We start from the raw sequence: 121,896 nt of genomic DNA on the forward strand, positions 1-121,896 counted from the left end.
TGACCTCTTCATCCTAGCGATACATTCCTGTGGTAATAGTGTCTCTAAAAAGAAAGCAACTGTCTTCAAAGATTACGTTTCTCTCAAATGGGGAAAAAAATGTACCTGGTACAGAAATTATAACCTTTGAGCCTTCCTCTGGGTCTTCTTAGTTTTAAGTTTATTCTGGCTTAGAGTAACAATGTCAACATTGACACAACATTCAAAAAGTATTTTGGATCACCCCTATGGGCACGCCACGTAATTACAACATGGATAATTGGGTAATAGTTGTTTGAGTCGTTGATCATTGATATTACAACCTATATTCACCCACTCAAACATACAGCCAAAAATTAGTTGCATGTTCAATGTATTATCACTATGCTTTCAACATCTAAAAACACAACCAAATTCCAATGAAAAAACAATGTCTGATTTTTGGTTTAGTTGTCACCCAAATGTAGTAATGGCTCCGGAGGGGATGGCCGGCGTTTTACGGGCTTCTGAGCAACTGTGCTATTTTGTTAGTTTTTTAGCATTATTTGTAACTTATTTTGTACATAATGTTGCTGCTACTGTCTCTTATGAACGAAAAAGCTTCTGGACAAACAGTGATTACTCACCTCGTACTGGACAAATACTTTTTCTTTAACGAGTCCGACGCAAAGGATATACTGCTTTCTCGAGACTAGGCCAAAATCCCCGTCATTCACGTGAAGAAAAGATGGAGAAAAAGGGAGTGGAGGTTGGGGTGCCTTGTGAGAATTAGTAGGCGAGTGAGTAAACCTCCACCACCATCCGTACTATTGACCAACGTGCAATCATTGGAAAATAAACTGGACAATCTACGATTAAGACTATCCTACCAACGGGACATTAAAAACTGTAATATCTTATGTTTCACCAAGTCGTGGCTGAACGAAGACACGGATAATATAGAGCTGGCTGGGTTTTCCGTGCATCGGCAGGACAGAGCAGCTACATCTGGTAAAAAGAGGGGTGAGATGTGTGTCTATTTGTCAATAACAGCTGGTGCACGATGTCTAATATTAAAGAAGTCTGGAGGTATTGCTCGCCTGAGGTAGAATACCTCATGAAAAGCTGTTGACCACACTATCTACCAAGAGAGTTCTCATATATAATATTCGTAGCCGTCTATTTACCACCACAAACTGATGCTGGCACTAAGGCCACACTCAAAGCACAGGCATGCTTATATCAGTTTTACCTAATTTCTACCAGCATGTCACATGTGCAACCAGAGGGAAAAAAACTCTTGACTACCTTTACTCCACACACAGAGACACATACGAAGCTCTCCCCCGCCCTCCATTTGGCAAATCTGACCATAATTCTATCCTCCTGATTCCTGTTTACCTGCAAAAACTAAAGCAGGAAGTACCAGTGATTCGCTCAATACGGAAGTGGTCAGATGATGCGGATGCTAAGCTACAGGACTGTTTTGCTAGCACAGACTGAAATATGGTCCAGAATTCATCCAATGGCATTGAGGAGTATACCACCTCAGTCACCGGCTTCATCAATAAGTGCATTGACGACATCGTCCCCACAGTGACCATATATACATATCCCAACCAGAAGCCATGGATTATAGGCAACATCCGCACCGAGCGACAGGCTAGAGCTGCCGCTTTCAAGGATCGGGACACTAATCCGGACACTCAAAATAAATCCCACTATGCTCTCAGACGAATCATCAAACAGGCAAAGTGTCAATACAGGACTAAGATTGAATCCTACTACGCCAGTTCTGACACATGTGGCAGAGCTTGCAGACTATTACGGACTACAAAGGGATACCCAACCACGAGCTGCCCAGTCACGCGAGCCTACCACATGAGCTAAATACATTTAATGCTCAGTTCGAGGCAAGCAACAATGAAGCATGCATGAGAGCACAAGGTGTTCCAGAAGACTGTGTGATCACACTTTCCATAGCCGATGTGAGCAAGACTTTTAAACAGGTCAACATTCACAAAGCCGTGGGGCCAGATGGATTACCAGGATGTGTACTCAAAGCATGCGCAGACCAACTGGCAAGTGTCTTCGCTGACATTTTCGATCTCTCCCTGACTGACTCTGTAATACCTACATGTTTCAAGCAGACCACCATAATCCCTGTGCCCAAGAAAGTGAAGGTAACCTCCCTAAATGATTACTGCCCAGTAGCACTCACATCGGTTGCCATGAAGTGATTTGAAAGGCTGGTCATGGCTCACATCAACACCATCATCCCAGAAACCCTAGACCCACTCCAATTCACATACCGCCCCAACAGATCCACAGATGATGCAATCTCAATTGCACTCCACACTGCCCTTTCCCACCAGGACAAAAGGAACACCTATGTGAGAATGGTGTTAATTGACCACAGCTCAGCGTTTAACACCATAGTGCCCACAAAGCTCATCACTAAGCTAAGGATCCTAGGACTAAACACCTCCCTCTGCAACTGGATCCTGGACTTCATGAAGGACCATCCCCAGGTGGTAAGGGTAGGCAACAACACATCTGCCGCGCTGATCCTCAACACTGGGGCCCCTCAGGGGTGCGTGTTTAGGCCCCTCCTGTACTCCCTGACTGCGTAGCCAAAACAGGACTCCAACACAATCATTACGTTTGCTAATGACACAACAGGCCTGATCACAGACGACAACGAGACAGCCTATAGAGAGGACGTCAGAGACCTGGCAGTGTGGCGCCAGGACAACAACCTTTCCCTTAATGAGACCAAGACAAATGTGATGATCGTGGACTACAGGAAAAGGCTGGACTACATACACATGGATAGCAGATGTTATTGCAAGTGTAGCGAAATGCTTGTGTTCTAGTTCCGACAGGGCAGCAATATCAAACAAGTAATCGAACAATTCCACAACAGATACCTAGTACACACAAATCTAAGTAAAGGAATGGAATAAGAATATATAAACAGAAATATATGGATGAGCAATGACAGAGATGCAATAGATATAGTATAGAACACAGTATATACAGTGGGGAGAACAAGTATTTGATACACTGCTGATTTTGCAGGTTTTCCTACTTACAAAGCATGTAGAGGTCTGTAATTTTTATCATAGGTACACTTCAACTGTTAGAGACGGAATCTAAAACAAAAATCCAGAAAATCACATTGTATGATTTTTAAGTAATTAATTTGCATTTTATTGCATGACATAAGTATTTGATACATCGGAAAAGCAGAACTTAATATTTGGTACAGAAACCTTTGTTTGCAATTACAGAAACCATACGTTTCCTGTAGTTCTTGACCAGGTTTGCACACACTGCGGCAGGGATTTTGGCCCACTCCTCCATACAGACCTTCTCCAGATCCTTCAGGTTTTGGGGCTGTCGCTGGGCAATACGGACTTTCAGCTCCCTCCAAAGATTTTCTATTCAGGTCTGGAGACTGGCTAGGCCACTCCAGGACCTTGAGATGCTTCTTACGGAGCCACTCCTTAGTTGCCTTGGCTGTGTGTTTCGGGTCGTTGTCATGCTGGAAGACCCAGCCATGACCCATCTTCAATGCTCTTACTGAGGGAAGGAGGTTGTTGGCCAAGATCTCTCGCTACATGGCCCCATCCATCCTCCCCTCAATACGGTGCAGTCGTCCTGTCCCCTTTGCAGAAAATAATCCCCAAAGAATGATGTTTCCACCTCCATGCTTCACGGTTGGGATGGTGTTCTTGGGGTTATACTCATCCTTCTTCTTCCTCCAAACACGGCGAGTGGAGTTTAGACCTAAAAGCTCTATTTTTGTCTCATCAGACCACATGACCTTCTCCCATTCCTCCTCTGGATCATCCAGATGGTCATTGGCAAACTTCAGACGGGCCTGGACATGCACTGGCTTGAGCAGGGGGACCTTGCGTGCGCTGCAGGATTTTAATCCATGACGGCGTAGTGTGTTACTAATGGTTTTCTTTGAGACTGTGGTCCCAGCTCTCTTCAGGTCATTGACCAGGTCCTGCCGTGTAGTTCTGGGCTGATCCCTCACCTTCCTCATGATCATTGACGCCCCACGAGGTGAGATCTTGCATGGAGCCCCAGACCGAAGGTGATTGACTGTCATCTTGAACTTCTTCCATTTTCTAATAATTGCACCAACAGTTGTTGCCTTCTCACCAAGCTGCTTGCCTATTGTCCTGTAGCCCATCCCAGCCTTGTGCAGGTCTACAATTTTATCCCTGATGTCCTTCAACAGCTCTCTGGTCTTGGCCATTGTGGAGAGGTTGGAGTCTGTTTGATTGAGTGTGTGGACAGGTGTCTTTTATACAGGTAACGAGTTCAAACAGGTGCAGTTAATACAGGTAATGAGTGGAGAACAGGAGGGCTTCTTAACAAACTATAGTTTTGGCAAGTCGGTTAGGATATCTACTTTGTGCATGACACAAGTAATTTTTCCAACAATTTTTTACAGACAGATTATTTCACTTATAATTCACTGTATCACAATTCCAGTGGGTAAGACGTTTACATACACTAAGTTGACTGTGCCTTTAAACAGCTTGGAAAATTCCAGAAAATTATGTCATGAGTTTAGAAGCTTCTGATAGGCTAATTGACATAATCAATTTGAGTCAAATGCAGGTGTACCTGTGGAAGTATTTCAAGGCCTACCTTCAAACTCAGTGCCTCTTTGCTTGACATCATGCAAAAATCAAAAGAAATCAGCCAAGACCTCAGAAAAACAATTGTAGACCTCCACAAGTCTGGTTCATCCTTGGGAGCAATTTCCAAACGCCTGAAGGTACCACGTTCATCTGTACAAACAATAGTACGCAAGTATAAACACCATGGGACCACGCAGCCGCTCAGGAAGGAGACGCGTTCTGTCTCCTAGAGATGAACGTACGTTGGTGCGAAAAGTGCAAATCAATCCCAGAACAACAGCAAAGGACCTTGTGAAGATGCTGGAGGAAACTGGTACAAAACATTCGATATCCACAGTAAAACGAGTGCTATATCAACATAACCTGAAAGGCTGCTCAGAGAGGAAGAAGCCACTGCTCCAAAACTGCCATAAAGTTTGCAACTGTGCATGGGGGCAAAATTTTTACTTTTTGGAGAAATGTCCTCTGGTCTGATTGTGGCCATAATGACTTGTGGCCATAATGACTATCGTTATGTTTGGAGGAAAAATGGGGAGGCTTGCAAGCCGAAGAACACCATCCCAATAGTGAAGGATGGGGCTGGCATCATCCTGTTGTTTAGGTGATGTGCTGCAGGAGGGACTGGTGCACTTCACAAAATAGATGACATCATGAGGCAGGAAAATGATGTGGATATATTGAAGCAACATCTCAAGACATCAGTCAGGAAGGTAAAGCTTGGTCGCAAATGGGTCTTCCAAATGGACAATGACCCCAAGCATACTTCCAGGGTTGTGGCAAAATGGCTTAAGGACAACAATGTCAAGGTATTGGAGTGGCCATCACAAAGCCCTGACCTCAATCCTATAGAAGAATTGTGGGCAGAACTGAAAAGTGTGTGCAATCAAGGAGGCCTACAAACCTGACTCAGTTACACCAGCTCTGTCAGGAGGAATGGGCCTGAAATAAATAATTCTCTCTACTATTATTCTGAAATTTCACATTCTTAAAATAAAGTGGTGATCCTAACTGTCCTAAGACATGGAATATTTACTCTGATTAAATGTCAGGAATTGTGAAAAACTGAGTTTAAATGTATTTGGCTGAGGTGTATGTAAACTTCCGACTTCAACTGTATAGCGTGTGTGTATGTGTTCCCTTTATGCATGTTTGTGAGCTTATGTGTGTCTGTGACTGTGTGTTTGTCCTACCCATATAGCACAGGCTATGTTGACTCCACAATCACATTTAGCTCACTAGTCTTTGAAGACTTGTGTGTTCGGTTGGCCCACACTCAAACATACCTTAGGTACAGTTCTCCCTTTTATATCATACTGAATAAGATTACATTCATACAGTGAGGACCTGGTCCTAGATCAGCACAACTACTCTGAGACACTATGAATACAGGACCTGAGTGAAATACTGTATGTGTTGCCAACTAATGTTTTTAAAAAAGGATGGCTTTAAAAATAATGGCTGTAAAATCAGTAGCTAAGTGAAACTCATTCTGAAAGACAAACAGGCTTTTTATTGAACAAGTGAATCACCCGTCTGCCTCTGTGTCTCAGGTAATCAGCATAACCATCCATCTGTATTTGTGACTGGCGGCGATGGGAGAGATGATGTAGAAAGCGTCAAACTCTGCCAGAGACATTCTTCCTCTTTCTCTCCTCTCCTCCGCCACCCTTCAATCTGTCCGTCCAGAGCAGGTGCACTGTCTGTCACGTTGCTGCTGTGGGGTTTTTGATGCTAACATTTGCCAAACTGGCTTCCCAGTCTACAATGGTTCGAGTCACAGGCCTGAGAGAGATGTGATTGGACTGACGCCCGACTCTGACTGAGACGCTATTGGATAGAAGTCCACGACCCACAGGTCCTCTCATAGAGGCTATGTTTCTATAGATTTCTTATTTCTTCTTCTTAATACGGATGTCAGAACAGATAAATTACTGTGTTAGTCGGAGGGTTTTACAACTGCAGTCGACAATTCTCCCCCGATTGTGGCGTTGCCCGGCGGTCATCCTTGGGTTATAAATTCAATAGTGCAGGTATACTCAAAGACTAGAATTGAAGAGTATGAACTCCAGAGTAGGGTGCTTTAGAGTAGTATCCTTTCAGAACCTTTCAGAGTGCCTAGAAGAAGGCCCTGACAGGTAGTGAATGGTTTAACAAACAAGTCTCTTTCTTCCTCTCAGGAAAGTGAAATAATCCTTTCAGAGAACTTTGGTCTTTCACATCCACCAGCTCCAGACAACAGAGCCAGTGCCTGCTAGCTGCCTGGGAACCAGGGACAAAAGTCCAGGAAAATACTCAGTACGGGAATAACCCACCCACTCCTCCCTGCTCCAGCCAATCCACCCTCAGGAATCTTGGCATTCCAACCAGGACCGCTACAGCAAGGAAAGGGACTGGAGTGTTGGGAGTTGTTCAAATGTATTTAAATAATGTTTGACACTTTAGTTACTTTTTTGTGATTGACACCTTCTGAAATGCACTTCTCTGCATTTTCTGGCTGAGTATTGCAATCGAAATGTGCTGTAAGAACTGTAAGAGGATAAATGTAAGTCTTCATATCATATAAACATCTGACTCCAGGCCAAAGCATGCTTGTGTTGGCAATGACTGACAAGTGTGTGAAGTAACACCTGTCTCCTTGGCCAACTCCTCTCCTATAGAACCAAAGCACAGTCTCAATAACCAGATGGTAGCCTTAGATTGATAGATAGACACAGAGATGGACAGTATTTCTGTTACATGTATTTTAAATATGTAGAGTGGAACCTTAATGAATCTGAATAAGCTTTTTATTGTATTTTTTCCCCCTTTATTTTCAATTGTGCCTGAGCATTAATGTTTACCTCAAACTTTAATGTCAGGAGTTTGAGCAATCTGATCAATTTAAAAGAATAGGTGTGAGAATGTTTTAAACTGTAAATGGGAATATTTCTGCATGTATCTGGTATTCCCTTAACATTTTACATTTACATTTACATTTAAGTCATTTAGCAGACGCTCTTATCCAGAGCGACTTACAAATTGGTGCATTCACCTTATGACATCCAGTGGAACAGCCACTTTACAATAGTGCATCTAAATCTTTTAAGGGGGGGGGAGCAGAAGGATTGCTTTATCCTATCCTAGGTATTCCTTGAAGAGGTGGGGTTTCAGGTGTCTCCGGAAGGTGGTGATTGACTCCGCTGTCCTGGCGTCGTGAGGGAGTTTGTTCCACCATTGGGGTGCCAGAGCAGCGAACAGTTTTGACTGGGCTGAGCGGGAACTGTACTTCCTCAGTGGTAGGGAGGCGAGCCGGCCAGAGGTGGATGAACGCAGTGCCCTTGTTTGGGTGTAGGGCCTGATCAGAGCCTGAAGGTACTGAGGTGCCGTTCCCCTCACAGCTCCGTAGGCAAGCACCATGGTCTTGTAGCGGATGCGAGCTTCAACTGGAAGCCAGTGGAGAGAGCGGAGGAGCGGGGTGACGTGAGAGAACTTGGGAAGGTTGAACACCAGACGGGCTGCGGCGTTCTGGATGAGTTGTAGGGGTTTAATGGCACAGGCAGGGAGCCCAGCCAACAGCGAGTTGCAGTAATCCAGACGGGAGATGACAAGTGCCTGGATTAGGACCTGCGCCTCTTCCTGTGTGAGGCAGGGTCGTACTCTGCGGATGTTGTAGAGCATGAACCTACAGGAACGGGCCACCGCCTTGATGTTAGTTGAGGTACATATACAGTACTGACATGTGCGATATCTTTGCCATGATCTGTCGTTCAAATTAGTATTTTCAGTGACTTTATTGAGCAGAGAGTAGGAGACTATGAACCAGTGGTGTATTTTATGGTATACAGCAATTTGGCCAGTTTTACCTAGTGTTGACTTTTCAGTATAACATTTCTAGTGTTGATTCAGGAGTTAAATTAACACTCAATGGTGTAAAAGAACCTCCGTGACGGTGTTAATAACCAGAGTTGAGTGTGATTGTGTCATTTTAACTCTGTGTGGAGGAAAACACTCAAAATCACACCCATCATTATCAAATTCCGCAGCATGCTCTATTGCAGGTTGATTTTCAGAATTGTTCGTTTAATGTATTTGTGTTTGCATTGAAGGCCCTGACAGGTAGTGAATGGTTGATTAATCTTATGCTACACACATATAAATAATATACTTTGTATAAACTAATCTAATCTGTATAAACTAATCCAGTAGTTGTACTTATTGCACCCACTACTGAGATGGCTGTCCTAGGTTAGAAAATGTTGTCCCGTTATTCCCTACCCTAGCAGTCATTCTGAGTGTAGGTTGTGGGTGATTAAAAATGGTTGCATTTCCTCAGTCTGGCAACAGGAATTTTGTGTGATTTAGCAAGCCACCATAACTGTAAACCAGAGGTTTCAGAATGTAGCAGGTGTGAAATAAGACCATACTGGTCTTGATGGGAAGAAAAAAATCTTTCAGGGGAGGTGACTCTTCTGCACTGTTCAACAAATCCAGGAAATATGGAGAAGGATTTAAGACGGAGTGTCGCCTTGTCAGTCTAAAAGCAGAAGTTGCGTCAGACTCTCTTTCTATTTCCCCTGAAAACTGGAACATCTGGTTGTTGGGGACTTGGCAGAGGTCGGAGGTTCCTAACACCACGGTGTTAGCGTACAACTAAGCTCTCAATGAAAAGCCTTATGATACAGTGTATTCTAAGAGTGTACCTTCTTTACACAACTGTTGTCACTGAGAGTGGAAAGACTTATATCTAATTTCTTAACATCCCACCAATGAAAAACTGTAGTGAATTACAAATGCATGCTCTTTTTATAATGATATACACTCATTAAGCAATGTGTCAATTGTTTGACTTTTATCCAATCATTGGGTTAAATAAGTCATGCACACACCTAAGGCCTATTATAATATACAGTATATACTGTATCAAATAGAACAAAAATCAGTAAGCACAGAGAGAGAGAGAGAGAAATAAAAAGAGTATAGTATACGGTGCTGTACTGAACAACCAGTTGAAAAACTAGTAGGGGTTGAGGAACGCTGTCAGCACGGCCATTGCCCTTTAAAAACGTACCTCAAAGCCTGTTCAAAAACGTTTTGGGAAAACGTGTTATTCAATACAAACATTTTCGCAATGTAGCAAATGTTCAAGCCATCTGAACGCACCTCTGGAGTAACATTTACTCTCACGGTGGTAAAAAATTACTTTCTAAAACCTACACCACTAATAAACCACACCTGAAAAGAACCTATGGATTACAGTAAAGATCCAGCTGCTTGGTCAACCCAGCATGAAAGTGAATAAAAACCCAAGAATTGGTTAAATTAACCATATCGTTTCGCTACAGTCTGAGGTTCTGAGCGCTCTGGAGTAGGTTTTCATCAAGGATCTCTCTGTACTTTGCTCCGTTAATCTTTCCCAGAATCCTGACTAGTCTCCCAGTCACTGCCGCTGAAAAACATCCCCACAGCACCATGCTTCACCGTAGGGATGGTGGCAGGTGTCTTCCAGATGTGATGCTTGGCATTCAGGCCAAAGAGTTCAATCTTGGTTTCATCAGACCAGAGAATCTTGTTTCTCATGGTCTGAGTCCTTTAGGTGCTTTTTAGCAAACTCCAAGCGGCTTCCGTCTGGCCACTCTAATTGAATTTACCACAGGTGGACTCCAATCAAGTTGTAGAAACGTCTCAAGGATGATCAATGGAAACAGGATGTACCTGAGCTCAATTACGAGTCTCAGAGCAAAGGGTCTGAATACTTATATAAATAAGGTATTTCTGTTTTTTGAGGGTAGAGGACATTTTTTAATTCGACACCATTTTAGAATAAGGCTGTAACGTAACAAAATGTGGAAAAGGGAAGGGGTCTGAATACTTTCCGAAAGCACTGTATGTTTGTTTGTAAGACGTCACCTATCCAAACTGCCATTGGTAATAGAACAGTAAATGTGCATGTGTTCACAGACGCATCTATGGAGCCAGCTCTTGGAGACTTGCAAGAGGATGTGATGGAGTTCTGACTAACAGAAATTGTATTTGTCACATGCGTCGAATACAACAGGTGTAAACCTTACCGTAAAATGCTTACTTACAAGCCCTTAATCAACAATGCAGTTTTAAGAAAATAGAGTTTAGAAAATATTTACTAAATAAAAAAATACAATTAACATAAACAAGTAACACAAATAACAACAATGAGGCTATATACAGGTGGTACCAGTACCGAGTCAATGTGCAGCGGTACAGGTTAGTCGAGGTAAAGTGAATATGCATAGATGATAAACAGCAAGTAGTCAGAAAATCTTAGGTACTCACACAGAACTTTAAGGATCCCCCACACAGGATTGGTCAGATGTTCACACAGAACTGGTCCGATGTTCACACAGAACCTCAGAACATAATTAAAAGGTTACCCACACAGAGTCAACCTACTCCGCTCACACAGAACGCTCCTACAAATATTACCTAGTGATCCCATAACAAAATACTCACACAGAGTAACCCAGAGCATACCTGGCTAGCACATTTAAAATAATTGGAATTCACCACCTCTGAGGGTCACTTAGACAGTCACACAGACACTTTCAGAATGAGGTCCTTCTTCCAATAGGGCTTCACCAAGTACCGTGTTTCACACAGAACACACAGTCACCCTGGCCCCTCACCCCCACAGACCGCACCAATCCCCACTGTGATCAATTCAGTGTCGGGACGGCTCTAAGTCGCCCACAACCGACCAATAGCAGAGTATTTTTTGAGTCCGCAAACTTTCAGATTACTCTCCTCTGACTCGGCCCTGTTTACGCCTCCAAGGTGCCCTCTCTTTCAAAGGAATACACTCAGAGCCCACGTAACAGAGGCTTATCTAAAAACTCGACTTCAAGTGTGTGTGGTTTGCTCACCTCTTTCTTTAAAAGAAAACTCAGTTCGAGATGTGGTATCCACTCGGCTCGCTGCCTCTCAGATCAAAGGTTGGTCCATCTGCTTCGTTCCCGAAGTGTGGTTTCCCTGAGATCCCAAGTTTGAGGGATCCCTTGTGCACGATTTACCTAGGTCGTTAAGAGCGGTCACCGAGTGAAGATTCACATCCCATCCTCGTTGCCAAATGTCGTGGTAATTTCCTGTATTACTAATTGATCAGAGTTTACAAACCACACACAAGTCAGAGTTATATTTTACATTACGTCATTATATGAGCTTCACCATAGCCCTTTTGACTTTAAGATCAATTCAGTGTCTATAAATGAATTCTCTGAGAGTCCTTACAAAACAATTCTTAGTAACTTTTATAGCCAAGATACACCCCTCTCAACTTACATGACGAACAACAGATCTTAGGAACATTACAAAGAACATTTTACTTGAAAGAGGAGTATCCCATCCAGATAGCATTAGCTATAAATTATCGTTCAGTTTGGTCTCTTTAGACGAGTTTCTAATCTCGTGCTTGGTACGTCTTAGTACGAAAACATTACCTCATCCAATGGCATATATCAATTGTCAATTCTAGATACTCCCATCTCAAATACACCCCCTCTTCTCCCCACCCTGGAGAAGCTCACTAAGGGGAGTGAACCTCTAGGTCATATACTATCTCAAGATTCATCAACACATCAGAGGGGTAATACAATGATTCCAGACACTGCCATACTCCTCCCCCCAATGGAAAAAGAAGGAAGTGACTGGCATACAGACATAGTGGAGCCCTTCTCCCTTTCTGATATTCTGCATATTATGAAATAAATGAAACATCTTATTTATCTATGTTACCTAACTAATTCTGATTCAGCTACGACAATAGTCCTGAATGGAGCTCATTCACTTTATTCTCCAGTGATTGTAATTTGGCTAATAGAATGCATGGTAGAGGTGGGTTACCCACTCGTAGACGAATTTTCACAAGGCCCCCTGTATTTCCTTCTTTTCTTCATGAGAATTACGGGGATTTGGGCCTTGTCTGGGAGCAACGTTATATCCTTCGCGTCCGACTCATTAAATAAAAAATATTCCGCCAGTTTGAGGTGAGTAATCACTGTTATGATATCCAGAAACTCTTTTTTGGTCATAAGAGACAGTAGCATCAACATTATGTACAAAATAAGTTACTAACAATGCGACAAAATATCACAAATTGTTTCGGAGCCCGTAAAACGGCAGCCATCCGCTCCTGCGCCATTCTACTGATGTCTCTGAATGGAGCGAGACCTGGCACTCAACACATCCACAATGTGGGAATGAAGGTGATTACTAATAATACAGTACAACATAAATGTCGTGTATTTGCAACACCCTTTTCATTATATGTGTCACTGATGAACTCTGCCTCTACTCTGCCTATTTCTACAGATTGAGAGGACTGGAGATGCTTTTGCCAGCCTTGGTCGTTTGAGTTGGGAAAGTTTTATCTGACCTGTTCAAACTTCAACATAGTACCTGTTTGTGTGTCAGATATTACCTATCCTAACTGCCATTGGTAATAGAACTGTGACTATGTGTGTATGTGTTCACAGAAACATGTATGGAGCCAGAACATGAAGACTTGCAAGATGATGTGAAGTCCAGACTGACAGACGTGCATGATACTAATGTATCTAAATGGAGAGAGATCTGGCACTCGGCATAAACATTTTACTAGACAAAACTTTTACTTGTATTGCATTTCTTACATATTGAATGGAATGGTATCAGTCGATATGGGTAGGAAGAAACCCTTTGCATTCTGCACCAGGATCAGGGAACTCTGGTTGTATACAGGACACCACATAGGAAGGTATGACCACTCTGACATGTTTGCCAAGGTAGCCCCCTGCCACAAGACAAAATGCTGATGGGCAAAGTATTTTCATTAGCTGGGAATGACAATGAAAGGTGAATGGTGATCATTGCTATATTAGCAGAACACTGCTTCTATGATATTATGAAAAGCAGTGGTCACCGTCCGGTCAATCATTATCGACTGATCGATCTCCAAGGCATTCCTAGTTGATCACCAAAAATGTCTATAAAAAAACAAAACGACAAAGCCTTGCGTTCCTATTTTTATACAGATACCCAGCCTAAAACCCCAAACAGAAAGCAATGCAGATTTAGAAACACTGTGGCAGGGGAAAAACTCCCTAGAACGGCAGGAACGTAGGAAGCAACCTAGAGAGGAACCAGGCTCTGTGGGGTGGCAGGACTCTTCTGGCTGTGTCAGGTGGAGATTATAAGAGTACATGGCCATTAATACCAGATTGTTCTTCAAGATGTTCAAACGTTTATAGATGACCAGCAGGGTTAAATAATATTCACAGTGATGGTAGAGGGTGCAACAGGTCAGTACCTCAGGAGTTGGCCTTTTATAGCCCAGCATTCAGAGGTCAAGACAGCAGATGCGGTAGAGAGAGAGAGTCAAAAACAGCAGGTCCGGGACAAGGTAGCATGTCCGGTGAACAGGTCAGGGTTCCATAGCAGCAAGTCGAGGAGGATGGATCAAGAGTGAGGGATTCTGAGTGGATCCCTGCGAGTCCTAGATGTGTGCCAGCCCAGAGGGATAGGCCAATGAGTGATACATGCTTCAGTAAGGTTGGCTTCTTAGCGTTCATTGCAACCTTTATTAACTGTACTGCAGAGATGCAACCTAAGTCACAGAAAATAGATATTGTGGTGGCAGCTGTAGAGAAGTACTTGGGTGTACGAGATTTGACTTCAGAAGAGTTACAGGGTGTGTTGAGTGGTGGTGTCCCATCCTCCCAGGCCGTTGGTTAAAATCATGGAATAGGGTGGTGGGTTTTAATAAGTGCAGGGTGAGTTGGCAGCATAAATAAAATAAAATCTCCCTTTACCATTTTTTTTCACAAAGTATAATGGATTTATACTAGAGTCCAGTTGGAGGAGGTAATGCAACATATTGGATGCCAACCGTTGTTAACCCCATAGAGTCAATGTCTGCGCCGGTGTGGAAATCTACTTAGCATAATACAAAAATCCCAATACAAATCTGTCAGTTTAAGCTGGAGATATCTGTTTTTTTCGCTTTGTATACGTCTCAATCTATGTCTCAATCATCTCCGGTGAAAGGTGACAGAGCTAGAGCAGTGTTTGTCAGACCATGAGACATCCTGAAAATCGGTTATCTCACAAAATTGTCTGTAGCGTCAGTATTTTAACAGATGTAGAGTCAACCATATGTAGTAGAAAGAGGAGGAAGGGAAGCGCTACTAAGGTACACTATAGTATATTTTGGTAGATAGAAGGTGCTCTTTGGTAAAAGGTGTAAAATTGGTCATCAAAAAGAAAGGAGGACCAAGGCACTCTTCATATAATTAATTAAAATGCCTTGTAGCCGAAACGCGTCGGTTTTTAAACAACTTTGTTTCTATTGAACATGCCATACTAATAAAGGCATTTTAATTAATTATATGAAGAGTGCCTTGGTCCTCCTTTCTTTTTCTTTTTGACAACCATATGTAGTATTGGATTTTTGGTTTAGTTCATTTCTGATATACAGGTATCAATTTGTTTCTATGAATGGAAATTCTTCTGACAAATCTAACAAGTTTTGGAGTTCCTCAAGGCTCTGTTAATGGACCACTACTGTTCTATTTATATATGCTATTTCTCTATTATGTTATTCGTAAACACAATATCAATTTCACTGTCTCCGACATAACAGGTGGGTTATCATAAGCAACATCAGGGCCCAAACTGTGGCCCAATAGCCAGACATCTCCCACATTTCTAGCCCAGTTGGGAACACTTTCACTGGCCGCCAGATCAGATGACATCCCTGTGTGAAAACAGAATGACCCACATATACCCCAAGCATCCATCCGTACACTTGCCATGTGGTGCTGAATGAGGGAGATATTTGGGGTTGAGGCGAACACATATGGACCAGGCATTTTGAGGAGTACAGATGTGGCAGGTATTTGGAGTTTCGGTATAGGGCACATAACCTGCACTATGGGTCAGGCATTTGGGGTGTAGGTGAGAAACATATGTGTCAGGTATTTGGGGTTAAGGGGAGAGAGGAATACATACAGTACGATAAGGGGCAGGTGTGTTGTTGAGGGGAAAGAGGACTACATACAAATGTAGGATCTTAATTTGAGCCTGTTTGCTACAGCAGGAAAATAATCCTGCAGCAAGAGGAAATGTGAAATATTATGTTGATTATATTTAATGAACATTTTGTAGGGGTTGGTGCATTGATACAGTCTGACATTTCAGTTGCAATTACAAACTTCAGAAGCCTTTTTAAACTTCAAATACACTACACGTTTTGCATGTTCTTCATTTCAGGAATGTTGTCCTGCAACAGGGTGATCAAATTAGGGACCTTAATCTGTATGGGTCATGTATTTATGGTTGGGAGGAGATAAGAGTATATATGGGGCAGATTTATCAAAGAAAAGAAAGGAGCTGATTCATCAAAGAGACTGATTTATCAAACCTAAATCTAGCCCTCAGACTGTCTCAGGAGCTGCAGGACATATGTTGTCATTTTCTCTACCAGGACTGAACACATGAGAAAACACCAGACGCCTATGCTGAGGGCAGCAACTGGAGGGGTGAATGGGCTGAATCTATGTGGTGTGTAAACTAGGAGCCTAATAACATGTTGTTGAATATGAATGAATTAATAAATTATGTTTTGGACCATACAGAATAGATAATGCTATATTGTTGACTCCAGTCTGTTTCTCATTTCCAAACCCGCGGTCTCTAAAAGCCACTGAATACAGAGCATTCATATTACTAAATATGTACCCCTGGCAAAAACACATGCTTGTCTCTTAATTCTACAGAGTACATAATCTAATGTGACAACTCAGGGCTTGCCCTGCTAAGACCTAAGGGGATGGAAAGAGAACTTTTCATGAGAGACCGATGATGGGACAATCCCTCTATAGCACTTGGCTGAACATTGAGTTTTTGCACCTCCTTGTGTGTGTGTGTGTGTGTGTGTGTGTGTGTGTGTGTGTACCTTGGTGACGAGAGTAGACGTGTGTATGAGTGTGTGTATGTGTGTGTTTACTTGCCTGTTTCAAATCAAATCAAATGTTATTAGTCACATGCGCCGAATACAACAGGTGTAGACCTTACAGTGAAATGTTTACTTACAAGTCCCAAACCAACAATGAAGTATAAAAAATTACAGACAAGAATAAGAGATAAAAGTAACAAGTAATTAAAGAGCAGCAGTAAAATAACAATAGCGAGACTATATACAGGGGGGTGCAGATACAGAGTCAATGTGCAGGGGCACCGGTTAGTTGAGGTAGTATGTACATGTAGGTATAGTTATTAAAGTGACTATGCATAGATGACAACAGAGAGTAGCAGTGGTGTAAAGAGGGGGTGAGAGAGGGGGGCACTGCAAATAGTCTGGGTAGCCATTTGACTAGATGTTCAGGAGTCTTACGGCTTGGGGGTAGAAGCTGTTTTGAAGCCTCATTGACCAAGACTTGGCACTCCGGTACCGCTTGCCATGCGGTAGCAGAGAGAACACTCTATGACTAGGGTGACTGGAGTCTTTGACAATTTTAACGGCCTTCCTCTAACACCGCCTGGTATAGAGGTCCTGGACGGCAGGAAGCTTGGCCACAGTGATGTACTGGGCCGTTCGCACTACCCTCTGTAGCGCCTTGCGGTCGGAGGCTGAGCAGTTGCCATACCAGGCAGTGATGTCAACCAGTCAGGATGCTCTCGGTGGTGCAGCTGTAGAACCTTTTGAAATTCTGAGGATCCATGCCAAATATTTTTAGTCTCTCTAGGGAGAATAGATTTTGTCGTGCCCTCTTCACGACTGTCTTTGTGTGCTTGGACCTTGATAGTTTGTTGGTGATGTGGAGACCAAGGAACTTGAAGCTCTCAACCTCCTCCACTGCAGCCCCGTCGATGACAATGGGGGCGTGCTCAGTCCTCTTTTTCCTGTAGTCCACAGTCATCTTCTTTGTCTTGATCATGTTGAGGGAGAGGTTGTTGCATCATCTGTGGGGCGGTATCATCTGTTGGGGCGGTATGGGAATTGGAGTGGGTCTAGGGTTTCTGGGATGATGGTGTTGATGTGAGCCATGACCTGCCTTTCAAAGCACTTCATGGCGACAGCCGCGAGTGCTACGGGTCGGTAGTCGTTTAGGCAGGTTACCTTAGTTTTCTTGGGCACAGGGATTTTTTTGTTGTTGTAATTTTTACACGTTCTAGTGAATGCGCGTACTTTGTTGTTAAATGACAATAACGATTCTTCGTCTAAAATGTTATCGTTTATTTACATATTAGGGTACCTGAGGTTTAATTATAAACATTCTTTGACTTGTTTGGAGAAGTTTATTGGTGACGTTTGGGATTCATTTTGTATGCATTTTGAAGGAGGGAAACCGGTGGATTATGGAATGAAGCGTGTTAGCTAAACTGAGTTTTTGGGGATATAAAGGACTCTATTGAACAAAACAACCATTTGTGATGTAGCTGGGACCTTTTGGAGTGCCACCAGAAGAAGATCTTCAAAGGTAAGTGATTTATGTTATCGCTATTTCTGACTTTCGTGGCGCATCTGCCAGGTTGGAAAATGTTTTTAATGCTTTTGTGTGCTGGGCGCTGTCCTCAGATAATCGCATGATGTGCTTTCGCCATAAAGCCTTTTTGAAATCTAACACAGCGGCTGGATTAACAAGAAGTTAAGCTTTTAACTAATGTATGACACTTATATTTTCATGAATGTTAAATATTACTATTTCTGTCATTTGAATTTCGCGCTCTGCAATTTCACTGGAAGTTGTCGAGATGAGTCGCTAGCGTCCCACTGATCCGCAAGAAGTATTTAACTAGGCAAGTCAGTTAAGAACAAATTCTTATTGACAATGAAGGCCTAGGAACAATGGGTTAACCGCCTTGTTCAAAGGCAGAACAACAGATTTTTACCTTGTCAGCTTGGGTATTCGATCTAGCAACCTTTCAGTTACTGGCCCAACCCTCTAACCACTAGGCTACCTGCCACAACATTCAATGCTATCTCTGACTGTGGTGGTATGTAAACAGCTACAAAGAATACAGATGAAAACTCTCTTGGTAGGTAGTGTGGTCTACAGCTTATCATGAGACACTCAGGCGAGCAATAGCTCGAGTCTTCCTTAGATATCGTGCACCAGCTGTTGTTTACAAAAATACATAGACCGCCGCCCCTTGTCTTACCAGACGCTGCTGTTCTATCCTGCCGGTGCATCGTATAACCAGCAAAATGTCTGTTGATGTTGTTGTCGTTCAGCCACGACTCCGTGAAGAACCAGATGTTACAGTTTTTAATGTCTCGTTGGTAGTTTAATCTTCCGTGTAACTCGTCGATTTTATTGTCCAAAGATTACACATATGCTAGCAGAATGGAGGGATCGCCTACGAATTCTCAGAAGGCAGCGCGACCTTCGGCCCCTCTTTCTCTGCCTCCTCTTCACTCAGATCAAGGAATCGGGGCCTGTTCCCATGGAAGCAGTGTATCCTTCGTATCGGGCTCGTCAGAGTCGTGAAAGGAAAAAAAGGATTCTGCTAGTCCGTGGTGAGTAATCTGGTGAGTAATCGCGGTCCTGATGTCTAGAATTTATTTTCGGTCATAAGAGATGGTAGCGGCAACATTATGTACAAAATAAGTAAAAAAAATTGTTACAAACAATGCACATAAACAAACGAAAAAACACAATCTGTCATCTTCTCCGGGGTGAAATGTCTGCCTGTTTGTGTGTGAACCTTGGTGACGTGCATACATTTGTGTGTTTTCTCTTCATTCTCTCCTCTCATTAAGATGGTATTAGGGCACCATTCACTTTTCCCAGACATCAGTCTGTATGAGTGGAGTGACCTATTCCCCATTGGCCCGATTCAGACTTAGGAAATGTACACCTTCCCTATGCACTCCTTTCCTAAAAGCTTCTCAGTAGTGGGTATTCAGACTTACCTTAGGCAGGTGAGTAATGGGTTTTACAGGTATGGTTCCCTTACGCGTGTTGAATACATGTAGCCAATTCCTGCAGTCAAAGGACCAAATCACCCTCCATGGCCTCATGGGTGTAATGTTAATAATATTTTTCATAATTTCATAATTAATACACTTTTTTATTATGCAGAAAAGCCAGTGTTTCTACGTCAAACGGTTTTGTTATATTTCAGTCATCTGTGATGTATATAAAGTGTAATGCTGGGATGTAAACTCAAAATGTAATACATTTCACCTCTATATCTGACATGGTACAGGTCTTATTTTTTAAGCCCATAACCATGTGTGTGTGGTGTATACTTATGTTACAGTGTAGAGTTGTTTAAAACTACCAAGAAACACTCTGTGTGACTCTGATTTAGCCCACTGCAGTAAAATGTTAATGAAACAGTTGAAAACCCTCCCACTTGCTGGCAAACAGATTTTCTTATGGCGTTTTCATTCAATATGGCTTTCAGTACATTTATCTAAAGCCATACCTCTAAATGTGAGTCGTTTCAGGAAACTAGGCATATGTCGCACGTCACTACTTCACAGGAGAGGCATTTGAACATAAACATTTTTTTATGCATTTTTTTGTCAGAAATTTCCTTCTGGAACATGTGAACTTTCATGTGCCTTAATCACACATTTGAATTCCATCTGTAAATACGAATATAATTGTTAAATTACGAGCCTCGTTGCTCTAGCCATAGAAAAAGCCAGGAACCTTCACGCTAGCCATGATTGGATTGGCCGGACATGGATTGGCCGGACATGCCGAGAGATGAGTTCAGATAGGTCTGCCATGTAACATGCTTCTGTCTATAACATGAGCTGCTCATTATGTGTAGGTAATCATTTCTAACTCAGCTTTTTAGAAATATATCACAAATAACTGCGAAAGTGTTTAGAAATCAGTGGAATTCCTGGTGGAAGCAAAGAATGATAGCTAGGGAGATTTAGAAAATCCTGGCGTTTGATTGCAAATATGCGGAGGGAGTCAATAAGGGAACACACAGAAGGCTGTTGTATAAAACACCTGTCTCCGGATTACATCTTCCACGGCAACCGTGGCATCCGTGACAGAGAGGAAGAAGCGTTCCTCCATGTATATGAGTAAGCGAGTCTAGCTAGCTACATTTTCAGATATTATATATTTTCATTGCAAGTTAAACGTATCTAACGTTATGTGTATGATCTGTTGTGTAATATTATTTGTATCTCAGAAAGCCATTTGCATTGCTAGTTATAGCCTAATGTTAGCTAGCTAGCTAACATTAAACCTAGTTGGTTAGCTTTAGCTTCCTGCAGATTCATGCATGGTAGTAATGTTATGAGTTGGGATTATGGTTAATTGTTTAGCTAGCTAGCTACATGTCTAAACAAAAGACTCCACTATATAAGTAACCCTTTCACTGTACCATTTACAACTTCTGTATCCTGTGCATGTGACAAATAAACTTAGATTTAATTTGATATAGTGTGTGTTTACCAGAGACGGTAATGTGAAGAACAACATGACCAGCACTAAAGTCAAATTAGGATATAACGTTAGGCCAACGAGACAGTGTCCAAGTTCTAGAATTCTCTGGTAGAATGCCCTGATTTTATTTGCATCACACTCACAACCGTCAGCTATTTTCTTAAATTATCTTGCCATTAACTTGTAAATAATGATCTTGTTGTGAGTTTATTTTCCTGTAATAATTAATACAAATTAGCTCAAATGTGTCAACGTCGTGTGTATAGGTGGCAGGGAAGTCAGGCGCAGGAGAGTTAAACAAAGTGTAAATGGAGACTTTTAATAAATGTCCACATGACATGCTCCAAACACGAGAATATACATACATCAAATAAACATGGGTACGAGGACCCGTCGCGCACCTATACACCAAGAATCAACACTTGACATAAAACAATCTCTGACAAACACATGAGGGGAAACAGAGGGTTAAATACACAACAGGTAATGAATGGGATTGACAACAGGTGTGTGGGAAGACAAGACAAAACCAATGGAAAATGAAAAATGGATCGATGATGGCTAGAAGGCCGGTGAAGTCGACCGCCGAACACCGCCCGGACAAGGAGAGGCAACGACTTCGGTAGAAGTCGTGACAAAATGAAGATGTTGTCATCTATGATATGGTCATTATTTAAATTGGCTAGCCAGCTAACTTAACATTAGCTAGCTAGCTGACAAGCTAGAAACGAACCAAAACATTGTTTAGAAAGTTGCTTTTAGTTGCCTGGTTTGCTAGACTGACATGTACTAAATTCATTTTTCAATGGATGGGTTTATTGGCGTTAAAATACAGAAGTTATGTTATTTTTGACCCCCAGGCTGCTGATGTCATGCACAAACATATTAATCTCATTTTCAGCACCGATTGGTAGATAAAAGGACTGCTGGCCCATGTTGACTCCAATGCTTCCCACAGTTGGCTGGATGTCCTTTGAGTGGTGGACCTTAGTGTGGTGGTCCATTCATGATACACACGGGAAACTGTTGAGTGTGAAAAACCCAGCAGTGTTGCAGTTCTAGTGCGCCTGGCACCTACTATCATACCCCGTTAAAAGAGACTTACATTTTTTGTCTTGCCTATTCACTCTCTGAATGGCACATATACACAATCCATGTCTCAATTGTCTCAAGGCTTAAACATCATTCTTTAGCCTATCTCATCCCCTTCATCTACACTGATTGAAGTGGATTTAACATTAACAAGGGACATCAATAAGGGAGCATTGCTTTCACCTGGATTCACCTGGTCAGTCTGTCATGGAAAGAGCAGATGTCCTTAATGTTTTGTAAACACAGTGTACATGGAGATAGTTTGTGCCTAAAATAAGGAGTTCAATACATGTTTCCTGATCTTTCTTATATCGCTCAGATATAGGCAAGACACTTCAGAACAAACTTCATTTAGATTTTTGTTGTTGACTATCTGTTTATCCATGTATGAAGCTGTTATTCAATGTTTTCTATGGACTAATAGCAATAACGACAAATTAAAATTGTCATCAAATAATTTAAAAAACGATTTTTTGATACCTTAAGGGGTCCTAAAACTCCAAATCAAACAGCTAAATGATCATTGGTATGACCATCTTAAAACAATTCCATGTTAACTTAGTAAATTACAGTGCATGGAGAATGGTGTTATTTCTATCAGAAAAGAGAAAGTAGATGTTGTTTCACTTGGAACCCACGGGTTGCTCCACCTTATTCAGAACATGGCATATCTGTAGACACACTTCCGCCACACTTACATTTCTTTGATCTCCACACACAACAAATAGTGGGTGAATAGCACGATGTTCTCATTCTTAAGAGTAAAACGGGGAACACTGCAACATAGTAAAATCTTGAACACCTTCAAAAGTGTTATTCTAACACCCGTACAGTGTGACTCATATGTTCACTGAAAATAGTGTACATTTTACACTTTCAGAGTTAAAGGTACACCATTGATTTTTTTCTGTGTGGGGCTCTGGACTGGCCTGGTTAAACAGATCATGCTTAATCCGCCTCAAAATCAAACTGTCATCCTTCGCCAGCACTGGTTAAGGCTCTGGGAAGAGAGTATGTGTGTGTGTGTGTGTGTGTGTGTGTGTGTGTGTGTGTGTGTGTGTGTGTGTGTGTGTGTGTGTGTGTGTGTGTGTGTGTGTGTGTGTGTGTGTGTGTGTGTGTGTGTGTGTGTGTGTGTGTGTGTGTGTGTGTGTGTGTGTGTGTATGTGTGTGTGTGGTGCAAGCGTGCGTCCGTGTGTATGTGTGTGTTTGATCCCCTTCAAAGTAAACCTGTCACTGTCTGATGAGTCCTCAGTTCACACCAGACAGGAAGAGTGTCAGTCAGCAACCCCCTTCCTCTGAAATGGTTAATGTGGTCATTTCTATACAATGTAAATAATCTATATTTATTCTATATTTGACATTCCTTTTGAAAGTTGCGGCTATGGTGGAAAGAAAACACATGAAGCTACAAGCAAATATATGAGCATTTTAACAAGTAGCCAACATACGCTTAGTTAACATACGGTTCTGTAGAGAGGATGAGACTTAATATTTTCACATCCTTTACACACACCCTAAAAGTGTTTACTTTTACTGTGTTTTTAGTTTGTGTACCCAGGCCCCGCCAAGGAAATGTTACTGAGAATAAATAGGCTCTCTGAAAATGGCTGCTATTATTGTTTCTCTGGCAAAACACACACATAAACACCCTTACAAAAAACACATGAAAAGAAACGTGCAAAAATCATGTGTGACAAAACTTGTTAGAAACAACATGTGGTTTACAAATCACGTGAAACATATCACGTGGGGGAAAATTAAAAGATTCACGTGTCAGACTTGGTTTTTGGACACGTGTGAAGTTTCACATAGATTTTTCACATGCGAACAAATCACTTGAAAAATGTCATTTGGAAAAAACTTAACATGTGGTTTTCCGAAGGTCAAGAGCCGTGCCTCCTCCAAAACACAACCCAGCCAAGCCATACTGCTTCTTGACACAATGCCCACTTAATCCGGAAGCCAGCCGTACCAATGTGTCAGAGGAAACGCTGTGCACCTGGCGACTGTGTCAGCATGCACGGTGCCCAGCCCGCCACAGGAGTCGCAAGTGCATGATGGAACAAGGACATCCCTGCCGGCCAAACCCTCTCCTAACCCGGACGACGCTGGGCCAATTGTGCACCGCCCTATGGGTCTCCCGGTCACGGCCGGCTGCAACAGAGCCTGGACTCAAACCCAGAATGTCTAGTGGCACAGCTAGTAGTGCCTTAGACCACTGCGCCATTTGGGAGGCCCAATCTCAGAATACTGAGTGCTCAATTCAAAGTCCTCTCTTCGCAGAAAATCATTTGTTGCCATTCCAATAGCAAACACATTCCCACATTTTCAAATCAATTTAAATCCATTTTAGGCATGTGTACTAAATGTAACAAAAACCAATGGACAGCTAACAATAACAAAAGCAAAAAAATAGCTAACTAGAATGAATGGTTAGCTAGTGGTTAGCAATAAGCATGCGACCATTAGATACACATTTCATAAAAAGTAACCTTATAAAAGACTTATCACTAGTGTGGTTCATATGTACATGTAAATACACTCAATATGAGCACTCGTTTGTAAAAAATAAAACCATTTAAGAGCCAAAACATTTATAACGGGAAAAAACATCTTCCGAGATGCTATCTTTTTGTCCTTGACTTGCAAAAAAAAGGGAGCTAGCTGGCTAGCTAATGTACACACTAATGGTTTTTCTTATTAAATCATGTCAAATCAAATGTTATTGGTCGCATACACATATTCAGCAGATGTTATTGTGGGTGTAGCGAAACACTTGTGTTCCTAGCTCCAACTGTGCAGTAGTATCTAAAAACAATTCACGACAATACACACAAATCTAAAAGTAAAAGAACGGAATTAAGAAATATATAAACCCGGCAAAAAAAGTTATGTCCTCTCACGGTCAACTGCGTTTATTTTCATCAAACTTAACGTGTAAATATTTGTATGAACAAAAATATTTGTATGAACATGATTCAACAACTGAGACATAAACTGAACAAGTTCCACAGACATGTGACTAAAAGAAATTGAATAATGTGTCCCTGAACAAAGGGGGGGGGTCAAAATCAAAAGTAACAGTCAGTATCTGGTGTGGCCACCAGCTGCAATAAGTACTGCAGTGCATCTCCTCCGCACCAGATCTACCAGTTCTTGCTGTGAGATGTTACCCCACTCTTCCACCAAGGCACCTGCAAGTTCCCGGACATTTCTGGGGGAATGGCCCTTAGCCTCACCCTCTGATCCAACAGGTTCCAGACGTGCTCAATGGGATTGAGATCCGGGCTCTTCGCTGGCCATGGCAGAACAATGACATTCCTGTCTTGCAGGAAATCACGCACAGAACGAGCAGAATGGCTGGTGGCATTGTTATGCTGGAGGGTCATGTCAGGGTGAGCCTGCAGGAAGGGTACCACATGAGGGAGGAGGATATCTTCCCTGTAACACACAGCGTTGAGATTGCCTGCAATGACAACAAGCTCAGTCCGATGATGCTGTGACACACCGCCCCAGACCATGACGTACCCTCCACCTCCAAATCGAACCCGCTCCAGAGTACAGGCTTCGGTGTAATGCTCATTCCTTCGACGATAAACGCGAATCTGACCATCACCCCTGGTGAGACAAAACCGCGACTCGTCAGTGAAGAACACTTTTTGCCAGTCCTGTCTGGTCCAGCGGCGGTGGGTTTGTGCCCATAGGCGACGTTGTTGCCGGTGATGTCTGGTGAGGACCTGCCTTACAACAGGCCTACAAGCCCTCAGTCCATCCCCTCTCAGCCTATTGCGCACAGTCTGAGCACTGATGGAGGGATTGTGCGTTCCTGGTGTAACTCGGGCAGTTGTTGTTGCCATCCTGTAGCTGTCCCGCAGGTGTGATGTTCGGATGTACCGGTCCTGTGCAAGTCTTGTTACATGTGGTCTGCCACTGCGAGGACGATCAGCTGTCCGTCCTGTCTCCCTGTAGCGTTGTCTTAGGCGTCTCACAGTACGGACATTGCAATTTATTGCCCTGGCCACATCTGCAGTCCTCATGCCTCCTTGCAGCATGCCTAAGGCACATTCACATAGATGAGCAGGGACCCTGGGCATCTTTCTCTTGGTGTTTTTCAGGGCCAGTAGAAAGGCCTCTTTAGTGTCCTAAGTTTTCATAACTGTGACCTTAATTGCCTACCGTCTATAAGCTGTTAGTGACTTAACGACCGTTCCACAGGTGCATGTTCATTAATTCTTTATGGTTCATTGAACAAGCATGGGAAACCGTGTTTAAACCCTTTACAATTAAGTTATGTGAAGTTATTTGGATTTTTACGAATTATCTTTGAAAGACAGGGTCCTGAAAAAGGGACGTTTCTTTTTTTGCTGATTTTAGATATTAGATGTCGGAGTGGCATTGACTAAAATACAGTAGAATACAGTATATACATATATACATATGAGAACAGTAAAACAGTATGTAAACATTATTTAAACATTATTAAAGTGACTTGTGTTCCATTATTAAAGTGGCCAGTGATTCCAAGTCTATGTACACTGTTCAAAAAAATAAAGGGAACACTTAAACAACACAATGTAACTCCAAGTCAATCACACTTCTGTGAAATCAAACTGTCCACTTAGGAAGCAACACTGATTGACAATAAATTCCACATGCTGTTGTGCAAATGGAATAGACAAAAGGTGGACATTATAGGCAATTAGCAAGACACCCCCAATAAAGGAATGGTTCTGCAGGTGGTGACCACAGACCACTTCTCAGTTCCTATGCTTCCTGGCTGATGTTTTGGTCACTTTTGAATGCTGGCGGTGCTCTCACTCTAGTGGTAGCATGAGACGGAGTCTACAACCCACACAAGTGGCTCAGGTAGATTGCAAATACATTTGAGATTGCAAATACTAAACGGTTTAAGTCAATACTATCCCACCACAAGAAGTCTGCTCCAATATTTTACAGTGCCAAATCCCAGGCAATTTATGTTTTCAGGTCATTCACAAATGTGTCAAATCATCATACAGAGTACACATTTTTATTTAAGAAACTGTTTTCTGCCTTTATACAGAGAAATAAAAAAAGGTCAGGCAAGATGCATCAAACAGAAGTCCGAAGGCTTCAGGATGGCCTTTTCAAGGCAAAATAGAAATAGGCCTATAACAGTCAGGATCAGCCTGATCTCCCCCCATAAATAAAGGACGAACCTTGGCTGCCTTCCAAGCAATGGGAACCCCCCCAGAAAGAAGGGATAGGTTAAAATGGTTGGAGATAGGCTTGGCGACGATAGGGGCGGCAACCTTAAAGAAGAAAGGGTCTAAACCATCTGACCCAGATGTTTTTTGGGGGTCAAGTTTAAGGAGCTCCTTTAGCACCTCGGACTCAGTGACTGCCTGCAGGGAGAAACTTTGTAGCGGGGCAGGGGAAAAAGAGTGAGAATCATCAGGGATAGTCGCATTAGAAGGGGTGGGAGATGAGGAAATGTTGGACAGGCAAGGAGGCATGGCTGAGTCAAATGGGAATCCTGATTTAATGAAGTGGTGATTAAAGAGCTCAGCCATGTTCTTCTTGTCAGTAACAACCACATCATCAACATTAAGGGACATGGGCATCTGTGAGGAGGAGGGTTTATTCTCCAGGTCTTTAACCATTTTCCAGAACTTCTTGGGGTTAGACCCACAGAGAGATGTGCTGCTTAAAGTAATTAACTTTGGCCTTCTGGATAGCATAAGTGCACTTATTTCTCATTTGCCTGAACGGGAGCCAGTCAGCCTGAGTATGCGTGTGCCAAGCCTTTCGCCAAATGCAATTCTTGAGGTTGAGTAACTGCAAGATCACGGTCGAACCAGGGCCTGAACCTGTTTATAATTCTTATTTTCTTTATAGGGGCATGTTTGTTAACAATACCACTGAAAATATCAAAAAAGAAGGTCCAAGCATCTTTGACAGAGGGCGTCAGGCTGATTCTGTACCATTTTACAGAGGCCAGTTCATGAAGGAAGGCTTGCTCATGAACGTTTTTTAGCAAGCGTATATGACAAATCAGGACAGATCGTTTCACTGAGCAGCCATTACGAACACAGGCTGTAAAACAATGATCACTAAGGTCAGTACAGAAAACACCAGACTGATACCTATCAGGATTATTTGTGAGGATAACATCGAGGAGAGTAGCCTAGTCTGGGTGTTTGGAGTCATACTTTGTGCGATTGGTAATAATCTGAGAAAGCTTTAGGGAGTCCATTGCTTTAGGACTTGGTCAGGTGGATTAAGCATGTCCAAGTTTAGGTCACCTAGCAGGACAAATTCAGACTTAGTGTAAGGGGCCAGGAGAGAGCTTAGGACAGGTAGGGAACAGGCCGGTGCTGATGGAGGACGATAGCACAAAGCAACAGTCAACAAAGAGCTATTTGAAAGTTTAATGCTTAAAACCAGCAAATCAAAGTGTTTGGGGACAGACTTGGAGACAACCGAGCACTGAAGGTGATCCTTGGTAAAGATTGCCACTCCCCCACCTTTGGAAGATCTGTCTTGCCGAAAAAGGTTATAACCAGAAATGTTAATATCAGTATTCAAAACACTCTTTCTTAACTACGTCTCAGTAATAACCAACATATAACCAGGTGGAAGCCGACTAGTGATGGCAATTTAACAGTCTGATGGCCTTAAGATGGAAGCTGTTTTTCAGTCTCTCGGTCCAAGCTTTGATGCGCCTGTACTGACCTCGCCTTCTGGATGATAGCGGGGTGAACAGGGTGTGGATCGGGTGGTTGATATCCTTGATTATCTTTTTGTCCTTCCTGTGACACCGGGTGCTGTAGGTGTCCTGGAAGGCAGGTAGTTTGACCACAGTGATGTGTTGGGCAGACCGCACCATCCTCTGGAGTGCCATGTGGTTACGGGCGGTGCAGTTGCCGTACCAGGCGGCGACACAGCCAGATAGGATGCTCACAATTGTGCATCTGTAAAAGTTTGTAAAGGTTTTAGGGGCAATGCCAAATTTCATCAGCCTCCTGAGGTTTAAGAGGCGCTGTTGCGCCTTCTTCACCACACTGTCTGTGTGGGTGGATCATTTCAGATTGTCAGTGACGTGTATGCCGAGGAACTTGAAGCTTTCCACCTTCTCCACTGCGGTCCTGACGATGTGTACAGGGGCGTGCTCCCTCTGCTGTTTCCTGAAGTCCACAATCAGCTCCTTTTGTTTTGTTGACGTTGACGTTGAGTTGAGAGTTTATTTTCCTGGCATCACTCTCCCAGGGCCCTCACCTTATCCCTGTAGGTCTTGTCATTGTTGGTAATCAGGCCTACTACTGTTGTGTCATCTGCAAACTGGATGATTGAGTTGGAGATGTGTGTTTCCACGCTGTCATGGGTGAACAGGGAGTACAGGAGGGGGCTAAGCACACACCCTTGTGGGGCCCCAGTGTTGAGGATCAGAGAAGTGGAGGTGTTGTTTCCTACCTTCACCACTTGGGGGTGGCCCATCAGGAAGTCCAGGACCCAGTTGCACAGGGCGGGATTCAGACACTGGGCCCCGAGCTTAATGATGGGCTTGGAGGGTACTATGGTGTTTAATGCTGAGCTATAGTCAATGAACAGCATTCTTACATAGGTATTCCTCTTGTCCAGATGGGATAGGGCAGTGTGCAGGGAGGTGGTGATTGCATCATCTGTGGATTTATTTGGGCGGTAAGCAAATTGAAGTGGGTCTAGGGTGTCAGATAAGGTAGAGGTGATATGATCCTTAACTAGTCTCTCAAAGCACTTAATTATGATAGTAGTGAGTGCTACAAGGAGATAGTCATTTAGTTCAGTTACCTTTGCTTTCTTGGGTACAGGAGCAATGGTGGACATCTTGAAGCAAGTGGGATGACTGGGATAGGGAGAGATTGAATATGCCCGTAAACACTCCAGCCAGCTGTTCTGCGCATGCTCTGAGGACGAGGCTGGGGATGCAGTCTGGGCCGGCAGCCTTGCGACGGTTAACACACTTAAATGTCTTACTCACGTCAGCCACGGAGAAGGAGAGCCCACAGTCCTTGGTAGCGGGCCGTGTTGGTGGCATTGTGTTATCCTCAAAGTGGGCGAAGTACGTAGGTGTTTAGCTTGTCAGGAAGCAAGACGTTGGTGGTTTTCCCTTTGTAGTCCGCCACATACGTCTTGTGTCTGAGCCGTTGAATTGCAAGTCCACTTTGTCTCTGTACTGACGTTTTGTCTGTGATTGCCTTACGGAGGGAATAACTACACTGTTTGTATTCTGCCATATTCCCAGTCATCTTGCCATGGTTAAATGTGGTGGTTCGCACTTTCAGTTTTGTGCGAATGCTGCCATCAATTCACGGTTTCTGGTTTGGGTAGCTTTAATTAGTCACAGTTGGTACAACATCTCCTATACACTTCCTAATGAACTCAGTCACTGTATCCGTTATTCTCAGAAGCTACCCGGAACATATCCCAGACTTCGTGATCAAAACCATCTTGAAGATTGGGCAGACCGGTCTTGAATAGACCTCAGCACAGGTTCTTCCTGTTTGAGTTTCTGCCTATAGAAAGGGAGGAGCAAAATGGAGTCATGATCAGATTGGCCAAAGGGAGGACGGGGAAGGGCCTTGTAGGCATTTCAAAAAGTTGAGTATCAGTGGTCCAGTGTTTTATCAGCGCAAGTACTACAGTCAAAGGGTTGGTAGAACTTCGGTAGCGTTTTCCTCAAATTTGCTTTGTTAAAATCCCCAGCTACAATAAATGCGGCCTCAGGATATGTGGTTTCCAGTTTGCATAAAGTCAAGTGTAGTTCTTTGAAGGCCGTAGTGGTGTCGGCTTGAGAGGGAATATACACGGTTGTGACTAACCAAAGAGAATTTTCTTGGGATGTAATACGGTCAGCATTTGATTGTGAGGTATTCTTGGTCGGGTGAACAAAAGGAACTGAGTTTCTGTATGTTTTCACAATCGCACCATAAATGGTTCATCATGAAACATACATCCCCGCCTTTCTACTTTCTGGAGAATTCTTTATTCCTGTCTGCGCAATGCATTGAGAATCCAGATGGCTGAATGGACGGGGACAGTATATCCTGAGGGAGCCATGTTTCCGTGAAACAGAGTATGTTACAATCCCTGATGGAAGGAGGAAGGAGATCCTTGCCCTGAGCTTGTCTACTTAATTATCCAGAGACTGAACATTAGCGAGTAATATACTCTGAAGCGGTGGATGGTGTACACACCTCCTGAGTCAGACTAGAATTCCACTCCGAATACCTCTTCTCCGGTGGCAGTGTTTTGGAGCAGCCTCTGGGTTAAGTTCAGTTGCCCTGGGGGGTACAAACAAAGGATCCAATTCGGGAAAGTCGTAATCCTGGTCTACTACCACTCTGATATCCAAAAGTTATATATGTATGTAAAAATATTCTGGGCTAATAATGTAAGAAATAACAAAAAAACGAAATACTGCAAAGTTGCTAAGGGGCTAGAAGCAGTGATGCCATATCTGTCGGCACCATCTGTTACCTGTCGTGACAATTTTTCACATGTGAATATGGCATTTTATTACATTCAATGCACTTATACCTTTTAAATGTGTGGTATTGTTACTTGTATGTTAATTGGGCCCAAAACGGTTTCATTATTCAAACCATCAACTTCATTCTCAACAGTCAGACAAATCAAATCAAATCAAAGTTTATTTGTCACGTGGACCGAATACAACAGGTGTAGACATAATGTTTACTTACAGTGTTATTTTTAAGTAAAAAATTGGTTTTATGTGAACAATAGATAGGTATAGAAATAAAAACAACAGCAAAAAGATAGTGAAAATAACAGTAGCGAGGCTATATACAGGCACCGGTTAGTTAGGCTAATTGAGGTAGTATGTACATGGATGTATAGTTAAAGTTAATACACATATATGATAAACAGAGAGTAGCAGCTGCGTAAAAGAGGGGTTGAGGGGGGCGGGACAATGCAAATAGTCCGGGTAGCCATTTGATTACCTGTTCAGGAGTCTTATGGCTTCGGGGTAAAAACTGTTGAGAAGCCCTTTGGTCCTAGATTTGGCGCTCCGGTACCGCTTGCCACAGAACATTCTATAACTGGGGTGGCTGGGGTCTTTGACAATTTTTAGAGCCTTCCACTGACACCACCTGCTGTAGAGGTCCTGTATGGCAGGCAGCTTAGCCCCAGTGATCTACTGGGCTGTACGCACTACCCTCTGTAGTGCCTTGCGGTCGGAGGCCGAGCAGTTGCAATACCAAGCAGTGATGCAACTTGCAATTTTGTTGAGGGATAGGTTGTTATTCTGGCACCACCCGGCCAGGTCTCTGACCTCCTTCCTCCCTATAGGCTGTCTCGTCGTTGTCGGTGATTGGGCCTACCACTGTTGTGTCGTCTGCAAACTTAATGATGGTGTTGGAGTTGTGCCTGGCCACGCAGTCGTGGTTGAAGAGGGAGTACAGGAGGGGAATGCGCATGCACCCCTGAGGGGCTCCAGTGTTGAGGGTCAGTGTGGCGGGTGTGTTGCTACCTTCCCTCACCACCTGGGGGTAGTCCGTCAGGAAGTCCAGGATCCAGTTGCAGAGGGAGGTGTTTAGTCCCAGGATCCTTAGCTTACTGATGAGCTTTGAGGGTACTATGGTGTTGAACGCTGAGCTGTAGTCAATGAATAGCATTCTCACATAGGTGTTCCTTTTGTCCAGGTGGAAAAGGCCAGTGTGGAGTGCAATAGAGAATGCATCACCTGTGGATCTGAATGGGCAGTATGCAAATTGGAATGGGTCTAGGGTTTCTGGGATAATGGTATAAATGTGAGCCATTACCAGCCTTCCAAAGCACTTCATGGCTATGGACATGAGTGCTATGGGTCTGTAGTCATTTAGGCAGGTTGCCTTAGTGTTCTTGGGCACAGGGATTATGGTGGTGTGCTTGAAACATGTTGGTATTACAGACTCAATCAGGGACATGTTGAAAATGTCAGTGAAGACACCTGCCAGTTGGTCAGCACATGCCTGGAGCACACGTCCTGGTAGTTCGTCTGGCCCCGCGGCCTTGTGAATGTTAACCTGTTTAAAGGTCTTACTCATGTCAGCTACGGAGAGTGTGATCACACAGTCGTATGGAACAGCTGATGCTCTCATGCATGCCTCAGTGTTGCTTGCCTCGAAGCGAGCATATAAGTGCTTTAGCTCATCTGGTAGGCTCGTGTCACCGAGCAGCTCGCGGCTGTGCTTCCCTTTGTAGTCTGTAATAGTTTGCAAGCCCTGCCACATAAGACGAGCGCCGGAGCCGGTGTAGGACAATTCATTATCTTAGCCCTGTATTGGCGCTTTGCATGTTTGATGGTTCGTCGGCGGGCATAGCAGGATTTCTTATAAGCTTCCGGGTTAGAGTCCCACACCTTGAAAGCGGCAGCTCTACCATTTAGCTCAGTGCGATTGTTGCCTGTAATCCATGGCTTCTGGTTGGGGTATGTACGTACAGTCACTGTGGGGACAACGTCCTCGATGCACTTATTGATAAAGCCAGTGACTGATGTGGTGTACTCCTCAATGCCATCGGAAGAATCCCAGAACATGTTCCAGTCTGTGATAGCAAAACAGTCCTGTAGTTTAACATCTGCTTCATCTGACCACTTTTTATAGGCCGAGTCACTGGTGCTTCCTGCTTTAATTTTTGCTTGTAAGCAGGAATCAGGAGGGTAGAATTGTGGTCAGATTTAGCAAATGGAGGGCGAGGGAGAACTTTATATGCTTCTCTGTGTATGGAGTACAGGTGATCTAGATTTTTTTTCCTCTGGTTGCTCATTTAACATGTTGATAGAAATTAGGTAAAGCTGATTTAAGTTTCCCTGCATTAAAATCCTCGGCCACTAGGAGCGCCGCCTCTGGGTGAGCGGTTTCCTTTTTGCTTATTTCCTTATACAGCTGACTGAGTGCAGTCTTAGTGCCAGCATCCGTCTGTGGTGGTAAATTAACAGCCACAAAAGTATGGATGAAAACTCTCTTGGCAAATATTGTGGTCTACAATTTATCATAAGATACTCTACTTCAGGCGAGCAAAATCTAGAGACTTCCTTAGATTTCGTGCACCAGCTGTTGTTTACAAATATGCACAGACCGCCCCCCCTCGTCTTACCGGAGTGTGCTGTTCTATCTTGCCTGTTCTATCTTGCCGGTGCAGCATATATCCCGCTAGCTGAATATCCTTGTCATCATTCACACAATTCCGTGAAACATAAGATGTTACAGTTTCTGATGTCCTGTTGGTTGGATATTCACGATCGTACCTTGTCTAATTTATTGTCAAGTGATTGCACGTTGGCAAGTAATATTGACGGTAATGACAGCTTTCCCACTCGCCGTCTGCTGATCCTTATGAGGCACCCTGCTCTCTGTCCTCTGTACCTGCATCTCTTTCTCTTGCCAATATTGGGGATGTTGGCCTTGTCGGGTGTTCGAAGTAAATCCTGTGCGTCCTGCTTGTTGAAGAAAAAATCTTTGTCTAATCCGAGGTGAGTGATCGCTGTCCTGATATCCAGAAGCTCTTTTTTGCCATAAGATAAGGTGGCAGAAACATTATGTACAAAATAAGTTACAAATAACGCAAGAAAAAACACATAATAGTACAATTGGTTAGGCGCCCGTAAAACTGCTGCCATTTCTTCTGCCGCCATTTTAATAAATGTAGTTTGTCTTTGTTTTTAATTGTTTTTTTGTGTCTTAAAACGTGGTCTGTTTGAACATTGGCCAAAAAATGCTTGGAAGAGGTCAACATGCTATATGCTCTGCAGGAAAGGTTTTTGTTGTTTTAATAACGTTTTAGCATGGTCTGTATTTTAACCTCTTTCAACCCATCTGTTTTATAGTTTAATAAATGTTTATAGAATGTTGACAATGTTTACATTTACAGACAGTCCAGTTATTCTTATGTGCACCGGGCACCGCCTGTGAAACTCCATATCCAAGTTTCTGTTTTGCATGTTTTTTTTGTAAGGGCACAGACATGCACACACCGCTCGGCCGATGACCTGTCAAGAAGACAGAGGTGAAGGCTGAGATCTCAAGTAGGAGCTCAGAGATCCAACTATGAAACATGAAATAGCAACAGACAGGCAGAGGCCAGCTACGAGGTCCTCCGTTTGTCTGCCCATTTGTGCACAAGCCCTTCAATGTTTCCAGAGCGAAATGAATTGGAGAGGGATAAGCAATAAAGCAGAAGATCTCTAACTCTTATTGGAAGGGTAAGTGGAGCATCACCATTGTACTTACACCGATAAAGTTCTTTCATAACTACACACACTGACCAATGTCATGAAAAAGTAATAGCCTAAGTGATCAAGTGCACAAGTGGCCAACGACTGCTAATAATGTCTAGCTTACTATTCCACATGGACCGTATAAACAACCTCTCACTGCATGTGGCAACATGCTTGTGTGTGTGTTACTGTGAAAGAGGCCTGTAGGTTGTTACTGTAGGTTGGTGGGTATTGGGGTGTTCGTGGGGTGTTCGTGGTCAGTCCCCCAATAGCTGTGCATGCAGGGAATGTTATCCTTATGCCTGGCTGTGGAATGCCCTGTTTAAACACTGTAGTCCATACGTACGTAAACACACAGGCACCTGCGTGCGCTCACACGTATGCAAGTTTTAAATACTGTCATGGTTTTGGAACTCTTCAAAACATCCTATTTCAATATTAGTTGTCTTTCAAGGTGGTCTTTACATCTAACCAGTGAGTACAGATCTACCACAGCTGAAAATTCACTCTCGCTGTAGGCCATTCACTCTAATGACGTGATATCTGTCTCAAAGAACCAAGTCCTCCTTTGCTTCTCCCAGGACCACTTCTGAATTCTACAATGGGTTGGTCAAAACAAGCATTGTGATTGGTTGATACCTAAGCCTTACTAAAAAATCTGTTTAGAACGGGTAAGCCTATGATGCAAAAATGGGCATCTTGTTTTCTGTTTCATCTGAGAAATCCCTGCGCATACATTGTCCTATCAGTCCAGCTAGCGAATTCATTAACTTGATCTCCACTGTAAAATGCATCTAGACGTTATTTCCCCTTGATGAAATGCAGCTACTTTGCTGTTATTCTAGTTGCACGGTTTGACGTGACTGTGTTAGCCGTCGTTGGCTATCTAGCAAGAAAGAGATAAGAGCGTTGCCAGCAAGGCAACGGAACAGTTAGAACTAATTATTGGGTCGCGTCCATAGATATAGAACAAAAATACTACACAAAAGGGTCGCGTCTCTGGCAACCTAACCAATAAAATGAACGGTCAGCTGGCTTGGCTAGCAACCATTGGAGAGATGAAATAGTAGCTTATGAATACATTTATCAAAATGAAGTTTTTATTTAATTTGGTAACCCATTGTAGAAAAGCAATTGTACATTCAAGGTTGTGCAAAACAATGGCTGTACTGATCTACGGTACTTGGCTCTGCCTCGTACCTATGACCGCAGCAGAGCCTTGTTAAAAATGTATTTTTAGCTCGCCCTCTCAATTGTGCCACCGGTCAATAATTTTAGAAGGCTATGGCTTCACTGTCCAGATCCGTCTACACTTCTAAGATATCCTGACACAATGTGTGCCCGAATACCTCCAGAGGTGGTCAAGAAGATCTGATCACAATCAGATCACAATGCGTCTTTTAATGGTCTACACCTGTCTGACAATGTGGGCTCAATCAGAATGTGGACAAGATCAGGACAAAGGATGTATGTTAGAACCAGGCACAGTGCCTTCAGAAAATATTCACACCCCTTATTATTCCACAGTTTGTTGTGTTACAGCCTGAATTCAAAATGGATTCAATATTTTTTCCCCCTCACCAATCTACACACAATACCCCATAATGACAAAGTGAAAACAAGTTTTTAGAAATGTTTGCACATTTATTGAAAATTAAATACAGAAATATCTAATTTACATATGTATTCACACCGTGGAGTCAATATGTTGTAGACCTCGGGCAGTTATTACAGCTGTGAGTCTTTCTGGGTAAGTCTCTAAGAGCTTTTCACACCTGGATTGTTTAAAAAAAAATGTTACCTTCATTTAACTAGGCAAGTCAGTTAAGAACAAATTCTTATTTACAATGACGGCCTACCCCAGCCAAACCCTAGTCCAGACGACGCTGGTTCAATTGTGCGCCGCCCTGTGGGACTCCCAATCACAGCTATTTGTGAAACAGCCTGGAATCAAACCAGGGACTGTAGTGACGCCTCTAGCACTGAGATGCAGTGCTGCGCAACTCAGCAAACGATTACGATCCTTAACGATTACAAGCATACCCATAACATGATGAAGCCACCACTATGCTTGAAAATATGAAGAGTGGTACTCAGTAATGTGTTGTGCATGATTTGCCCCAAACATAACACTTTGTATTCAAGACAAAAAGTGAATTTCTTTGACACATTTTTTTGCAGTATTACTTTAGTGCCAATGTTAAAAATAGGATGCATATTATGGAATATTTATATTCTGTACAGGCTTCCTTCTTTTCACTCTGTCATTTAGGTTAGTATTGTGGAGTAACTACAATGTTGATCTATCCTCAGTTTTCTCCAATCACAGCCATTAAACTCAACTGTTTAAAGTCAACATTGGCCTCATGGTGTAATCCCTGAGCGGTTTCCTTCCTCTCCGGCAAAAGAGTTAGGAAGGACACCTGTATCTTTGTAGTGACTGGTTGGATTGATACACCATCCAAAGTGTAATTAATAACTTCACCATGGTCAAAGGGATATTCAGTGTCTGCTTTTTTAATTGTTATCCATCTACCTATAGGTGTACTTTTTTGCGAGGCATTCCATAACGATTTAATTAGCCTACATGTCTTTTTAAAATATATGATCAACTGTTACTAATGATCCTCAGCAACAATCCCACAGCCATGTGTGCGTTTACAGAGGAAACTGAAGGGAACTAAGATATTGGAAAACCTCCCTGATCTTTGTGGTTAAATCTGTTTGAAATTTACTGCTCGACTGAGGGACCTTACAGATATTTGCATGTGTGTTGAGAGAAGGGAGTAGGGAGAAAGAAAGAGAGAGAATAAAAGAGAGGGGGGGGGCTGTAGCTAGAGAGCGACTGTATGGATTGAATAAAATAATCACTGAATATTGGACACAGACTGCAAAATTGATTGGGGTTGGTTAAGATTCCTCTCTCAAAATTAGGCTACTTTTGAAACTTCCTCTCAGCTTTTGGTGCAGCAGCATGGGCAGAGGGAGAGAGATAATTGGGTACTACTCAGTCATGCTTTGTGGTGGAAATCAGATGGCGTTTATGAATAAAAGACAGACAGGAAATGTTTTTACAGTGAAATCATATATCAGAGAGAGAGAGAGAGAGAGAGAGAGAGAGAGAGAGAGAGAGAGAGAGAGAGAGAGAGAGAGAGAGAGAGAGAGAGAGAGAGAGAGAGAGAGAGAGAGAGAGAGAGAGAGAGAGAGAGGGAGAGAGAGAGAGGGAGAGAGAGAGAGGGAGAGAGGGAGAGAGAGAGAGAGAGAGAGAGAGAGAGAGAGAGAGAGAGAGAGAGAGAGAGAGAGAGAGAGAGAGAGAGAGAGAGAGAGAGAGAGAGGAGAGAGAGAGAGAGAGAGAGAGAGAGAGAGAGAGAGAGAGAGAGAGAGAGAGAGGGAGAGAGAGAGAGAGAGAGAGAGAGAGAGAGAGAGAGAATTGCTGTGTCTAAAATATTTTTTTACAAAGTTACCATGAATTACTTTTTTTTTATGAGGTTAAATGTTTGATTTGTTCAATTAAATGATTCAGTAATGACTCAAAAAATATATGTTTTTACTGCCAGTAAGAAACTGCTAGCTTTTGGCTGCTAACAGTAGGCATAATAACAACACATATTCAACTAACAATTTACTTTTAGTTCCCTTCAGTTTCCTCTGTAAACGCACACATGGCTGTGGGATTGTTGCTGAGGATCATTAGTAACAGTTGATCATATTTTTAAAAAGACATGTAGGCTAATTAAATCATTATGTAGCGCAAAGCAGGGCAGACCAGTTTGAGCCTGATGCATGGGGCAATACTCTTCTGTGTCATCACACAGTTCCATGGTTAGGGCAGGCATCAGACAAGTGTATAGCCTACTATTGTACACTATTCTCCCTAATTATGATTCTATGTACACTAATCAAACATTACCATGGGTTGAAGAACTGAATGTGGCAATTTTCAGAATAACCAAACCACCGTTTTCTTTCTTTAGTGTGTAAAGGCTCTCCAAACCAGTTTTTTATGATTCATAACTACTTTCCTAAAGCTAAATAATCTACATGATCAGAGTATTTTTAAATCCACCAATTGGTGCTGAAACGGAGACAAATATGCATCTACTGTATTTAGAAGGCTTTCTTTCATTGATCCCTACTATTCTGAATCCGTTCTCTCAAATATATTCTATTGAGTCTGTCGATAAAATTGTAACTAAAAGGTACACCTTATTTAAAGGGATGCCTTAAGATAAATGTACTGAAAACCCTATTGATTGAAAACTCCACAAGAAAATCTGTTGGCAGCAGGTGGGAGGGTTGAATTACATTGCGCACGAGAACCACGCCTGCAAAGCCTGTTACTCACATTCATAAGGTCAGTTTGAATACCAAGTACTGAGAAGTGCTTAGGAAAGGTGTCATTTCTTAAGTTGTAATTGAGCTCTATGTGCGTTTCATTATTGTATTATTATCAGGAATACATTTTAAGTTGATATGTGTTTGGTGAAATATGTATAAAAGTAGAGTAAATGCCCATAATTCTGCACCTGTGGATAGATGTACTTCTAATTTTGATCTTCATGTTTCAGTGACTACAACAAAGATGTATTGATCTACTGGGATTTAACTAACTTTCTGTTTTGTCTGTTTGGGACTTGTACATGTAGTTGCTTTAATCCTTTTGCAGGCAGTCGTGTTCTTTTCATTAATTGATTTGCAATTTTGTCTGTATGATATAGTTTTAATGAATGTATCTATGTTTTGAGAAGGCCCAACTACATTTTTTAAACTAATGTACTGTTTTGCAAAAGGCCACAGAGTTCTGTGTTTTGTGGACTCACCTTGACCTCTGACCCCAAAATGTCATCAAAAGGTTATGGTGGTCAAAGCCACAGGCTTCTTTACTGCTCTCAGTATTTTTCCACCCAGTAATGGTGGTAAGGGGAGAAGTCTGTGTTGGCTTGCTCCTAGTCAGGAAATTGCCCTCTGACCATCTGACCTCTGCCCTCTCCTACTCTCCTTTCAAAGTCACATATTGCCACCTTTAAATCAAATCATCAGTGGATGGTTTCACAGGATAGGTTTGATAGATCTTAGTTGCGATCGTTTCAGCATGGTAATTATAAGGAAAGACTTGAGGACGGAGTTCACATGAAAATTCACACAGTATTATAAAGTGTGATAAAAGAGGGAAAGCTGTTGGATTTTATTGATATTAAAACGGAAACAAATAAAAGGAAAGCAATCCATGTGTCCTGAACTATAGTCATCCAAAAACCCTGAGCGTGGCTTACACATTTACAGAGCTTTTAGAGAGGTCTACTAAAAAGCATTACACTCTAATTCAAAGAACTAACAAAGCAGTCCAACCTGGTACTTCTTTGCCCTCTTTGACTCCCACTAGAGCACAGTTTCCCAAACGCTGTCCTTGGGACCTCAAGGGGGGTACATTTAGCTTTTTTCCCTAACACTACACAGATGATTCAAATAATCAATTAATCATCAAGCTTTGGTCATTTCAATCAGCTGTGTAGTGTTAGGGCAAAACCCAAAACGTGCACCCCTTGGGGTCCCAAGGACCGAGCTTGGGAAACGCTGAGCTAGAGAGCTCTACCTATACAGTTTGTGCGTGTGTGTGTGTGTGTGTGTGTGTGTGCAAGCGTGTGTGATGTGTGTAGGACCCCAACCAGACAGTTAATGAGTTAGTAAATCTGACCACAATTCAATCCTCTTGATTCCTGCTTACAAGCAAAAATTAAAGCAGGAAGCACCAGTAACTCAGTCTATAAAAAAGTGGTCAGATGAAGCAGATTCTAAACTACAGGACTGTTTTGCTATCACAGACTGGAACATGTTCCGGGATTCTTCTGATGGCATTGAGGAGTACACCACATCAGTCACTGGCTTCATCAATAAGTGCATCGAGGACGTCGTCCCCACAGTGACTGTACGTACATACCCCAACCAGAAGCCATGGATTACAGGCAACATTCGCACTGAGCTAAATGGTAGAGCTGCCGCTTTCAAGGTTCGGGACTCTAACCTAGAAGCTTATAAGAAATCCTGCTATGCCCGCCGACGAACCATTAAACAGGCAAAGCGCCAATACAGGGCTAAGACTGAATCGTACTACACCTGCTCCGACGCTCGTCTTATGTGGCAGGGCTTGCAAACTATTACAGACTACAAAGGGAAGCACAGCCGCGAGCTGCTCGGTGACACGAGCCTACCAGATGAGCTAAATCACTTATATGCTCGCTTCGAGGCAAGCAACACTGAGGCATGCATGAGAGCATCAGCTGTTCCGTACAACTGTGTGATCACGCTCTCCGTAGCTGACATGAGTAAGACCTTTAAACAGGTCAACATTCAGAAGGCCGCGGGTCCAGATGGACTACCAGGACGTGTGCTCCAGGCATGTGCTGACCAACTGGCAGGTGTCTTCACTGACATTTTCAACATGTCCCTGATTGAGTCTGTAATACCAACATGTTTCAAGCACACCACCATAATCCCTGTGCCCAAGAACGAACACTAAGGCAAACTACCTAAATGACAGACCCGTAGCACTCACGTCCGTAGCCATGAAGTACTTTGAAAGGCTGGTAATGGCTCACATTAACACCATTATCCCAGAAACACTAGACCCACTCCAATTTGCATACCGCCCATACAGATCCACAGATGATGCAATCTCTATTGCACTCCACACTGGCCTTTTCCACCTGGACAAAAGGAACACCTACGTGAGAATGCTATTCATTGACTACAGCTCAGCGTTCAACACCATAGTATCCTCAAAGCTCATCACTAAGCTAAGGACCCTGGGACTAAACACCTCCCTCTGCAACTGGATCCTGGAGTCCCTGACGGACCGCCCCCAGGTGGTGAGGGTAGGTAGCAACACATCCGCCATGCTGATCCTCAACACCGGAGCCCCTCAGGGGTGCATGCTCAGACCCCTGCTGTACTCCCTGTTCACCCACGATTGCGTGGCCAGGCACGACTCCAACACCATCATTAAGTTTACAGACGACACAACAGTGGTAGGCCTGATCACGACCATGATGAGACAGCCTATAGGGAGGAGGTCAGAGACCTGGCCGGGTGGTGCCAGAATAACAACCTATCCCTCAACATAATCAAGACAAAGGAGATGATTGTGAACTACAGGACAAGGAGGACCGGGCACGCCCACATTGTCGTCGACGGGGCTGTAGTGGAGCAGGTTGACAGCTTCAAGTTCCTTGGTGTCCACATCACCAACAAACTAGAATGGTCCAGACACACCAAGACAGTCTTGAAGAGGACACGACAAAGAGGACACGACATCTGGGTCCTCAGATCTTCAAAAGGTTCTACAGCTGCAACATCAAGAGCATGCTGACTGGTTGCATCACTGCCTGTTATGCAACTGCTCAGCCTCCAACCGCAAGGCACTACAGAGGGTAGTGCGAACGGCCCAGTACAACACTGGGGCTAAGCTGCCTGCCATCCAGGACCTTTATACCAGGCGGTGTCAGAGGAAGGCCCTAAAAATTGTCAAAGACCCCAGCCACCCCAGTCATAGAATGTTCTCTCTACTACCGCATGGCAAGTGGTACCGGAGCGCGAAGTCTAGGACCAAAAAGCTTCTCAACAGCTTTAACGCCCATGCCATAAGACTCCTGAACTGTTAATTACATGGCTACCCGGACTATTTTCATTGTGCCCCCCCCCCCCCCCCCCCCCCTCCCCAACCCCTCTTTTATGCTGCTGCTACTCTCTGTTTGTCATATATGTATAGTCACTTTAACTTTACATTCATGTACATACTACCTCAATTAGCCTGACTAACCGGTGGCCCTGCACATTGGCTACCCGGACTATCTGCATTGTGTCCCGCCACACACCACACGCCAACCCCTCTTTTACGCTGCTACTCTCTGTTTATCATATATGCATAGTCACTTTAACCATACCTACATGTACATACTACCTCAATTAGCCCGACTAACCGGTGCCTGTATATATTCTCGCTACTGTTATAGCCTCGCTACTGTTATAGCCTCGCTACTGTTATCTTTCACTGTCTTTTTACTGTTGTTTTTATTTCTTTACTTATCTATTGTTCACCTAATACCCATGTTTTACTTAAAAATTGCACCACTAGTTAGGGCCTGTAAGTAAGCCTTTCACTGTGAGGTCTACACCTGTTGTATTAGGCGCACGTGACAAATAAACTTTGATTTGATTTGTTGATCATCTGCCTCACACATCTCCTGATAGTAGTTTCAGATGTGTGTGTGTGTGTGTGTGTCTGTGTGTGTGTGTGTGTGTGTGTGTGTGTGTGTGTGTGTGTGTGTGTGTGTGTGTGTGTGTGTGTGTGTGTGTGTGTGTGTGTGTGTGTGTGTGTGTGTGATTCCAACCCAAGGTTAATAATTCCAGTGATCTGAAGTTTGCTAGTCATTATTCGATCTGTGCAGCAACATAACTATTCTCCTGGGCATAGAAACGGAATGCCTAGAATTAATATCACCATTTGGGGAAGCGTTTGATTGACTGTAAGCCCAATATCAATGGAATAAATTGGATTCCAACATTGTGTGGACAATGTATTTATTCTATTCTATTCTAGGCTTTCCATTGTGCCACCTAGACTACCAAGCCCTTAACACCACACATGGAATCTATCCTGTAACTACAGTATCTTTAGATCTCTGTTATCCATCTGTAATATTTATATACCAGAGAGATATCCAGCAACAATAACATTCTCGTCCTCTTCCTTATTCCCACTTAATGTAATTCAGGAATGTACTTTGTCCTTCCGTGTTTTGAGTCATGGATCATAACATTAGTGTAAGTACTTTACACACATGCACAAAACACACACACACACAACAAACACACACACACACACACTTTGTTTTGAGAGACGGATCATAGCATTTGTTTTTTCTGTTTTCCTCCAGCTGTATTACAATGGCCAGTGGAGGTCATTCAGATGACACGGTACTTTAGCATTCCTAAGTTATTCCTCTGTTATTCAACAGTGTGTGTATTTGTATGTATGTTTTTGGTTTTACTATCCTTGTGGGGACCGAAGTCCTCAAAAGGACTGTAAAACTAGGAACATTTTGACATTTTGCCGTTCCCAACAAGGAAAAAGGATATTTTAGGCTAAGGGGTTAGGTTTAGGGTTAGGGTTACAATTAGGGTTAGGGTTAGTATTAGGGTTAGGTTAAGGGTTAGGGAAAATAGGATTTTGAATGGGAATCAATTGTTTTGGTCCCCACAAAGATAGTGGTGTGTGTGTGTGTGTGTATTCTTCCCCTACAGATGCTGAGGATCACATTTCCGCAAACTATGCAGGGGTCATTGAGAAAACGTTTTCAAATGAGTTTGATGGATGTCTGTGCAAACTATGTACATTGAGCCTTCTGAATGGTGCTAGGGGTCAGGTATGTATACGTGCATGTGCAAGTGTGTGCACATGCACGTCTGCTTGCTCCTCAGGTTGTCCTTCCTCCCCTCTACAGACCCAGATCCCAACCCAGCACCCGCAGCAGCCCCAGTGTCCCCGGTTCTCAGTTCCTGGTTCCCGGTCCCCAGTCCCAACACCAGACCCAACACCAACCCATGGTTTCCAGTCCTGTACCAGCACGGTTTCCAGTTTGGTCTGATGAAACCAAGATTGAACTCTTTGGCCTGTATGCCAAGCGTCATGTTTGGAGGAAACCAGGCACCGCTAATCACCTGGCCAATGCCATCCTTACGGGGAAGCATGCTGGGGGCAGCATCATGCTGGGGGAATGTTTTCAGCGGCAGGGACTGGGAGACTAGTCAGGATCGAGGGAAAGATGAACGGAGCATAGTACAGAGAGATCCTTGATGAAAACCTGCACCAGAGCGCTCAGGACCTCAGAGTGGGGCGAAGGTTCATCTTCCAACAGGACAACGATCCTAAGCACACAGCCAAAACAATGTAGGAGTGTCTTTGGGACAAGTCTCTCAATATCCTTGAGTGGCCCAGCCAGAACCCGGACTTGAACCCGATCGAACATCTCTGGAGAGACCTGAAAATAGTTGTGTAGCGACGCTCCTCATCCAACCTGACAGAGCTTGAGAGGATCTGCAGAGATGAATGTGAGAAACTCCCCAAATACAGGAGTGCCAAGGCTGTAATCGCTTCAAAGGGTGCTTCAACAAAGTACTGAGTAAAGGGTCTTATGTAAATTATATATTTTTGTTTTTAATTTTTAATACATTTGCTAGAAATAAAATGAAAGGTTTTTGCTTTGTCATTATGGCGTATTGTGTGTGTAGATTGATAAGGGGGAAAAACGATTTAATCAATTTCAGAATAAGGCTGTAACGTAACAAGATGTGGAAAAAGTGAAGGGGTCTGAATACTTTCTGAATGCACTGTACACATCAGCAACCACAGCTAATAAAGTCACTGAAACCCTTAACAAAGAGTTGCAGTCTATTTTGTAATGGGTGGCCAGTAATAAACAGGTCGTGAACATCTATAAAACTAAGAGCATTGTATTTGGTACAAATTATTCCCTAAATTCTAGAACTCAGCTGAATTTGGTAATGAATGGTGTGGCTGTTGAGACTAAATTACTTGGTTTTACCTTACATTGTAAAGTTTAGATTGATGAGGGAAAAAAACAAATTAATCAATTTTAGAATAAGGCTGTAACATAACAAGATGTGGAAAAATTAAAGGGGCCTGAATACTTTCCGAATGCACTGTATACACACACACACACACACACACACACACACACACACACACACACACACACACACACACACACACACACACACACACACACACACACACACACACACACACACACACACACACACACACACACACAGCTGCTCTGTGTTCCCACATGAGGTCATCTACAGAAGTGGAAAAAGTGTCACACACAGATTGAGTTAGAAAAATAGGGCAAGATCACTCCGATGAACAATGTAGAAAGTGGGAGGGGGGGGAAGAAATGAAGAGAAATATATGGAGAGTGAGAGAAGGGGGAAGATATGGAGAGAAAGATATGGAGATACAAACAAAAATAATGAGAGAGAGAGAGAGAGAGAGAGAGAGAGAGAGATAATGTGAGTTTCCCCCTTGATCTTTGGAAATTCCACAGATGTCTGAATTTATCAAACTGTGCAGATTTCTAATATAAACCAGAATGTTTAATGCTGAGATCTACAAAAGGATGACATATAGGAAAGACCAGTTATGTTCTGAGTCTCTCTCTATAGCTTGTTATGAATGAGGAGAAGAGCAGTACAAAAATGTGAGTTGTTGTGGTACATACCTAGAAATAGTTTCTCATTGGCTACTTCCCATTGATAAAGTACAAAATACAGGTAATGCATTTATATTAAGTTAGTTGTATAGCGAAAGTGTTTCGGTGAACTCTGCATTGTTGGAAAAGGATCCGAAAGTAAGCATTTCACTGTTAGTCTACACAGGTTGTTTACGAACCATGTGACAAATATATCTATATACATTTTGGGGGGGGGTATTTATTTATAAATGCATACATTTATTTTATTTATTTAGTTTATAAATTATATATATATATATAAATATATAAATGTATTTGAAAAAAATCTTAATTTGTATTATTTTAATTTTTGGGGGGTGGGGGGTAATCTTGCTTGAGACCTGAAGACTTGTGTTAGCTCCCCAAGCTAATGCCTGGGCTTTTGCTCCCCGGGCTAACACTGTCATCTGGCACGCATGCGACCCTGTTTCAAACCCAGTCAATCACACAATGTCCTATTGTAGGTTGATGATGCAGTAAAGTATCTTTGGATGCAGACAGCAGTAAAATCGGGATAACACACACACACATTTAACAGCAGGCAGACTGGCACTATAAATGGACTGATAATTTTACAGGGTAAATACCCATCTGTACTACTCACTGTTGCAGCTCCGTGAGCTGGAAAAAACTGTTTGTGTGTTTTATACTGAAAGTAGTCCCCTCTCACTGATGTGCCAGGGGTTAGGTTGGACAGCAGGAGAGGTCAGGCATTAAAGAGTGAAAGGAAAGTTCATCATGTATATGAAAGAGACATGCTGGGTCAACAAAACTTAATTACTGCTGTTGATGTGTTAGTGCAGATCACTGTGGATTACTCAAGCTGATTGGACACTAAAAAGGTCAACATGTCGCTGGCTGCTTCCAAAATGACATCTTATTCTCTATATAGTACACTCAATTCCATTTCAGAAAGTGAGTCTGCGGATAGCAAGCCAACCTTGACACAGGCTAGAAGGCGGTATGTTTGATACCACTACGGGACAACCCATATTAAGCTTTCATGTTGCTGTGCTGACCTGTTGAAAATCCAAAGGCCAGTTTCCTTCCTCCTCTTTAGAATCAAACATACGGAGACTCTGTACTCTGTAATTACAACCAGCATGTAGTCGAGAATCGCTGGCTTTTCAGCCCACTAAAAAGACTGCAAACACACCTTGAATCAGCCTATATCGACTCCAACTGAACTATGTACTTGAATTCCCATCCAGTCTTTATTACAGAGGTTACAAGCACCCACACAGTACATGCATGTGCATACACACATGCACACGTGAATATGTACACAAACACAGGGCTGAAAACAGATGGATCAAGGGCTTGTGCAGAGGTTTAGGGACTGATTCCATACTAGTAGTGCATTGGCTACTAGTGCAGACTAGTGCACACACACACACTCACACATGCACATAGACTGACCAAGCTTGGAAAAGGCCAGTCAGCATTAGTCCAAGTCAGGACAATAGAGGTGTTACCTCAGCTTGACCCCAAATGAACTCGGACCCCTAGTGAGCTGAAAGACAAGATCCACTTCGAACTCCGACGTCTATCCAGGTACCCAGGACATCGGGAGATACCTTCAAAACTGGCCACTAGAGCGCAATTACCATCAAGAAGGCTTGGATGTTGCTAGGGCGTTGTGGACGCGAGCTCCATCTCCGAGGGTTGAGTGTTCAAGCGCAGTGATAGGCACTCGTTTTAGTTTTTTAGTTTTAGCCCTATCCCAAACCTTAATCCTTAACTTAACCTTTTAGAATTAATGCTAAAACTTAACTGCGGAGTTGTTTTGTTTTAACCCTATCCCAAACCTTAACTCTTAAAGAGATTCTCTGGTATTTTTGTATACTTTTTAGCGAGTAGTTCTTAAAGTACATCATTGCTGTGTGTGCATCTTGCTAGCAGATGTATAATCAGTCATTTGAAATAAATTTATTAGGCCCTAATCTATGGATTTCACATGACTAGGAATAAAGATGTGCATCTGTTGGTGACTGATAACTTTAAAACAAGGTAGGGACATGGATCAGAAAACCAGTCAGTATCTGATGTGAACACAATTTGCCTCATGCAGTGCGACACATCTCCTTCGCATAGAGTTGATCAGGCTTTTGATTGAGGCCTGTATAATGTCGTCCCACTCATCTGCAATGGTTGTGCGAAGTTTCTGGGTATTGGCCAGAACTGGAACACAGTGTCATACACGTCAACCCAGAGCATCCCAAACATCCTCGATTGGTGACATGTCTGGTGAGTATGAAGGCCATGGAATAACTGGGACATTTTCATCTTCCAGGAATTGTGTACAGATCCTTGTAACATGGGGCAGTGCATTATCATGCTGAAACATGAGGAGATGGTGGCGGATAAATGGCATGACAATGGGCCTCAGGTTCTCGTCATGGTATCTCTGTGCATTTAAATTGCCACAGATAAAATGCAATTGTGTTCATTGTCCATAGCTTATGCCTGCCCATGCCATAACCCCACCACCACCATGGGGCACTCTGTTCACAACGTTAACATCAGCAAACCACTCACCCACTCACCCACACAAGTTACTAAGGTAACCTGCCTAAATGACTACTGCCATCTGCCCGGTACAGTTGAAACCGTGATTCATCTGTGAAGAGCAGACTTCTCCCACATACCAGTAGCCATCAAAGGTGAGCATTTGCCTACTGAATTCGGTTACGACACCGTACTGCAGTCAGGTCAAGACCCTGGTGAGGACGACAAGCACACAGATGAGTGTGGTTACACGTGGTCTGCGGTTGTGAGGCCGGTTGAGCGTACTGACAAATTCTCTAAAACAAAGTTGGAGGCAGCTTATGGTAGAGAAGTTAAATTCATTAAATTCTCTGGCAACAGTTCTGGTGGACATTCCAGCAGACAGCATGCCAATTGTACGCTCCCTGAAAACTTGAGACATCTGTGGCATTGGGTTGTGTGACAAAACTCACATTTTAGAGTTCCTTTTATTGTCCCCAGTACAAGGTGCACCTGTGTAATGATCATGCTGTTTAATCAGCTTCTTGATATGCCACACCTGTCAGGGGGATGGATTATTTGGCAAAAGAGAAATTCCCACTAACATGGATGTAAACAAATTTGTGCCAAAAATTGAGAGAAATAAGGTTTTTGCGTGTACAGAACATTTCTGGGATATTTTTTTTAAGCTCATGAAACATGGGACCAGGACTTTACATGTTGTGTTTCTATTTTTGTTCAGTGTACTTACTAGTTGCCAAAGTTCCGGAGCATGTCTTTAACTTAACCATTTGGAATAATGCCACTCATGGTCCAGCAGGAGGAGCAACCCAGGGTGTCCAACTACAAAATGTGACTTCTGGAGAAACGTGGACAAACATCGGAATCTGAAGTAAAATCAGTCAAACCGTGAGATCTTGTTGGGAAGCAAGGGACATGGCATGATTCTCTTTCATTGGTTCCGGGTCAGGTTCTCTAGGTAAAGTCCTTGGAAATGGAGTGAAACAAGAAGATACCATCTGAACTTCTGTTATATACATTTTTTGTTTTAGTTTTCCATTTTGAAACATGTTGCTACGGTGTGCCCAAATGAACACTACCCTGTAATGCTTTCTTTCCTGCTATTCTCTTACATCTCAGTGTGCTCTTTACATCTGTGTATGTTTTGGTTGAGATAATGGAGGTGGATGAAGACAGTATTTTGGTTGGCTTCTCTCTTCTACAAATGAAACTGTTCCCTACTACTAACACCACACATAAATCACACACACCACCATCTGCTCTTCTCATGTTTTACTCAGGGTCTTTTATGTGTGTGTGTGTGTGTGTGTGTGTGTGTGTGTGTGTGTGTGTGTGTGTGTGTGCGTGCGTGCGTGCGTGCGTGCGTGCGTGCGTGCGTGCGTGCGTGCGCGCTGACATCCCCAGTTCTTGCTTAGATTTAGTGCTGGTGAATAAAACTCTTAGTCAGGACACTGATGGTCTCCATTCATATCCTCTATAAAACATTTACACTGGTCAGCAGAGCATGGAGTGTGTGTGTGTGCGTGTGTGTGTGTGTGTGTGTGTGTGTGTGTGTGTGTGTGTGTGTGTGTGTGTGTGTGTGTGTGTGTGTGCGTGCGTGCGTGTGTGTGTGTGTGTGCGCGTGCGTGCGTGCGTGCGCGCTGACATCCCCAGTTCTTGCTTAGATTTAGTGCTGGTGAATAAAACTCTTAGTCAGGATACTGATGGTCTCCATTCATATCCTCTATAAAACATTTACACTGGTCAGCAGTGCATGGGGTGTGTGTGTGTGTGTGCGTGTGTGTGTGTGTGTGTGTGTGTGCGTGCGTGCGTGCGTGCGTGCGCGCTGACATCCCCAGTCCTTGCTTAGATTTAGTGCTGGTGAATAAAACTCTTAGAGCAGAGCATGGGGTGTGTGTGTGTGTGTGTGTGTGTGTGTGTGTGTGTGTGTGTGTGTGTGTGTGTGTGTGTGTGTGTGTGTGTGTGTGTGTGTGTGTGTGTGTGTGTGTGTTTAAGATGGTCTTGGTTCAGTGGATGTAAAGGTGTGTTTGATGTGGACTGCAAGATCAGGTCCCCTCTCCTTTCCAACCCTTAAGGAATGTGTGTTTTTATGACTGTTTACTTATACTGGACTGGCAACATATAGGGGTATAGACTGTATATCTGAGGTTTAAGAGCATGGATGGAGTTTGGTGGATCAGTGTGCTATCCATAGTTTAGATGGTTCACCAAACTACATTATCACATCATAAGTAACCTTGCATGAGAACCAAGGACTCAATGAGAAAGTGCTCTATATTTTCCCATTGTCCATCCATCTGTGTGTGTGCGCATGCGTGCATGTGTGTGTGTTTGTGTATTGAGGTTCAGAGTGGTCGTATTGGGGTTTATGTTTGGCCCATATCAGACGGTTCACTGGGAGAGTTTTAATTAGTTCAACATCAGTGGAAAAGACAGGAGACTAATGTTCATCATTCCCAGCTGCTTCCCCCTTTGTCACTACAATGAGCATCAGGATTCTTAAACAGATAAAGTCCTATTACTATTATCAGGATAAATAATGATAGAGAACATCTGCCTATGTGTTTGTACTGAGGTCAATAATTGTGTTCTTTGCTATAAAAACTCTGTTGCTCTTTCATACTGTCTGATAGAACAGGTCTCGAAACACTAATGGCAGTATAGATGGCTATAGTCAAAATGTATATCTAAGCGATTCGTGAGAAGTGAGGCTAAACGTGGCTACAAATCAGGTTGTTCAATGAGCTGAGCGGTAGGAAAAACGATTGTGGAGTAAATGAGAATAATATAAAGAGGTTATGATGCACTGTAATGATACTTTATCATAACTATGCAACTTGACTCTGTGTATGCCTACAGTAATAATATATATCGTTTAGATGAGAAAAGATGAACTGCCGAAGTCTCAGAGTCTAAATTTACCACAGCGTTCAGTTCTAAGATGACCCAAGTCCATCCAACTTTATTGCATCGCTTATTTATTACGCTACCATTTGGAACAAGTCCTGCATGGGGAAAGCACCGGCTATTTTGGAACATTTCAAAGGGAATGGATGTTGTGGGCAAGGGGAGGGAAATATAAGCTGTTCCTTGTTAGAGTTTATGGGAGGAACTTGACTTTGAGATTTGCTATGGAAATCAAGTGATCCTCCATTGTTGGGACAGTGGAAGAATCAAATGCATTATTATTTGAATATTGAAAGGGTGTGGGAGACAGAGACGGTAAGAGTGGTGATGTGGAACAGAGTCTTGCAGGCGCTGGAGATGGAGGAGGTGGGAGCATGTGGGTCTGGGCAGGGGTGATGTCGTTGATGTTTGTGAGGGTCTGTCTGTTGTCTTTTGTCTGTCTGTGTTAATATTGTTTGGAAAAATTAAATCATATCAAAACAAATAAATGTGTTTCTCTTTGATCAGTTATCTTCCCAGAGAGCTTTCTCCAGCGGGGTTGCCAGTTGTGGTGAAGTTCGAAACTTTAAATTGAATTAAATTTAGCAGTAAATGTAAACTTAATTCATAAATTAGAAATTGCATTTTGTGTATCATTTGGTGTTTTATAAAAGTAGTTTTTTCACTAAGGATTTCCTAAAAGTCTAAAAGAAAGACTGCAACATTTCCAGTGAATGGAATTTAGACTGCTACTGACAACCAGGTGTCCAGGGGCTGGTCCTGTATAGCCAACCTGGACTCATGGGTAGATGTAATATAGTAAAGGTATATCCGGAACACTCCAATTAGTATGATATGTTACATTTCATATGGTATCTATTAATTTGTGGACGTCCATCATCCATTTTGTATGATATGTGTAACGTTCATCGTTGGGAGAAAGAGAGGAGGACCAAGATGCAGCGTAGTGAGTATTCATTTTAATACGAATACTTAAACAACGAACAAAACAATAAACCGACAAACGAAAGAAAACGTAACAGTCCCGTATAGTGAACACAAAACACAGGAACAGGAACAATAACCCACAACCCACAGTACAAAACAGGCTACCTAAATATGGCTCCCAATCAGAGACAACGACAAACACCTGCCTCTGATTGGGAACCATATTTAGGTAGCCTGTTTTGTATTGTGGGTTGTGGGTGATTGTTCCTGTTTCTGTGTCTTTTTGTATGTCACCATACGGGACTGTTGCGTTTTCGTTCGTTTGTCCGTTTATTGTTTTGTTCATTGTTTAAGTATTCGTATTAAAATGAATACTCACTACGCTGCATCTTGGTCCTCCGATCCTTCTTACTACTCCTCCTCAGATGAGGAGGACGACGATCGTGACGTTATGTTACTAATTACAATTCATATGGTATATTACGAATTTGAAAAATATTAGCTATAATACAATTACAATTCATTGTGACTTACATTAGCTAGGTAGCTAAAGTTAGCTAGGCTACGGGTTAAGGGTTAAGGGTAGGGTTGGGGTTAGAAGGTAGGTTAAATGGTTAAGAGTTAGGGGAAGGGTTAGCTAACATGCTAAGTAGTTTCAACATAGCCAAAAAGTAGTAAGAAGTTGAAAAGTTGCTAATGAACAAAAATGCTAAAGTCCATGATGAGATTCAAACTCACAAACTTTAGATTGCTAGAAGTTCATGTTATATGCTCTGACCAACCACCCTACTTTCGTTTTTGCCTTATGTAACCATAACAAACATAACATATTATATGTGATCGCATGTACATACCCCAACCAGAAGCCATGGATTACAGGCAGCATCTGCACTGAGCTAAAGTTTGAGCTGCCGCTTTCAAGGAGTGGGACTCTAACCCGGAAATTTATAAGAAATTAAGCTATGCCTCCGACGAATCATCAAATAGGCAAAGTGCCAATACAGGACTAACATCGAATCATACTACACCAGCTCTGACGCTCGTTGGATGTGGCAGGGCTTGCAAACATTACAAACTACAAAGGGAAGCACAGCTGAGAGCTGCCCAGTGACACAAGCATACCAGACGAGCTAAGCTACTTCTATGCTTGCTTGGAGGCAAATAACACTGAACCATGCATGAGAGCACCAGCTGTGCAGGACGACTGTGTGATCACGCTCTCCGCAGCCGATGTGAGTAAGATCCTTAAACAGGTCAACATTCACAAGGCCGCAGGGCCAGACAGAATACCAGAACGTGTACTGCGAGCATGCACTGAGCAACTGGCAAGTGTCTTCAGTGACATTTTCAACCTCTCCCTGTCCATGTCTGTAATACTAACATGTTTTAAGCAAACCACCATAGTGCCTGTGCCCAAGAACACTAAGGTACCCTGCCTAAATGACTACCGACCCGCAGCACTCACATCTGTAGCCAAATCAAATCAAATTTTATTTGTCACATACACATGATTAGCAGATGTTAATGCGAGTGTAGCGAAATGCTTGTGCTTCTAGTTCCGACAATGCAGTAATAACCAACAAGTAATCTAACCTAACAATTCCACAACCTTTACCTTCTACACACAAGTGTAAAGGGATAAAGAATATGTACATAAAGATATATGAATGAGTGATGGTACAGAACGGCATAGGCAAGATGCAGTAGATGGTATAGAGTACAGTATATACATATGAGATGAGTAATGTAGGGTATGTAAACATAAAGTGGCATAGTTTAAAATGGCTAGTGATACATGTATTACATAAAGATGGCAAGATGCAGTAGATGATATAGAGTACAGTATATACATATACATATGAGATGAGTAATGTAGGGTGTAAACATGTAAACATTATATTAAGTGGCATTGTTTAAAGTGGCTAGTGGTACATTTTTACATAATTTCCATCAATTCCCATTATTAAAGTGGCTGGAGTTGAGTCAGTATGTTGGCAGCGGCCGCTAAATGTTAGTGGTGGCTGTTTAACAGTCTGATGGCCTTGAGATAGAAGCTGTTTTTCAGTCTCTCGGTCCCTGCTTTGATGCACCTGTACTGACCTCGCCTTCTGGATGATAGCGGGGTGAACAGGCAGTGGCTTGGGTGGTTGTTGTCCTTGATGATCTTTATGGCCTTCCTGTGACATCGGGTGGTGTAGGTGTCCTGGAGGGCAGGTAGTTTGCCCCCGCTGATGCGTTGTGCAGACCTCACTACCCTCTGGAGAGCCTTACGGTTGTGGGTGGAGCAGTTGCCGTACCAGGCGGTGATACAGCCCGACAGGATGCTCTCGATTGTGCATCTGTAGAAGTTTGTGAGTGCTTTTGGTGACAAGCCAAATTTCTTCAGCCTCCTGAGGTTGAAGAGGCGCTGCTGCGCCTTCTTCACAACGCTGTCTGTGTGGGTGGACCAATTCAGTTTGTCCGTGATGTGTACACCGAGGAACTTAAAACTTTCCACCTTCTCCACTACTGACCTGTCGATGTGGATAGGGGGGTGCTCCCTTTGCTGTTTCCTGAAGTCCACAATCATCTCCTTTGTTTTGTTGACGTTGAGTGTGAGGTTATTTTCCTGACACCACACTCCGGGGGCCCTCACCTCCTCCCTGTAGGCCGTCTCGTCGTTGTTGGTAATCGAGCCTACCACTGTAGTGTCATCCGCAAAATTGATGATTGAGTTGGAGGCGTACATGGCCACGCAGTCGTGGGTGAACAGGGAGTACAGGAGAGGGCTCAGAACGCACCCTTGTGGGGCCCCAGTGTTGAGGATCAGCGGGGTGGAGATGTTGTTACCTACCCTCACCACCTGGGGGCGGCAAGTCAGGAAGTCCAGGACCCAGTTGCACAGGGCGGGGTCGAGACCCAGGGTCACGAGCTTGATGACGAGTTTGGAGGGTACTATGGTCTTAAATGCTCAGCTGTAGTCGATGAACAGCATTCTCACATAGGTATTCCTCTTGTCCAGATGGGTTAGGGCAGTGTGCAGTGTGGTTGCGATTGCGTCGTCTGTGGACCTATTGTGCCGGTAAGAAATTGTGTGGGTCAAGGGTGTCCGGTAGGGTGGAGGTGATATGGTCCTTGACTTGTCTCTCAAAGCACTTCATGATGACGGAAGTGAGTGCTACGGGGCGGTAGTCGTTTAGCTCAGTTACCTTAGCTTTCTTGGGAACAGGAACAATGGTGGCCCTCTTGAAGCATGTGGGAACAGCAGACTGGGATAAGGTTTGATTGAATATGTCCGTAAACACACCAGCCAGCTGGTCTGCGCATGCTCTGAGGACGCGGCTGGGAATGCTGTCTGGGCCTGCAGCCTTGCGAGGGTTAACATGTTTAAATGTTTTACTCACCTCGGCTGCAGTGAAGGAGAGCCCGCAGGTTTTGGTAGCGGGCTGTGTCAGTGGCACTGTATTGTCCTCAAAGTGAGCAAAAAAGTTATTAAGCCTGTCTGGGAGCAAGACATCCTGGTCCGCGACGGGGCTGGTTTTCTTTTTGTAATCCGTGATTGACTGTAGACCCTGCCACATACCTCTTGTGTCTGAGCTGTTGAATTGCGACTCTATTTTGTCTCTGTACTGGGACTTAGCTTGTTTGATTGCCTTGCGGAGAGAATAGCTACACTGTTTGTATTCGGTCATGTTTCCGGTCACCTTGCCCTGGTTAAAAGCAGTGGTTCGCGCTTTCAGTTTCACGCGAATGCTGCCGTCAATCCACGGTTTCTGGTTTGGGAATGTTTTAATCGTTGCTGTGGGTACGACATCGTCAATGCACTTTCTAATGAACTCGCTCCCCGAATCAGCATATTCGTCAATGTTGTTGTTGGACGCAATGCGGAACATATTCCAATCCGCGTGATCGAAGCAGTCTTGAAGCGTGGAATCAGATTGGTCGGACCAGCGTTGAACAGACCTGAGCGAGGGAGCTTGTTGTTTTAGTTTCTGTTTGTAGGCTGGAAGCAACAAAATGGAGTCGGGGTCAGCTTTTCCGAAAGGAGGGCGGGGGAGGGTCTTATATGCGTCGCGGAAGTTTGTATAACAATGATCCAAGGTTTTACCAGCCTTGGTAGCACAATCGATATGCTGATAGAATTTAGGGAGTTTTGTTTTCAGATTAGCCTTGTTAAAATCCCCAGCTACGATGAATGCAGCCTCAGGGTGTGTGGTTTCCAGTTTACAAAGAGTCAGATAAAGTTCGTTCAGGGCCATTGATGTGTCTGCTTGGGGGGGAATATATACGGCTGTGATTATAATCGAAGAGAATTCACATGGTAGATAATGCGGTCGACATTTGATTGTGAGGAGTTCTAGATCAGGTGAACAAAATTACTTGAGTTCCTGTATGTTGTTATGATCACACCACGTCTCGTTAATCATAAGGCATACACCCCCGCCCCTCTTCTTACCAGAAAGATGTATGTTTCTGTCGGCGCGATGCGTGAAGAAACGAGCTGGCTGCACCGACTCCGTTAGCGTCTCTTGAGTTAGCCATGTTTCCGTGAAGCAGAGAACGTTACAATCTCTGATGTCTCTCTGGAACGGCATGAAAGCATGAAGTGCTTTGAAAGGATGGTCATACCTCATATCAAAACCATCATCACAGAAACCCTAAACCCACTCCAATTTGCATACCGCCCCAACAGATCCACAGATGATGCATTCTCTATTGCACGCCCTACTGACATTTCTCACCTGGACAAAGGGAGCACCTATGTGAGAATGCTATTCATTGACTACAGCTCAGCGTTCAACACCACAGTGCCCTCAAAGTTCATCAATAAGCTAAGGACCCTGGGACTAAACCCTTCCCTCTGCACCTGGATCCTGGACTTCCTGACGGACCGCCCCCCAGGTGGTAAGGGTAGGCCACACTGATCTTCAACACAGGGGCCCCTCAGGGGTGCATTCTCAGTCACCTCCTGTACTCCCTGTTCACTCATAACTGCAAAGCCAGGCACGACTCCAACACCATCATCAAATTTGCCGATGATACAACAGTGATAGGCCTGATCACAAACAACAACGAGACACCCTATAGGGAGGAGGTCAGAGACCTGGCCATGTGGTGCCAGAACAACAACCTCTCCCTCAACGTGATCAAGACAAAGGAGATGATTGTGGATTACAGGAAAAAGAGGACCGAGCACGTCCCCATTCTCATCGACGGGGCTGCAGTGGAGCAGGTTGACAGCTTCAAGTTCCTTGGTGTCCACATCACCAACAAACTAACATGGTCCGAGCATGCCAAGACAGTCATGAAGAGGGCACGACAAAACCTATTCCCCCTCAGGAGACTGAAAAGATTTGTCATGGGTCCTCAGATCCTCAAAAGGTTCTACAGCTGCAACATTGAGAGCATCCTGACCGGTTGCATCACTGCTTGGTATGGCAACTGTTCGGCCTCTGACCGCAAGGCACTACAGAGGGTAGTGCATACAGCCCAGTACATCACTGGGGCCAAGCTTCCTGCCATCCAGTACCTCTATACCAGGCGGTGTCAGAGGAAGGCCCTAAAAATTGTCAAAGACTCCAGCCACCCTAGTCATAGACTGTTCTCTCTTCTACCGCACGGGAAGCGGTACCGGAGCGCCAAGTCTAGATCCAAGAGGCTTCTAAAAAAATAAAGGAGACCTGCACACTCTAGGAGCTTAGATGCAAAAATATTTATGTCCAATGTTTAGACAGACAAACTGTCTTCATCAGGGTATAATGACAAACACTGCGGGATGACTCATTTATATAGTGAAAAAAGACACACAGGTGTCTGTAATCATGGCCGGGTGGGGCCTGATATCAGTGGTTAATTCTCATATTAAAATAGCATACAAAAAACATAAATGGATAGCGTACGATCATAGATACATTTTGGCTACATAAGCCTATAAACATTCTAAACAGCTTCAACCCCCAAGCCATAAGACTCCTGAACATCTAGTCAAATGGCTACCCAGACAATTTGCATTACCCCCCTCCCCCTCTTTACACCACTGCTACTCTCTATTGTCATCTATGCATAGTCACTTTAATAACTCTACCTACATGTACATATTACCTCAACTAATCAGTGCCCCCGCACACTGACTCTGTATCAGTACCCCCCTGTATATAGTCTCACTAGTGTTATTTTACTTTCTGGTCTTTAATCTGTTTTTTTTTTTTACTGCATTGATGGTTAGGGGCTCGTAAGTAGGCATTTCACTGTAAGATCTACAACTGTTGTATTTGGCGCATGTGACTAATACAATTTGATTTGATTTGTCTTGATTTGACACAAATGTTTGTCTCCTAGATTTACATTTACTATGTTACGTCTAGTCTATGAGGCCAGGCTGGTATAGCGCCACTGCGCTAGCGAGGAGAGTCTGAGGCAGGGCAGGCTTAAAGGTGTCGACATTACTGGGATAGCTTCTGTAGTTTAGTTTGGGGAGTCGGGAGAAAGTAGAGGGAGACGCATTTCCCATACAGAAGAGCCACTCTGTGCAGGTTTTCCTCTTGAAATCGGACTAGGCTTGCTATGCGTAAAACGCCCTGCTTTTTAGTTGGATTACCTTGATAGTTGGAAAAAACGATCTTTTTAAATAATGGTCAGGTCCGAGAATAAAATAACACGGAATTGTTTTCGAGACAGTGCTGTATATCTGTTTACTTGTGGATGTTAAAATGTCGCGTACACTCGGAGTTTATAAATGGTATGAAACATTTTTCCAGAATTGGCAAAGTCCGCGTATTTTCCTAATTTGTGTGGTTATTTTGAGAGCTGAAGTTGGAAGTTTGGATTAACGGTTTCTAAATACCCCGAATGTTTTTCAGGAATTGCTGACTCCGTCAATTGGTGCCTGGTTTGGATATTTTAGAACCTCTCTGGTGAGTTTTCCTGTCTGCGTTTTCACGCGGCTCTCAGGTTGATCGCAGGCTGGTGAAGTGGGGTTTGGGTTTGGCTGGTGTTCCACTGCAAAAAGTAAAGGCATGCTTTAAAACACAATCATAAAGTGTTGGCCTCTCTTGCACTCTGTTTTTTTTTTACTGCGCTGGACTTTATTTCTTATTTATTGAACATAAATGCTCTAAAGACGCACACAGGTCCCATGTCCACTGTTGGATATTCTTCTCTCTTTCTGGTTGTTTATTGTAACTAACAGTTTACAATAATGCGGGGAGAGTTTGTCCTGGGTCTGTCCCTGCTGTGTCTGCTAGCGTGGGCAGGACACGCCGACAAACAGGCCCACCTCAGAAGGTTTCCCTTGCGCCAACGCACCAAACTCAATACCGGGCGTCTGCAGCTCGAGCGCACTGTCGGCGTGGGAGGAACCCGCCCAGGACCCGGCTCCCCCTCGGTGCCCTCCGGGATCAGTGCCAGGCGCGACGAGGACATGCAGGCGGACCAGGTCTCTGTTCTTCAGCCCAGGACTGGGTCTGGACAGGGCAGGAGAGGTGGAGCGCTGGCAAGGGCAGCAGGGAGGAGGGTAGCTGGGAAGATGGCTCCCCTCCAGTCTGGCATGTTTCAGGATGAAGGCACTCCCGGGGCGAGGGCCAGACAGACCCGAATGCCAAGCAGCGCAGGCTCGCCTAACCTCCTGGCGAGCTTTGCAGGGAAGAACCGAGTCCTGGTGATTTCTGCTCCACATGACTCAGACGGTTACTACCGGCTGATGATGACACTGCTGAAGCCAGACGTGTATTGTGAGCTGGCAGAGAGGCACGTGCAGCAGATCGTGATATTCCACCAGGAGGGGGAGATGGGTGGGAAGGTGAGGCGGATCACCAGCGAGGGGAAGGTGATGGAGGAACCTTTGGACAAAGTGCTTATCCCCCGCCTCATGACCTTCCTCAAACTGGAGAAAGGTAGGCCTGGCCCGCCTGGAAACATCCCCTAGCCCTACTCCTTCAGTGTTAGCAGATCTAAGAGAATCTCTGTGGGGGGCTAGATTGAACCTGCCATTCAGATCTGTCAACACCTGCTTGGTGTTAGGAGTGGGGGTTATGGGGGTGCTTGGTGTTAGGAGTGGGGGTTATGGGGGTGCTTGGTGTTAGGAGTGGGGGTTATGGGGGTGCTTGGTGTGATGCTGGATATTTGTATGTTTACTGCATGTTTTATGCTGACAAGCAGTGAAAATTAATAACATAAATCTGAGTCTTTACAGGTAAGGTTGGGATGCTTACAGCATGCTTGCTGAGTTTTTCTCGTTTCGGCATGTTGCTTGTGGCCAAAGCCATATTAGCTAGTCTACTTTACTCAGTAAATGAAACTTGTCACCCTGTCCTGTCCAGGTAAGTTTGGTATGGTGCTCCTGAGGAAAACACTGCAAGTGGAGGAGAGGTACCCCTATCCAGTCAGGCTGGAGGCCATGTACGAGGTCATCGACCAGGCACCAATGAGGAAGCTGGAGAAGATCCGACAGAAGGGATTCGTCCAGAAGTGTAAAGGGGCGGGAGTAGAGGGCCAAGTGGGTGGTGGGGGTGGAGACTCAGGGATGGAAGTTGAAACAGGTGGACAGGTAGACCCGATCCCAGAGAGGAAGCCGCCTGCGAGGAAGCCAATGAGGAGACCCACAACAACCACCACCATTGCCACGAGGTCGACGACAACGAGGCCAACGACAACTTCGATAACAACAAGACCCACGACGACCACGACAAAAGCCACCACGACAACAACGAAAGCAACAACCACACCAAAGCCCACAACAACCACAACTAAACGTCCTGTGACCACACGACAGACCACCACCACTACCACCAGAACCCAGAGACCCACAAAAGCCCAAACCACCCCTCACTGGCTGCCTGCCCCTAGGACCACGCCTGAGCCCTATAACCGCAGAGACAAGGGGAGAGACAGGGCGAGGTACCCGCCCAAAACCACCACGTCTGGGGACAACCGAACAGACAAGGAGGGGAAGGACCACAACGTCCGTAAACCGGCCGGAGTGATACGCACCCAGCACAAACCCACCAAGGGCAAACCTACCAAAAGGAAGAATGGGAAGGTATGCAGTTGACTTATTACATTTCACTTATTACATTGATGTTGAGACAGAATGTTGCTGTATGTTGTTCTCTGTTGCATTTGTTGCATCAGGCTTGATTTTGGTGATCAATAAAGTCCTCTTCTCTCCTATCCTCTACTTTTCTCTCCTCTCCTCTTCTCTTCTCTCCTCTCTTCTCTCCAGGTGTTGAATAATGAGTATGAGGAGAATTATGAATCAAGCCGGCCCACCGCCAGCATCCCAGAGACACAGACAGAGGTCAACACAGAGGTCAGCCCAACCAAGAGGGGCAAGGGAAAACACGACAATACTGAGAAGAAGAAGAAAAAGAACGGCAAACCGGAAAAGGCCACCAAGAGGGACAAGGCAGAGAGGAGAGGAGCGAAGGTGGGGAAGGAGGGAAAAAACAACGGGAAGAAGAACGGAAAGAAGGTGTTGAAGAATCACGAGAAAGAGGAGTACCACAAACCCACCAAGAAGCCTCCGCCTCCTAAGGGTTCCCTGGCTTCCTTCCTGACCTACTTTGAGAACAGGAGACGACTTGTGGTAAGTACCAGTGTTTTGCAGCCTGTCTAGATTCTTATCACAGTGTTGCCGAGGGCAGGGTAGTAAAATCAGTCCCCATCCTCTCCATCCCCGCTGTCTATTATAAACACAATCTCCACAGCAGTGTGTGTGTGTGTGTGTGTGTGTGTCTAACCCAGTCTCTTTCTGTGTGTGTGTCTCCAGATCATAACGGCCCCCAGTGAGGAGAGCACTATGTATGTGCAACAGAGGGATGAGTACCTGGAGACGGTGTGTGAGATGGCCATCAGGAAAGTCTCCATCATCACCATCTTTGGCTATGTCACCAACTCCACAATGAAGATAGATCACTACCAGCTGGGTATGTACACATCTCTACTAACACACTATTGCAGGAACAGTCCGTATCGGCTATAGTACACTTGAAATGTAAAGGTAATTTCTGATTCAGCCGGCATACTGTAAATGCAGTCTCCGCGAACGTGGGAACATTGCCTTTAGATTTCAAACACGCTATAGCGCTGAACTTCGGCGATACAGATTCAATTGAGCCCTTAAGTTACAGTAGGTGTCCTGTATTGCTGTTACTGCCCTGTCCTGATTTTACCCCTGCTATCCTAAACTCCTCTGATAGAACAGAAGGCTAGCAGGTGTCTGGAGTGAGTCTGCAGCAAACAATAAGAGAGGCTCGACACAATAACACTGTGAACAGGATAACACTACCATTGCAAAGACACAATGTGGTGACAGCGCCAAAGCCTCCTGAGTCCCAGACATGAAAGTTAATGGTGCACAAAGGCTTTCACTGCTTCGCCATGAGTGCTTCGCGCATGTGCCCACACGGATCGGAAGGGGGGGCTTTGTGTTTGTGAGAGTCTCACCTTTCCATAGAATGGGCATAATCATTTATTGGCCAAACCGTTCGATCGCTACAGACGTTTTCATGAGAAAAAGCTACAGAGAAACACCTCTGTAGCTCTGCCACCTTCCACCACCAATGCGGAAGGCAGACATCGGCGGATGCAGTGGATTAAGATTCAGCCCATGCATGTCTCTAGCTTAAACAGACAGCTTTTGAAGGGGATTTTTATTCATATTTATGTATTATGCCTCGAGCGTAGCATGAGGGGGGCCTCAAGCAGAAAAACTATTGTAATATTTGTAAATATATATATATATTTTTTTTTTTTACGCTCAGCTCATTAGGCCCCTTGATATTGTGAGACCTGAGGCAATTGCCTCTTCTGCCTAATGGTAAGTCCGCCAGTGTGCGTGTGGGTGGCGATCCCGGCTGAATACCTTCCTAGTTTATCATTGGTGACATTGGGAAAGTCTGCTTCCTCTGCAGCTAATGTGTAAGCTAGAGTTAGGTCACCTCTCTCTCTCTCACACACACACACACACAGCTCACCACACACTCATGTGTCTTGGGTTAGCTTACATGGCTTATCTTCAAGATGAATTAGAGTCTCCCTTTTGTTGATTTTCTTCAAAGCTACTTATTCAGATGGCTCAAGATTACAAATGCGTCTTATGAGATTTGCGTTGTAAATTGGGCTTGGCAAGCGACAATATTTGTAGTTTTATGGAGATTTGAATCCTGCCTCCAGCCTATAGTTAGGATGTGTTAATGTCAGGACACAGCCCTACTGTATAAAACGTTATTATTCTCTCTGATTCTACACAACAACATGTTCCACAGACGGAATGACAGAAAGTTTTGAAGTGATGTCACACCCACCCATGTTACAAACCGGACGGTGGTTAGTTTTATGTTCCGAGCATCGCTCCAAGGGTTAATGTGTGTGTGAGTTCGTGCGGGTGAGCGTGTGTGTGTGTTCGTGCGGGTGTTTGTGTGTCCGTGTGTAAATGGTCCTTTCACAGCTGGAAAAAGGTTCCCTGTGTTGGATGACATCATCCTTACCTTTGAGTGCAATGCAGACTTTGAGGCATTGGTCAGTGTGTGTGTGTGTGTGTGTGTGTGTGTGTGTGTGTGTGTGTGTGTGTGTGTGTGTGTGTGTGTGTGTGTGTGTGTGTGTGTACAGGGTGTGTGTGTACAGGGTGTGTGTGTACAGGGTGCTGTGATTAAGGGCTATAGCTGTGGGCTGTGTAAGTGGTAACTACAGTCCCAGCTAGCACATAATGTTCAGGAACCATTTGTTTCTTGGAGTGGGGTTATCCGATAGTTATTTTGCATACAACCATCACACAATGTTCTGGGAATGGTGCAGGATAACCAGATTGCAAATAACGTTCTGAGAACCATGTTTCTTAGGTGGGAATTTCAGTACTTCAGCATAAGTTAATGAATTTCCATGTGTCCTAGCTGTGCTTGGAGTTCAGAACAGTTAACCCAAATTAAGCTAGCAGTGTTATTAAAAGTCTGATGGAAACATGTTCTCAGAACGTTATTTAATTACCTTCAAATAACTAATCATTTCGTCATCAGAATGTTAAGAAAACTTCTCAAGAAAACTTTCAGGGAACCATAGTGAAACGTTCTCAGAACCTCCCTGCATCCTAAAAAGTCCTGAAACTTATGGCTTCATTCCCAGTACCAATGGGAAACCAAAAACATACGTTCCCACAACTTCCAAAGAACCAAATTTTCTAGCTGTGTTAGCTCCTCTAAGCCATGTGATCAAGCCAACTTCCTGCATGAGAATATTCCTGTTCAGGATAGATAGATGGATCACCGCTTTGCCTTAGAAACCATGGCGCTACAGATACTGTATATGTAATCCATAGGAAGACACCATTTGTTTTCTGTAGAAAGGGGGATGGCTGTGGATTGAAAACATCTTCATATATATTGCTGTATGCTTTCAAAAGGTGACCAGTTCTGTTTATAGTATAAAGCAGAAATGTGGAGTCCTTATCCTCTCAATCACATCAGGAAACATTGGGTTTAAAAGAAAATCCTTGGGGTGGAGACTGATGGGTTTCCAGTCAAAACATACAGTAAGTCAACAAATGGCCTCTGTCATTCCCTCATGTTGAAGAGAGCTGTGGTCTTTTGGGTGGGATTCCAATCAAAACAAAGGAAAACAGAGCGAGATCTGGAATGTAGTCTGAGATGCAGTCCGGTCTGCCCCAACAAGCATTCTTTTTTTTTTTAAAGGAATATCCATGTTGAAAGGGAGTGAGACATTCCAAAGAGTTGAAGGAAATAAAAAGAAGACAAACAATCTAGATTGGCTTCTTCCTCCTCAGCCATCTCCCTCTCACTCTGTTTGATACAGAATATTGCCAATGTTTGGTAATAGAGATGGCCTCAGTGTGTGTTTGTGTGTGTGCGTGCGCGCTCGTTTGTGTGTCTTCTCAGAGGAAGCAGTAAGCCTAGAGTAAACACACCATTGCCCTCCTTTTGGGTGGTAGATGTATTTTACCTCAAACAGACGCTCGCCCAAAATCAACCGTTGATTCCCCCAGTAGTCCCCTCCTTACCCTACCTCTATTTTTGCAGAGCTGAAGAGACAGGGATAGGTGTAACCAATAATAACTAATAAGGCCATGACTCCACCTCTCCTAAATATTATGAGGGAAACATATGTCAACCCATCCAGTCTCTGGTAGGAAGTGGGATGTCCAATCCCTGTTTCCCCATGACCCTGGTTGTACTATGCAGTAGTTTTAGCTTCCTTATCTGAAAATGCACTCATTATTGTAAGTTGCTCTGGACAGGAGTCTGTTAAATTGTACTAAACTCAATTTTAATTGGTTGTCTGTTTCTCAATTTTCTCTCGCTCTCTTCTCTCCCTTCTCCTTCTCTTCCCCTCCCAGAGAACGACAAGCCTATGACGGGTCTTCGTCAGGAGGACCTGGTGAACCAGGATCTGATCACAGAGCTCAGGAAGGAGTTTTATATGACATTTAACGACTTCCACATGGTTCTCACTGACACTGACATGAGAGCCAAGGTGGGTTTTGTCTCGCTCTTTCTCTCTCTCTTTTTCTAGGCGTCTTACTAGGAGTGCATTATTTTGCAATCTGGCACACCGCATTGTCGGAGTCCGCACTTTTTGGACCATTCCGTTTAGAACTAAAGTCTACTACTCGACCCAACCATCTTGCCAAGTGAGCTAAATGGAGCACATACACCTAACCTCTCTGTTTGGCCAATTAGACATAGACTCATGTTGGCTGACCTGCCTTCTCCATACTGTAAACATCCTGCCGTGATTAAACACTGGTTTAATTCACACATCATGACGTTCTCCCAACAGCTGTGTTTGTGTGTGTGTGTGTGTGTGTGTGTGTGTGTGTGTGTGTGTGTGTGTGTGTGTGTGTGTGTGTGTGTGTGTGTGTGTGTGTGTGTGTGTGTGTGTGTGTGTGTAAACCACCAGGCTGTTTTCAGGCGGATTAAACAAAGACGCCAGTGTGCAAGCAACCCTCTAATGCTGTCAGTACAGACAGGAAATTCTATTAACATTACAGGGCACATGGTGTGGGTAAGAGAGAGGGAGAGAGAGAGAGGGGAGTGACAGGGAATGCGAAAAACAGTGAGGGAGACTGTATCCATGGCAGCAGACCCTCACCTGATCCATTAGAAAGTGTGTGTGCCTGTGCTTCTGTGAGTGTGTAATGCTGCATTGGGGAATATCACATTCTGAACTGAGCAAATTTGAGATCAGAATTTTAACACCCACAGTGTTAAATGTAACACTTTCTTAGTGTGTATATGACTAACACTTTTCAAAGTGTTGATGAACTAAGACCCCAAGAGTGTTGGGTCCCTAACACCAAGCGTGTTGCAAATTTGGACTTAAATTAACACTTTATTAGGGCAGATGCTGTTACACTTCCTCAGTGTTATGGAATTAACACTTGTGGTGTTACCGTAACTCATTTTTTGTTGTTCTTTTAACACTGTAGGGTGTAAAGCCTTATTTGCATATTTATTTTCCAGGGTGCCACTCAAGTTAATTTTAAAGGTACCTGTACCACCCATGACTGTGTTTGCTAGTGACAGAGACATGATTGTTGCATTCAAATGCTTTCAGTCCCGTAGCTTTCAGAGAGTGCCTAAATATATATTTTATCATCAAAATGTAATTATTTATCACAATAAATGACCTTTTTAGACTATACCATGCTTCAACATTCAAGTTTCACCCTAACACAGTTGTCTGAAACTCCTGGTTTGCTGGCCACATCAACAAGTCATATTATGCAGGCTTCCAAAGTGTTACATAATTCCTATTCAAATCCAGCCATAGGATATTGAAGAATTTGAACTTTTAATCCCCCGCAACCTGCAGTTAAAATGACTGCCAAGGTAGGAAAGGTTGATCAATGAGACTACCTAAACCATCTCAATAATGGGTTAAATAAATCCAACCACTTACAGATTGGATTTGCTTAGAAACATTTATGTTATTTATCTTTGTGTAGTATAAGATCAATTAATCAATCATTGCGCATGCAGAAACATAGATATTAAAACTATTCTAAAAAGCAACCTGCAACAAAGCATGCTGGGAAATATAATAATGAGGCCCCACCCATGTCTTTTTCACTCTGAGAGAGTTAACGGAAATTAACTCAACAGTCGAGTAACATCACTCAATTTCAATTCCATTTATTCACCGCAGGTGGTGTCAATTTCAATCCCACTGGTGTTAACCCCACTAGAATCAGATATAACACTCACAACACTTTTTAACTCAACTCCAATAGTTTAACACCCACAAATTTGCTGTGTGTGAAGGGAATCTGATTCTCATCGAAAACATGGCTCAGTGTCTTGTTTCATTTGCATACAGATTTTTTAGGAATAAAGGATACACAATTTTCTAGAAATACTGGGATAGGTATAACAAAGGAATAGCATTTGTTATGTTTTTCTCCTGACAACTTAAAGAATCGAATAAGGATTGTACACTCAAATCCTCCAATGCTTATCTTTTTGGTCCACTGTTTTTTTTCTGTCTTGATGTGTGTTTGTTCCTCTAACAGCAATCCTACGAGGTCCCGATCGCCATGAAGGCTGTGTTTGATTACATCGACACCTTCTCCTCTCGCATCAGAGAGATGGAACAGCAGAAGAGAGACGGAGTTGTCTGCAAGAAGGAGGACAAACCCAGATCACTGGAGAACTTCCTCTCCAGGTAGTGTGTGTGCACGTTAGTCTTGCTGATGGCTGTGGCAGCGTCTGGAATTTTAAACAGTCATTAGCTCATAGCCAGTGAGAATATTGTCTCAAGCTAGGCAGGGGTCTCGTTGAGGAGGCTGTGGTCAGAATTTGTAGTCAACATGAATATTCACACTAAATCACCTGCACCACAAATTCAACAGTTCTTTATGAGCTAAACTTGGCTCTGATGGCGGACAGTATGCACGAGCCTGTACTTCTAGTACTCTACGTTAACACCATTGTCTTGGATTGATTGACTATGGTCCTATATTTCTGTCTTCAACAGATTGACTGTGGTTTGTTGCAATAGAGACTAAATTCCAGTCTGACAGTGAGCCAAAGGGTCTGGAGTTTGGACAGAAAATGACTTGGTTGATGACATGACTGTTTAATCTACATCTTTCATCCTAGTTCCGTCTTTGGGTTCTCAGGTTCCGTTGGAGGCGTCGCCTGTTTGTAATCTCCGCCCCCAACGATGAGGAATGGGCCTATCAGCAGCAACTCTATGCCCTGACCAGCCAAGCCTGCAACCTGGGTGAGTATAAGAAGGAATTGTTGAGTTATTATCATATTCCTTAAACAATATTTATCCCATCTACAGGAAGTGACTAGTCTAGTGCCTGGGGGTTGTTACACACACACACACACACACACACACACACACACACACACACACACACACACACACACACACACACACACACACACACACACACACACACACACACATACACACTGCTCCCTGTGGTTCAAAGTATGTGTAAATCATATTAGATTTACAACAGCCTCCAGTCAGACCTGATCTCATACAGAAGAACATTAGGCTCTCTATCCATTTGTTGAATTTTAGATTGATAGGTAAATACATATACTTTAGTAGTCATAATATAAGTGTTGGCAGTCACTGAGATTGAGGAGGACCATTATAATTGTTTCTCGCAGACATGTGCATACGCATCCAGGGACAGAGACACGCACCCACACAATTGATGAGGGAGAATATAGCACATTAGATCTGGTAAAAGATGATACTAACAAAAAGAGCAAGAGGAAGGCCATACAGTCAGATGGATGTCATAAGGTGAATGCACCAATTTGTAAGTCGCTCTGGATAAGAGCGTCTGCTAAATGACTTAAATGTAATGTAAATGTAATTTTAGGTGGGGGGTGGGGGGGGGGGGGGGGGGGGGGGGGGGGGGCTTTCATCAAAACTATGAAAAGCTGTCAACAAGGCAAAGGGTGGCTACTTTGAAGAATCTTAAATCTTAAATATATTTAGATTTGTTTAACACTTTTTTGGTTACTAAATGATTCCATATGTGTTATTTCATAATTTTGATGTCACAATGTAGAAAATAGTACAATTATTTTTTTTTTACTTGAATGAGTAGGTGTGTCCAAACATTTGACTGGTACTGTATGTCAGGCTAGGAATAACCCTGTAAAAAGGGTTTTCCGGGATGCATGAACAAATCAAATCGAACTTTATTTGTCACATGCGCCGAATACAACAAGTGTAGACCTTACCGTGAAATTCTTACTTACAAGCCCTTATAAGGGGCTGTAGTGTAAGGGCTGTAAGGGCTTACTTACAAGCCCTTAACCAACAATGATATTTACTGCGATTTCGATGACAACCTATGGCCAAATGTTCAAGACAGGCTTGATACAAACTAATGCCTGCTAAATATAGTTTTTTTCATTTCTTTAATTTGATTACATTTTGAAAGATGTATTCAATGATCACACCTTTGATCACACATGAGATAGAAATTATGGAAATTTGATGTTGAGTAAAATTGTATGGGTAGTGCAAGTGTATTGCCTAATGTGAAAACAGTGTAATGTACTGTCATGTAATGTTCTGTAGCATACTACATTCCAAGGGACATTTTGAAACATGGGTCTTAAATGTGTTGCTACTGGATAAACTGGTTGTTAAAATAACTAAGTTGAGAAGATGTCATTATGTTGTGTTTTGGTGATTCAACCAATGTACTCATTATATTTTCGGTGTGTGGGGAAACATGCCTGCAAACACAATGAACGCACAATGAAAGGTTCTGAATGTAAGACTGGCTGCGTTACCAGTTTGGAGTTTTGTTCTAAGAGGTTTGAAAATTCACCACATGAAAATAAAAAAACGAACAATCAGTGGTGCACGAGAACTTCAGTATTGGTGTTAATAACCAGAGCTGATTGTGAGTGTGTCAATACTCTGTGTAGAGTAAAACAATCAAAACCATGCTCATCATTATCATATTTCCCTCATGCTCTATTGCAGGTTGATTTTCAGAATTGTTTGTTTCAGTATCTGTGTTTTTGCATGTATATTGATTGGTTGATTAATATTAGGCTACACAAAGATAAATAACATACATTCTTCTAAACGAATCAAATCAAATCAAATTGTATTAGTCACATGTGCCCGAATACAACAGGTGTAGACCTTACAGTAAAATACTTACTTACAAGCCCCTAACCAATAATGCAGTTTAAAAAATACGAATAAGAATAAATAATAAAAGGAACAAGTAATTAAAGAGCAGCAGTAAAATAACAATAGCGAGACTATATACAGGGGGTACTGGTACAGAGTCAATGTGCGGGGGCACCGGTTAATCGAGGTAATTGAGGTAATATGTACATGTAGGTAGAGTTTTTAAAGTGACTGAGCATAGATAATAACAGAGAGTAGCAGCGGCGTAAAAGAGGAGGTGGGCAATGCTAATATTATTTTGTTGTTCTAATGTGCTATTATGTCCTATCTGCTGTGTGTTCATCGATGTGGTGGTGGTTTCCATGGTGACCCAGGCCTGAGACACATCTCCATCCTGAAGCTGGTTGGCATGGAGGCAGTGGACCAGGGAGGAGTCCTAGAGCTCTATCCAATCAACGGTAAGAACCATGTTGCCTCCACACCACCTAGATGTACAGTTGAAGTCAGAACTTTACATACACCTCAGCCAAAGACATTTAAAGTCAGTTTTTCACAATTCCTGACATTTAATCCGAGTAAAAAATCCCTGTCTTAGTTCAGTTAGGATCACCACTTTATTTTAAGAATGTGAAATGTCAGGAGAGATAGTAGAGATAATGATTTATTTCAGCTTTTATTTCTTTCATCACATTCCCAGTGGGTCAGAAGTTTACATACACTAAAAAAAAAATCTGATGTCTTGGCTGATTTCTTTTGATTTTCCCATGATGTCAAGCAAAGAGGCACTGAGTTTGAAGGTAGGCCTTGTAATACATCCACAGGTACACCTCTAATTGACCCAAATGATGTCAATTAGCTTATCAGAATCGTCTAAAGCCATCACATAATTTTCTGGAATTTTCCAAGCTGCTTATAGGCACAGTCAACTTAGTGTATGTAAACTTCTGACCCACTGGAATTGTGATACAGGGAAATATTCTGTCTGTAAACAATTGTTGGAAAAATTACTTGTGTCATGCACAAAGTAGATGTCCTAATCGACTTGCCAAAACTATAGTTTGTTAACAAGAAATTTGTGGAGTGGTTGAAAAACTAGTTTTAATGACTCCAACCTAAGTGTATGTAAACTTCCGACTTCAACTGTATGTCATAAGGTGAATGCACCAATTTGTAAGTCGCTCTGGATAAGAGCGTCTGCTAAATGACTTAAATGTAATGTAAATGTATTAAACTGCATACGGGAAATGGCTGTATGAAGATTAAATAAAACAAGACAAGTGGAAGGTCAATGGGGCTGTATGTGTTATGTTTAGTTTAATCAGTTCATACAGCCATGATGTTGAATTTCTGATGTTGTTTTATTGACACAGCAGGCAGGTAGGCCAGCCTCAGCCCTAACTCCTGCTGTCTCCCCCAGTCCAAGTCCCTATAGCCCAGCTGCTTCTTCTGTTTTCTCTCCATGCTACCTGTTTGATGTCTCCTCTGTGGTAGGGGACCCAACCTAAAAAACTTGCTGATGCTGCTGCCTACACCACACACACGGCCCTCTATCCATACACCCCTCACTGCTGCACAAGCACGCAGACAGCTCCTGTGGCCGGAGTGTTAGGGAGGAAATATGTAAACCCTCCCTTTAATTTCTCTAGCCTGCCAAATAGTATTCTTATGTGCTCTTTATGGACTTTTCCTTTAGTGACGGGTCGTTCGTGAATGAACAGCTCTTTATGGACTTTCCTTTAGTGACGGGTCGTTCGCGAATGAACAGCTCTTTATGGACTTTTCCTTTAGTGACGGGTCGTTCGCGAATGAACAGCTCTTTATGGACTTTCCTTTAGTGATGGGTCGTTTGTGAACGAACAGCTCTTTATGGACTTTCCTTTAGTGATGGGTCGTTTGTGAACGAACAGCTCTTTATGGACTTTTCCTTTAGTGACGGGTCGTTCGTGACCGAACAGCTCTTTATGGACTTTTCCTTTAGTGACGGGTCGTTCGTGACCGAACAGCTCTTTTTGAACTGATCTTTTTGGTGAATGTCGGGAACCGAATCGCATCTGCGAGAGCCATTCAATTGGCTCCCTCATTTACATACTGTTACTACTGGTTGTTGAGCTCCCGATAACGATTATCTGCAGATACGTTGTAAAAACATTCTCTGAAGATTGTAATTCTTCACTGCAGTAAGAATTGGTAGTGAGGAGAGCCTCGTTCTGGTCCATACATATTTTTGCAGTGCATTCCATTTTATTTCTTCATTTTTTTTGGTCAGGTAAAAATTGTACTTGCATATCATGATATGACATAATTGCAGGCAACATTCTAGGCTTTACATAATGGATTTGGTATTTTTAAGCACCACTGAACAAAGAACTGTTTGCGGAGCCAAATGATCCGGCTCACTGAATAGCCTCGGAATACCCATCAATGCTTTCCTTGAGTGAAGTGGTAGTTTTGCAGGGGAAGATGATGGGACAGAGGTGCTGAATTTAGCGGAACCTTTAAAAGACAACGAAATGAATCCACACACACTTTCGCATTAAATGGATAATATGAAATTCAATTCTTCCATAACAGTATTAACACAAACTAATCTTTTCTAACTCTAGAGAGGCAGCTTGGCCATGGAGCGAGAATGCCTCTTTAGTCAAAGATATCAAACATACCAAAGCCTATTGACTGACTCTATCCATCGCTCTCTCCACCTTCCAGGCAGCGCCACGGTGGAACGTGAGGGCCTCTCGGCCGCCTTGGTCAAAGACATTCGCAACTACTTCCAGATCAGCCCAGAGTACTTCTCCATGCTGCTGGTGGGAAAGGACGGCAACGTCAAGTCGTGGTACCCGAGCCCCATGTGGTCCATGGCCAACATCTACGACCTGGTGGACTCCATGCAGCTCCGCAGGCAGGAGATGGCCATCCAGCAGTCACTGGGCATGCGCTGCCCCGAAGACGAGTATGGGGGCTACGGGTACCATCACAATGGCTATGACGGTTACCAGGATGCTTATCACCAGGGATACGGTTACTAAAAGGGAGAGTGTGTCAATAGTCAATAGTCTATCAGCAATGATATGGTCACTAAGGAGTATGTTGCCTAATCTCATAGATGCTTCTTGATGGCCCTTTGTAGATTTGAATGGATCAGATAGGTGTAAGCAAGCCCTCTGGTAGTCTAGATGGGATTTTCACCATGTCGCTTGAATCTAGTCTACAAGTTAGCAGTAAGTATCAAGGGCTAGGGGAAAGAGATTTAATTAAACTTGGGCATGTGTGTGTGTGAGGGGCATGAGTATAAACTTTGTCTCGCCTCCTTATTAGTGGATTGTGTTTTCAGGAAGTTTATGCACAGGGTTAAAGAGTAAGGGGTTATCTCTGTACTTCCTGGTTTTGAACTAGAAGGAAATAAATGATTGGATAGCGATGTCATCAATCTCAATCTTTCTTTATATCAGTCTTGTTCTTGTGTATTAAGAATTACAATCGAAAAACTTATCAACATTTCACATTTTCTATCAGTCTACTTCAATTCCATTCCTGACCAAATGTTAATTTTCACCTTATTGTAGATACAAGTGTAAAGATAAGTCAAAACCTTTGTATTTATTGGATTTTTTATTTGAGGCTATCAATATCAGAGCTATAACTGTGTTTCTAAGATGAATTTTCAACTCGTTTAAGTTTCCTGTTGCTACACATTGTTCTTATTTATACTCCGTTGTGCTTTATGACAAATAAAACTTTGTTTACAATCAACAGTTTCTGAGTTAATACACATCTCAGTAATTTGTATAAATGTCGTCAGAGGTTCTTTACGCACAGTCACCATTTATTATACTACACCACCCCCTGGTGGTTCAATTCGAACATTACAACACAGATCAACAGAATGGAAAAATAGTCAGTAAGCTAGACAAAATATGGTATTTTTGGCAGTAGTTTTTAATGTTCATTTGGTAATCTGTTGACTGTGTGAGAAATTGTAATTATGCACTGTGTCATGAATAGTAATATAAAGAACCAGGTGTAAATTGCCTTAAATGCATACAGCATAACATCATTTTACTGATTTCATAAACATAACTTCACAAGAAGCTTTTTGGAATACATGATAGAAGTGTAAATTATATGGCACAATAAGCATGGACAGGAGAGGAGTAACACCGTTGAACACATGTAAACCACTAGAGAAGCCAATTACTTTTCAGTGTGTAATGGCAAACACAATCTTACATGTTTTACCGTCAGATTTGGTTTTCTGAACGTAACATGGACTGAGACCAGAACAAATCACATGGTCCGTGTGCTAGTACTGTATGGTCTTTGTGAGTACTTAATGATAAGACAAACTGAGTAGTTGGCCATTAGAAAAACGAATTTAGCTCCCAAACATCCAACAGCCTTGAGTAGATTTCTTAATAACCACCAACATAATGCAAACAAATGTATAATAAAAACTGGTTTTGAAAAACAGAGACAAAATAAGATCATAACCGGCAGATATCAACTTCTCAACATCTGACAGCTGTAACCCTTGCCACTGTGTCAATAACAGCAATAGCATTATTTTAAATACAACAACATATACAAAATTGTATATTTAGCATTTCTTCCATTACAATATTATTTGTATAGCATATTTCATACGCAAACAAGCACATTTCTGAGAAGATGCGGTAGAGAGGTCAATGGAACGCAGACCTTGGGAGACAGAAGAAGGACGCCGGATTGGCGCACATTCAACAAGTCTGATCTAACAAAGTGAATATTTGTGAACAGGCCCACAATGTGGTTACTAAAATTAGATTTTGATATATTTGCCAGTTTTCACAGAATAACATTTAAAAGTTGTTTATTTTCAGGTTTAGAAGAAGTGACTGCTAAATGCTAACTCTTGTTCATATAAGCTGGTAGCACAGCTAGCATTTAGAAATCGGTCATGGTAGTCAAAGTCGCTTTTAACTGCAATGCAGTTGATTGGTGATGACATGAACATGTATTGGGGTTGACATCCATACACGCATTATACTCAACATACAGTAGTGTGGAATACACATATAAACAATAGCCTAAATGTAGGATAATTTTGCTGGGGAGCAATGAAGAGACTCAGGATCTTTTCCCCTACGTTTCCATGGCATTTCCATGTTTGTGTCGAGTTCCATTGACCTCTTTACCGCATCTATGATGTACAATAAATTATGACAATCACAGTAGGCCAACAAAACCACAGGCCAAGCCGCTCTGATGTCATAATACACAGCATGTCCATTCTGATGTCACAGGCTGATGATGTCACAGGCCAGGTTATAGCAAAGTCATAATTCAGGACTGACAGTTTGTCCATTGTGATGTCACAGAGCCAGGCATTCTGATGACATCACAGGGTTGAGCCATTGTGAGGTCATAATGGGAGGCTAGACAGACTCCTCCTCTGATTCACTGTCTGTGTTTGGCTTGGTCAGCCTCTCCAGCTCCTCCCCATCCTATACAAACACAAAGGAAGCATGGTGGAGATTAGAGAGGAATAACATTTAAGTCATTTAGCAGACGCTCTTATCCAGAGCGACTTACAAATTGGAAAGTTCATACATATTCATCCTGGTCCCCCCGTGGGAATTGAACCCTGATCCCCCGTGGGAATTGAACCCTCAACCCTGGCGTTGCAAGCGCCATGCTCTACCAACTGAGCCACACGGGAGCCACACGGGAATAACACCAGAAAGACGAATGTCTGAAAGCAGTGGGTGGATGTGGTGTGTTAGCGTTTACCTGCTGGGTGTCGATGAACAACGGCGATTAAAAACTATGTAGAATCTAGGGAAGGGCATTTTACATTATTTCACTATTCAAATAATATCAGGATATTTTTGGGAATATACAGATAATTAGAATGACGCAAATGCAGAGGTAAAACAACAGAAGGCTGTTTTACTCCGTAGTTTTGGGTTAAAAGCAACAGTAAAAGAGACGATAGAACTGATTGTCTTACAAAAAGGTTCTGGTGAGTGTTTTGCATTGATCTGTGTCAGGTCTTCTGGAAACTGTTAGGGACTCGCCAGTAATTGCTATTTGAAGTGGCGAAAAGTGGCAACGCACAGTTATAAAAACAATAGTCAAAAGTTTATTTTATTAAGTATTTAAATTGTCATGGTATATCCTTGTAGGTAACAAGGATAATTTAATTTATAACAAAGCCTTTTCAACGTCAAAATAGGGCTACAACAAATAAAACATGTAAATGAACACTTACTCAAGTAATCGAATGCTAACGTATGTTCAGATATCCTGATATTCGATTAATTGTGCCCATCCTTATTAGAATCGACAGGAAATGAACGGCCAGCGGCGGTGTTCTGTGGTCAGAGGCGATAGGATGGCCACAAACTGTTTTTTGGTACACTAAGGATTTGAGGAAGGTTTGCTGATCCTAGATTTATGTCTACAGGCAATTTCCACACAGAGCCTCCATAGATAGACAACCTCCTACTGATCATCCTACTCTAACCAACCTAATTGAATACATCTGTGTACCTACTGTAATGCAGTTACCCAGGGCTAAGGCTGTGGTGGGAATCTAAACTCTGTTCATTACACAGAATCATATTGGTTTCCCCACAGTCTAAATCATTATTACACACAAATGAGAATCCCGGTTGCCCTCAGTGTGCATGTGTGTTTGCCTGTGTCACACTGTATATGTGTGAGAGTGGGTTGTGTTTGTTTGGGTTTCTGTGTGTGTGTGTGTGTGTGTGTGTGTGTGGGTGGGTGGGTGGGTGGGTGGGTGCGTGCGTGCGTGCGTGCGTGTACACACACACTACTGGTCAAAAGTTTTAGAGCACCTACTCATTCAAGGGTTTTTCTTTATTTTTACTATTTTCTACATAGTAGAATAATAGTGAAGACATCAAAACTATGAAAGAACACGTGGAATCATGTAGTAACAACAAAAGTGTTAAACAAAATATATTTGAGATTCTTCAAAGTAGCCATCCTTTGCCTTGATGACAGCTTTGCACACTCTTGGCATTCTCTCAACCAGCTTCATGAGGTAGTCACCTGGAATGCATTTCAATTAACAGGTGTGCCTTGTTAAACGTTCATTTGTGGAATTTCTTTCCATCTTAATGCGCTTGAGAAAATCAGTTGTGTTGTGACAAGGTAGGGGGGTATACAGAAGATAGCCCTATTTGACCATGTCCAAGTCCATATTATGGCAAGAACAGCTCAAATAATCAAAGAGAAACGACAGTCCATCATTACTTTAAGACATGAAGGTCAGTCAATACGGAACATTTCAAGAACTTTGAAAGTTTCTTCAAGTGCAGTCGCAAAAACCATCAAGCTCTATGTTGAAACTGGCTCTCATGAGGACCGCCACAGGAAAGGAAGACCCTTTGTTACCTCTGCTGCAGAGGATAAGTTCATTAGAGTTACCAGCCTCAGAAATTGCAACCCAAATAAATGCTTCACAGAGCTCAAGTATCAGACACATCTCAACATCAACTGTTCAGAGTAGACTGTGTGAATCAGACCTTAATGGTCGAATTGCTGCAAGGAAACCACTACTAAAAGGACACCAATAAGAAGAAGAGACTTGCCTGTGCCAAGAAACACGAGCAATAAACATTAGACCGGTGGAAATTTGTCCAACTGCCGTGTCTTTGTGAGACACGTTGTGGGTGAACGGATTATCTCCGCATGTGTATTTCCCACCATGAAGCATGGAGGAGGAGGTGTTATGGTGTGGGGGTGCTTTGCTGGTGACACTGTCAGTGATTTATTTAGAATTCAAGGCACACTTAAACAGCATGGCTACGACAGCATTCTAGAGCGATACGCCATCCCATCTGATTTGCGCTTAGTGGGCCTGTCAATTGTTTTTCAACAGGACAATGACCCAACACACCTCCAGGCTGGGTAAGGGCTATTTTACAAAGAAGGAGAGTAATGGAGTGCTGCATCAGATGACCTGGCCTCCACAATCCCCCGACCTCAACCAAATTGAGATGGTTTGGGATGAGTCGGACCGCAGAGTGAAGGAAAAGCAGCTAACAAGTGCTCAGCATGTGGGAACTCCTTCAAGACTGTTGGAAAAGCATTCCAGGTGAATCTGGTTGAGAGAATGCTAGGAGTGTGCAAAGATGTCATAAAGGTGCCTATTTGAAGAATCTCAAATATAAAATATATTTTGATTTATTTGACACTTTTTTGTTTACTACATGATCCATATGTGTTATTTCATAGTTTTGATGTCTTCACTATTATTCTACAATGTAGAAAACAGTCCAAATAAAGAAAAACCCTTGAATGAGTGCCTTAGGAAAGTATTCAGACCCCTTGACTTTTTCCACATTTTGATTAGGTTACAGCCTTATTCTAAAATGGATTAAATAAAACATTTTCCTTATCAATCTACACATAATACAAAAACAAGCAGAAACAAGTTTTTGAAATTCCTATAGTATTTAGACCCTCAAGATTGAGCCCAAGTGCATCCCGTTTCCATTGATCATCCTTGAGATGTTTCTACAACTTGGAGTCCACCTATGGTAAATTCAATTGATTGGACATGATTTGGAAAGGCACACACCTGTCTATATAAGGTCCTACAGTTGACAGTGCATGTCAGAGCAAAAACCAAGTCATGAGGTCGAAGGAATTGTCTGTAGAGCTTCGAGACAGGATTGTGTCGAGGCACAGATCTGGGGAAGGGTACCAAAAAAATGTCTGCCGCATTGAAGGTCCCCAAGAATACAGTGGCCTCCATCATTCTTAAATGGAAGAAGTTTGGAACCACCAAGACTCTTCCTAGAGCTGGCTGCCTGGCCAAACTGAGCAATTGGGGGAGAAGGGCCTTGGTCAGGGAGGTGCCCAAGAACCCGATGGTTACTGACAGAGCTCCAGAGTTCTTCTGTGGAGATGGAAGAACATTCCAGAAAGACAACCATCTCTGCAGCACTCTACCAATCAGGCCTTTATGGTAGAGTGGCCAGACGGAAGCGAATCCTCAGTAAAAGGCACATGACAGCCCACTTGGAGTTTGCCAAAAGGCACCTAAAGGACTCTCAAACCATGAGGAACAAGATTCTCTGGTCTGATGAAACCAAGATTGAACTGAACGCCAAGCGTCACGTCTGGAGGAAACCTGGCACCATCCCTACAGTGAAGCATGGTGGTGGCAGCATCATGCTGTGGGGATGTTTTTCAGCGGCAGGGACTGGGAGACTAGTCAGGATCGAGGGAAAGATGAACGGAGCAAAGTACAGAGAGATCCTTGATGAAAACGTGATCCAGAGTGCTCAGGACCTCAGACTGGGGTGAAGGATCACCTTCCAACAGGACCACGACCCTAAGCACACAGCCAAGACAACGCAGGAGTGGCTTCGGGACAAGTCTCTGAATATCCTTGAGTGGCCCAGCCAGAGCCCGGACTTGAACCCGATTAAATATCTCTGGAGAGACCTGAAAATAGCTGTGCAGAGACGCTCCCCATCCAACCTGACAGAGATTGAGAGGATCTGCAGAGAAGAATGGGAGAAACTCTCCAAATACAGCTGTGCCAAGCTTGTAGCGTCATACCCAAGAAGACTAGAGGCTGTAATTTCTGCCAAAGTTGCTTCAACAAAGTACTGATTAAATGGTCTGAACACTTATGTAAATGTCGTATCAGTGTTTTTTATTTTTAATACATTTTCAAATATGTCTAAAAACCTGTTTTTGCTTTGTCATTAAGGAGTAGTGTGTGTAGATTGATGAGGGGGAAAAAACGATTTAATCCATTTTGAATAAGGCTGTAATGTAACAAACTGTGGAAAAAGTCTGAATACTTTCCGACTGCACTGTATACATTCAAGCATGTCCTCACCCCTCGCGACCTCTGCAGCACCTCTCCGTTAATGACGCGCAGCTTCTCGCGCTGCAGGACGTACTCAGGGTCTTTGGGCCGGCTGGCGTTATAGACAAAGATGGCGAGCAGCACCACGGGCGCCTGCAGGAAGAAGTCCAGCGAGGGGTGGAAGTCAAAGAGGAAGAGGGACAGGGCCGTGACCAGGACTGTAGTGATCTGGCCTGTCAGCACGTGGAACATGTTGTCTCTGAACTTCAGGATAAACGCCACCGACAGGCCCAGGGCAGCTTGGGATAAAACATTTGATATATTAATAATGTACATACTGATAATGATGGATCAATAATAATGCATTCCTAATAATCAGCCTCAGGATGAATGCCACCGACAGACCCTCGCTGTCAGGAATAATGGATCAATATATTAGTAATGAATAGTGTATCAATAATCATGCATATACCATATACACAGTACATACTGTACCTATTCATGCTCATGAATGAACCAGTCCTTTACATTGTATGAGGTTAATTCATCAACAGTAGCACCAGTGTGTACGTGTGTCCTACCGGTGACCAGCACCAGTCCCAGTGAGTAGACGTTGTGACCGTAGAGGAGGCCACAGTGGACGGTTAGACCCCTTGCCTCGCCCCCTAGACCCAGAGTCAGACCGTTGAACAGCATGCCAAACATGTACCTGCAACCACATACACAGATTTTCAGACAGATGGGGTGTGGGTGTTTGTGTGTAGTTTGGTGGTTATTGGGATGTTTGATGCGTGAATATGTGCGTGTGTGTCATATGTTTGCATTCATGCATGTGTGTGCCAACATTCACATGAGTTCTTACAGTTTGCTGTTCTGGATGAAGATGCTCTCTTGGAGCTGGTCTCCCTCCTTGAGGATCTTCTCGTTGTAGATGTTGGCCATGGAGGAGATAAAACACTGGAGCACCAGGAGGATGTGACCCATGCCCAGAGAGCGCAGAGTCCCCATCAGCCTCCCCCGCCACGCCTCAGCCTGTCCCGGCAGCACTGAGCTCCATGTGCTGGAGTTACTGGGAGGGGGGAGGGGAGACAGCAGGAACACTTACTTAGACTGACTTATTGACAGGGAAAGGAGACTTGTGGTGTCATGCAGGATGTGTGAAGATGTCCTAATACAGACACTGTACAGAGGAGTGCTGAATTCCACATTGACTGCCTCCCTTCCTCCTTCCCTCCCATCCATCGCTCTGACAACCTTTCGTTCCTTCGTTGCTCCTCTAGCTGTGTGTAGAGCAGGCAGCTGTTGGTGGGTGGGGAGAGAGGGCTGGGGTGGAGGCCCGGCATGGCTATGGCCCGATGGCTGCCTCCCGACCCCGTCGTCAAGGAGACAATGGACAGGAAGAGGATGACCAGGGAGGCCCACTGCACCCAGGACAGGCGTCTCCTAGGGGCGAGGAGGGGAATAGCAGCGGTCAGAGATGAGCCCTTCAACATAGGCTGACCCTAAATACTGATCTGAAATCAGATTACGATTATTCTTCAATAATGGTTAAAGCTGATATTGTTTTTGGTAATAAAACAGAGGTGCATTCAGTATTGTGGTAAAAAAAAACTGTTGTTTGAAATAACTTTTGTTGTTGTAATAACGCAAACGGTCGTGCCAGTTTCACAAAGTACGGATTCCAGCTTTAAAAAGGACCAGTGCAGTCAAAAACATGATTTTCCTGTTGGGAGTAATACTGTGAAATTGTGAAAATGACGATAATGCCCTTTAAGTGTATTTTTTTTTATTTAACTAGGCAAGTCAGTTAAGAACAAATTCTTATTTACAATGACGGCCTACCACGTCCAAACCTTAACCCGGACGATGCTGGGACAATTGTGCGCCGCCCTATGGGACTCCCAATCACGGCCAGTTGTGATACAGCCTGGAATCGAACCAGGGTCTGTAGTGATGCCTTTAGCGCTGAGATGCAGTGCCTTAGACCGCTGCACCACTCGGGAGCGCCACTAAGATCTGTTTGAAAAGCGCCTGAAATTTCAGCCAGTTGTGGTGGGATGTAGTTTTGAACTGTCTAGTGACATCACCAAGTAGTAAATTAGTTAATAGACCAATAAGAAAGAGTACCAAACCTCTCTGCCAATAACAGATAGTTTTCCCCTCATCACTCCCAGACAGTCCTAGTTAAATTGCTCCTTGCTAAGAAGCTATTTTTGTTTATTACAGTAAGGTACTTAATTCTTACCCAGAAATGATTTGATATTGAGATAAAAACAGCCACATTGGTTAGGGTTGTGTCAGGGTAAGCTGATCCTAGATCAGTAGTTAGGGGAAACTTTTACCTCGAGTGCCACTATCAGCTATGTAAACAAACATATAGGTCCAGTAGAGAACACTATGTCCAGAACAAAACTGTGACTTACTTCAGCACAACTCTGAACAGGATAGCTGTGGTCAGGATGACAAAATTAGAGAACAACACAGCCATGGCCTGTGGGGGAAAGGAATCAGAGACAACTGAGACTTTGACATTAGCATTTAAAACACTGCAGTGTGTTATTATTAAACTCACAGGCTGTAGGTAGGTCATGACGTAGAAAATGATGAGGTTATCCAGAAAGTAAAGGAAGGCGGGGACGGACCACTTCATGAAACTCAGGAAGGCAGAGCCCGAGGAGCAGCCCAGCTCTCGACATGAACGACCCTCTGGAATACATACACTTTAATCTCCCTTCTCTCAGGTACATTCTTGCTCGACAACAACAACTCTAAACATTCTGAATTATGACATTGGACAAGATGGCGTCCTCTCCCTCAGTGCCCATCTCTTACCTCTGACCATGACTCTGAGAGACATGCCAAGACAGAAGAGCAGCTTGAGCCCCTCTGCCAGCAGGTTGACAGACGCAGGGAGGAAGTCATACTTGTTCTCTATAGGTCAAAGAAGAGAAGAAACAGTTACATAAAACCATTGATTTAAACAGAAGTCCATGAATGATAATGTAGTACTAACGTGTGTTGGCAGAGAACTTGAGCAGCAGGATGCGAGAGGTGCCCAGGGTGACGAAGCCCAAGCCCAGGGCCAGAGTGTACGCTGAGGAGCGGGAGCACAGCCTGGGACACAGTCTGGAGCACAGCCGGCAGCACGTCATGGTGTGGGCTCACACACACGCAGGGCTCCTGGCTCACTGAAACACACACAACAAAACCACTGTGAGCTGGTATATGAGTGCAGGCCAAGAGCCGACATGTAGGCAGAGCACGCAGAGGTGGGAAAATAAGAAAAAAACAGTAAGAGCAGAGAAAACAAAGACAACAGCAGTAAGAGAAGCCTTCAGTGTCCGCAGCACACACCCCAGTGCTGAGAGAAACTGTTCACAGCCTAACCCACCCCACTCTAACCCTGCTAGTTTCACATCACGCTCTATACAGTTGACTACAGCAGTACATTTAGGCCTAGAATAGTGGCCACATTAAAACTCCTTCCACTCTCCCTCTACTAACACAACATCCCAAACAGGTCTAGCTATTCTGCTCCTCTCTAAAAGCCACAGGACATGACCTAGGCTATGTACAGTAACTAGTGTTGTCCTTAAAGTAGCCACAGTTATCACCTCTTCGCGAAATCTTCCTGTTTGTCTTGCTGATTAGAAGCATGTGAGAGCCAGACAGGGCCAAACACAAGACACACACCGAGGGTTTTCTTCCAGAGTACAGTTACACAGTTCAACTGCAGTTATTATTATATTAGCTGAAATGGTTGCTAAAGTAATGTGCAGTGTTTACCAAAACAAACAAATGAACAAAAGGTCACATTGTGGCTATTTTAAATTATGAATAGAGGTCATGCTACATTTGCATTAAAACACCCTGTTATAGGACAAGTAGTATATGAAGACTAATGTGTGCATGGCATGTTTGCCTATAGACAAATGCAATGGCAATATGTAATGGCAATAGGCTTACTGTACTTTAGGACAATCTGTTAGATGCAGGCAGGGCTATACAAGCTAATGCAGGTGCATGGGCAAGTCATCAAACGCCTAGTCATACATACAAGTCATACATTTATCAAGCTGTATTTTGATTGTTCACATAAACTGTCACCACAATAGCAAATAGCAATTAACTAGATACATTAGTTAGTTAGTTAGCTAGCTAGCTTCATCCAGCTGCTTGATTGTTTGGTGGTGTCTCAAGAATGTAAACAACGCACACAGCACTGTTGAGCACTGCCACCTCGAAAATGTCCACAAAAACTAAAGTTTCTCTATGAAGAGTAGGCTACGAAATCCTGCCGTTAAAATTCAACCAAAAGCAAGAGTTTGTACTTAGCTAATAGAAATCGTACATTTTCTACAGCTTTCTGTCTACACATTGTAGACAGTCAAACTGCTTCGGGTTTGCTTCCTGGTAGCCTTGGACGCGCGCAAGCGCAATGGGTATGAAACGGGGATTGGCGACGTCATGTTTTAACGTATTTAGAATATGCACTATTCAGAAATCACTCGCCATTTCCTGGCTGCTAAAATTCTAATAGTTCACCTAATTTCAGTTTATGTAACCAAACAAGCAAGTACAGTGTAGAGAATCATTGTATAATCTAAACCGCTGTGAAATATATTTTCCATAACCAAAAATGTTGTATTTTGAGTTGTTTAACGCTGGTGTACAAAACCAAAAGTTAAATACGCCAAACCGAAACTTAAAAACGAGAGGGATAGAAATAGCGCACATAGAACAGATCTACCGCTTTTTAGACTTGCTTTCAATGAGAATGACATATTTATAACTACATTTATGTGAATTTTGTTTGGTCACCCAAGAAGGTATGTATTGCAGCTTAATTGCATACTATGATTGGTATACTGAATTAAAATTCAGACTAATGTCTGTGATTATGCAATCCCTTGTCAACACTGTGCTGTTTAGTAGGTCCACTGTCCAGCAAGAAACAAAAATAGTTATACAAAGGTATGAGTGCAAGTTTGCCATTGTCTTTCCTTTTGTTTAAAAATTATTATTATTCAACTGATTATTCAACTTTACTAAGTTCTGTATACTCATTGCATAGGAATTTGTACAGGTAGTAACACAGGCTCAGGTATAACACAGATATGACAACCGGGGGAGAAATCGCAGGTTGCCGTTTAGTTGAATTTTAACCTGGTTCCCTACACTTACCATTCTTCCCTTTTTCTCCAACCATTGTCGTGCATGGGCTATTGCTGAACTATCTGTCCCTGATGATGAATGAACAGGACCAGGCTGATCATGGAAACGTTTTGGTAAGGCATCTGTGGGACACCCATGATGCACAGTAAGGAATGAAATATTATCTTAAAGTCTGAGGTCTGGAACAGTTCTGAGTACATATCAAAACAAGAGTGTCATCTCCAGTGCGTAGGAACATGTGTGAAGGAAATTGCTTCACTAGGAGTGACTAACAGTAAATCATGTGGTTTCAATTAACAAGATTGAAAAAATATGTTGGATGTTTGTTTGTCTGTGTGTCTGTGTCTGTGTGTGTGTGTGTGTGTGTGTGTGTGTGTGTGTGTGTGTGTGTGTGTGTGTGTGTGTGTGTGTGTGTGTGTGTGTGTGTGTGTGTGTGTGTGTGTGTGTGTGTGTGTGTGTGTGTGTGTGCGTGTGTGTGTGCGTGTGTGTGCGTACTTTTGTCTGTGTCCTGTGATAAAGCACAGAGTGGACTCTTCTTGTCAGATAACAGTTTCCTCTCATCCAGAACAGACAGACTGTCCACACCTGGAGTTCCAACCCCAGATATGAGGCTTCATTCCTGGAAATGGACTCACCGTCTCCTGCCTCTCCTGGTGCTCTTCTCGGTTCTACTGTCCCACACTACAGCAGAGCAGCACTTAGACAGAAAGAGATACTACTATATTGCTGCTGTGAACATAGACTGGGACTACACAGCTAATGGACCACACAGGTAAAACTAAAAACTAGTTAATAGCTTTATATGAGATTTACTATATTCCTTTTTTTCTGTGACCTTTTGTCTTTGTGTTGGGTCCTGCATGTGAAGTTGAATCTCTTTGACCTCGCTAAGAGCAGTGTTAATTCAAGTGTTTGGCATATGCTGTTGACTACATTACAGATTTACTGGGTTGATTTGGCTCTTGTCTTCTTGGAGGGTGTATCGTGTAATTGTTTGATCTGGTGGATAGGTCATGGTAGCACCACAGTGGTCTCTCACTTGTGTTCCATTGAATGGAACATGGGACAAAATGAAACCTTACTGTTCTTTCTTTATATCATTGTGTATATGTCAAGTATCTCTATCAATTATGTGACGAGTACAGTCTGGTTAGAAGGCAATATTGTCCTCATTGGAAAAAGTTAGGCTTTAATAATTATGTTTTATGTTTTAACGTATAGTCAATACATTTACAATCTCCAGTCAAGTTCTTGATTATTATCACCTTTATGATGTGACCCTAGACTGGGGGATATAAAAGGATGTACATGATAATTATGTATTTACGTTACTGAATTATGTGTTGAATTTGTCTTTCTATATCATCCACTGTATGTTTTATATTGGGTCCTTTTCTGTTCATTCACTGTTTGTGTTTTTCAATTGTTGTCTAGGTCTGGCCCCTCCTATAGGAAAGTGGTGTACAGGGAGTATGACAAGGGATTCAAGCAGGCCAAGACCCATCCTTCCTGGCTAGGTAAATTCTGTTTATGCTTTGGCGTTTTCACCGTTGTCGGGTAAATTATGTGTATGAGTCTGGGCTATCCCACATACAGACTGTCTTTCATTAGTGAATGTTCCTGTTTCCCCATACAGTCACAACCCCACCTCAAGTTCCCTCATGTACTGTATGTGTGTCTTTCAGAGTGGTTGGAATAAAGAGAACATTATATTTTCATTGGACCTTCTACTCCATCTTCTTTTCTGACCCAATGACAATGTATCATGTTGAATGATGAATTGAATTTTGCACAGCAAAATCAATGGTGTGAATTTAACTCTGAAAGTGTCAAATGTACACTATTGTCAGTGAACTGAACTGGTATTAAAATAATAATTTAGAAAGTTTTCAAAATTTAACTCTGTTGCCGTGTTCCCCATTTTACTTTTAAAGTTTTCAAAGGAACTCGATTCTGGGGTTCGCTTAGCTCTACTGTAGCGTAATACGCAACACCTACAGTGTAAAACATAACACTTGATTTGGCGTAAAATGGACTCCCTTTGCTAAGTGCTGACTCTGTTACACTTTCTCAGTTTAAGAAATGAACACCTGTAGTTTTACAGTAAATCATTTTTGGCTGTTGTTTTAACACTGTATGGTGTAAAGTCTAATTTGCATATTTCCCAGTGTTCCTTTTCTTTTTGAGTAAATTGTATAGTTTAACACCCATGACAGTATTTGTTAGTGACAGAGACATGCTTGTTGAATTATTTCCTACTAAAGGCCTGTAGTTTTCACCAAGTGATTTCCTGGATAAGCGTCATCATTAAAATTAAACTATAACAATACATTACATATATCATAAGCACTTATTTATTGGCTTAGTGGTGTTATGAACTTCTGGTTTACAAGCCACAGCAGGCCTGCAAGTCACATTATGCTGGCTTGTAAAGTGATATGTAATACCTATAGCAATCCAGCCAGAGTTAAGATATCCAATGGTTGGAATTTTCATTCACCTGCAACTTGCATTCAGAATGACTTTCAGGATTAGGACACTTCATGAAAAACACTACTTAAACCATTTATAGTGGAACAATCATTTCAGTAACAGGTGCAATACATCTAACTGATTGGATTAGTTGAGAAACATTTGTTTTATTTATCTTTGTGTAGCATAAGATTAAGCAATCAATCAACGTACAGTACCAGTCAAAACTTTGGACACACCTACTCATTCCAGGGTTGTTCTTTATTTTTTACTATTTTTGACATTGTAGAATAATAGTGAATACATCAAAACTATGAAATAACACATGTGGAATCATGTAGTAACCAAAAAAGTGTTTAAAAAATTGAAATATATTTTATATTTGAGATTCTTCAAAGTAGCCACTCTTTGCCTTGATGACAGCTTTGCAAACTCTTGGCAGTCTCTCAACAGCTTCTTGAGGTAGTCACCTGAAATGCATTTTAAATTAAACGGTGTGACTTGTTCAAATTTATGGAAAAGCAGCCAACATGTGCTCAGCATATGTGGGAACTCCTTCAAGACTGTTGGAAAAGAATGCAAAGGGTGTGCAACACTGTCATCAAGGCAAAGGGTGGCTACTTTGAAGAATCTATTTTGATTTGTTTAACACTTTTTTGGTTACTACATGATTCCATATCAGTTATTTCATAGTTTTGATGTCTTCACTATTATTCTACTATGTAGAAAATAGTAAAATTAAAGAAAAACCCTTGAATGACTAAGTGTGTACAAACATTTTACTGGTACTGTACATGCAAAAGCACAGATATTAAAAACCATCCTAAAAAAAAAATAGCTGCAGTAGCATGCTGGGAAATATAATGATGCTAGGTGTGGTTTTGATGGGACTGTTTTAATCTCCACAGTATAAAACAATAACTATGGTTATTAACACCAACACTGAGTGTTAATGTCACTCTTAGAGTGCGAATTTAACTCCTGAATAAAGACTAGAAATGTTATGCTGAAAAATAAACACTGGCCAATTTGCTGTGTGCTATAGCACCTTTAGTCACAAAGTGCTTTGCATTGTATGGGATGATATTGAGTCCACCACCACTAATGTGTAGGCTTTTAAAGGTCCCGAACAGTCATTCTGATTCCCAAGTAAAACAGAATTTTGAGTGACTAAAATATCACCAATAATATTGGTTTGGATAGTACTTTTTCTTCAATGGCTAACTACCAGGAAGTTCAAAAGACTGGCTGAGTGGGCAGAGAGCTTATATTCATGAGCTCTATGAGACACCTATGTCAAGCAACTTGGATGCAGTAAGTAGTGTTGCGGTAAAATCATTATGTAAATTTGGTGATGCACAAAGCAACTCAAACATCTCCCATTTGGCATGTCTCTCGTGATGCGGTTCACAGAAGCACTGACGGATGTGTTGACTTGACAACTGCGTTAGCGTTTTGAATGACCCCCCCTCTTTTGTTCCATGCTGGCTGAAGACCTAGCTAGCCAGTAACTAGCAAACACCAGACACAGATGAAAGGGGAAACATATAAGTATCTTTGCCATAGATGAATATGGTAAACTTTTGCTGACACCCTACAGTCAAATTTTGACACCAGTAGGGTAGCTATAGAACTAAATAAACCACTCCCCTCTGCAAAGACACTATCTCTGATGTTGGTAACAAGGTGATACTTATTTAAATTAGGTAAGAGAATATCATGTTACCATAGGTGTATTAAAATGAGCGTTAGGATGATGTTACCCTAATAATGAATCCAAGTGTTTGACATGGGGGATGGACACCAGTCAAACTTAATCAGTTTAGAAGCAACAGTCATTTTTCATACTTTGCTTATCATACTTTGATCTGGTTTCATCCAATTTCATGAAAACATGATTTTGACTGTTCAGAAAAGTAACTAAATTAGCAGCAAGAACATCCCTCTTAACCAATATGTTTTTGTTGTGTTTTGCAGGGCTCCTTGGGCCCACCATCCGTGGTCAAGAGGGAGAGACCATTGTGGTCATGTTCAAGAACATGGCGGATTGCCCTTACACCCTCCATGCCCACGGGATCGCTTACGGGAAGCAGTCAGAGGGTGGGTACAAACCAATGATGTCGTCTGTATTAACTGCCCTATCAGAGCTCATTGGTGGGTACTTTTGAATTGGGATTTTTTTGACAGGTATTCCCACAAAGTGTCCTCGTCCAGAATTCTACAGATATAATTTATTAAAATCTGTCGGAAATGTCCAACAATTTACAAGGCTAGCCATGGTTGTTGTCATCATGACTGTGGTAACTATGTGGAAACAGTGAGGTATTCTATCCCAGACAGATTCACCCATCCTGTGGCCTAGACAGTCATTGATGTGGTTGGAGAAGGGGACTTAGGGCATTTTGAATGTTATTCATTCAGTTAAGTACACATGTTGTGCAACACAAGCAGCTGTGTTTGGCCTTTTCATTAATATTAACCAGGACAGACAGATTAACATACAAGCCAGTACTAAAGTCCAAAGGATACTCTCTAAAACCTGTGGAAATCCACGATTTCCCCTAATAAAGCCTTGGGGGGATTGAGAGATGAGTTTTGTAAATGCACAGTATTATTACTCTTTAATTCATTCTTAACTCAAAATTAATTGTGCCATTGCAAGGTTATGTAATATTGTAACAAGTGGCAGTAAATAGACCTCTTAAATTCACCAGATTGTCCTAGATTCTACATTTTTTTATGAAGATGGTTTGCATATTTTGGAGATTAGTCATTTGTTAAATGTTAACTGGGGTCACTGTAAATTGTACGTTTATTTAGAGTATAGGCGAATCAGGTCAGGTGACCAAGTTTTAACCTTGTACAACATCAAGACAAATTCTGATCATTAAATGGCAATTAAGTTCTTTCTCATTCTGCTTTATTTTATTATTATGTCTCCCTTTAGGCTCCCTGTACTTTGACAACACGTCTCAATTTGAGAAGGAAGATGATGCGGTGCCCCCTGGAGGTGAACACACATACTACTGGGAGGTGACATCAGACGTTGTCCCCCGGGCCGCAGACCCCTCCTGTCTCACCTACACCTACCTCTCCCACTTTGACATTGTCAAGGACTACAACTCAGGACTGATCGGCACCCTGCTCATCTGTAAAGCAGGTATGTAAATGTAAATGTGAAATGTATGAGGCCTATTCCTGACACAGTGCCATAAGTACCAAAACAACCATGTCAGTAAGTAACCAGAAAGAAATCAACTGAACCACCCTCTGTACCTCCCTCCAGGTAGTCTTGACGTGTCTGGAGAACAGGTGTTGTTCCACCAGGAATACGTCTTCCTCATGGGAGTGTTGGATGAGAGTAAGAGCTGGTATAAGCCAAAGATGGACAGTCCCACTGCAACTCAAAGCCACATCAAACACACAATCAATGGATACACAAACGGATCAGTGCCAGGTCAGTCAGTCAGATCCTCTCTCATCACTCTGAGTTCTGCTGATATCTACAGATAATGGTTGTTGTGCTTTAAGTCGTTTAGGTTGTCTGCTTTAGTTGTTCCAACCCAGCTGGTTATTGCTTGGAACTATTGCTTCCACCTAATCCTTTCTCAGATTCTATGGATATAGGGCGTGTAGTGGGCTCATTCCTTCCTCAAGTCTGTCCCCCTCCCTGTCTTCTCTCCATCTCCTCCTCCTGTCCCTCCCTTCCCCCCAGGTCTGACTGTCTGCGCCCACACCTCTGTCAGCCTGCACCTGGTGGGCATGAGTTCAGAGCCTGAGCTGTTCTCGGTGCACATCAACGGGCAGGTCCTGCAGCAGGCTGACCATCGGGTCTCTTCTGTGGGCCTGATCGCTGGCACTGCCACCAGCGCCAACATGACCGCCGTCAACACGGGCCGCTGGCTCCTCTCCTCACACATCAGCAAGCACCTGGAGGGTACGTGTCAATGGCTTGATGACATTCATATAACCGAGCTACAATCTTAGAAAAAAGGGTGCCAAAACAGTTATTTGGCTGTCCCCATAGAATAACCCTTTTTGCAAAACATTTTTATTTTAAAGGGTTCAGCCCGAAGAACCATTTTAGGTTCTAGATAGAACCTATTTTTCTAAGTGTGTAGCCAGTATTATATTTGCATATGGGTTCTGAGAATATGTGTGGTGTGAGATTTACTGTGATGGGCCACAGAGTAGATTGAAGTTTATTCAGATGTATTGTAGTGTATTGACATTTTGAAATGCACTTTGAATCAAGTTTGATTGATTGAATGTGTAATGTTCTATTCCCAACATGTTAAATCAACATGACCCTCCTGAACAAACTAACTTCTCTGCTGTTGTAGCTGGTATGCATGGCTTTGTAGAAGTGAGGAGCTGCGAGGGCTTTAACCCTCCCAAACGTAAGCTGACCATCAAGCAGAAACGAGAGAGCCAGGAGTGGACCTATTATATCGCTGCTGAGGAGGTTGTCTGGGACTACGCACCAAACATGCCAGAATACATTGACAGGTAAACAGCTTTACAGATATTTATTCACTTACTCATTTCGCTTTACTTTAGCCCACAATTATTTATCTATCTAAACTAAATTCAACCAATTTAGAATTGGGAACAAATTCAGCTTAATACAGTAATAGATAATACCATCGTTGTATTTGTGACATGATCGCCACTTTGACATTCTCCATTAATCTGTTGACTAGTCTCAGTGTGACCTGACTTCCTGTGACATCACATCCTTTTCTCTCCATGTTTCTTTCAGTGACTTCAAGTTCAATTATCTGAAGCGAAGCCCAGAGCGTATAGGCCAGAAGTATAAGAAGGCAGTGTACACGCAGTACAAAGATGCCAAGTTCACTGAGAGGGCCGAAAACAAACAGAGGAAGATGGAGGTGGGCATCGTTGGCCCTGTCATCAGGGCGCAGATCCATGATGTCATCAAGGTGAGATACAAATGTTATATTTTCAAATGCCCACTTTTTTCATGTGCCCAATTCTTAAGTTGTTAATATGTGTATTCTACCTTCTTCTCCAGGCAGGAACACTAAACTGTGTGTCCACAATTGTCTTTTGCCAGTGCCTTCTCAAGCATCTTTTCCCCACATTCACAGATTGTCTTTAAGAACATGGCTACACGGCCGTACAGCATCTACCCACACGGACTGACCATCGACAAAGTAGCAGAGGGGGCCAACTACCCAGCAGGAGGTAACCAGACCCATGGGGTTCAGCCTGGCGAGACACATACCTATGTGTGGCAGGTGATCGAAGAGGATGAACCTTTGGCAGGCGACTCGCAATGCCTGACCCGTATGTACCACAGTGCAGTGAACACACCCCGAGACATCGCCTCAGGCCTAGTTGGGCCTCTGCTCATCTGCAAGAGCCAGTCCCTCAACAAGCGGAATGTGCAGGTACTACACTGATACAACTTATACTCAATTACTAATACATTACTTCTAAGGAACATGCAGGTACTATACTACTGCTACTTCATTACTACTACTGCACTACTGTAACATTTTACTACTACTACATAGGTACTGCAACTGGCCTCTCTTCTCTACTAATGCCAGAACATAATTTAATACAATGTACTTTTACAGATTTGGGATGTACAGTGTTAAATGAAGCTTTGTCTCTGCAGCTGAAATCAGACAAAGAACAGCACGCCATGTTTATTGTTTTTGATGAGAATAAGAGCTGGTATCTAGACGACAACATTGCATCGTACAGTGAACCAGCAAAGGTCAAGAAAGAAGACCCAGAGTTTTATAAATCAAACGTTATGCATAGTGAGTTTCGCTCCCCTTCATCAATACAATTCATACATTTTAGAGACAGGAATGGTCTGGTACAGCCAGAAGATTATTGAAATTGAGAAAGTGGTATCATATACTAAATCTTTCCTCCTATCTAGAATGCACTCCACATAGAAGAATCACATTCATAAAAATCAACTTCCTATCACTGTCAAAAACTGTTCATATTCTGCTTCATATTCAGAATAATACTTTTTCAAAAATGTTACCACTTCCTTTATTGACTTAAATGGTATAATTTCCTCCCCCAGCGATTAACGGTTACGTGTTTGAGAGTGGTCAGCTGCTGGGCTTCTGCAATGGTGAGATTGTGACGTGGCACGTGTCCAGTGTTGGAGAGCAGGACTACATCCAGACTGCAACCTTCTACGGTCACACTTTCGACTTGAACGATCAGACTGAGGACTTCCTCAGCCTGTTCCCCATGACTGGAGAGACCATCACCATGAACATGGATAACATTGGTGAGTCAGCGGTTAATGAGTTAACTGGTCATACACTCCACACACTCAACTCCCAAACCTCTAACCCTTAGTTCTACAAGATACAATAGATAGGTTAGTGGTGGAAAATGCATTTGGGTCTTCAACCGTCAACTCTACAGCAGGCACAATACAGGATTAAGATGATGTAAAATGTTTCCTTTTGTTACGATTCAAAGACTACATATGGTCTGTTCTTTTGTTAGGTGTTTGGCTGCTGGCTTCCATGAACTCCCATGAGACCACCAAGGGAATGCGTGTGAAGTTCAGAGACGTGGAGTGCTTCCGAGACTACGTCTATGAGTACGAAGACGAGACAATGACGGAGACAGAGACGGATCCGAAGGTCAGCGTTGACTTCTCCATCTGGAAACCCATGGATATTAACGAGGCGAAAGATAAGGAGAAGAAGGATGAGGTGAAAGAGAAAAAGAATAAGGTGGAGATTGATGATTATACAGCAGGCTGGGCTGATTTTCTGGATCTTAGGTCAATCAAGAAAAAGACGAATGAGACGGACGTGGAGATGTTGGATCTCTCTATGTACGACTACGATAGCGTTGATGTGCCTGATCCCGACGGAGACGCGAATGCAAACCACACCTCATCCTCTTATGATGCACCTACAAACACGTCATTGGTCGAGAGGGAGACGATTGACGGAGGCAACTTTACGACAAAGGCTTTGTTGAACAAGCGCATAATTGAGAATGTAACAGAAGCGCTGAACTTTACTACAGATCAGTTAGACTCAAATCTTAACAGCTCCTCAATGGCTGAGACTGAATCAAAGAACATAACAGTTAATAACAACAGTTTATCATTTGTAGACAGCAACATCACTTCAGTAAGTACCAATAGTACAGAAGTTACAGCAACCAAAGCCTCACCAGGTCCGTTCAACAATAGCTCAAAGGCTGAGAGTGAGAGAGTGATGCAGATCAGAGGTGATTGGGCCACTGTGAATAGCACCTCAAAAGTTGAAGCATTAGTGGAAGAGTTGGAGGGAAGGATTACTCGAGGCGATGTCTTCTCTTACTCTGTGCCTCTTCCCGACCCCTCTTCCAACACTACAGAAGAGAACAAGGGGATTGGAGCCAACGATATTGTACTCCTGGGCAGAGAGTCTACAACTGCTTCATTCAATGAAAACGGTACAGCTTCAAATTCATCTCAGAATATAACCAACCAATCAGAGAGTGTGGTGAGTGCTGCAGTTGCAGAGTTAATTTTTACCTTGGTGGAAGAACACAACATGACCAACTTTGACCTTGAAACTGAGGATAGTGGTAACATAACCGTGAACGGTTCATTGGACACCAACACCACCACTGAGCAAGGAAATGGTACCTATTTCTCTGACGCCACGTCCACACCTGGCAACTTCAGCAGTGTGGTGCCACAAAATGGCAAACAACCATCAGACATTGAAACATTCTCTGACATAGTGCCAAAACAAAATGGCACAGCAAACACTTCTGGTTTGAACCACTGGAATTCATCAGAGGAGACTAGTTCTGAGAGTAAAAAGAACACCGCTGTGCCGGATGCCGTTGTAGGGTTGTCCTCAGAAAGCTCAGAATTCTCTAATGAGACTTCTGACGCTAATCCTGCTGCGGCAAATCTGTCACTGTCAACCAATCAGCAGCCAGACAGCAGCTCGGAGGAGATTCTATCCCAGAGTTCCGAGAGCTCTAAGGAGGAAGTGGTAATCTACCTGAGAAACAACAGGAGTGAGGTCATCCGCACCATCTCCGTTGACCTGCAGGGGGAGCACTGGGGCTATGAGGGGACACACGAGATGGTCCCAATGGAGATGCCAGATCACATGACGAAATATATTGGAAACGAGCTCCCAGAGCCGCCAAATACGCTGGAACCAAGCCCAACTCCGGAAATGCAGAAACCCAACATCAAGGTCGTCCACCGCAGACAAAGACCCCGTAAAGGCTATGCCATGAAAACCAAGAAGAAGAAGGAGTACAAGCCCCAGCCTCCGAGAGGCCGCAGTTTCTCCCCCAGGGGTTTCAAACCCCCTCCTATCACCGGTCAAACCCCCAGAGGGACCCGACCCATTTCCAGCGAGGAGGACTTCTCAAACAAAGCCATTGTGATTGGCGTGCCACGACCTGACTTCAGCGACTATGATATTTATGTCCAGAGTGAGGGCGGTGATGACCCGGATGCTGTCCTAGACATGGCAGCGGTTAGTGCTGCAGAGGAGTATGAGTACGTCGACTACATTGACCCATACAAAGAGAAGGAGGACATGCATGACCTAACTCTGGATGAGAATGCAAAATATTTCCTCAAAATGGCGGGAGATAACGTGAGGACATACTTTATTACTGCGGAGGAGGTGCAGTGGGACTACGGGGGATATGGACAGAAGTAAGGATAAAATAGTGGATGGGGCTGAGGTGTGGGATGTATTGGGAAAATGTAATCTCCCTTGTTTATTGTTCTATGTGCTCAAATGATATTTTTCTGACTGGAATTATGCATACCTTCTTTTTTGTTCAATAAAACCTTTGTCTTTTGTCTCTCCACAACAGGAGGATGGATAAGGCACAGAAAACCGACAGGTCCACAAGATTCTCCAAGGTAGTGTTCCGAGGTTACCTGGACAGCACATTCAGCACGCCAGACATCCGGGGGGAGATGGACGAACACCTGGGCATCCTGGGGCCAGTCATCAAGGCAGAGGTTGGACAGACCATAATGGTAAGACAGGAAACCCTGAGGGCTACCTTTTGCTCATTTTTGCATGAATCTACTGTAGGTGAGTTGTGCCCATGATCATGAATAATGGACCATGTAATCAAACTGATGTTCCTGGTCTGTAGGTATCATGGTATTTTTCAGGAAATTAAATGTGTGTCCTTGGTCTGTAGGTATTTTTCAGGAACCTGGCTAGCCGCCCGTACTCTTTGCACGCCAATGGGGTTTCCTACACCAAGCAGACAGAGGGGTTGTCCTACGAGGACGAGTCCAAGTACTGGTACAAGTATGACAACGAGGTCCAGCCCAACACCACATACACATACCTCTGGAAGGTCAACGCCAATGTCGGACCCACCGGAGACGACTCTGACTGTCGCACCTGGGCCTACTACTCTGGGGTTAACCCTGTGAGTAAACACTTACCTTCTGGTGGTTTAGTTAATTAAGGTAGCTGATACAACATCACTATTTTCTATGTATAGTCCCTTTTGTGCTTCTGAGGTATTTCATGTGATAACTCTGTGTTGACGTGTGATGTCTTGTCCTCTGAAGCACCTCCTACACTAACCTGGTGTGTCTTTGTGATCTGTTGAGGGATATTCCAATAATCTAGCGTTTGAGTGTTTGTTTTCTCTCGTCTCATCCAGGAGAAAGATATAAACTCTGGTCTGATTGGGCCATTGCTGGTGTGTCGTAAGGGCACTCTGAGCACGAAGGCAGTGAACATGAGGGAGTTCATGCTCCTCTTCATGACCTTCGATGAGTCCAAGAGCTGGTACTACGAGAAGAACCATGAGATAATGGAGAGGAAGAACAAACGAGCCAGGGTGATGGACCATGACTTCAGCGATAACCTCAAGTTCAGCGGTAGGCACCTTCTAATCTAACACCATTAGATAACTAATCGTAGGATAACTGACTAGTGGGTCATGGCTGGTCCCTCCTGGATCGAGTCTTGATTTGGGATTTTTGGTTGTAAAATCATGATGTGAGTAATGAACAACAGAGACAAATTTACAAAACAGAGATTGTTTAATCGTTAATTTTTGGGGGGTTGTGTGTATGTTGGGGGGGGCAGCCATCAACGGAATCATATTCAGTCTGAAGGGTCTGAGGATGTACACTAACCAGACGGTCCGCTGGCACCTCTTCAACATGGGATCTCCCAGAGACCTCCACAGTGTTCACTTCCACGGCCAGACCTTCATCCACAAACAGACCAGGGACCACACCCAGGCTGTCTACCCACTGCTGCCTGGTGAGAACTTTACTGGATGGATAGATGACATGTTTTGTCACATTTATGTGACACATCGCTACTGTTAGGGCAAAATGGTTCTAATGCTATGTAAATGCTTGAGTTGAAAAGTATTATATGTACTGTAAATATTTGAGTGGGAAAACACTGTTGTTTAACTTAGCGTAGGCTGTGAGAAGTGATTAGAGCCTGTTCTTGTTTGTACAATGCTTGAAAGAAGTGGAGCCAAGTCCTGCTATCTCTCGTGTAACCTTGTCTCTCCCTCGGAGAGGCAAGCAGCTCTTTGTGTAGAAGAAGTATATAATGACTGTGTGACTCTGTATCCTTTGAGTTCCTCTCCGAGTGTGATCTCGTCTGCAATTGCTTGAATAAACTCTTATTAACTGGACAATTATCCCTACCTGATCCTTGGAAAGAGTTTTCCTCAACACTACTAACCTGCTCTGGTTTTGTTTCCCAGGGGGCTTTGCAACTCTGGAGATGTTGCCATCCAAGCCGGGGCTGTGGCAGCTGGAGTCAGAGGTTGGACTCTCCCAACAGAGAGGGATGCAGACCCTCTTCCTGGTTCTAGATAATAGTACGACCTACTCAAAAGCACTTATGCTAATGGAACCAATTTCTCAATGCCACATGTAACAGTAAAGGTGTGATGTCCATCTCAACTCCTAGAGAGTCGTTTTTACTGCTAGTGTCAATGCTTATTGAGTGAATTGACTCAAGCCAAGTCATATCAACAGTCATTATCCCAAAGAATCAGTCCCATAATAAAATCTATTTGTGTTTTCCAGAGTGTTACCATCCACTGGGTCTGATTTCTGGGAGCGTCAAAGACAACCAGATCACAGCGAACGACAAAAGAGGTATCCTTACACTCAGTATCCCTCTGCATACCTCCACTCTGTATCCCTCCACCCTCTAGATGTTGGGTGCTTAATCAGAAATAATACTACCAACTGACATCTAGCCTTCCAAGTTAGATGTCCTTCAGTGATGTTTTTACTTTTACTGTTGAAAAAGCAACATTCCAAGTATGAATACAGTAAAGTATGCACACTAAAGGATAAAGGATAGACACTTCAAGGAATTGGTCTGAATCCATGACATCATCAGCCTCTCCGCTTGCTTGAGGAACAATAGATAACAAAAGAGGAATTGCCCATCCCCCACTTCTGCCATGACATACCTGGACCACCTATTGAGATGTGCCTTTTGTTTAGTAAATGGGCTAAATCAGGGTCACACTTAGTAGTCTTAAACAAATCTACTTTGAAACAAAAGTGAACACCTCACACACATGGTTATGGGCTTCAAAACGAAGAAGACACCTGTACCATGTCAGATATGGAGTTGAAATGTATAACATTTTGAGTTTGCATCTCAATATTACACTTGACATACATCACAGAAGACTGGTATGTAACAAAACCGTTTGACACAGAAACACCGGATTTTCTGTGTTTTATTTTATTTTATGTTTATTAATGATGAAATTATGAAAAATATGAATGACTTTCCACCCATGAGGCCACTAGGTCATTTGACTGCAGGAAAGGGCTACATGAGGTGAAAATGAGACTCGAGTGCCACTTTAACAGTTGCAGTGTTTTACCCAGAGGATGCTGGTGGGAGGAGCTATAGGAGGACGGCCTCATTGTAATGGCTGGAATGGAATAAATGGAATGGTATCAAACACATCAAAGATATGGAAACCACACCACTCCGTTCCATTAATTCCATTCCAGACATTACAATGAGCCCATCTTCCAATAGTTCCTCCCATCAGCCTCCGCTGGTTTCACCCTCTAACTAACTTATTTCTCCTTATGCAGGCTACTGGGAGCCCCATCTGGCCAGACTGAACAACCAAGGCAAATACAATGCATGGAGTACAGACAAGACAGGCAGCTGGATACAGGTACATAACCTCACCTCTCAGGGAATACATGTGGTGTCTGCAATATTATGAAGCTGGTGAGCAGTGAGCATGTATTCCTCAAAGTTTCCTACAGGTGGCAGCATAATCATATCATTACAGCGTCTTTGTGGGGATATACTCTGTTGATGTGGGGTCACATGAGTGTCATGCATTGGGTCCTGAGTATTTCCTGACCCTGTAAACTTGGTAGGTGAGGTTTATGTGTCTCAACTTAAGCCTGGGTGGTGATACCTATTTGATGACACCTGTAGTGATGCCTACTGTGACCATTGACCTGTAGGTAGACTTTCAGAGGCCCGTGGTGATCAGCCAGGTAGCGACACAGGGCGCCAAGCAGATGTTCTCCTCCCACTACATGGTCAACTACACCATATCCTACAGCACGGACAAGAGGAAGTGGATCTACTACAAGGGAGACAGCAGCGAGTTCAGGATGGTGAGGAGTACATCTGTAGAACAGCATGGTTGGAAAGCAATGAAATACATGTAACGGGATTATGTATTTATATTCTAACATTGCTGTTATTCTAGTTATATGTACTGCGTTATATTTACATTTTCAAAAATCAGAGATACTTCTGGTCATCTGAAATTATACTTTTGATAGATACTTTTGAATTTGATCATTGCTATGACTGCTAAATATACAGTACATATGACGATATATGTTTTTAATCCAAATGTTTTTCTTCCATTCTCCAGACGTTCACTGGTAACCAGGAAGCTCACCAGGTGAAGGTCAACACCCTCTTCCCTCCCCTGATTTGTCGGTTTATCAGACTTCACCCTCTCCACTCCCACAACTCGCCCATGGTCCGCATGGAGTACTACGGCTGTGAGCTGGACGGTGAGCGATGATGATGATGTTGTTTGTTGTTGATGATGGTGATGATGACGATGATAATGATGATGGGTAGCATTCCTACTGTTTAATGTGATGTTAGCATCCAAGCCTATGTTTGAGCACAAATATTTCCCAATAAACGTGCAATAAAGTGAATGTATTCTAATTCCCTCCATCAGGTTGCTCAGTGCCCCTGGGTATGGAGAGCAGTCGGATAGAGGACCATCGTATCACTGCCAGCTCTACAGCCTCCAGCTGGTACTCTGGTTCCTGGCAAGCCTCACTGGCACGACTCAACACACAGGGCACCATCAACGCTTGGCAGGCCAAGGTACGCTAACACACACACACACACACACACACACACACACACACACACACACACACACACACACACACACACACACACACACATATATACCTGTATGTATAAACTAATGTGGGCACACTCACCATTCCAGGTCAGTCATCCCTCTGTCCCCCCCTGTCTCCCCCCAGAATAACAACGTAAACCAGTGGCTGCAGGTGGAGCTGGCCCAGGTAAAGAAGATCACAGGTATCATAACGCAGGGGGCCAAGTCCCTGGGCACGGAGATGTACGTCATCTGCTACACTCTGGAGTACAGCGATGATGGACTACACTGGATGAAGTACACTGACGATGATGACAACATGTCAAAGGTAGGATTGTCAGGCAAAAGGGTTATGCGATGGTATTAAGCGATGGTATTGAGGGTTATTTTACAGTCCTGCTGTTAATTCTCTATCCAAGCTATCGCTAATAAGTATTAATCTGATAATATTATTACATGAAGATTTCAAAATACTGACATGCTGTGTTCCACTCTCCCGGCAGACTTTCCCCGGCAACACGGATAACAATGGCCATGTGAAGAACTACATCTATCCTCCAATCTTCTCTCGCTTTATCAGAGTCATCCCTCAGAGCTGGAAGACCTCCATCACGCTCAGGATAGAACTGCTGGGCTGTGATTTTGAATGATGGACACACACACATCCAAGATGCAAGAATCACATTTCTACTTTAAGATCTTCACGCACATCCAAACGTCAGGTGCGTGCAGTAACCCAAACCGTCCCATAAATGACGAACTGATGTCAAAGGGAAATTTGAGGGAAATTCGAGGGAAGTATGAGTAATGTGCACGTTTCTCAGATTGGGATTCAGCTCTTAGCTCATATAGGATACAGACAATAATACTGCTTTATACATAAGAAAGTAGCCTAAAGCTTAGCAGATAGTAAAATACATATTGCTGTATGTCGTCTTTATACTTTGTATGTTGTATCATAATTGAACATGAATGTAATGTAAATAATGTAAGTAGTACTCAGAGTATTTAACTAATTTTGTCAATAAAAAATCTATTGTTGCTCATATTTTGTCAGTCACTGTACCTCATTCTAGGATTGTGGCACGTTGTATGAAACTGTGGAAGCATAAAACATACTTTTTCGTAATACTACATTCTACCATGCTATCATTTGGTCAAATTGTGAATTGACCCCAACCCTGAGGGAGTGAGTAGACAGAGAGAAAAGGTGGATGGTAGAGACTCCCTGTCATTGTAGGCGTGTGAACAGGAGAGATCTCCCAGCCCGTGGGGTGAAGGTGTCAGAGAGACAATCCCCTCTGTGGGGGTATATGTCACACCTCGGAGCCCCAGAGTCAACAGCCAAGTGCAGCTGCAAACACAGGCCCTGTTTGCCCATTTGCCTGTCTGCTAAAAGAGACACCAGAGGTGTGAAAGTCTCAGAAAGAGCTGGGTCTTCAAAAGAACCAGACAGGAGAGAGCTTTGAAACGGTCCAAATAAAATAAAATTGTATTTGTCACATGCTTCGTAAACAACCGATGTAGACTAACAGTGAAATGCTTCCTTACAGGCCCTTCCCAACAACGCAGAGAGAAAATAGAGAAATAATAGAAAAGTAATAACCCATAATAATAAAAGTAATAATAATTACACAATGAGTAACGATATCTTGGCTACATACACGGGGTACCAGTACCTAGACAATGTGCAGGGGTACGAAGTAATTGAAGTAGATATGTACAAATAACTAGGAATAGAGTGACTAGGCAACAGGATAGATAATTAACAGTAACAGCAGAGTATGTGATTCCTTACAGAAATTCGACATCTTTTGCACCTGTGAAATCATGTGAAACTGTGTTTTTGGAATATTTCATGTGATATATCACATGAAGTTTCACGCTGATAAAAACATGAGATTTCACAGGTGATACCCTGCAAACACAAATCTGTTATGATACACACAGTGTTTTCAACTTACAGATTTGACTACATCGTGCATGTTTTTTAATACAGAAATTATTATTCAATATGTCCTTACCTGGGATTTGAACTCACAACTCCTTGGTTCACTGCAGTCAAATCGTCCTGCTGCGCCACAATGTCTGTGTCAATGACTAATTTCACCTGTATTCCTACACATCTCAGCTTTGTTAAAAATACACTCAAGAATAACAAGTGTTTTTATCATAGTGATTCAGGTGTAACATTAAAGCAGAATAATATGCCCAACCAACATTATACAGAAAACCCTCAAATTGCTGAAATAAGTCAATGTAATCAATGATGAGAGAAAAGTCAGAATAAAGGTTTCACTATATATTTTACCTCTTGGTGATGTCATTCGGAAATATAATGTTAACGTCACTGCTATGCAAGCTGTACATTTCGATGAAACATGGTGAAGCCCCAAAATTGCCTGTGTTTCAGACATAAGGAAGTGGATGGTGGCAAATGTTTTACTTTTAAATTTGGACAAAACAGAGATGCTTGTTCTAGGTCTCAAGAAACAAAGAGATCTTCTGTTGAATCTGACAATTAATCTTGACGGTTGTACAGTCGTCTCAAATAAAACTATGAAGGACCTCGGCGTTACTCTGGACCCTGATATCTCCTTGAACGAAAATATCAAGAATATTTCAAGGACAGCTTTTTCCATCTTTGTAACATTGCAAAAATCTGACTTTTTGTCTAAAAATGATGCAGAAAAGCTAATCCATGCCTGTGTCACTTCTAAATTAGACTTCTGAAATGCTCTACTTTCCAGCTACCCGGATAAAGCACACCCACTTCTGTTTAGCAGTTAGTGCTAAAATCACAATCCCAGTGGGTCAGAAGTTTACATACACTCAATTAGTATTTGCTAGCATTGCCTTTAAATTGCCTAACTTGGGTCAAACGTTTCGGGTAACCTTCCACAAGCTTCCCACAATAAGTTGGGTGAATTTTGGCCCATTTCTCCTGACAGAGCTGGTGTAACTTAGTCAGGTTTGTAGGCCTCCTTGCTCGCACACCCTTTTTCAGTTCTGCCCACAAATTGTCTTAGGATTGAGGTCAGGGCTTTGTGATGGCCACTCCAATACCTTGACTTTGTTGTCCTTAAAACCTCTTTGGGAAAGGCCCCATCTCGACAACATCCTGTGAAATTGCAGAGCGCAAAATTCAAAATACAAAAATCGTAATATTAAACATTCATGAAAATACAAGTGTCTTACATCGTTTAAAAGCTTAACTTCTTGTTAGTCCAGCCGCTTTGTCAGATTTCAAAAAGGCTTTATGGCGAAAGCATACCATGTGATTATCTGAGGACAGTGCCTCGTGTACAAAAGCATGAAAAACATTTTCCAAACAAGCAGAGGCGTCACAAAAGTCAGAAATAGCGATAAAATAAATCACTTACCTTTGAAGATCTTCCTCTGGTTGCAATCCCAAGGGTCCCAGCTACATAACAAATGGTCGTTTTGTTCGATAAAGTCCTTCTTTATATCCCAAAAAAGTCAGTTTAGTTGGCGCGCTTGATTCAGTAATCTAACTGTTCCCCCTCGTTCAAAAATGCATACAAAGAAATCTCAAAAGTAACCAACAAACTTTGTCCAAACAAGTCAAGCAATGTTTCTAATCAATCCTCGGGTACCCTAATATGTAAATAAACTATCAAATTTAATACGGAGATGTTCATTACCGGAGATAAATAATGAAGTGCGCTCATCAACGCGCGCCACAAGACTACAGTCAAAAGGAGAGCCACCTAGAAAAACTACAAATTCTAGCTCATTTTTCAAAAAACAAGCCTGAAACTCTTTCTAAAGACTGTTGACATCTAGTGGAAGCCCTAGTAATTGTAATCTGGGAGGTATTCCTTTGATTTTCCCATAAACAAGCATTTGAATGGGCAGACACCTCAAAAAATATATATTCCGGATGGATCCTCCTCAAGTTTTCGGCCTGCCATATCAGTTCTGTTATACTCACAGACATTATTTTAACAGTTTTAGAAACTTCAGTGTTTTCTATCCAATAGTACCAATTATATGCATATCCTAGTTTCTGGGCCTGAGTAACAGGCAGTTTACTTTGGGCACCTCAGTCATCCAAACTTCCGAATACTGCCCCCTATCCCAAAGAAGTTGAGCCATTTTGCCACAACTTTGGAAGTATGCTTGGGGTCATTGTCCATTTGGAAGACCCATTTGCAACCAAGCTTTAACTTCCTGACTGATTGAGATGTTGCTTCAATATATCCACATCATTTTCCTCCTCATAATGCCATCTATTTTGTGAAGTGCACCAGTCCCTCCTGCAGCAAAGCACCCCCACAACATGATGCTGCCACCCCGTGCTTCATGGTTGGGATGGTGTTCTTCGGCTTGCAAGCCTCCCCCTTTTTCCTCCAAACATAACGATGGTCATTATGGCCAGTTTATTTTTGTTTCATCAGACCAGAGGACATTTCTCCAAAAAGTACGATCTTTGTCCCCATGTGCAGTTGCAAACCGTAGTCTGGCTTTTTTTATGGCGGTTTTGGAGCAGTGGCTTCTTCCTTGCTGAGCGGCCTTTCAGGTTATGTCGATAAAGGACTTGTTTTACTGTGGATATAGATACTTTTTTACCTGTTTCCTCCAGCATCTTCACAAGGTCCTTTGCTGTTGTTCTGGGATTGATTTGCACTTTTCGCACCAAAGTACATTAATCTCTAGGAGACAGAACGCGTCTCCTTCCTGATCGGTATGACGGCTGCGTGGTGCCATGGTGTTTATACTTGCGTACTATTGTTTGTACAGATGAACGTGGTACCTCCAGGCATTTGAAAATTGCTCCCAAGGATGAACCAGACTACAATTTTGGCCAATTTTGGTCTACAATTTTTTTTCTGAGGTCTTGGCTGATTTCTTTTGATTTTCCCATGAGTTTGAAGGTAGGCCTTGAATTACATCTACAGGTACACCTCCAATTGACTCAAATGATGTCAAGTTTCTAAAGCCATTACATAATTTTCTGGAATTATCCAAGCTGTTTAAAGGCACAGTCAACTTAGTGTATGTAAACTTCTGACCCACTGGAATTGTGATACAGTGAATTGTACGTGAAATAATCTGTCTGTAAACAATTGTTCGAAAAATGACTTGTGTCGTGCCCGACTTGCCAAAGTAGATGTCCTACCCGACTTGCCAAAAATATAGTTTGTTAGCAAGACATTTGTGGAGTGGTTGAAAAACGAGTTTTAATGACTCCAACCTAAGTGTATGTAAACTTCCAACTTCAACTGTATATTATCCATGTTGTTGTTCAGCCACGACTCAGAGAAACATATTCCAGTTGTTCAGGTCTCGTTGATAGGATAGTCTCGAACAGAGCTCATCCAGATTGTTCTCCAGTGATTGTACGTTCGACAATAGAGTGGAGGGTAGAGGCGGATTATTAATTCACTAAAGGTTATTTTGTCAGGGTGCTCACACGTCGGCCTCTCTTACGCCGTATTTTCCTTTGACGAGTTTTGGGGATTAGGACCTGGTCTGTTGTGAGCAGTGTATCCAATGCTGCCGACTCACTGAAGTAGAACATTATGTACAAAAAAAGTTAAGATCAGCGCAAAAAATACACAAAATAGCAGATTTGGACAGGAACCCATAAAACGGCAGCTATCCATTGCAGCGTCATTCTATATACAAGCCTCAGGAGCGGACTGGGACCAGAAATCCGCTCTGGCATTTTCATTACACGGACAATTTATTTCCTTGAGGCCCCACAATGGCCCATATTTTTCTCAAGGCCCCCACACCAGCCAATTTTATTCGTTAAGGCCCCCATTATTAGCCAGATAATTATAATTTTGCTAAAAAATCCAAGTAAGACAGGCCCACTAGGCTAGAAATGGACCAGCCCATCTAACGTTTGCCCGAAATGCCAGATGGCAGTCCGCCCCTGGTCAGCCTGGAGATGACAGAGAGTTACTATAGCACACCTGTCTAGTTTTCATGGCTTGGGCTCTGGACACAAGGCCAGATTGTGACATAATTTCCTTAGGCAAGCTCTCAGAAATCATTTGACATGCTATGGCAATTGGATCAAATCAAACAGTGATGCAAAACATAAGAAACCACACAAGAGAGTTTTTGTAAACTGTAATTTAACAAAAGAATAGCTTGGCACACACAAAATACTTTAATAGGCAGACCGAACAGGTTTTTTTCTCCCAAATTATCATAATTTAAATCCCTAATTCTGTTTGAGAAACAGTTTATTGCAGATTTTTCCAATGACAGCATATACTAGGTGTTTGCCAAGAAAGTGAAAGTGTGTAAGGCTTAGTGAAAGTGAAAGTCTGCCAAATTATTTGAGAGCATATGAGCTTACAGAAAAGTATTGAACACATTCAGAACCATGGTAAAACTGTGTTTCTTTTTGCTCTTGCTTTCACTTTACACCATCGTAAACGCAGGTAAAATTAACTTTTTATTCTCTGTCATATCTCATTTAGTATACATCTTGATTCTAGGAGCAGTGTGAGCACCAGCCTACGTGGTGTTTATTACCATACTGTAGAGAGTACAAAACTCCTAGGAAAACCGAGTAAAATATTTTCAGGAGCTTCTCAGACATTGTAAAAATATTCACTGATCTTGTTTTCACCTTCACTCACATTCAGGATCTCATTCTCTGTGGGCATTCGCAACTTGTATCTCAGGAGAAGCACCTTTCCCTGAGTGTAGTGTTGTGTTGATGCAGGATGACATTCAAGTTGGCTACTTTGACTCCAACATGGAGCAGTTTATCCACAAGGGACCTTACGCCCCAGACGAAACAGAGGTTGACGCAGCCCAAGATGCAGCTTATGTGTTTGGACACATGTTCCTCAGCATGAAAAGGCGACTGTCAGACCTGAGGTATCGCTTTAATTCCACAGGGAATATAGATGTTCAGCAGAGAATGACTGGCTGTGAGATGTTGGATACTGGTGAACCCGGCCTTATTCTGTCCACAGATGCTTTCAATGCAATTTTTGCTGATTTAATATATTACAACATGACACATTATTCATACAATTCAGGAAACCTACTGTCGCCATGGAGTGAGGTGCATCAAACATATGCAAAATGGCTTTATCAGACCATTTACCTACCCATTTGCATAAAATCATTGAAGAAATTTCTGGAGAGATTGAAGAACTTTGTGATGCGTAAAGTGCGTCCCAGAGTCAGGCTCATACAGAAAGCCATGTCTGGAGGTGCCCGTGTGAGCTGTCTGGCGTTTGGTTTTTACCCCCGCCACATCAATCTGACCCTGCTGAGAGATGGCCAGCCAATAGTAGAACAAGAGATGACTGGGGGTCAGTTGCTGCCCAATGGAGACGGGACCTACCAGCTGAGAAAGAGTCTGGAGGTCAACACAGAGGAGCTGAGAGAGAGACACAACTACACCTGCACCACCTCCCACCTCAGTCTGGACAACAAGCTGGATGTGAGCTGGATACCTGAGTCTGGGATCGACAGAGTGGGTCTTTATGTCAAGTCAGCTCCACTGGCCATGGTGGCCATAATTATTCTACTCAGCATTTTCGTTTGTGTAAGGAGGAGAAACACAGCTGGCTCCCAGACATTGTCACAGCTCTCCAATGCAAATTATGCCCAAGTGGCTGAGCAAATTAGCCTATCTTCACATTCTGAGACCTGATATATTTGCTGCTGCCACTCATGCAAAGACTTCAAAGTGAAAAGCCAATACATTGTAGGTTGATCTATATTATACAGTATATAGCTTAATAAAGACAAGTATTTTTATGATGCAGTGGTGCATAAGCAACCCGAAAATGTGTACTGACAGTGCTATGATGTATGTATTGATTTGATATGTAAAAAAGTGTTTTGTACTGCATTAAAGATCCATAAAAAATCATCATGACACAAAAAGATCATTGGAGTTTGGTTAATTACAAATGAGGAGCAGGAAATGTTACCCTAGAACAAAAACAGAATATCAGAAATACTGTTTATCCTACTTATCACACCGTATTTCACATCAGATACCATACGATATGAATATTCAGTCAGATTCTTGATGTACTGTATTTTATTAGAGGGGCAGCAGACATCAGCCAACTCCAGGGGCTGCACCTCTACTTCACGCCACATGGTGTCGCTCCAAATTAAAATTAGCCTACTACCAGAAACTCAATTAGGATGCCGGATTTATGTGTAATTCCAGTTCCAGTCCATTCTGACATAGACCACACAAAGATATTGAAAGGGGATATCGCACAGAGACAGTTGTCTATTTTAGGAATACATTTCATGCTATGATAGGCTACAAGATTAAACTTTTTTTAAACTTATGAATGAGACTATAAACAAATCTTGAATAAGATCGGCATTGTCCACATTTCAAATAATACATTGTGAAATAAATTGTTAATTCGTTTAATTAGTTAACAATGTTTTACCACATTCTGTTCAAAAACTGCCCAGTGATAGAAGACGGAAATCTCAGGGTCAGGGATATAAATAAAACGTAAAAGTATTACACGTACTGTATGCCCGGTAAGCATTACATCTCTGACCGCTTAGTGACACACAAGTTGTTTACAAACACATAGTTACCGGGAATGACGTCAGAGAGCGGAACATCACCATAGGAATAGAAAACGGTCACTGATAGGCCTATACCGTAAAATCATGTATAGTGCGTTTTCCCAATTCAATTCAAGGTGCTTTATTGACATGGGAAACATATGTCAACATTGCCAAAACAAGTGAATTAGATAGTATACAAAAGTGAAATAAACAATAAAAATGAAGAGTAAACATTACACTCACAGAAATTCCAAAAGAATAAGAATTTCTCTCTCCCTTTCCCTATCTATCTCTCCCTCCTCTCTCTCTCCCGCCTCCTCCGAGTCACCGCCCCGGCTGTGGGTAGGGGAGAGTTTAAAACCAGTCTTGAGACACCGGGCACTTTGTCAGAAGGACAGCGCTTTGCTTTAGCGGACTAGTAGCGGACAGGAGCACACAGAGTGCAAACACGTTGTTATTGGAAATACCCGCGGAGTTGACTTAATTATACTGGATACTTTTGAGATTTACAAGACAAGAAAAATGAAGTCTCCAAAGTTGAAGTCTCAAGGCAAATGTAAGTTAGACCATCTCATATGTTCTGTTGACTTCCACTGGACAATGCACTGAACACTGACCAGGCATGGCGTTATTGGACCTTTCAGAAAGGGAGTTATGTGAAGTTATGTGAAACCGTGCAAGTGTGGTTCTTATTCAACAGCTGTTACAATGTAACAATGTTTCAATTTAACATGTGTGTTACACATATTTCAATGACACAAAAACATAGACTGTCGATAGGTTGCATGTGATAGGATAAATTAATAGAGAGCTATTTATTTTATTAACTGAAATGAAGTAAAGAAAAATATATGTTGTATGAGAATGGTTGTGGGATAGACATGCCAGTCCAGTATAGTAACACATGCTTATTCCCTCCGTTATTTCAGGTAAATTCCTTGAGGAGGATGATCTGTCTGACGTGCTGTGTGAGTTCGACGCGGTGATCGAGGATTTCACTTCCCCGATGGAGAAGAGACACTTCCAGTACGACGAGCACCTGAAGACCGCGAAGAGACGGAGCAGTGCCAGCGTCAGTGACAGCGGCATCAGCGACTCAGAAAGTAAGTGAACCTTGCACGCACAGACACACACGAACACACACACACAGTTGTCCCAATACCGAAAGACAGTGTAGCAATTGTGCTGGAATGCCTGCAACAGGGTTTGAACCAACGACCTTGCAGATACAAGGCCTGACAGAGACTACAATTACATAGCCTACAGGGCGGCAACAGTAGCAGTACAAACATTCTCAAGTAGTGACAGGACCTATCAGTAGCCTAGATATGTTGCTGTTTGCACTTCGAGGCTCACAATTCCCTTTACTCCATATAGTGCCAGACTGATTTGCCATTAGTGCTAGATTATACATTGTCATGTGTCCCACAAGTGCTCTACCCAGTCTGAAACTGGAAACCTTCAATTCCTCAGACAGACCATGCCTCGGTGGATGCCTCTGTCTCTGGAAATGCTTTCTCTAACCCTAACCATCCTCACTCAGTGCAACTGAATGAGTGGTGGGTCTCTCTCTCTCTCTCTCTCTCTCTCTCTCTCTCTCTCTCTCTCTCTCTCTCTCTCTCTCTCTCTCTCTCTCTCTCTCTCTCTCTCTCTCTCTCTATCAGAGTATCTGCCAGCCTCTCCTCATGTTCAGAATGCCTTCTCACTAACCTACATCCCAGACTGACAGTTGTGTTATTGTTGCCCACTCTGGGGTGCAGCTCTCTTTCAGCCATGCGTCCATCCATCAGTCCTTACACACAATAGCTCTCCCCTGCATAAGACAGGTCATTCTTCAATGGACTACCATGGAGAGGACAGGACCCACACAGGAATCCTAGACCTAACGTCTTTACACTCGTCTGTAGATAACATGTTCTGGTAACTCTTCACATTAGTTTCCTCTGAAAATCTGTGTGCAGTAGTTATGCTATAGTTATTCTGTAATTACTCAAGTAAAAACGTTAAATGAACCTATTATTACGTACTCTTTTAGTTATTACGAAAACGGATAAATGAAATAGTAACTCTCTCTGTGAATGCCAGGCCCCGGTCTTAAACATGCAAAACTGGACACGATCCTTCCGAACTCGTTCTGCAGACGTGGAGTTTGTAGAACACACTACAGCGCACCATGAAGTTATCCTTTCACATCTTCCCACAGAAATCCCAACCCACTCACATGTGGTTGGGAAATGAAATCAGTGTTCGCTTGGGGAGCGGGAGCATATTTCTGTCTATGTGTAACTGTGTGAGGTTATCACATTTGGGTTAGGGCCCGAGGCGTAGCACAGACACACACACACACAAACACCCCGTATGGTAATGCACAGCTTGACGCATGGGAGACTTCATAGCTGCGTATGACAATGAAATCTAAGCGTGTATAGGCTATCACAGAGACATGGCTGGCTTGGAATATGGGGGCTTGTGTGCCAAATATGCAGCAGTAGCTCAATCTAAATCCAAGATCTCTGGACCTAGATCAAGGTTTTGTGTGTGTGTGTGTGTGTGCGTGTGTGTGTGTGTGTGTGTGTGTGTGTGTGTGTGTGTGTGTGTGTGTGTGTGTGTGTGTGTGTGTGTGTGTGTGTGTGTGTGTGTGTGTGTGTGTGTGTGTGTGTGTGTGTGTGTGTGTGTGTGTGTGTGTGTGTGTGTGTGTGTGTGTGTGTGTACTTGAATGTGGTGCTGAGAGGTGGAGGTCAGGGGTTACTCTAGGTATGTGCTGTACATCAGAGCCACTCTGTCAGGGTCCAGTGGAACTCTTGAGTGAGGAGAGAAAGAGAGAGACAGAGAGAGAGAGGAGACAGGAGAGAGAGAGCGAGAGAAAGATATTTTGAGGTTTGCGGGTTAAGCTGCTTATGCTGCAGTAGTTAGCCTCATACTCCTAGTCAGACCTGTCAAGAGTGTTAATACAAGGATTAAGTAGCAGACCAGCAGACCTCAATCTAAGCAGCAGTTGAGAAAGGAGTTCCATTAGCTTTGGATTGGAGACAGCACAGGGAACGGAATGCGTTTCTGTTGAAAATGACAATAGTAAAACAACTCGTTTTTGAGACGTCCATCCGCCGACAGTACCCACCCTGACTTTATAACATACTTTATAGTCGGACAAAACTGAGCTGTGTAGAATTGAAATGAATTCCACTAAACTGCCCATTTCTAAATTGTACGGAGGAGAAACAACTGTTCTCTTACTCTCTCCTTCTCCCAACACCATTCCTTTCCTGGATAAAAACAAACGGTGATACAGATCTGTATCCGGCTGAAATATCTACTGGCGGAATCAAAGTGTTCATTATGTCCCTTATGCAAATCACACAGTCAACGCTTTGACCACATAGAGCCTGACTTACCCAGTTTTACCACTGTGGGGGAATGCAGGAGGGAGAGGGGTAACGTGTGTGTGTGTGTACTAGACGTGGCAGAGTTAAATCAAGCACACACTATTTGTCACACAGGAGAAATATGTCCCTCTCTGAGTTAGGGTTAGGGCTACATCTCAATAGTTAAAGAGAGAGCTAGAGAAAGAGAGCTAGAGAGAGAGAGCCCAGCTGTTAAACAGTGGTATTGTGTTTTGGCCCTGTTTGAGGGGCCCTCATTGACTTCCCACCACCCTCTACTCATGTCCCTGCTCTGACCCTTTCACACTAACCAGATGACTTTTGTCAACTTATGAGTTAGGGAACCCACAGTCAGTCTGCTAGTGTGTGTGTGTTGTGTGTGTGTTGTGTGTTGTGTGTTGTGTGTGTGTGTGTGTGTGTGTGTGTGTGTGTGTGTGTGTGTGTGTGTGTGTGTGTGTGTGTGTGTGTGTGTGTGTGTGTGTGTGTGTGTGTGTGTGTGTGTGTGTGTGTGTGTGTGTGTGTGTGTGTGTGTGTGCAAAACATATGGATGTGGCAATAGGCCCTACAGCTGCTTCGGGCATACAGAAAGGTGATCAGTCTTTTAATCTCTCCCTTTCTCTCTCGCTCTCTCCCCCTTCTCCCCCTCTCTTCCTCTCTTTCTCTCTCTCTCAGGTGCTGAGTCGCTCAACAGGAACAGCTTCAGTTTCAGTGATGAGAGACTGAACTCTCCCAATGTCTTCTCTCCCTCTCCCACCTCCCCCCCACCTCTCACATCACCCAAAGGTGAGCCTCGACACACACACGTATGCACGCATACACACTCGCACACACAAAAATGCAAGCGTGCACAAACACAACCGTCAGCATTCTCACCTTTACACACACACGTCATTCTGCCTACAACTTTTCTCTACTGTATGCAAAGTCTTGTCCCAGTTTGACAACATTTGCCAAAATGCAGCTCAGTATCACTCCTGTTTAGACAGAAGGATAGATGCAGGATTAAACATGACGTGTGTTTTAGGAGAAGTCAAATGTTACAATAGGCAGACCTATTGCCTTAGGCTTAGAGCACCTCAGCTATCCTCAGCTATTCCAATAGGTCACCTATTAACTAATTAGCGTTCAAGTGACTCATTCTTCTTGTTTAGTATTGTAGTAGGTATGTGAATATTTGTAGTAGATAATGCCATGTAATGTTCAATTCACATAATACACGATGCATGTTCATTTGAGGTTATGCAATTGCAGGTGGACAATACAGTTCTACTCTGTTCTATTCTATCATCTGACCCTCTCTCTATGTTGTTTACAGCCAAACTGGGAGACACTAAAGAACTGGAGGACTTCATTGCTGACCTTGACAAGACGTTAGCAAGTAAGCTCTAATAGCTTACACCATTCACAGTACACTGTAAAAAGTAACTGCCTAACTCATTAAAGACATTAAGTAGTGGCAACTCAAACATCTCCAATGGTCAGTAGAACTCAAATCATAAAAGTAGTACTAACTCAGATGTCAAATAGATTTCTTATCACTTAATGTTTTTGAGTACTGTTAACAAATATTAGGTGATTGAGAAAATATAACTGTATTTATTTATCTTCCGCTAATCTAGTTATTCCATTTCTAGAAGTTATTGTGATTTCATATTTTAAAGTCAATATAACATTTATTAAAAACTGTAAGTTGTTCTTACTTGATTCTATTATGTTTTACGTCTTTACCTAAAATAATTAAGTAATAGTCAGACACATTGATATTTGAGTAAAAAACACGATTTATCTGTGTTGTGCTGATATAGAATTATTACGTTTTTGCAAGTTATGAATACTTTATAGTGCCACTTGGCTTTGTTTTTTAGAGGATTTATGATACTTGTACACAATGCTGTAGGCACGTTCAAAGAAATACAAATATATTTCTAGTATATAGTATTAAGCAGTTTATTGTGCTATGAGCTGTAATTGATCATGATGAACAGATATCAAAGCCGTTGGACAAATTGATGTTCAATAATGAGACAAGCCGTTCCCACCATTAACAAGGTCATGTGCACCAGTTTTAATGACAGAGGCTAATGCAGCGTCCTGTAATGCTTACGGCTCTATATCCAATTACTGCTATGAGTACTGTGCTCAACAATGCTTGCTAAGGTGGGTTAAAATGACAAATCGTCAAATACATAAAACAATGTTAAACATTAAGACACGATCACTGAAAATTACTAATCAGAACTACTTACTACTTAACCTTGAAAATTATTGTAATGAAGGTTAATAATTGAAGTAAAAGAGAACCTACATTTTAATGTTTACTACAACAAATATTCATGTTCAAGTAACTTCAAGCGTTATAGTTCAGAATACATAATACAATTTAATGCCAAAAAGCTCATAAAACACAAAACAGTTAAGTGTTTACAACTTAAAAAGATAACAATATGGGTGGTGATGATGTGACTTTATTACTTGAAGTATTGAACACTGAAATACTTTGAGTTGGTTTTAGGCAACGGGTTTCGACAAAACAAAAATGTTAGCAGAACAAATGACCTATTTTACAATGTACTCAGTCAAGGGTGTGTGTTCTCTATGCTAACTATGTTAGATATGCTAACCACCAATACCTGATTGTCGAGCCTTGCTGTTTTTCCGAAACGATAAGCTCTTAGCTGTCAGCTCCAAACAGGGTTGTGGTATGGGGATGTATGAGGATGTATGGATAGACCATGTAAGGCCTCGAGGGAAGGGGAAGATATCCCTTTCAGCTGTCACTCATGTCATTATGTCTTGACACACACGCACTCACACACATACGCGCACACACACACGCAGCAGCCTATGTAAGAATGTAACCAGAGAGAGAGCCTCGTTTATGTGGCGGGTACAGACCAACATAGCTCAGTTTATTTGTTTTGGACCGATCCTTTACTACAGTAGTCCAGAGTGTTGGAACTTGCATCAGGGCGGTTACATTGGAATGTGCCCGCGTAAAATCTGGGGTGGAATATCAACTGTAAATGTCAGCTTCGGAATTGGAATTACCAGTGGAAGTGTTCCGGTGCTTTTCTTAACAGAGAAGGCCAGGCGGTTAGAGTACTGAATGTTCCTCATTCAGTCACATTATGCCATGGGACAGCAAGTCACATAAAGTAAAGGGACAGTCAGTTATTTGTCATTCAGGTTAAGCAGAGCCTGACATTTTTATTAGGGTCTGCAGTGTTATTGATGGCTGCCAAGTAAAACTGACCACACCTCCGAACTAAGAATAGTGTTGGACTGCCAAGGAGCCAGAGAGGCTATTGCTAAGCACTGAGTGTGTGTGAATTTGTCTGTCCGTCTGCCCTGAGGCACGTAGAGGAGTCTACAGTCCATTACTAATCAAACGTCTGTCTGTCTCTCCTTAGGCATGTGACACGGAGCCGAAGAGAAGTGAGAGACCCTTTTTTGGAGAGTAGCCATCGCGAGGAGGGGACACCCTGTCCAGCACCCCAGAACACACACACACCAGGAGTGCTATGAACATAGCACAAGGACAGTCACAGTGACCGTCAGACTTGCTGAACAACTTCATCTCAAGGCTGTGTCCCAATATTATAAGACAGCGTCATCTCCTTGTCTCCTTTCCTTCTCCTCGTCTCATTTCCCTCATGATCTGAGCTGATTGGACTGGATAGTTTTTTCTAGGTTTGCATGGTAAGAATGGGCCAATCTGAAATGGAACCTCATGTTCTATTGCACCAGGTCGCAGTTGCAAATGAGAACTTGTTCTCAACTAGCCTACCTGGTTAAATAAAGGTGAAATAAAAAATAAAATAAAAATATGGCATAGAGGGATATTTCGTACGTAGCCCCAATTTATAAACTATTAGCAGTCATGGAAGAGAGGAGACTAGAGGAGACTAGGGATTAGGAAGGAGACGAGGAAAGGAAGCTTTGTAAAAGTATTGGGACACTGTTAGAGAGACAAACACCATCTCACATACACGGGACAGGCTGTGCGTCCTTTATACAAAACTTGAGCTGGAATATTTAAGAAATCGCTTTTTACAATATAAGTATATTTGTAATTGTATAGAGCTGGTCATTGTAAATGTATCAATAATACTTTTTTGTGAAATATATTTTTGTATCTATGTGTAAATAATAATTGTTTCAAATTCTATTGCCTTGGAATTAAAAAGCGTATGATAAGTTTAAGGTTTGGCACACGTTGACTGAAGTTGAGATGTTTGATGCTTCTAACGAATGCAAACTAAAATCTGGATTAACTCTGAAAAACTGCAATGCAACAAAATGTTTTGAATACAGCTAATATCAATTGCCTACCAGAGAATATTAAAATGAAATATTGTTGTTTTAAAATATCTCTTCTCGTTTTTACCCCCTGCTTGCTTTATTGGTCTCCCTTTTAACAGGGCGATATTGGGGGGAGTTTGAGTGACAGCTGGTCACTGGCCACCGCCTTGGCACTGAGGAACTGTGTCCCTCTGTGTCCCTGTCTCTATGACTTCTATGAGTGGTAGTCAGTGACCTGCTGTTGGTGTCTGTGCATCTCTGTACACAGCTCTGTGGGGCGTAGACAGACATACTGAAATAGACATTCCAATTCCCAGGGCTTTTGTGATCATTACTCAACCCTTCAACAAAGCTAGTGGTTATGAAACTATGGCTATTTATAGACTGAGGTTGGTGAATGGCAGGTGGGGTTAGGAGTTGTCTATAAGGGATGTCCTGTGGGTCGGGGTCACAGGTCGTTGAGAGAAGACAGACTTCCCCCCAGCGGCTCCAAAGTAACATTACAGCTAGCGATGATGAGGAGTTCACCTCTTTCTACTGGGATCTTTTGGCTCATTTTGTTTTCCTATAAAATGACTCACGAAGACCAGAGTTAAAGAGTTCGGAGACTCTCCTCTGACTGCCATCCCTATCTGCATGTGACTGAAGCAGCCAGATATCTGCCAGTCTGTGTTGCTGCAACCATGGGAGCAGGAAGCTGGCAGAGACCCACCCTCCATTTTGTTTCTTTAGTACAGTTGGCACAGGGCAAATTAGAGCCCACTACAGCCCAGCGCAGTCCACCTGTTGGCATTGTCCTGTGCCAGGGAGAAACTGGGTCCGGGCAGACATGTTGACACAACACATGATCCCTCGGGGCCCGATGGTCCCTTGGCTTCTAAAACAACGCACCCTGTCGGCAGCGCCAGGCGCCTTTTTGGCACTGCTAGCACGTTGGGAATGGCTCTGCATGGGCTTGGCAGTTGGCAGTGGACCCAGCCTCTAGATCCCAGAGAGATGCCAGCCGCATCCAGGGGCACTGGGCTGGAAGTGTGGGAAAGACGAGGGAGATGGATCAGGTAAGGGAGCAGTGGGGTGTGGACGTTGGGCAAGCAGGGGTATTAGTTGGGTAGAGGTCTCGGAGGGTTATTCAATGGGGGATGATGGTGAAATAGGTAGGAGGAGATGGCAATATTTTGACTCTTACAGTTCCTACAGAGATAATGATGCATGGGGAAGCATCAGTTGGTTTGCACTGAACTCAGAAGTCTGTACCATTCCCCTTATGATTATGCAATGGTAAAGTATTTTCAATGCACCTGTCAAAGCCAGTTTGGTCATAGATGTTTCACTATGAATATGCACGCACATACACACACACGTTGTTTCATCAGAAGAGAAGAGGTTGCAAATGTGTTCAATGTTTCTGGCAATCACTACATAATACTACTCAAAATTGTATATAGTAGATTTATCTGTAGTCAATCAGGTACAATATAGGGAAAGATCTAGGCAACAGTAATTTCACATAATTCTGCACCTTTTGATAGTTGTATTCCCAATTTTGATCATCATGATTTAGTGACCGCAAAGAAAATCTATTGATCTACTGGAGAATTTCTTTTTTTATCGAACTTTCTGTTTTGCCTGCTTGGACTCAAGAGAAATGTATGTTTGTGTTAATCTTTTTTGCAGATAGCCGTGTTCTTGTTGTCACGTTCCTGATCTGTTTTTCCTTGTTTCTGTATGTGTTTAGTTGGTCAGGGCGTGAGTTGGGGTGGGCATTCTATGTTATGTGTTTCTATGTTTAGGTTCATTGTCTATTGGCCTGATATGGTTCTTAATCAGGGACAGGTGTATTACGTTTCCTCTGATTGAGAACCATATTAAGGTAGGTTGTTCACACTGTTTGTTTGTGGGTGATTGTTCCTGTGTCTGTGGCACCACACGGGACTGTTTCGTTTTCGTTCGTTCGTTTGGTTAGTCTGTTCCTGTTCGTGCGTTCTTCGTGTTTTATTGTAAGTTCACATGTTCAGGTCTGTCTACGTCGTTTTGTTGTTTTGTAATTTTCCAAGTGTTTTTTCGTGTTCGTCTTTGCTTTAATAAATATTCATCATGTCTTCACAACACGCTGCATTTTGGTCTGATCCCTACTCCTCCTCTTCAGACGAAGAGGAGGAGAGAAACCGTTACACTTGTGATGAATGTATTTCTGACAGTATCATACAGTTTTGATGAATGTATTTGTGTTTTGAGATGGCAACTACATTTTGATAATGCATTTACTGTTTTGCTAAAGGCCACAGAGTTCTGTGTCTTGAGGACACTGTTTGGAAAATCGACAACATTGCTCAAAGAAATGCTTGTATGCGATCAAGAAAAACTGCAACAAGATTTCTACAGATGCAAAGCAGTTCTTTCTATAGTTATTCAGTTACCGTGTCCTACTGTGTAGTTTCTGAAGTTTCACATTCATTATGATGAAGACATGGTCTTTTAAGTCAATTTGACAGACCTATGACCTAACAAGACATCTGTGTCACTATCCTGACTCACTCTGCTCTGAGGAAATGATGATGCAGACAACTACTGCTATGTTTTGTCTAAAATGGACAATTAGCCAAAGATTCACCTCATATTTGTCTACGAATGGATATTAGTCAGCATGGCAAGAGATGGCGAATACTCCAATGAAGGGAACCCACCCACATCTCCAAACTGATTTCACACAACCCCAAGACTCCCATGACCTCCCACACGCACGCACGCACACACACACACATACACACACACACACACACATCTTACTATACTTGTGAGGAATTTTTGGAGACCAACAATTGATTCTCATTCAAAATCCTATTTTCCTTAACCTCTAACCCTAAACCTTATCCCTAACCCTAAACCTAAACCTAAACCCAATTCTTACCCACTAACCCCTAACCCTAATTCTAACTCTAAACCTAACCCCTAAACCTAAACCTAAACCCAACTCTTACCCACTAATCCCTAACCCTAAACCTAACCCCTAAACTTAAAATAGCCTTTTTACAAGTGATAACCTGCAAAATGTCCTCACTTTTCTGAACTCTAGTTGGTTTACTATTCTTGTGAGGACTTTTGGTACTCAGTGCCATTTAAGATGTGGGAGGATTATTTGATAAAAATTTATGCGCATGATATTTTTATGAGCATGTCCTTATTTCTATTGCAGCATGTTGAATGACCAACCCAACAGATTCACAGATGACGCAATCTCTATTGCACTCCACACTGCCCTTTCCCACCTGGACAAAAGGAACACCTACATGAGAATGCTATTCATTGACTTCAGCTCAGCGTTCAACACCATAGTGCCCTCAAAGCTCATCACTAAGCTAAGGACCCTGGGACTAAACTCCTCCCTCTGCAACTGGATGCTGGACTTCCTGACGGGCCACCCCCCACAACACATCTGGCACACAGAAATAAGGAGAGAGAGAGATTGTCATTTTTTCACATTCACTTACTTAGCTAGCAAATGCAGCTACAGTGCCCTCCACTAATATTGGCACCCTTGGCAAAAAAACATGTCTTTGCTGTTTATCCTCTTGGTCTTTCATTCAAAATATTCACAAAAATCAAACATTAAATTGAAGTAAAATGATTGAAAAAAA

At 42.9% G+C, this 121,896-nt stretch overlaps 5 protein-coding genes across 7 annotated transcripts; 4 read left to right on the plus strand and 1 right to left on the minus strand.

Annotated features, from left to right (window-relative positions):
* Window positions 1–59,420: 59,420 nt before the first annotated feature.
* ccdc80 (coiled-coil domain containing 80) lies at window positions 59,421–74,881 on the plus strand. Its single transcript, XM_055870337.1, has 10 exons — window positions 59,421–59,732; window positions 59,854–60,885; window positions 61,312–62,030; window positions 62,214–62,576; window positions 62,760–62,916; window positions 66,339–66,475; window positions 68,514–68,665; window positions 69,123–69,226; window positions 71,506–71,589; window positions 73,838–74,881. The coding sequence occupies exons 2-10, from the start codon at window positions 60,192–60,194 to the stop codon at window positions 74,155–74,157; spliced, it is 2,730 nt and encodes a 909-aa protein (XP_055726312.1). The 5' UTR covers window positions 59,421–59,732; window positions 59,854–60,191; the 3' UTR covers window positions 74,158–74,881.
* A 168-nt stretch (window positions 74,882–75,049) lies between these two features.
* slc35a5 (solute carrier family 35 member A5) lies at window positions 75,050–86,339 on the minus strand. 3 transcript variants are annotated; one of them, XM_055870341.1, is made up of 10 exons: window positions 86,148–86,339; window positions 83,977–84,151; window positions 83,796–83,894; window positions 83,536–83,669; window positions 83,387–83,454; window positions 82,218–82,406; window positions 81,826–82,032; window positions 81,545–81,672; window positions 80,994–81,262; window positions 75,050–76,611 (listed from the first exon to the last, which is right to left on the minus strand). In XM_055870341.1, the coding sequence occupies exons 2-10, from the start codon at window positions 84,113–84,115 to the stop codon at window positions 76,543–76,545; spliced, it is 1,302 nt and encodes a 433-aa protein (XP_055726316.1). In that variant the 5' UTR covers window positions 84,116–84,151; window positions 86,148–86,339; the 3' UTR covers window positions 75,050–76,542. The 3 variants fall into 3 exon arrangements, with proteins under 3 accessions (XP_055726316.1, XP_055726314.1, XP_055726315.1); XM_055870339.1 differs by lacking the exon at window positions 86,148–86,339 and adding an exon at window positions 85,315–85,423; XM_055870340.1 differs by lacking the exon at window positions 86,148–86,339 and adding an exon at window positions 84,578–85,393.
* A 335-nt stretch (window positions 86,340–86,674) lies between these two features.
* On the plus strand, window positions 86,675–103,077 carry f5 (coagulation factor V). Its single transcript, XM_055870336.1, has 24 exons — window positions 86,675–86,910; window positions 87,573–87,655; window positions 90,588–90,710; window positions 91,558–91,770; window positions 91,897–92,067; window positions 92,326–92,547; window positions 92,954–93,119; window positions 93,373–93,553; window positions 93,722–94,024; window positions 94,258–94,405; window positions 94,684–94,896; window positions 95,121–97,305; window positions 97,470–97,638; window positions 97,809–98,045; window positions 98,286–98,505; window positions 98,717–98,896; window positions 99,357–99,473; window positions 99,685–99,756; window positions 100,726–100,811; window positions 101,113–101,268; window positions 101,535–101,679; window positions 101,856–102,007; window positions 102,175–102,357; window positions 102,533–103,077. Exons 1-24 carry the CDS (start codon window positions 86,744–86,746, stop codon window positions 102,677–102,679), a joined length of 6,039 nt encoding a protein of 2,012 aa, XP_055726311.1. The 5' UTR covers window positions 86,675–86,743; the 3' UTR covers window positions 102,680–103,077.
* A 5,177-nt stretch (window positions 103,078–108,254) lies between these two features.
* On the plus strand, window positions 108,255–109,877 carry LOC129816977 (class I histocompatibility antigen, F10 alpha chain-like). The gene is made up of 2 exons (XM_055871980.1): window positions 108,255–108,451; window positions 108,659–109,877. The coding sequence occupies exons 1-2, from the start codon at window positions 108,394–108,396 to the stop codon at window positions 109,681–109,683; spliced, it is 1,083 nt and encodes a 360-aa protein (XP_055727955.1). The 5' UTR covers window positions 108,255–108,393; the 3' UTR covers window positions 109,684–109,877.
* A 1,060-nt stretch (window positions 109,878–110,937) lies between these two features.
* LOC129816142 (regulator of cell cycle RGCC-like) lies at window positions 110,938–118,327 on the plus strand. The gene is made up of 5 exons (XM_055870342.1): window positions 110,938–111,135; window positions 111,509–111,682; window positions 114,632–114,742; window positions 115,275–115,337; window positions 117,370–118,327. The coding sequence occupies exons 1-5, from the start codon at window positions 111,102–111,104 to the stop codon at window positions 117,375–117,377; spliced, it is 390 nt and encodes a 129-aa protein (XP_055726317.1). The 5' UTR covers window positions 110,938–111,101; the 3' UTR covers window positions 117,378–118,327.
* The last annotated feature ends 3,569 nt before the right edge of the window (window positions 118,328–121,896 follow it).

This window comes from Salvelinus fontinalis, chromosome 19 (genome assembly GCF_029448725.1).
Source record: "Salvelinus fontinalis isolate EN_2023a chromosome 19, ASM2944872v1, whole genome shotgun sequence".
Classification (NCBI taxonomy): Eukaryota; Metazoa; Chordata; class Actinopteri; order Salmoniformes; family Salmonidae; genus Salvelinus; species Salvelinus fontinalis.

Coding starts and splice junctions, on each gene's coding strand:
- ccdc80 (XM_055870337.1), top strand. CDS start 60,192: ATGCGGGGAGAGTTTGTCCTGGGTCTGTCCCTGCTGTGTCTGCTAGCG. Junction 62,917..66,338: donor GATAGATCACTACCAGCTGG/GTATGTACACAT, acceptor TTCCCCTCCCAG/AGAACGACAAGCCTATGACG. Junction 69,227..71,505: donor CAGCCAAGCCTGCAACCTGG/GTGAGTATAAGA, acceptor ATGGTGACCCAG/GCCTGAGACACATCTCCATC.
- slc35a5 (XM_055870341.1), bottom strand. CDS start 84,115: ATGACGTGCTGCCGGCTGTGCTCCAGACTGTGTCCCAGGCTGTGCTCC. Junction 83,670..83,795: donor TCTCAGAGTCATGGTCAGAG/GTAAGAGATGGG, acceptor TATGTATTCCAG/AGGGTCGTTCATGTCGAGAG. Junction 76,612..80,993: donor TGCTGCAGAGGTCGCGAGGG/GTGAGGACATGC, acceptor GTGTTTGTATAG/GATGGGGAGGAGCTGGAGAG.
- LOC129816142 (XM_055870342.1), top strand. CDS start 111,102: ATGAAGTCTCCAAAGTTGAAGTCTCAAGGCAAAT. Junction 111,136..111,508: donor GTTGAAGTCTCAAGGCAAAT/GTAAGTTAGACC, acceptor CCGTTATTTCAG/GTAAATTCCTTGAGGAGGAT. Junction 114,743..115,274: donor ACCTCTCACATCACCCAAAG/GTGAGCCTCGAC, acceptor TGTTGTTTACAG/CCAAACTGGGAGACACTAAA.
- f5 (XM_055870336.1), top strand. CDS start 86,744: ATGAGGCTTCATTCCTGGAAATGGACTCACCGTCTCCTGCCTCTCCTG. Junction 101,269..101,534: donor ACAGCAGCGAGTTCAGGATG/GTGAGGAGTACA, acceptor TCCATTCTCCAG/ACGTTCACTGGTAACCAGGA. Junction 101,680..101,855: donor CTACGGCTGTGAGCTGGACG/GTGAGCGATGAT, acceptor TCCCTCCATCAG/GTTGCTCAGTGCCCCTGGGT.
- LOC129816977 (XM_055871980.1), top strand. CDS start 108,394: ATGGTAAAACTGTGTTTCTTTTTGCTCTTGCTTTCACTTTACACCATC. Junction 108,452..108,658: donor TTACACCATCGTAAACGCAG/GTAAAATTAACT, acceptor ACTCACATTCAG/GATCTCATTCTCTGTGGGCA.